This window comes from Bos indicus, chromosome 1 (genome assembly GCF_029378745.1).
Source record: "Bos indicus isolate NIAB-ARS_2022 breed Sahiwal x Tharparkar chromosome 1, NIAB-ARS_B.indTharparkar_mat_pri_1.0, whole genome shotgun sequence".
In the NCBI taxonomy this organism is placed as follows: Eukaryota; Metazoa; Chordata; class Mammalia; order Artiodactyla; family Bovidae; genus Bos; species Bos indicus.
This window is the reverse complement of record NC_091760.1, coordinates 140,299,954-140,412,951: the sequence shown is the minus strand read 5'-3', so window position 1 is coordinate 140,412,951 and position 112,998 is coordinate 140,299,954. Positions and strand designations below refer to the sequence as shown.

At 45.0% G+C, this 112,998-nt stretch overlaps 1 protein-coding gene and 1 pseudogene across 1 annotated transcript; one reads left to right on the top strand and one right to left on the bottom strand.

Moving 5' to 3' along the window:
* Positions 1–25,588: 25,588 nt before the first annotated feature.
* Positions 25,589–94,203, bottom strand: PCP4 (Purkinje cell protein 4). The gene is made up of 3 exons (XM_070795153.1): positions 94,059–94,203; positions 60,887–60,938; positions 25,589–26,005 (listed from the first exon to the last, which is right to left on the bottom strand). Exons 1-3 carry the CDS (start codon positions 94,065–94,067, stop codon positions 25,878–25,880), a joined length of 189 nt encoding a protein of 62 aa, XP_070651254.1. The 5' UTR covers positions 94,068–94,203; the 3' UTR covers positions 25,589–25,877.
* A 9,302-nt stretch (positions 94,204–103,505) lies between these two features.
* LOC139184613 (cysteine-rich hydrophobic domain-containing protein 2 pseudogene) lies at positions 103,506–104,263 on the top strand (annotated as a pseudogene).
* Positions 104,264–112,998: the final 8,735 nt, after the last annotated feature.

Here is a 112,998-nt window from a genome sequence, read left to right as displayed (position 1 = left end):
AAGAGCCCTGACCAGAATAAGATCATTCACAGGCTCTAAGGATTAGGATGTGGTATACATTTGTAGTGACCATCTGTCCCCATTTTCCTGAATTGGAAGGATTTTTCAAGACTTGGGACTTTCAGCACCAACATGGAGATTGGCCAGTTACCCCACTCTGAGAGGCAGACTTCAGAAGATTAAAATCCTCAGGCAGAATGAGGCAGTGATTCTGCAAGTGTGGCCCCCAGACCAGCATCCTCATCATCATTCCTGGACTCCACCCCAGACCTATAGAATCAGAAACTCTGAGGGTGAGGCTCAGAAATCTGTCTTAATAAGGCTCAAGGTTGATTTTGATATATCAATGTGGGAGAATCACTAGAGTTAGATTTGAGTCTTGGCCAAAAGTTGGGCAAAGAAAAAAAGCTAACTGGAACTGTGGCTGTCAGCTCTGGCAGCACCTTTGAATCACGTGAAAAGTACTGATGTAAAAACACTGATGCCCAAGCCCCATAACTGGTCCAGAGTGAAACCTGAACAATGGTGTTTTTCAGCAACTCCCCAGCTGATTACAGCGTGAGCAGGTGCCAAGAACCTCAGCCACAAGACTTAATCCAGAGGCAGCAATAACGAGTGTGTGAGTGTGGGCTTCAGAGCGGATTTGCCTGTAGCCCCTTTGTGTTCCAAGTCACAAAATAAACAAAACCTTGCTTTCCTTTTTAACGTAAAAAGACTGAAAGACCATATTTCTCTTGTTTAGCTGCAGATGGATGAAAAATGTAATTTCAGGGTAATTAGACATAAATAGTGGAGAAGGCAATGGCACCCCACTCCAGTACTCTTGCCTGGAAAATCCCATGGATGGAGGAGCCTGGTGGGCTGCAGTCCATGGGGTCGCTAAGAGTTGGACACGACTGAGCGACTTCACTTTCCCTTTTCACTTTCATGCATTGGAGAAGGAAATGGCAACCCACTCCAGTGTTCTTGCCTGGAGAATCCCAGGGACGGGGGAGCCTGGTGGGCTGCCGTCTATGGGGTCACACAGAGTCGGACACGACTGAAGCGACTTAGCAGCAGCCACAGACATAAACAGAAGTATGTGAATAGTTTAGGCATGAAAAGGGTCCCAAGTTAAGACAGAGTAAGGTAAGGATTTAATGTGTAAGAAGAGCAGAAATTCTGAATCTTTGGCCAGTGCGTGTGCGCTAAGTTACTTCAGTCATCTCCAACTCTGTGTGACCCTATGGACTTACAGCCTGCCAGGCTTCTCTGTCCATGGGATTCTCCAGGCAAGAATACTGGAGTGGGTTGCCATGCCCTTCACCAGGGGATCTTCCCAACCCAGGGACTGAATCCGAGTCTCTTACGTCTCCTGCACTGGCAAGCAGGTTCTTTACCACTAGGACCACCTGGGAAGCACAAGAATGAATCTTTAGTGAGGGTGGAGGCTATTTCCCATACTTGGTGATGTGAGCTCACTAGAGAATTACAGCCAGTTGACAGATGCTGTCCTCTGCCCATGTGTCTCCAACCAGTGTAGCAGTATGTTGGCAGCCATCTTTCCCACCCATAATCTAAAATCAAAGGATCATTTCCCTCAGGTGTACCTTATATGGATGGAGCCTGAGCATTTCAAACCAGGAAGCTGGTGGTGAAGATTTGGGAGCCGACTGAGAGATGTTCTGGATATAAAAAGATTATCCTGAAGTGATTCATCCATTTGTTAGTGTGTGGGTGGAAAAGGAAGACCCAGGGGAGGAAGAGAAGAAATCAGCAGAAAGGAGGAGCAGGGACAAGGGCACAGAGGGGCATATATCTTCTCTGGGAACATCTCTGAGAGGACCCAAGGCAAGATCCTCATCAGTGACAGGAGGAGGGATGGGAGTGAAGGCTGGTCAACAAAGGTCAGGTGAGTAAGTGCTTTCAAAAAGTTTAGACAACTTCTACAAAGAAATATGACTGTGAAGGGACAGGTCTTAGGAAATACTAAGGTCATGATATTTTTAAAGACAGGGCAGACCTAATCATGTTTTATACAGGAAAAGAGGGCTATGTCGAGGGAGAGACTGAGGATTCAGAAAAGATCAAGACATGAAAGCAATAAAAATGTACATTGACAGATGGATGAATAAAGAAGATGCAGTACATATATACAGTGGAATACTACTCAGCCATAAAAAAGAAGGAAATCATACCATTTGCAGCAACAGAGATAGACCTAGAGATAATCATGGTCCAACTCTCACATCTGTATATGACTATTGGAAAGACCATAGCTTTGACTATATGGACCTTTGTTGGCAAAGTGATGTCTCCCCTTTTTAATATGCTGTCTAGGTTTGTCATAACTTTCCTTCCAAGGAGCAAGTGTCTTTGAATTTCATGGTTGTGGTCATCATCTGCAGTGATTTAGGAGCCCAAGAAAATAAAATCTATCACTGCTTCCACTTTTTCCCCTTCTATTTGCCATGGAGCTTATTCTATGGAGAGACTGAAACAGAGAGTATATAGAGCTGAGGTCATAGTACAGACTGAATTATGGAAATTAAATCAAAGTTGACACAGTGGCTGCTAAGACTCTGGCCTCCTTTCCCACCTTAGTTTTGAGAACATGGGCTGCCATGCTTAGACTCATCCTCACATTAAGTGGAATTTGAGGATTTCTCATCAGCTCTGACAAAGACCTACACTTAGCAATGAAAAGAACCCACCAAGTTACTCTTAGTTGAATCCCCCAGTCAATGAGCTCTGCCTATGGATACTCTATTTATTTATTTATTTTTATTGAAGTATAGTTCAATTCCCTGGTGGCTCAGATGGTAAAGAATCTGCCTGCAATGCAGGAGACCCATGTTCAGTCCCTGGGTCAGGAAGATCCCCTGGAGAAGGAAATGACAACCCACTCCAGTATTTCTGCCTGCAGAATTCCATGGACAGAGGAGCCTGGCAGGCTATAGTCCATGGAGTCACAAAGAGTCAGACACAACTGAGTGACTATCACTCACTCACTGAATTACAATGCTGTGTTAATTTCTGCTATATAGCAAAATTACTCATTCAGATCAGATCAGTTGCTCAGTTGTGTCTGACTCTTTGTGACCCCATGAATTGCAGCACGCCAGGCCTCCCTGTCCATCACCAACTCCCAGAGTTCACTCAGACTCATGTCCATCGAGTCAGTGATGCCATCCAGCCATCTCATCCTCTGTCGTCCCCTTCTCCTCCTGCCCCCAATCCCTCCCAGCATCAGAGTCTTTTCCAATGAGTCAACTCTTCACATGAGGTGGCCAAAGTACTGGAGTTTCAGCTTCAGCATCATTCCTTCCAAAGAAATCCCAGGGCTGATCTCCTTCAGAATGGGCCGGTTGGATCTCCTTGCAGTCCAAGGGACTCTCAAGAGTCTTCTCCAACACCACAGTTCAAAAGCATTAATTCTTCGGCACTCAGCCTTCTTCACAGTCCAACTCTCACATCCATACATGACCACAGGAAAAACCATAGCCTTGACTAGATGAACCTTTGTTGGCAAAGTAATGTCTCTGCTTTTGAATATGCTATCTAGGTTGGTCATAACTTTCCTTCCAAGGAGTAAGTGTCTTTTAATTTCATGGCTGCAGTCACCATCTGCAGTGATTTTGGAGCCCAGAAAAATAAAGTCTGACACTGTTTCCACTGTTTCCCCATCTATTTCCCATGAAGTGGTGGGACCGGATGCCATGATCTTCGTTTTCTGAATGTTGAGCTTTAAGCCAACTTTTTCACTCTCCACTTTCACTTTCATCAAGAGGCTTTTGAGTTCCTCTTCACTTTCTGCCATAAGGGTGGTGTCATCTGCATATCTGAGGTTGTTGATATTTCTCCCGGCAATCTTGATTCCAGTTTGTGTTTCTTCCAGTCCAGCGTTTCTCTTGATGTACTGTGCATAGAAGTTAAATAAACAGAGTGACAATATACAGCCTTGACGAACTCCCTTTCCTATTTGGAACCAGTCTGTTGTTCCATGTCCAGTTCTAACTGTTGCTTCCTGACCTGCATACAAATTTCTCAAGAGGCAGATCAGGTGGTCTGGTATTCCCATCTCTTTCAGAATTTTCCATAGTTTATTGTGATCCACACAGTCAAAGGCTTTGGCATAGTCAAGAAAGCAGAGATAGATGTTTTTCTGGAACTCTCTTGCTTTTTCTATCATCCAGCGGATGTTGGCAATTTGATCTCTGGTTCCTCTGCCTTTTCTAAAACCAGCTTGAACATCAGGAAGTTCACAGTTCACATATTGCTGAAGCCTGGCTTGGAGAATTTTGAGCATTATTTTACTAGCGTGTGAAATGAGTGCAATTTGCGGTAGTTTGAGCATTTTTTGGCATTGCCTTTCTTTGGGATTGGAATGAAAACTGACCTTTTCCAGTCCTGTGACCACTGCTGAGTTTTCCAAATTTGCTGGCATATTGAGTGCAGCACTTTCAGGATTTGGAATAGCTCAACTGGAATTCCATCACCTCCACTAGCTTTGTTCGTAGTGATGCTTTCTAAGGCCCACTTGACTTCACATTCCAGGATGTCTGGCTCTAGGTCAGTGATACATACATATATATGTTTTCATATTCACTTCCATTATGGTTTATCATAGGATATTGAATATAGTTCTCTGGCTTTACAGTAGGACCTTACTGTTTATCCATTGTATATACACCCGTTTGCATCTGCTAACCCCAAACTCCCAATCTACCCCACCCTCTCCTTCACAACCACGTATCTGTTCTCTACGTCTCTGAGACTGTCTCTGTTTTATAGATAGGTTCATTTGTGTCATATAAGTGACATCATATGGTATTTATCTTTCTCTGTCTGACTTACTTCACTTAGCATGATCATCTTGAGCTTTCTCCCTGTTGCTGCAAACGGCGTTACTTCGTTCTTTGCTATGGTTGAGCAGTATACCATTGTATATATGGACCATATAAAGATACTTTTTAATGAACTGCACTTCGAGTATGAACTGACAGCCAAAGATCAGGGGACATTTTACAGAAGCATCTAGCATCCAGGTTTTCTCACCCCACACTGCTGACATTTGAGGCCAGACAAGTTTTCGTGGTGGGGAAGGGTGTGGGCAAGCTATGCACTGTAAAATGCTTAGCAACATCCCTGACCTCTACCCACTAGAGAGGGTAGCACCCCTACTCCAGTGGGAGCAACAAGAATATCTCCAGATGTTACCAAATATCCCCTGAGGGTGAGGTCTTCCTCCTTCTAGCCCATCAGCTCAGTGGAGAGTCATTGACATAGTACAATAGGAAAGGCAAATCCTAAAACAAACAGGAAAAAGCAAACTAGGGTGAGGCAAGGAGGAAAATACATCTTTGGAAAGAAAAAAACTGTGATTTACATCCTGATAAATACAGGTATGTACTGTTTCATTAAAACAAGAATAAAGTGGATTAAAAGCAAGTACAGTAAGACAACAAAAAAGATAGGTCTCAGAAAGTAAAGATATGAGATCAAAATGGAAAAGACAATAAAACTATTGAAAGACAAAGCAAAAAAAAAAAAAATCAGTATAAAAAGGAACGAATTTGAGTCAGTTCTTAATGAGGCGGATGAACCTGTTACACAGAATGAAGTCAAAAAGAGAAAAACAAATATTGTATATTACTGCATATACATAAAATGTAAAAAATGGTACTGAACCTATTTGAAAGGAAGGATGGAGACACAGATATAGAGAATTAAAGTGAAGAAAGTGAAAGTCACTTGGTCATGTCCTATCAACCGCATAGACTATACAGTCCATGGAATTCTCCAGGCCAGAATACTGGAGTGGGTAGCTTTTCCCTACTCCACGGGATCTTTTCAACCCAGGGATCGAATCCAGGTCTCCTGCATTGCAGGTAGATTCTTTACCAGCTGAGCCACAAGGGAAGTTCGATATAGAGAATGAACTTGTGGAATTGGAGGACATAAGACTCCAGTTGGGAACTTAGACATAAACATTCAGCCAAAATACCTCAAAGCATATCACTGTCAATTGTCAGAAAACTGCAATAAAGAGAGGCTCAAGAACAAAAATTGAAGAACAGACAAAAGTTTGGATATCATAATGGTATTTGATTTATTTTCAACAACAGTGGAGCCAATAAAATAATAACACTTTTGAAAATTTTAAGAGACTACCAAATGTTAACAAAGATCTGAAATTACGAGAACTCCCATACATTGCTGATGGGAACTTGAAATATCACAGCCACTGTAGAAAGAAGTCTGGGGACTTCCCTGGTGACTCAGTGGTAAGGAATCTGCCTGCCAAGGCAGGAAACCCAGGTCTTATCCCAGATCCTGGGAGATCCCACATGCTGAGGAACAACTAAGCCTGTGCACCACAACTACAGAGCCTGCACTCTAGAGCCTGGGATCTGCAACTCCATGCCACTCGGAGCTCCCTTTGCATATCTTAAACTGAAAGAACTGTTATTATTCCCGAAAGTGTCTTCCTGCCTGTGATTGCCCCCTTGGACTATCCTACTCCCTGTCTTCACATGTTCAGTTTCTGTGCTCTCTTCAAGACTTGTACTTCTCCATGAAGCTTTCTTTAGGTTGAAATGTGTCTCAGTCCCTGGCTAATCTTCATCTATCTGTCTGCCACAGAACATGCCACATTTACCTTCTCTGTGGGTATGTCCATATATCCATTAAAAAATCAAGCTCCTTGCAGACAGGTGGTCATGTCTCATATTGTATTTTATCAAAGCAGACCTGAAACATTCATACCTAATTACGTCATTCTGTCTGTGCCTGGAGAATTGATACAACGCCTCCTGTGTAGCACGTACAAAGTAAACTGGTGCCAACTCAGGCCCTCAGGTGTCCCCTTTCTCCATCCATGGAGGGACCATGCACTCCAGCACCAAGAATGATATCTACTGTATCTGCAGTAACTGAGGACAGATTTGCCAGAACTTTTAGCAGGAATGTCCCCTAACAATACCCTTGTCAGTGCTTCCCAGGTGGCTCGTGATAAAGAATCCTCCTGGTCAATGCATGAGACATTAGTTCAATCCCTGAGTCAGGAAGATCCACTGGAGGTGGAAATGGCAACCCACTCCAGTATTCTTACCTGAAAAATTCCATGGACAGAGGAGCCTGATGAGCTACAGTCCAGGAAGTCACAAAGAGTCGGACATGACTGAGCGCACACACACATACACAATGCATGCCCTTGTCAAGGGCATGGTGAGAAATATTATCTCTTACATCAAAACCCAGCTAGAGGGATTTTTTTTCTTTCCTACTTGTTTTTTTTTTTTTTTTTTTTTCTCTCAACTTTCTGCCTCTCTCCATGTTTTATCAGGTTCCTTCCTCCCCTCCCCCCACCCCCATCTTACCCTTCCTCCAATATCACTGTCTTCTGGACTTTATTTCCTTAAAAAAAACATTTATTTATTTGTCTCAATGTGTACAAGACAGACCTGGATCAATAATCATAATGAAGTACAAAATTACACAAGCGTGTTTTTCCTTCCTTGGACTTCTGCAAGCCAGCAGAAAATTTTCCGGGACAGAAGGGGCAGCAGGGAGAGAGAAAGCAACCCCAGTCCCCTACTCCCCACAGGCTGTGAATCCAAGGCTTTCCTGCTTACAAACACTCTGCATCGTTCTATTCAGACAAGGTAGTTTGGATCCACTTCAAACAAGCTGCCAATTGATGTTTTGTAGCTTGATGTAGATGATGCTAGAGCTGCTAAAATGTAGTTCTGTGAGTGGTCAAAATAGAAATAAACTCAGTGTCCTCTCACCCAAAGTCAAGCATTGTGCTTGGGGGACGCATCACACTCCACGAGCCAGCCCGTCTTCTTTGGCAGATGAACATAACATTTACTTCAATCAACTTGGGGTGTCTGCACTGTTATCCGTGTTGATTGGTGTCCTCTGATTACAGGGCTGGAGGTAAGAATGTTAGCTGCTTCATCATTGTCCACTGAGTTGTCCTTGAACAAGTCATTTCAGGGAGAAGAAAGATGAAACCCTTTCCAGAGTGAAGGAAAGTCACCCTGTAAGCACTTTGCTCCAGCCAGGTCAGTGCCCAGTGATGAATACATTTCTGAGAATAGACTTGGGAATATCTAGGGGAGGGTAAAAATTGTCCCCACAAAGACTAGTAGCCAGGCATCAGGGCAGTTAGAGATTGCATCACACAGGAGCTAAAGCACAGGTCCTGAAAACAGTCTGCTCAGATGCAAACAGTGGCTCCCTCATTTACAAATGATGTGGGTCATTGTTCAGAGGACTCTGTGCTTCTATTTACTTACCTGGAACTTGGATAACAAAGATCATTGACCTCATAAGTCCCTTGTGAGTATTAAAATGATCAAAATGAGGTTGTCCTTGCAAGGTCCTTAGCAAGACATCTGGCACAGAGGACACACTCCTTGAGTATTAGCTGATGTCAGAGACTGGCCAGATGCCCACCACCTCTGTCTCCTCCCTCTGGGCAAACAGAATGACTGTATTTCCCAGGTCCCCTTGCAATCAGGGCTGTGCATACGATTAGTTCTGGGCAGTGAATGTAAGCAGATTCATGAGCCACTTCTAGGCCTGATAATAAAAAAAAACCATGTGTCACATGTTGAAGAGTGACTCCCAAAAAGATCCAAGGCCCAACCCCCCAAACCCGTGATGGTGACCTTATCTGGGAAGAGTTGGTCTTTGCAGATGTAATGAAGTCAAAGATCTTAAGAAGAGATAATCTGGAGTTTAGGGTAGACTCTGAGTCAAATAACAGGTATTTCTAGAAGTAGAGAGAGAGAATGGAACCCAGAAACACAGAGAAGAGGTCCAAATGAAGATGCCGGCAGGGATTAGAGTTATGTGTCTACAAGCCAAGAAAACTCAAGAACCGTCAGAAGCACAGAATGCTAGGAGAGAAGCATGGAATGGATTCTCCCTCGGTTCCATAAGGAACCAACACTGCCAACACCTTAATCTTGGAGCCTGGCCTTCAGAACCATGAGACAATAAAATTCTGTTGTTTTAAGTCCCTAGTTTGTGTCAAATTTTTTTATGGAAGCCCTAGAATCCGCCTGCAATGCAGGAGACCCCGGTTTGATTCCTGGATTGGGAAGATCCGCTGGCGAAGGGAAAGGCTTCCCACTCCAGTATTCTTGGGCTTCCCTGGTGGTTCAGATGGTAAAGAATCTGCCTGCAATGTGGGAGACCGGGGTTCGATCCCAGAATTAGGAAGGTTCCTTGGAGAAGGGAACAGCTACCCACTCCAGTATTCTGGCCTGGAGAATTCCATGGACTGTATAGTCCATGGGGTCACAAAGAGTTGAACACGACTGAGCAACTTTCACTAGGAAACTAAGACATCAGGGAATCACTCAAGTGCTTTCTCTTACAAGCAAATGACCCATGGAGAGCAGAGTTACCCATGACATGGAGCCAGAATCCTTGAGTCATCTGGTGAGAGCTGCCCAAGAGAGCTGAAAATGCTTGTGGACTGAACAGGAGTGAGAAACACGCTTCCCGTGTACTGAACTGCTATGATGCAGAGTTGCTCGTTACAGCAGCTAGCATTAACTACGCTGACTAATACAGCCATTATGATGACAAGACCAGAAGGAGGAATCTAGGTGAGAGAGAAAGAAATCCGAGAACAGGGAAAAAATGGAAATTAATAAAGGCAGTCAGTTCCTCCCCTTCACTTTCAATGGTGCATCAAGTCCAGGGTCTTATGAATTCCATGGTGGTCAGGGGTCAGGACTCTGCGTTTTCACTGACCAAAAAAAAAAGTTTCTCAGTCTTTCTCATCCAGACACAAACAAAACCCTGCTCATCCCTCCTTATCCTCAAAACCTGCTGGAGCTACTATTGGCTCAGAGACACAGTTAGACCACTTATTACACATCAGGGCTGTAAAATTCAGGACTCCCATGGAGAAGCACAAACATGATGCCCTGGGCAGACCTCACATGGAGAAGGAGTGTGGTCTCAGGCCAGAGTCAACCCAGGGGCACACCCAGGACTGAGCTACCCTGGCTCAGGAGTCCAGGTTAAAGTGATAGAAAGATGGTACAGTATAATCTGTCTGGAATACAACTCAGCTTGTCAGATCTCTTATTAAGAAAGCTGAGGGGTCATAGCCTGGGACTTAGAAACTATAGGGGGAAAAAAAAAGAGATGGAGCTCAGGAAATTCTGAGAAGTCACAGTGCAATCCATATCATCCAAAATAGAACAGATTTGAACTGGAATCATTTTTCAAGGTCCTAGGACAGCATAGATTCAAGACTGGCTGTGCTCTGGGCATCCCGGATGCCTAGAGTTTTTGTCCATCAGAGAAGTATCATTATAGGTATCAAGGACCCTCCTGGGAAGCATCTACCCTCTGGCAGAGACCTTGAGGGTGCAATACTGGACCAAACATGAGGGAGCAAGGACCATTTGGAGGACAGTCTGCCTTGAGGGTAAGAAAGCTGAGAGAGCCTCCACAAAAAAGCAAAGAAGTGAACATCTGGAAGGAACAGGGAAAGGGAACCCTGGGGAGCATCCCTGGGGGGAAGGATGGATGCTCCTGTGCAGAGAGCACCATCCCTGCTCATCCTGAGATCCAGAAGCCAGCCCTAGACATCAGTGCATCCCAGAGACCTGAGCATCAAGTCACAACAAATCAATAAAGAAAGCAGCGTCCCTGAAACAACCTGAAATTCCTGCTTTCTGACCTGAAAAAACCAAGGCGTGATCACAGGCAATTCCCAAGGACCAGAAGGAGGCTTTTTGGCTCAAGTTCTGGACATGAAGTGGGTGAGGTTGCTTCAGAAACAAAAGTCAATTCTCCCCTCTTTTTAAATCTTAAGAAGCTGATTTCTTCATGCAAGGAGGTTGTGACAAATACGATATAAACAAAACATATCATCCATATGGTCCAGAATTCTTGAAACCTGGAGTTTTGGCTAAAAATGCCCACGTCTCCCTTGCCATATGTCTTGGGTTGGATTCACCCAGAAACAAACTCTGAGACAAAGATTTGGAGGAAAACGGTTTGTTGGGAAGGTTATCCAAGGGAGCGTGGGCAGGAAAGTGAGGACGTGAGGCAGGAAGGAAACAAAGCCGATAAAGAGGCTGTAGTTGAGCGGGTCACTACCTGCTATTTGGGATTCATCCCCACCAGGATCTCCAAAAACCAGGATGGTACATGCTCCTAGTGATCCCACCTGAGGAGCAAGGAGATGGGCATAGTTGTCCCCCAAGCTCCACTGGGCATTGGCTGGGGACTGCCTTGGGCAGCAGTGACACCCCAGGGGCTACATGTAGGCTGGGAGAAGCCCCTGGGGAGTTGCAGAGGCTTGTAGGAGGCCATCGGCATTAACTAGAGTGACCTGTGCAGGGAGACACAGGTAAGCACAGAGAGCATCGGTCTGATCACATCAGTCCCACTTCCCCAGGCCACACACGCCAAGGGAAGCAGACAAATGCCAACTGTCTGGGGAACTTGAACCATAGACTTGCCTGTCTCTGTAGTTAGGTGATCCTTGTGGCAAGGACTGCGCATCCTACATCTATCCTCCCAGGTATCCTTCCTGGAACTGGGACACCATGGTGATCTATCTTAAACAGCAAGGAAAAATGGCAGAACCTCGGGGTGGAGGCAAATGAGACAGAAGGAACGTGTTTCTGATGGCAGGAGCTGTTCTCCCAGCCCCCCAGGAGGCTTCACCCAGACTGTCAAGGTGAAACAAGCCTCTGGTTGGAGCCACTTTTATTGGGGGTCTTGTTAAAGCAGCTGAGCTGAAATCCTGATTGCCACCCATCCTCCCCTCCGCTCTTCTGAGACCTGGACTAAAATAACAGTGGAGTGGCCCCATAGGTGTTTGTTTCTGAGCTTTCTTCTGCTTCCATCCCCAGGGAATTTTAGTAAAAGGTTGTGCAACCTGGCCAGCCAGGGGCCTCCTGAGGTCTGGTTGGTGAAAAGCACAGACTCGTGTCTCTGATGGGGAGTTGAGCATGGGTTACAGCATCCGTGTCTGAGGTGAAGCTTCATCAGGGGACTCACTGGCCCTGATCTGGGCCTGGCCATGGGATCACAGATCAAAAACTCCATGTCTTGGAATCTTTACTTTATTTGTTTATGAAATGCAGGGATGGTTGAGATCCCTGTGGAGGCTTGAAACATTGAATGCTCTCTGATTTACAAGCAGGAAGCTGTAGCTGGGCATGGGAGGGCCGAGTAAGCAAGTGCTGGATTAAGAACCAGAGAGTTCATTTAGACCCAGACAGTCACAAAAACCGCTCCACAAACAGCTCCTTGGAGTCACCATCACACACCCACCTCGGAGGTTAGCAAATTCACAAAGGATCCTGATTCCTGCTGTCCCATCCACCATTCACCTCCACAAGGAGGATGCACTCAGAACTGACTGCAGTGGAGGTCAGCGATGCTGAGGAAATAACAAACACTGCAGAGTCTGCACTGACCCCTTCCCACCTGCAGCTCTGCAGCCGCAAAGCTGTTCCCTTGGCCACTGTGTTCATTGACTTGGCTTGGTGCCCTCGTGCAGCAGAAGATGCTGGCTTGCTGGAAAACAAATCACACACAAAAGAGCATGCGTGACCCCTGAGCCACCAGAAGATCCAGGTGATACCAGAGCTGGCCCCGGGCCAGCCTCTGCAGCAGAACATGGTTTGGTGTGCAGTATGTGCATAGCTGTGTGGGCATGCCAATGCCATGACACTCTCAGTTGACTTCAGCCAACATCTGCCACCTGGAGGGGAGCCCAGGTGGATGTGGATGTGACACTGCCATGCAGCTTCCATTCCAGAGACTGCCCTGGTGACATAATGAGCTGTCAGTTGGCTCAATGGCCTCACCACTGGGTCACAGCCTTGGACCTCAACAGATTTCTACTCGATGCTTTTATGTGTCTGCCCTGTCCTGGTGAGTGTAAGCTCTAGTCTCCCTCTCCCTCTACCAAGAGATTCTCCATTAGCTGTTGCTGTGTTGCTCAGTCCCTAAGTTCTGTCTAACTCTCTGCAACCCCATGGACTACAGCATAACACACTCCTCTGTCCTCCGCTATCTCCCAGAGTTTGCTCAAATTCATGTCCACTGAGTCAGTGATGCTATCTAACCATCTCATCGTCTGTCACCCCCTTCTCCTCTTGCCCTCAATTTTTCCCAGCATCAGGGTCTTTCCCAATGGGTTGGTTCTTTGCATCAGGTGGCCAAAGTATTGTCGTTTGAGCTTCAGCAACAGTCCTTCCAATATTCAGGGTTGATTTTCTTTAGGACTGACCACTTCGATCTCCTTGCAGTCCAAGGGACTCTCAAGAATCTTCTCCAGGGCTAAGTTCCTACTCGAGGCCCTGGGGGAAGAGCTGTTTTCTTGACTTTTCCAGCTTCTAGACACTACCTCCACTACCTCCATTCCTTGGCTCACAGCCACTTCCTTCAACTTCAAAGACATCACTCCAACCTCTCTACTTCAGGGAGCCGGCAGGAGGCACATGAGGAAAGAGGCTCAACATACGCAAAGGCGGGATCAAGCCTCAGGAGTCCCCCTGGAAATCCTCGAGCGTCTACCCCCATAACCAGAGCCTGCCTACTTTACTACTTTGTGCTCTCACCTACACCTCTGACTTTACGGGGGGCTGTCCCCCACCACCTCTTTTGGAGAAGGAATTAACTTAGAGCTCCAGTTAATAATAATTCCTGGGCATGATAGGAGTGTTTCAACCTACAAACTCCTCTGAAGGTTCTCTAGCCTGCCTGACAGGCTTGTCCGGCCACATGTGATTGCTCACAGCCTCCCAACCATGAGAGGCATGAGATGCTTTAAACCTTCTAAAAACAGGTTCTTTAGAAAAGTTAGAAAACTATTAGTATAAGTATAGTGGGCTGATTAGAAATTGTATTGGTGAAGGGTTTTTCATTTGTTGAGCCAATGTTTGTTGCTAAGTCTCCACATCCCCTGCCCTTACACACATTAATGAATATATAGAAGAAATAAGTATTAACCTTTGATATAAATCACGTTAGACCTTAGGCGAAGTAAATTCTTTCCTAAACTAAAACCCACTACACCCTCACCCTATAGGAATGTAACTTTATTTGGGTGGCGTCTGTTTTAAGAATAATCACCCCTGGAGAAATAAGTGTCCTGGTTGACTGACAGCTGTCACAAGGAGAGGGTCATAAATTGTCAGCAGGCCCCCTGGCCAGAAGATGATGTAACACCCCTAAGACCTCTGTATACATTTGTATGAAGCACCTGACTTTGATAAAAGTCAGGACTGCTGACCCCGCGTAACTTCTGCATAACATCTCAGTGTATAAAAGTAGACCATGGAAAATAAAGAATTGGGATCAGTGTCTCGAAATACTGGTCTCCCCATGTCGCTCTCTCTCTCAAACTCTGGCTGAGTCTCCATCTGGAGTGCGGAACCCACCAAGCTTACTAATTTTGCCTGGGCTTCTAAGATCCGACTGGGGAGGCCTCAGTGTCTCCTCTCCTTTGGGAGAATGGAAGGATGCCTGCAGCCTACGTAAGTGGTGCAAACTTCTTGTCTTGAAGTTTTATTGGTCTCCCGCGTAAACCAAGCTACTCAGCCTCTTTTCTCCACTAAATTTTCCTGCTGAGCTATCCTCATTCTATTACTCTTTATATCTCTAATTAATATCTAATTAAAGCTATTTTATCCGGATCCTCACCGACGCCATCCCCGCTTTGAACTCCCTGGATCAGCTGGGGCTGGACCCATCTAAATTATGTTTTTTTCTGATGTGATCCTCCTGCCTCTCTTTAATAAGGACCCTGTGATTATTCTGGGTTCACCCAGACAAACAGTATGATCTCCCTACCTCAAGACCTTTAACTTAATCTCGTCTGCAAAGGCTTTTTTGCCATGTCAGGTACCATATTTCTATTTTCTGGGACAAGAACATGGACATCTTTGTGAACATTATGAACAATTATTTTACTGACCATCCCTGTTGGAATTCAGAGGCAAAAGAGCCTCCTAAGAGGTTGAATGGATAAGGGAGGCATCATGGGGACCCTTGAAGATTGTAGAACCCTAAGGCACACTATCAGGATAAGAAATTAGTGTTCAACGCCTAAGGGATGCAGGTGTCAAAGACTGCAGGCTCTCAAATCAGACCCAGATTAGAAACTCCACTTCACTCTTCACTAGCTGCATGACCCTAAGCATTTCCTTACCTCTTTGAGCCTTAGTTTTCTTATCTGTCCCTGGGGACTGTAGTCTGCCAAACTCTTCTGTCCATGGAATTCTCCAGGGCAGAATGCTGGAGTGGGTAGCCATTCCCTTCTCCAGGGGATCTTTCCAAACCAGAGATCAAAGCCAGGGTCTCCCATATTGCAGATGGATTCTTTACCAGCTGAGCCACCAGGGAAGCCCAAGAATACTGGAGTGGGTAGCCTATACCTTCTCCGGGGAATCTTTCCAAGCCAGGGATGGAACCAGGGTCTCCTGCATTGAAGGCAGATTCTTTACCAGCTGAGCTACCAGCAAAATATAATCTATATTATAGATTAAATGAAATTATGTTATATATATATATATATATATATATGTTAATCTGTATAACCTATGCTATATAGATTAGTCAGTTCAATTCAGCCACTCAGTCATGTCCGACTCTTTGCTACCCCATGGATGACAGCACACCAGGCTTCCCTGTCCATCACCAACTCCCACAGCTTGCTCAAACTCAAGTCCATCAAGTCGATGATACTACCAGCCATCTCATCTTCTGTCGTCCCCTTCTCCTCCTGCTTTCAGTCTTGCCCAGCATCAAGGTCTTTTCCACTGAGTCAGTTCTTCACATCAGGTGGCCAAAATATTGGATCTTCAGCTTTAGCATCAGTCCTTCCAGTGAATACCCAGGACTGATTTCCTTTGGAATTGACTGGTTTGAACTCCTTGCAGTCGAAGGACTCTCAAGAGTCTTCTCCAACACCACAGCTCAAAAGCATCAATCCTTCAGTGCTCAGCTTTCTTTACGGTCCAACTCTCACATCCATACATGACCACAGGAAAAACCATAGTCTTGACTAGACGGACCTTTGTTGGCAAAGTAATGTCTCTGCTTTTGAATATGCTATAAAGTGCTCAGTGGCTTGCTTCAGCCTGACACACAGAAAGGTCTCTGTTCCCTCTCTTCCACTCTGGGGAGCTTATTAGACCCATTTTACAGAGAAGGAGATTGAGGTCAATGGAAGTTATGGTTCTTGCCCAGGATGGCATCAGTGGCAGTAACTGAGTCAGAGCCCAAGCCTGGCTCTCCTGACGACAGGTGCTCCTGGGATGTTGGGTTGAAAGAAGGAACTTTGTTTCACATGGAAGAAAGGGCAAAAATATATGCAAAGCAGGATCCTGGATTTGCAGTGCTCAGACACCTGCTGTCCTTGTGGCCACCATGGGCTTGGGGATTTGTTTGCTTTTTTTTATGAAAGAGGTGGCCTAGAAATGTACATGTCTTGATGCCCATCTGTCCTGATCCAACTGTATATCTATCCATTGTCAGCTGAAATGCTTTAAAAAATCCAGCAAACATCTTTCCAAAGCCCTCTTTAAAAAGGAAAATGGGCTGATTTTGAACTCTGACCAAATCATGATCAGTCTTTCTTGGTTGTTGACTGAATGGGAACAGAATATTTATATCTCTCAAATGTGGATGTCCATGTCCTCAGATACAATGGGAGCTGATTTCTTCAGAGTGCTCAGAACTTAAATACGTATTTATTCATTCACTCTCCTGACAAATATTTACTGAGCAACTAACCTGCCATCAAATGGACGTCCCTGACCTCATGGAGCTGAGTGAAGACACCAATCACAGAAGCACATAAATGCATGTTAAATTGAAGCTGTATCAAGAAACTTCAAGAGTAAGACCTTATAGAGGGGGTGGGGGTGCCAGGGTGGGGCTTGCAGCAGAAATGGAGGTGTGTATCCTATACCTCCTGAGCACATGGGTGGATGCATTTCCTGCTTCCCTTGAAAATAAGTGTGGCCACTTGCCTGTGTTCAGACCGGGGGAACTTCTGTGAGTCACTTTTTGACCTGGCCCATTACACACCTTTGATGCCGTCTTCCACATGAAGAACACTGGCTCAGAACACCTGCATCAGGCTCCGCAGTGAGTGAAAAATGAACTTCCCTAAGGCAGCCTCCACGATTGGAGGCTGAGCTCTTCCCGCAGTTAGTTTCATCTCAATTGCTCCAGAAGGGAATGTGCCAGCTCAGAACTAAGGCATGGTGGGAAGTGTGTGTGTGTGTGTTAGTCATTAAGTCATGTCTAACTTTTTGTGACCCCATTGACTGTAGCCCACCAGGCTCTGCTGTCCATGGGATTTCCCAGGCAAGAATACTGGAGTGGGTTGCCATTCTCTTCTCCAGGAGATCTTCCTGACCTAGAGATGAAACCCCGGTCTCCTGCATTGCAGGTGGATTTTTTACCATCTGAGCCACCAGGGAAGCCCATGCTAGGAGGTAACCAGATGCAAAGACTAAGGGGCACCAACATGGAAGGTGGGAAAGTCTGTTTGAAGAACTGAAACATCCAGAAAACAAGGGGAGAGAGGGCAGGTCTCCCCAAGACACATCAAGGAGATTGCCTTTCTCCTAAGAACACAATGAAGCCAGTGTAAGGTTTCAAGTGTGGGGACAGGAAGACAAGGTGACATGGTCAGATCCACATTTGTAAAAGAATACTCTGGCTGCTACAGGGGAACATTCTCGAGAAAGGACTGTGGACACAAAGTGGAAGATTCGGAGGAACGATGAGCTGATCCCCGCGCAGAGTGGCGTGGCTCTCTCCCAGTTAGCAGCTTGATCTAGCCCTTTGGACCAGCAGATCACTAGAGAGTGCGGCACAAGTTTCCTGTCTCAAGCTGGCCATGCTCTGTATGTGGCTTCCAGGGCACAGTGGACAGACAGAGAACAGGGACGTGAGTGGCCATGGCAGCAGAAGAGGGAAACCTGTGGTCAGGGTGATGTTCCCGGCATCAGTGAAGTTCACATGGGAACACAGTGGTGGAGACTCCTCTCAGTCTAACTCAGCAATGTGTTTTCATCTCCATTCAGGCCTCTCCATGCAGCAGTCCATCACACACGTCAATGACAACCTGGTTTGGGACGAGACAGTCATCTTGTTGGAGCTCTGTAGTTCATCGCAGAGGTGGGCTAGGAAAAGATTCCTTAGTTGTTCAGTCACTCAGTCGTGTCAAACTCTTTGCAACCCCATGGACTATAGCCCACCAGGTTCCTCTGTCCATGGGATTCCCCAGGCAAGAATACTGGAGTGGGTTGCCATTCCCTTCTCCAGGGAATCTTCCTGACTCAGGGATCGAACCCTCATCTTTTATGTCTCCTACATTGGCAGGTGGATTCTTTACCAGTAGTGCCACCTGGGAAGCTCTCTTTAGTTGAGGGTCTATAAGAAAAAAAACCTCACATGAAGCCCTGAAAGCACTAACAGAGAAACCTCCATCCACTCACCCTTTGTGAGCAATCACAACTTGTGTGATGACATCTTTCTAAACTCTTAGTCAGTGAGCCCCTGCAGCACTGGCATATGGAAATAAGGAGAGAAATCTCCATAGTCAGGTCTTATTTCACAGGGCAAGGAGCAGAAAGTGGACAAGTTCAGTATCGTGCTCTTGACTAGCCTCCGGTTGTTTTATCCATAAATCCTGATAAAGTCCCGTCATTATCCCTGCCCTGTGGACCCCTGCCTCTCAGGAGGTCACATCAAACAGAGCAGCCTTCATTCGTATTCAGTTAAGCATCTGTTAGCAAAAGGACAGACTATTTGGAAAAGGGCAACGTGACAGCCTGTAGAGTCCAGTGCCACAGCCATGAGGAAAACATCAGAGCAGTAGCCGAGAAGAAACAGAAATGGTAAGGACACCTCAGAGCCCTGCAGTCGATCAACAGGGCTGTGGAGCCAGTCTAGCGAGCTCTTCAGTCTGTTTACATTGCAGTAAAGGGCTTTCAGAACTGGTGAGCTCTGCTCCTGAGAAGGTGAACGCTGTAGACTGAATGTTTGTGTCCCACCAAAAATTTATAGGGTGAAACCCTAATTCCTGACGTAATGGGGCCTTTGGGAAATAACTTCGTTTACAGCAGGTCATGAGGGTGGACCCCATGATGGGATCCATGCTGTTTAAAAAAAAAAAATTTTATTTATTTAATGTTTGGTTGTCCTGGGTCTTTGTTGCTGCACGTGGGCTTTTCTCTAGTTGTGGCGAGCAGGGGCTACCCTCTCATTGTGGTGTGCAGTCTTCTCACTGCAGTGGTTTCTCCAGCTGGGGAGCACAGGCTTTAGAGCACACAGGCCTCAGTAGCTGTGGCACGTGGGCTCAGCACTTGCAGTTCCCAGGCTCTCTGGATCACATGATCAATAGTCATGGCACACGGGCTTAGTTACTCCGCAGCATGTGGGATCTTCCCAGATCAGAGATCGAACCTATGTCTTCTGCATTGGTGGACAGTTTATTTACCACTGAGCCACCAGGGAAGTCTGGGATCCATGCTCTTACAAAAAGAAGAAGAGACACTAGAACTTTCTTTCCACCATGTGAGGATGCAGCAAGGAGGAGGAGGCCCACTTAGAGAACAGACTTGCGGTTGCTAAGGCAGGGGTGGAGGGTGGAGTGAGAGTTTGGGGTAGCAGATGCAAACTATTATATAGAGAATGAATAACAGCACAGTGCTACTATATATCCCAGGAACTCTACTCAATACCTGGTGATAAACCACAATGGAAAAGAATATATGTCATTGTGCTGTTCAGTCGCTCAGTCCTGTCTGACTTTTTGTGCCCCATGGACTGCAGCATACCAGGCTTCCCTATCCTTCACTATCTCCTAGAGTTTGCTCAAATTCATGTCCATTGAGTTGATGATGCCATCCAACCATCTCATCCTCTGTTGTCCCCTTCTCCTCCTGCCTTCAATCTTTCCCAGCATCAGGGTCTTTTTCAATCAGTCAGGTCTTTGCACCAGGTGGCCAAAGTATTGGAGCTTCAGCATCAGTCCTCCAATGAATATTCAGGGCTCATTTCCTTTAGGATGGACTGGTTTGATCTACTTGCTGTCCAAGGGACTCTCAAGAATATGTAAAATAAAAATATATATATATATATTAATATATACATACATGACCTATGGAGATGCTCATCTCGTGCATGAGATGGTCTTTTGCTGTCTGAGATGGTCTTTTGCTGTCACTTTAGATGGAAAAAATCCCTACACCTCCCTCAAAATGCAAGGATAGAGTATAAAGAAGACAAGACAAGAATAAAGAAAGGAGCTCAAAACACAGAATAGAAAGTTATTGTTATTTACAGAAGATAGACAGGTCTGTCTACTTGGAAATCTTAACAAATCCACTGAAAAATGATCAGATATTACATATGATTTGACAGACTTTTTTTTGGGTGGGGGCTCCAAAATTACTGCAGATGGTGACTGCAACCATAAAATTAAAAGATGCTTGCTCCTTGGAAGAAAAGCTATGACTAACCTAGACAGCACATTAAAAAGTGGAGACATTACTTGGCCAACAAAGCTCTGTCTAGTCAAAGCTATGGTTTTTCCAGTAGTCATGTATGGATATGAGAGTTGGACTATAAAGAAAGCTGAACACCAAAGAATTGATGCTTTTGAACTGTGGTGTTGGAGAAGACTCCTGAGAGTCCCTTGGACTGCAAGGAGATCCAATCAATCCATCCTAAAGGAAATCAGTCCTTAATATTCATTGGAAGGACTGATGCTGAAGCTGAAACTCCAATACTTTGGCCACCTGATGCAAAGAACTGACTCAATGGAAAAGACCTTGATGACTGGAAACATTGAAGGTGGGAGGAGACGGGGACGACAGAGGATGAGATGGTTGGATGACATCGCCGACTCTATGTATGTGAGTTTGAGTAAACTTCGGGAGTTGGTGATGGACAGGAAAGCCTGGAGTGCTGCAGTCCGTGGGGTCACAAAGAGTCAAACACAGCTGAGTGACTGAATTGAACTGAACAAGTTGAATATGTAGAAATCAGTAGTCATCCTAGAAAAAAAGCAAACCCAACTAGAGATCGCTGTGGGGAAAGATTGTATTTGGATGAACAACAAATACTATGAGATACCTAGAAATTGAAAAGAAATGTGCAAGACCTGAAGAAAACTGTAAAACTTGACTGAAAGTCATAAAATGCTGTAAAGACAATAATATAAAGAAATCCATTCTTCCCTAACTATGCCCCAGTTTGGTCATAAATTCAATGTAATTCTGCATGTCCGTGGCATCAGAGATGTCTTAGATGTTCCACTCTTGGATGTCTGTGATACCTGAATAACTCTGTCTTTTAGAGAGAACTATGATGCTGGAGACGGAGAAGGCAATGGCACCCCACTCCAGTACTCTTGCCTGGAAAATCCCATGGATGGAGGAGCCTGGTAGGCTGCAGTCCATGGGGTCGCTGAGAGTTGGACACGACTGAGTGACTTCACTTTCACTTTCATGCATTGGAGAAGGAAATGGCAACCCATTCCAGTGTTCTTGCCTGGAGAATCCCAGGGACAGCAGAGCCTGGTGGGCTGCTGTCTATGGGGTTGCACAGAGTTGGACACAACTGAAGCAACTTAGCAGCAACAGCAGCATGATGCTGGAGAAGACTCTTAGAGCCCCTTGGACAGAAGATAAGATTTGGATAAGATAGGATTTAAGATTTGGGGGCAGCTTTAACTAGCTTTAGCATTTAAGCTCCTTCCCATTAACTGGCTCAGGTTATGACTATTGGTTCAGACTCACATGGATTGATGCTTTTGAACTGTGGTATTAGGGAAGATTCTTGAGAGTCTCTTGGACAGCAAGGAGATCAAACCAGTCCATTCTAAAAGAAGTCCGTCCTGATATTCATTGGAAGGACTGATGCTGAAGCTGAAACTCCAATACTTTGGCCACCAGATGCAAAGAACTGACTAATTGGGAAAGACCCTGATACTGGGAAAGATTGAAGGCAGGAGGAGAAGGGGATGACAGAGGATGAGATGGTTGGATGCCATCACCAACTCAATTGACATGAGCTTGAGCAAGCTCTGGGAGTTGATGATGGACAGGGAGGCCTGGCATACTGCAGTCCGTGGGGTCACAAAGAGTTGGACATGAATGAGCAATTGAACAGAACTGAACCTTGTGGGTCAAGCACACACCACCTATCCAAATGGCTACAACCCAGAGAAGCAGAGTCCCATGAATTAGGTTGAGTCAGGAAAAAGGCTGTTGGTGATGGAGGCAATGATTGACCCTTTACCTCATGGTCTGCCATTAGCTTCCCAGGTGGTGCTAAAGAACCCACCTGCCAATGCGGGAGGCAAAAGAGATATGGGTTCAATCCCCAGATCAGGAAGATCTCCTGGAGGAGGGCATGGCAACCCACTCCAGTATTCTTGCCTGGAGAATCCCATGGACAGAGGAGCCTGGTGGGCTACAATCCATAGGGTCATACAGAGTCGGACACAACTGAAATGACTTAGCATGCACACGTGCACTACCATTAATAATCTTCCACTTAGCAGACACCCACATGGAGACATTTTAAATTCCTAACATTTTCCCATCCACTTTGCCAAGTAGACTTTATCATCACCTGAATGGTATGGAAACAAGCTGCTCAAGGTAGATAGCTTCTTTGTGGTTGGTTGGCTGACCTGTAGGTCAGAAATGAATCTAGTTCCAAGTCCTGCCTCTTGGCTTCCACAAGTTTGAGTACAGAGCTTGCCCCTAGGCTCGGGTGTGATAATCCAGAGAACTTTTGGGTCTGCAGAGCTTAGCACCTTCTCCTCCTAGGCCTTGCCCTGACTCTCCTGCACCCGCCTACCACCCACACTATTACGTGGTAAATACAGTAGCTCCCACTATCTTTCTGATGACCGCTATGGGTAGCAATTCCTTAGGAAGACTTCAGTAATTCTCCAAGTTCAGATGAGCTGTCTGTCCTCTGGTCCACTGGAGCACAAATCTCTCCATTTTAATATCTACTTATTGGTGCCTCTTCCCCACCAGTCTGCCACCACCGTGATAGTGCCAAGTACATACATGTACTAGGAGTTCAATAAACATGTGTGAAATGAAATTGACACCACATGTTGCCCCACTCAGACACACCCTGGGAAGGGAAAGTCCTCTTCCTCTCTGTGGTGAACACTGCAGCCTCGGGAGCATAAATGTCCCCAGAGGCTGAAGCCACGAGCCTCTGCTCCTTCCTCTGGCTCTACGAAGCCATAAACCTAGTGCACCCAAATCCCATTCAGAGCTGGGCACTTTGGAGTCTCCCCATTGCTGTTGACTGGCATTTAAGACTCTCCTGAATCCACCTGGGAAGTAAATTAAATTCATTCCTGTGACTCATAGGAAGTCAGATACACCCTTGTCCTGTGATTGAACCAAGAAGGTGAATCAGAATGCTTGAGGGGCCTCTCCAGCCATCACAGCCCTCACCCCAGCCTCCTCCTTTTGCCTCCACGGGCTTTGTCAGTGCAAAAGGAGTGTTTCTGGTCCAGGAGTCCCTCCCTAGTACTCCCCACTGTGCATGGAGAATCCCCTCTAGGGGGAGCAGCCTCACTATAAAACCAGTTGTTTCTAGATTTCTTTTTTTATTGCATTTTATTTATTTATTTTTGGCCGTGCTGGGTCTTCACTGCTATACTGGCTTTTCTCCATTGCTGCCAGCGAAAGCTACCCTCTAGTTGTGGTGCCCGGGCTTCTCGATACGGTGGCTTCTCTTATTGCACAGCATGGGCTCTATATGGGCAGGCTTCAGTAGTTGCAGGCTGTGGGCTCTGTAGTTGTGGCTCCTGGGCTCTAGGGCCTGCAGGACTCAGTAGTTATGGGCACAACGGGCTTAGTAACTCGGTGGCATGTGGGGTCTTCCCAGACCAGGGATGGAACCCATGTCTCCTGCATTGGTAGCAGATTCCTATCCAGTGCACCACGAGGGAAGTCCTGTTTCTAGATTTCTCAGAGCCAGAGAGAGTGTTGGCCATCAAGTGCAGACCCGTCTAGTAAGGGGGAACCCCACTTCCTTTATGTGAAACATTCAGAGAATGAGGGCCAATGGGATTGCTGGGAGGACTGGGTATAGAGGGAATTCATGTGAATGACTCAAACACTTCTTTTTGCTCCCAACTTTCTTCATGTTGGTGCTCCATGTGACTCCAGATAAGACAGGGTCCCATTCACAACCCACTATCTTCATGATGCTTTCTATGGAGGGTCCCCTCAATCCACTGTCCTCCTCTCAGTGGGGACCACAGGTTGTCAGGAGCCCTGAGGAGTCCTGGCTGGTTGCTGGGTGATCCACAATGATCCCAACTTGTACTTCTCTAGTTGGAAACCCATCAGAGGAGCCCAAGTCTCCTAGACCATAACAGCCCCAGAGGGTGTCCAGTAAAAGGGATTTGTGTACACAAGAGAATCAATACATTTGCAGCTGAGTTTTTCAGACAATCTTTCTCAGTCTGTACCTTGGAGACAGTGAATGGGACCTTGACAGAGGAGCTATGAGTCATGGCCCTGCCCACTGCTTGCTCCCACCATGCTTTATACACACACACACACACACACACACACACAAACACTCCCAGGTGCACATATGTGAGAGGGCACGTACACACATTACACACACACACACACACACACACACACATACGCACACATACCACAGTCCCTCCTCTCTCCACTATTCCCCACTCTCTGCCTCCATCCTTGGTTAATTGCTGACAAAGGAAAGAAGCTGACTGGCCCACAGCAGTACCCTGTGCTGCCCCCAAGCATCTCGGGATGAAGACGAGATGCAGCTTCCACATCAGGGTCTCACATGGCAAAGCCCAAACCACACCAGACTTGGGGGCTGGAGGAGCCTGGCTCTCAATTCAGAGGAGTGTCCTCTGCATGAGACAGCCCTCTCCTTCCTGCCTACCCTTTGGGTGTGGGAAACGATTTGTGAGGTTTGCAGGGGAAGAGATGGGGCTTGAGAGAACCCACAGCTTCTTGCATTTGCAGGATGTGCTAAATAGTCTTAACAGGTGGCAAATTACTACCTGAGGAGTGTAAGGAGTTGGGGGGCAAGGGGCCACCTGGCCATAGAGCCCCACATGAGTGGGGAGAGGCAGGTGAGTGGTGGAATGGCTCTCAGTAGTGGGGACATCCCCCTCAGGGCACTGAAATGTGCCTGCTGCCTAAACCTGGGTGACACGCCCAAATAGACCTGTTGCCCTCCCCCTTCAAGTTCTTCTGCATGAGTCACAACTCCCCAAGGAGCCCTCTGATTCTTTGACTCTCCAGGATCCAAGGCTCTAACCCCATGGTAAGAAGAAAATATATTGCCCATCACCAGTCAGTGGTTAGAACTCTCCAAACTAGACAGGCACAGCTGAGCACACATCTCCCATTCCCAGCAGGAAAACTGCTCACAGAAAGCACCGTGTTTCATCTCTGACTCTTGGAGGGAGAGGAAAATAGGCATCTAGCTTGCAGTCACTTCTAACAGCAGTAACTTTCCAAGTTAATGTAAAAGGGGAGACAGAGGCAGACACTTTAATCATGCATCTTAACTCCATTTTATTACAACATCAAGGAAAATAATTAGTTGCAGGAGGAATGATCCTAGAGATAAACAGAGATTAAGCTGCTCACAATTGCATTGTCTACACCTTCCTACAAGGGTATAAATATCACGGGTCTCTGTGCATGCATTGCGGGACTGCGGTGCACATGGGTATCATGTGATGAGGACTTCTCTTGAGGGCGCTGTTCCTTTTTAATTTCTTGATGGATGATGGCTGTAGCTGGTGTCTCCTGGCAGACTAGGAAGGGACTCTCCCGCTAGGACTGGGACCCGGCCTTTTTCTTCTGGAATTTTCTGAACTGAGACTGGATGGCCACCGCTGCTCGTTCTGTCTCTGGCGCGTCCATGTCGATGTCGAATTCCTCTTGAACCTTCTTCTGCCCATCTGGAGCAAGAAAAATACAGACAGAAGGTGATCACTGAGCAGTGAGCAGGAAGACAGCGGCTCTGGATCAAGCCAGGCTCCAGGCGCCACGTAGCACCTCCCCCAGCACAAGACCTAATTTGCAAAGTACAAGCCAGTGGAGCATGTCCTGGGCTTCCTTGGAGCTCAGAAGCAGCCATCTTCTGACTCCCTAGTCCTACCCCTGCCAGGGAGGAATGAGGAAAGTCAGAAACACAGTCTCAGCGTCGTGGATACTTTCTGTACCAGTCTCTGTTCCTTGGGGCCCCATTTAACATCGGGATTAACATATAGACTACTATATATAAAATAGGGTTTCCCTGGTAGCTCAGTTGGTAAAGACTTCACCAGCAATACAGGAGACCCGCGTTTGATCCCTGGACCTGGAAGACTCCCTGGAGAAGGAAATGGCAACCCACTCCAGTATTCTTGCCTGGAAAATCCCATGAACAGAGAAGCCTGGCGGGCTACAGTCCATGGGGTCTCAAGAGTCGAGGACAACTTAGTGACCAAATCACCATATATAAAGTAAGTGACAAGGACCTACTATATAGCACAGGGAACTCTACTGAACATCTTGCAATAACCTATAATGGAAAAGGATCTGAAAAAGAATATGCATATACGTGTATGTGTTTGTACTTGGCTGTACACCGAAACAAGCACAGCATTGTAAGTTAACTGTACTTCAATTAAAAAAACTTAAAACACTAACAGTGCTATTATTTTCCTCTGCTTTCTCATGTAGATACAATTTTTTTCTTTTTTTATATTTTTACTGATTTGTATTTATTTTTTATCTTTGGTTATATTTATTTCTAATTGGTTGCTAATTGCTTTACAATATTGGTTTGATTTCTGTCATGTATCAACATGAATTAGCCATAGGTGTACATATGTTCCCCTCCTTCTTGAACCCCCTGAGATACAGTAATGGCACCCCACTCCAGTGTTCTTGCCTGGAGAATCCCAAGGACGGAGGAGCCTGGTGGGCGGCCGCCTATGGGGTCGCACAGAGTCGGACACGACTGAAGCGACTTAGCAACACAGCTAATGGACCCAGTGGTAGCTTTTGCTCAGAACAGCTCCAACTAACAGAGGCACTGAGCTTTTACGCACACACATGTGAGATTTACTGACTGAATGAGGGCTTCTGTTTCTACCATTGTCACGGATGGATGATACCATCCAACCTTCACAATCAAGCTGGACTCCTACATCTTAACAATTTGTTTCAAAGATGTAGGCTTCGCATTTGTCTGCTGTGTCAGTGGGCTGAACTCATTCACAGTTAAGATCCTAGAATAGGATCGGTGCCACAGTGAAGTGATCGCCTATGTTGGGGCTCCCTTTGTGCTGTGTACATTTCTAGCCAAATATAAGAAAAATAAATCAACAAACCCTCTAGTCACACAAGGGAAGAATCATTAACACTCCTTCAGTTTAGTGACAGCTGATCATCAGAATCATCAAAGGCACTATTTTTTAATGGAGACATGAGGACCCACCCCAGACTCCGGCTGCCTCTTCACAGCCACAGCGGAAGCACTCCTTCAAACAAGACCAAGTTAGAGTAATCAGCATCCCTGGGCAGAGGGTCAGACAGCCCTACTTTCTAAAAAATCCTCTCGGGTGATTTCCAGATGCAGCCAGGGTTGAGATCCAGCTACTTGGCTTAAGATGAAGTAACAAATAAGGCCCTGGGGTTAACTCCTGAAAGAACTGGAGGCAGAACCCCCCACTCAGCACCTGGGCTTAGAACATCCCTGCCATCTGGGCCCACGCCTGGAGCAGAGATCAGGACAGCGTGTGGAGCACACCCAGCTTGGGGGTGGAGAGCGGGCAGCACTGGAGGCAGGACAGGATGCCCAGGGAGCACTGCCAGGGCTTTACCCCTTGACCATATCACCAACATCCTGAGTTCATCACTTAACCTGAGTGTGGTCCAGCCCTTCTCCATCTGTCTTACTTTGTGCCCTTGGATGACAGTATTCAGTCAGCATCCCCAGCACAGAGGGTCAAGGAAGCTGGGGTTACGTGCAAGTGACACAGGTTCCTTCCCTCCTGCTTACTCTGTTCTGTTTTCTCTCTTATAGATAGATAGATAATGTTAGATGACAGTTTAGATAGATGGATAGATAAATAAATAGATATGATAGATGAAACAGACATCTGTGTTCAGTCGCTCAGTCATGTCCAACTCTTTGTGACCCCGACTGTAACCTGCCAGCCTCCTCTATCCATGGAATTCTCCAGGCAAGAATACTGGAGTGGGTTGCCATTTCCTCCTGCAGGGGATCTTCCCAAACCAGGGATCAAACCTTCGTCTCTTGCATTGGCAGGAAGATTCTTTACCACTGAGCCACCTAGGAAGCCCATAGATTAGATAGATAGATAGCAATAGATAGAAAGACTAGGTAGGTAGATGAGAGAGAGAGAGACGTGTCTGGTTGCATAACTTTTCCTTTGCAGATCCTTAAGCAGGCTCCCTCAGTTTTCTCAGAGATCAAGCAGGTTGTGCCCAGAGCCCTCCAATCCCACCTCCATCTGGGAGGAGAAAATGCTGGCTTTGAAAGCCTTACTGGACTGATTGGTCCATGACCTAAATCAGTAAAATTGTTTCCCTCTGTCTCAGATTGACCACCAAGATTTTGAGCAGCCTGATGTCCACGGATTATTTGGGAGTGATATTTTTTTAACCCATGAGACCCCAGATGATACAGAGAATCGTGGGATTGTCTCTTACTGCATTGGGTAGACATCCACATTTTAATCCCCACTCCAAGTCCCTTTCTTCAGAGATTCTCTAAGGAGCAGAAACATCAGGAAGGACAGGAGTTTCCTGAGGCTCAAATTCATCCTTTAAAAACATTCACTAAGGTTATCACAGGCTTCCCAGGTGGCTCAGTGGGAAGAAGCTGCCTGCCAATGTAGGAGATGTGGATTCTATCCCTGGGTCAGGGAGATCCCCTGGAGAAGGGAATGGCTATCCACTCCAGTATTCTTTCCTGGGAAATCCCATGGATAGAGGACCCTGGTGGGCTACAGTCCACAGGGTCACAAAAGAGCTGGACTTAGCAACTAAACAAAAACAAAAATGATTATCACAAGAGCGTGTGACTGGAGCGCAAGCATCTATCAAACCAGCGCATGATGGCTCCAGCTCGTCTGTCCTCGACAGAGAGCAGAAGCAGTATCTCGTGCACCGAGAATCATCACCGGATGGTCTGGAGTTCCAGGTGCTTCTCCTCCCAGAGGAACCCTTGTATCTACTGTACCCTGATTGCAGAGGGGGAGAATGAGATCTGACTCAAAAGAAGATGGGAGATTTTCTCTTTCAGAGTTAAAATGCTGCTGCAGCCTGAAGCTTTTGAGCAGCCTGGTTCGTCTTTTTCCTCTTACAATAATGGAAGAAAACAGCAATATTATTTTTTGACACATGATGAATGAAGATGTGGAAAATTATGTATATTTAGGGAATATGTAATGAGACAGTAAGGACGGGTCATAAAAATGGATTTTGCAATTATATCTTCAACTAATATCTTCAGCCAAAGTGATTTATAGATTCCTCTGTCCTTTGAAAAATATTCCAGTGTTTAAAAAAGAAAACCACTGATGTTTCAGGAGTCTTTACTTTGTAGAGTCCAGCTTTTCTTGGAGGTCTGCCATGGTTAGTGCTTCAACTGAGCTGCCCAGGGATGTGCAAAGCAGGAGGAGGACTCAGATTGTGGTGGAAAAGAAACAATTAGAATTGGTGACACAGAGTTCAATGCAAATGATGTGAGGGCCTGGCAATGGATCCATGTCATCCTGGGAGCTAGAAAAAAAAGGAGCTCTAAGCACCCCAGACTCAGCAGGAGTGAGGGAATGATGGGGAAGGGCAACTGAGGGGCCACAGCCAGAGCCCAGTGCCCCTGGCCCTGTGGACATCTCCTCATTGATGCCAAGGCTCCCTCCCATGGCCTGGGTGATGGTAACAGTGGAGGGGTGCAGGAGGGCTATATGAAACCTCCCTTTGCCATCACTCCAGGGCAGAAGAGAGATGCCGACCAGCAGCATCAGCTGAAACCCAAAGGTAGGACCTTGGCCTTGCCTGCGGGGGACAGGAAGGGCCCTGGGGGGAGTGGGTTCCCTCCAGGGCACACCCTATCCACTCCCCCCGTATTACTACTCTTCCTGGGGCTATTTCTGTCTTATTCTACTCCCTGCTCTACTTCTCGTTTGGTGGTCCATCACCCCATCTGAGCTCCATAAGGGCGGGGACTTCATCCATCTTGCTTCAGCGGCTCACACAGGGCCCAGCACATAGCAGACGTTCCACAAGTAACTAATGGTTGATTGCAAGTGAGTCCATTGATTGATAAGCCAGGCAGCTGTCCAGTGCAGGCCTTTCATTTCCATGCGGCAGGGAGTCCTCAGCCTCCTCTTCCACCCCAGGGCTCTTTAAGGAGGGGTCTGGGCAGCAGGGCAAACAAAGCCTCTGTGGGGCACTGACCCCAGAAGCATGGTGAAAAAGAGGCAAGGTTTCTCTCCCGAATGGAAAATGTGCCAGAACAGTGCCTGTTCCTAACACCAGTCCAGAGGAATAATGAAAGGAGGTCTCAGGCAGGCAGACAGCACCTCCAGCCTGCTGTGGGGTTGGGCTGACCCTCTCGCAGCCCTCAGACCCTCCCACCTCTGATAAAGCTGCCAGCAGAAGCAGGGATATAGGTCCAGATAAGGGTGGATTGGGGGTGTCTCTGCCTGCTCTGGGACCCTCAGGAAGGTTCCTAGCTTCTCTGGGTCTCAGTTTGCTCATCTCAAAAATGGAGAGGTAAAACTGCTTTTTAAAGAGCCTGCCCTGGGAATTCAGTGTGGCCTAGTGGTTAGGACTCCCAGCCTTCACTGCTGTGGCCCGGGTTCCATCCCTGGTCCGGGGACCGATATCGTGCAAGCCATGTGGTGTGGCTAAAAAAAATAAAAATAAATTAAAAACTCCAAGCCTGCTCCACCTAGTTACGAGTGTCATGAGCAAATTCAAGGCTGTGGTGTAAATTAAACTGAGACCCATTGGTGTGGGGCAGGACTTGCTAAGTCAGCAGAGGATGCAGGCAGTCACATGGTTCTCTGCCTGGCCATCTGCTCAGTGGTGAGACTCACGGATGTTTGGGCCCCAACGCAAAGAGGGAGGGACTGCTTTCCTGCAGGGCCAGCCACGTGACCACCAAACACAGCCAGGCCGGAGCCCCAGGGCATCAGGCCCCACCCAGTCTTTGGGGTGGCAGGTGGCATTTGCTGGGCTTGTGTTGGGATGGTCCTCACTCAGCAGGGCAAGGCGCAGAGAGTCCTCCACCTAAAGATGACTTCTGGGTCCTGCGAATACACACCCGGAACAGTACAAGAGAAAGGTGCCACCAGGCCCCACAGCTGGGAGGCCCTGAGGGCATCAGGCTCTGCACACCTCTCCACCAGAAGGGACAGTAGATTCTGGCAAGCCACGCAGGGGACCGACACCACCCTCATTTCCAGACCTCCCTGCAGCCACCCTTCCTCCCGTGTCCTCCGTCCGCTGCCGCTCCATGAAGACCATCTGCCGCTCACATCTGCACTGGGTGGGCTGCACCTGGCATTTTTATTTAGAGTCCCGCTGCCTGGAGTGGACAACACACATCCCACCTGGCTACTGACAGTAGATTTTGAGCCTGGGCAGGCAGTATTTCACCAGAGCACCATGTAAACTGCCCAGGACTGTGCAGTTCTTATCATTTGTTTCTCTCTGGGGTCCTAGAATTTTAGTATTTTTGTGTATCCTCCAGGAAGGAGTTCTGAACCTGAATAGGAGAACGGTCGACAGATGATTCATTCCAGTCCACTCGTTTGATAAAAAAAGATATTGATTGCCAGCTCCCCTGGAGCATGAGAGAAAAACCACCTTCTTGACTGTGGAGCTCAAGAGAAGTGAGCAGGACTCCCCACGAGCCCTTCAGACTTCACCCAAGTGAAGTGGGTCCGTTACCTGGAGCACCGGGTCTCAGAAACACGAGCAAGTCTGAGGAGGTGAGGCTCACAGTCTATCAGCCAAGGCAGCGGCAGTCTCAACTACAGTATCTAACTATCTGTGTCATCCATCTGTCTGTGTTCCCATCCATCTTCTCTCTTAGAATGAAAGGCACAGCTGTAAAACCATCCCAAACAATTATAGTCTTTTCCCCAGGCAGAAACATCATCAACCAACCAAGGCACAACTCAGAGCACTGTTGATGGCCCCAGCCTGATGAAGAACCAATGCTCCCTGTGGCTCAGACTTCTTCCGTGACCTCCCCACCAGGAAGGAACCTCATTCTATTCAGATTTACACTTTGCATGGCTCTAGACTATTCCTGGTGGCTCAGTAGTCAAGAATCCGCCTGCCATTGCAGGAGACATGGGTTTGATCCTTGGGTCAGGAAGATCTTCTAGAGGAGGAAATGGCAACGCACTCCAGTATTTTTGCCTGGAAAATGCCATGGACAGAAGAGCCTGGCAAGCTACAGACCATGGGGTGGCAAAGACTAGGACATGACTTAGCGACTGAAGCAAATAACAAGGTGTTTCTTACAATCTTTTCCTGAAATACAGCCTTCTCCTTGCAGAAACTGAGACAGGGAATGACCCTGCTGTTTTACATTTTATTACACCATCAGAGAATTGTTGAGGGAGCCCTTCTTGAAGATGCCGTTGTAATAAGAACCAATCTTCACCAAGCATTACATGGATTCTCCCTCATAGACATAAGCGGATTTTCTTTTATAGATCATTTGATGGCAAATAGAAAATCGAGAATCATAAACATAAAAGGAAGGAACTGTTACCAGGTGAAGACAATCCCAAATAGCTACTACAAGCCTCTGATACGGTCATGAAAATCCAGCGAATAGGAAAACAGTTTGAGAGACAAAAATTCCCTTTGAGTGAATTCATCCTGATAAAACACAGATCAGCCCTACACCCATAGAAGTTTCTTGGTGAGCAGCCGTATCAACCTGTAGTAGTGTGTTAGTCGCTCAGTCGTGTCTGACTTTGCAACTCCATGGACTGTAGCTGGCCGGGCTTCCTCTGTCCATGGGATTCTCCAGGCAAGAATACTGGAGTGGGTTACCATTTCCTCTTCCAAGGGATCTTTCCAACCCAGGGATGGAACCCGAGGTTCCTGTGTCTCCTGTATTGCAAATGGATTCTTTACCTGCTGAGCCCTTTTAACTGCATCACCTCTCTAAAGGGCCTGTATCCAAATACAACCACATTCTGAGGGATGGTGTGGTGGGGGGCTGGGGGTACAGGGCTTCAGCATCCGAATTTGAGGTCAGACACAATTCAACACGTAACAGCACCTGATTTAACTTTGGGGCTCTCTACGTTTTATTATTTCTTCTGTTACCTATCAATGGGTTTCCCAGGTGGTGCTAGGGCTAAAGAATCTGCCTGCCAATGCAAGAGGTATAAGAGATGTGGGTTTGATCTCTGGGTCAGGAAGATCCCCTGGAGGAGGCCATGGCAACCCACTCCAGTATTCTTGCCTGGAGAATCCCATGGACAGAGGAGCCTGCGGGGCTACAGTGCATGGATCAAACAGAGCTGGACGTGACTGAGGCAACTTAGCATGTACCTGTCAATAACTACTTAATTTTTTAATGAAACTATTTATTTTGCATTGGGGTATAACCAGTTAACAAACAAATGTTGACAGTTTCAGGTGAACAGCAAAGGGACCCAGCCATACATACACGTGTCCTTTCTCCCCCAAACGCCTCTCCCATCCAGTGCTAGGTTTTAAAGTAGCTTCATGTTGTATGCATTGTCTGGCTTCTTTGGCCAGTTATGAGAGCTGCAGGAAACGTTCATGGTCCTCACTTTACAAAGGCTCAGAGACCATAACCTGCCTCACTGGAGACCACCCGGTGAGTGCTGGCCATGGGCTGATTCAGAATCCAGGTCTTGCTCCAAATCTTCTTTTTATTCCCCCGTGTCTTGTTACCTTGAGTTCCCTAGACTGAGACCAAGATGATAGCCTGCTGTATGGACCAGTTACTATTGCCCAGGGAGGAAAAAGAAGTCTCAAATAGTCCAAGTCTAAATACATGGTTGGGTCTACCAGTTCAGAAAATCTGTCTGTTTACCAGGCAGTCCAGGAGAATTCATATACCAAATTCAGTCATTTGATAAATGGCCCAGAAGGCCTCCTGAAGGCCTGTCACTGTTCAAGGGGCTGGGAGAGAACAGAGGACAAAACCCTGCTCTTCTGGGGAAACAGAAAATAAAAAGGTAAGTGTATAGATAAGCAATAGAATTTCAGAAATTCCTCAAATAAAACAGGGTGCTGAGTGGGAGAGGGAATGTGAATGCTTTAATGTGCCTAGTGGGCCTCTGGGTAGGGTCTCCCAGGTGGCTCAGTGGTAAAGAACCCGCCTGCCAATGCAGGAGACAGGAGACTCAGGTTCGGTCCCTGGGTCAGGAAGATCCCCTGGAGTAAGCGCAACCCACTCCAGTGTTCTTGCCTGGGAAATCCTATGTACAGAGGAGCCTGGTGTGCTACAGTACATGGGGTGACAAAGAGTCAGACACGACTGAAACAACTCAGCAGCAACAAAGGCCTCTGGGAAGCGGACAGGGGAGGCCATCCCCAAAGCTAGCCTCACACTCACTTGCCCAGACAAAAGGGGTGACAAATACACTTTTTGAAAAATTATTCTTCACTGGTTGAAAAAGTATTCTTCATCCGCCCAGTCCCCATCCAAGTGGCAGACTTCACTCGATTAGCATGAGTTCTTTCAAAATTAAAAAACACACAGTCATCCAGGGCAAAACAGAGCTATTCAGGGATCCTGCAACAGCTCCGGGTGTGATTTTAAAAGTTTGAAATTCAGCCTCATTCCAAAATATATGAACCCCCACGCTTGATCAGAAGAGCTCTTATATTTGTTTCTGAGTTTATGATGATGCAAAGTCATTGCCTAGAGATACTGGCAGTAATTCATGAGCACAGGGGCTTGTGTATACACACACACATACACACACACACACAGATGTAAAGTCTTTCGTTTACACATTTATAACCCTCCATATTTTTGGATTTATTTTATAGAAACAAATTACCTCCTAAGGCCTAATCCCCTAGATCAGAAATTTGCACATAAGCAGTAAATTGGGATATAATTGTCCTGAGTGGGAGTTTGCCTTGATTAGGAGGCAAAGCACAGAGCGTACTATAAAAGAACCTAAATTTTAGTACACCATCAAGAAATAACAGTCATTTAACTTAAGTATGCCTTGCAAATGGGGTATTTTAATGCCAAGTTTCTTAGAATGTCCTACCTTCTTTCAAAGTGTAATGTTAACTGGGAAAGAATTAACATCTGTCAGTTGGGCTTCCCTTGATACACAGAGACTGTACTTGGGCTCCGGAGGCCTCTGAACTGGCCACTGACCCTCTCCAGCACCAGGGTTACAGAGTGACCCAGGACAGCTAAGGTGTCTTCCTTCATCAGGACCAAAACCCAGCCTTCCAGGCAGGGAAAACAGAGCCACACATAAGAAAAGCAAGAATTGGGATTTTTATCCCTTAAGCCTCAAATTGGATCAAAATACACCCAGAGAACAAGGCAGCTAGTGTTAGAGAAAAGGTCAGCTCCTCCCGAGGAAAAAAAATAGTAATAAAAATAAATTAGTATACCTAGTTCATCACAATGCTGGCACAAAGCATCCTATGAAACGCTAATAAAAACAAAGACAACACGTTCTTTTAAAAGCTGGAAATGAGCACGAAGAGGACCCAGCTTCCTCAGCCAGTTGTTCCCGAGTTAAAACAGAGTCTCCCTTGCTGGGCAGCAGAGTGGAATGCGGCAAGCCAGCTCCGAGCTTCAGGCCATTTCTTGCTTCTGCCTGCTGGCTCGGGATTTATTGAACAGGGGCTGCTGGCGCGGAGAATTGCAATTTTCCAGGTCTCTGCTAAGCGGCAGAGATTAATGAGCAGGGTCAGGCATTAGTGGCAGCAGGCAAGGGGGCACTTTCTGCATTCACCATGTTCCCTCTTGCATCAGATGAAAACACGGTTCTCATTTCTCCTAACTTTTCCGTTATCAAGTCAGCACGCTTCTGGTCCTTACAGCTTTTTGCAAGAGAAAGAAATTCTATTTTGCCCTAAAATCGAGGCATTTTGAATCCCACAGTCTCCAATGCTCACCTCAGGCTTTGGTGGATGCAAAGCTCCCCCCACTCCCTCCTTTCTCTCGATCTCATTATCTAATTTCTCTGACCCCTACCTGGATGCACCTTGCTCAGATAAGATTACTCCCAAGCTGTGGCATTTAGGTAATCAAATAAGTGCACATCTGTGGGACTCAATGGAAAAGAATAAGCACTGGTGAGATCAAAAATTTCCCCAAACTCATTAAGTCTAGGAAGAGAAAAACAAAACAAAACAAAACAAAATGATATAAATATTGTTGAAAACAGTTTTTCTATTGGAAAGGCAAACTCAGTTCCTATTTGCATTAGTCTGCTTAGGGCTGCCACAACAAACTACCACAGTCAGTGTGGCTTAAATGGCAGACATTTAATTGTTCCCACTCCTGGAGGCTGGAAGTCCAAGGTCAAGGTGTCCACAGGCTTGGGTCCTCCGAGCTGTCTGCCTGGCACGCAGATGGCCGTCTTCTCCCCAGGTCTTCAAGCGCTCATCCCTCTGTGTATCTGTGTCCTGATTTCCTCTTATAAGGACAGCAGACATCTTGGATGAAGGCCCACCCTGATGACCTCATTTTACCTTAATTACCTCTTTAAAGGCCATATTTCTAAATATAGTCACATACTGAAGCACCAGGGCTTAGGGCTTCAACAGAGGCATTTGAGGAGGACACATAATTCAGCCTGTGACACTGGCCAGAATGCCTACATTTCCTAGCATAAAAATAAAGAAAGCCCGATGAGTTACGATGAGAAACGGCTTCACTAAAGAAGCCTCAAATCCCAACTGACTCTGTGTGGTCAGATTTGCCTTTCTGGGATTCGCATCCTCCCCTGTGTTTGAAACAGGGATAATAATAAATGGAGGCTTGTTTCTCTCACAAGATATTTGCCAGAGTGTACCTGGCTGCTTCATAATTTGAAAGACAAATGCAGGGTTATTCCCCGGTGGTAATAGATGGGGGCCTGCGGACTGGCTCCCCCAGCACCCCTCCTGCCACCTCTTCCCTCCACCACAGGTGTCCTGGGAGTAGAATTCTGCTGCCCAGGTGTTGTTGTTGTTTAGTCACTAAGTCTAGGTGTGCACGCATGAGTGTGCAGGCATGCATGCGTGTGTGCTCAGTCGTGTCTGACTCTTTGCAACCTCATAGACTGTAGCCCACCAGGCTTCTCTGTCCATGGAATTTTCCAGGCAAGAATACTGGAGTGGGTTGCCATTTCCTACTCCAGGGAATCTTCCCGACCCAGGGATCAAACCCACGTCTCCTGCACTGACAGGCAGATTCTTACCATTGTGCCAAGTGGTAAGCCCTAAGTCCAGGTGTAAGGCCAGTCAAACAGGTGCAGTGTGGTAGGATCTGAGAAAACAGAGGTGAGCACCAGAGGAAGCAACCAAATATGGCAAGACCCCCCTCCTCAGGCACAGAAGTAGAAACACCTAATAGGGCTTCCCAAGGCAGCCAGCAGACAGCCCCTGTCCTGTGCCTGGACCCACAGACCAGGCAACAGCAACAGTTCTTGGAAGACCTTCTGCTGGAAGAACTTGCTGTGTGGCTGCGCGTTTCCGTGTGCATTGTCCCTGGCTATGAATGGCCAGAACTGGTTTCCCTGCCTCACAGAATTTCTGTAATACATGGATAACCTATAATAAACCCATTTCAGCTGAATCTTGCAAGAGTGGTGTCTGTGATCCGTGCTGCTATCTCCTGCAGGCATGCCTAGCTTATGTGGGGCTATGGGAGGAGAGGAGTGTTAGGTAATGAAAGAGATGATCCTGTGTGTCTAGGGATCAGACAGCAGACTTCCATTTCATTTGCATAGAAGATTCTTTAGTATGCACTAGAGAACAACTTGAATGGAAGTAGTAAGTAAGAAACCTCTGGGATACGTGGATAACAACACATCAAATGTTCCTTTCCTCTTCAGAGCACACGGAAAGAATGAAAATTCCTTCCCAGGGATTAACACCTAACTTCCTTAACAGCGAACCACTCAGAAAAGCCACCATTTGCCTTCCGTCACACTCTGAAGACTTTGAACTGACTGGGAAGATGGAGAACAAAAGAGTCATCTGACACCTTAGACCTCCTCTCCATTCAAGCCAGCCGCATAGGTAAGGGCTCAAGAAACTCCATCAGCAGAAATGTGTTGTGGCCAAGTCTATTTCTTGCCTCTGTTTACCCCCCTTTTCTTAGTTATAAAACCCCTGACTTGGGGCTGAGCACATGGCTACCCAGAACAAGGTTTCCATGCTCCTTGAAATTGGGTGACCTAGGTTCTGGTCAGTACCATATGGGAGAAAGAAATCTCATTAAAAGAAAGCTAACCTGGGAATTCCATAGCAGTCCAGTTGCTAGGACTCAGCACTTTCACTGCTAGGCCCAGGTTTGACCCTTGCTGAGGGAACTAAAATCCTAAGTAGCAGGGCCAAAAAAAAAAGAGAAAGAAAGAAAGGAAGAAAGGAAAGAAGCTAACCCTTGGCCCTTTTTACTTACTGCTATCTGCTTTCTATTAGCTGGAATGCAGATGCAATGGCTGGTGCTCAGGCAGCCATTCTGGAGCATAAGCCTTACGCCAAGGATGACAAAGCAGTAATACAGATACTTAATGCACCTTGAAATCATCTCGATTGTTATCAACTACCTATCTTCAGACTCCTTTTATACGAGTGAGGAATAGGCATTATAGTTTAAGCTGTTGCTATTTTAAGGGTTTCAACTTCTTACAGATAAACCTTATCTACTTACACATACATAATAATGTGTATAGTTCATTTGAAAACATTTTGTTTCAAGCTGATAATAAAAATTCAAATATACATCCCTGTGCATAGTTTGGTTTCACTTAACTATATGCTTGTTTTTTGGATATACACATCTGTTCAATTTCTGATATGGATGGCCATTTCTTTATAACACTTAATACTTTTAAAACCTCAGGTTTTGTTTCTACAGAAATATTGCCTGCATATGTGGCAACCTTTGCCAACCATCACTCTCAGGTGTCCCTGATTCATTTATTATTTTTCTCCTCCTGGGGCATCAGCTTCCTCCTTCCACTCCCTAAAACTTAGGAAATTAACCTGAGTAAGGTGCAGCTTCTAGGAATGCATTTTCCCACCAGGGTTTAGCTCACTCCTTCCTTTCTACTCCAGGCTCATTTTTTTTTTATTCTTTTCAGAGTTTTGGAAAAATTTGAGTGCTTTCCTTTCTTTTATGTTACCTGGTTTTACCATTTCAGAAGGGAAGAATTTCCTCAGGCTCTTTTCCCCCAGCTTTTAAACTTCAAAATATTAGTTTTAAAGGATTAAACTCTGAAAATTTCACCATGATGGAGAATTCCCTAAAGTTCCCCAGTTTAAAATAGAAAAGTCAGATACAATCATAATCACAGTACATGTTCAAGTAGCCTCAAAGTATTAGTTCATCTAATATTTAAAAGCAGAGACATCACTTTGCTGACAAAGGTCCATATAGTGAGAGCTACGGTTTTCCCAGTATTCATCTATGGGTGTGAGAGCTGGACCATAAAGAAGGCTAAGCACCAAAGAATTAATGCTTGGAATTGTGTTGCTGGAGAAGACTCTTGAGACAGCAAGACCCTGGACAGCAAGGAAATCAAACCAGTCAATACTAAAGGAAATCAACCCTGAATACTCATTGGAAGGATTGATGCTGATGCTGAAGATCCAATACTTCAGCCACCTAATGTGAACAGCCAACTCACTGGAAAAGACCCTGATGCTGGGAAAGACTGAGGGCAAGAGGAGAAGGGGACAACAGAGAGTGATGAATAGAAGGCATCACCGACTCAAAGGACATGAGTTGGAGCAAACTCTGGAAGATGATGTAGGACAGGGACGCCTGGTGTGCTGCAGTCCCTGGGGTCACCAAGATTCAGACATGTCTTAGTGACTGAAAAACAACAATATTAAAAACCTCACTTGAGCCCATTGAGTATCTAACGTCCATTGCCCCATCATTCTAGACAGTTTAACTTTAAAAGGGAAAGGAAGGCATTAAGGCAGATGGAATGCATTCCACTCTGTGCAGGAGGAAGAAGACTGAACAGGAGAAAGGCCAAGGCAAGCCTTAGGGCTCTCATGGAATTAGGCAAGCTTTATGAAAAATGTGGAGAGCAAACAGCAACGTCAGTTGAAAAATCATCACTCAAAAAAAAAAAAAAAAAGAAAAGAAAAATCATCACTCAGATGCCAGAAAGGACAGAAGCTATTTCCAGGCTTTGGGACTTTGGTTCTCCTCCCCTCCCCTTTGCCCTCTGTGCCAGGCACTGGCTGATTAGAGATGCCTTTCTCCAGCCGTGTGCCGGGCGTGTCTGCGTCCTTCCTGGAGCTCCGCCAGCAGCTGAGCCAGGGGCTGTGTTGTCTCCCCAGGAACATCCCACTTGGGCTCTTCAGCCCTGCACCTCTAATCCAGGTGGACAGGTGTTTTCCCAGGCAGATTTTCAGGGATTACAAGCTTTCTTAGATGCAAGAGAGTATTGGACAGATGCGTCCACTGTGTATTCAGAATTTGGGTACAAAGTTTTGAAAGGGGGGGGGGTCTGTGAAGCCAAACCAGAACCTGGATCCTGATGGGTCCAGCTACAGTTGGACTGACATATGCCCGTTCCTGCTCACCATCTCAAACCTGAGTTGCGATCAGCCTTGATTTCCCCATCTGGTCATGCGTCTTGTGCTTCCTGAGTGTCCTAATGATAGGGACCAGCTCTTTACAGAGGTGTGTGCCTCTTTTCATAAATGTCTATTTATGTGTCATCAAAGACATGCAATCAGCTCCAGGAACTGCTGGCCCAAGGGTTTAAACTCCATGCACTCTGTCTCCTGACCCCACAGCCTCAGTCTCCCTTCCTTTCTTCCTTCCTTTCTTCCTTCTGTAGGTTTTAGGCAAAACTATATCCCTTTCATTTGCTTTTTTAAAGTGACACTATCTTGAGAGCCCACGGCCAGGGACTTGCTGATTTGTTGGAAAGAGTGGTTTTAAAGGCATGCTATTTTAAGCTTTGGGCTTTCTTATCCTCCCTACCAGGAAGATGGATTCACATATTTGTAAAAAGAGAACAAAATTCAACACCCAAGGAAGGATAAAGTGATGTGGTTTCTGGGTGAAGTAACTCAACAACATAGAGTATGTCAGATTCTCAAGGACTAGCTCTCAGTAGAGTCTGGGTTTTAATTTTAAGCATTATTTAGTAGTGATGTTCTGACAAGTAATCCCAAGAAGAAATAGAATAAGAAGTGCTTCCCAAGTAGGTGGAAAAGTACTAAAGCTCCAGGCTCCTCTCCTCCTGGTTGAGGTGAAGAGCATCTGGGATGAATCCAGACGTGGGTTGTGCTTGGTCCCACGAGCCATCGTGAGTGTTTAACCAGGACCTTTATGCCGCACTGCGACAGGAAAGCAAAGCCTTGCACTTTCCACGGACAGACCATCTAGCCCCTCCCCCCATCCAGAAGCACAATATTTTTATTTCAAGAATTCCAAGCTAGGGCTTCCCTGGTGGCTCAGTGAGAAAGAACGTGCCTGCCAATGCAGAAGACATAGGTTCCATTGCTGGTCTGGGAAGATCCCACATGCCCCAGAGTAACGGAGTCCGTGCACCACAGCTATCAGGCCTATGCTCTAGGGCCCGGGAGCTGCGACTGCTGAGCCCACGTGCCGCAGCTACTGAAGCCCGTGAGATCTAGAGCCCGTGCTCCACAACACTGAGAAGCCCTTGCAGCACAGCTAGAGAGTAGCCCCTCTCTCTGCAACTAGAGAAAAGCCTGCAGAGTAGTGAAGATCCAGCACAGCTAAAAATTAATTAATTAATTAAAAAAAGAATTCCAAAAAGGAAATAATTTCCAATGTCAGGCAACATGATCAAAAAGCATTCAATTTTGAAATAAAAGTTTTAACAAAACGTATTTCAGAGGATCAGCACTGACCATCCCTTGAAGCATTCTAATCATCAACAGAGGTTGCAGAAACATTACTCTCTAGATCACACATGCAAGCAGTGATAATATATCCATTTTTGGTGGCAGCAGCTCAAGGGAGCATTAAATAGAGGCTGATGACAAGAAACTGATGAAGGAAACCAATTTAGATAGAATGTTAGCGGGGAAAAAAGGTCTAATGTCAGTCTGTTGGAGAACAGAAGTCCTCCCCAGAGCCATAGCATCTGACCTTTCGTTAAAGTCATTTCAAGCTGAACTGAGGACTGACACAGCAGGGACTTTTATTTTGCCAGCTGCAAATGGCCAGGGAGACCCAGCAGGCTGCTTACAGCCCAGATACCTAATTGGAAAGATTTGTTTTGTTTTGTTCACCTCTGAGATGTGTGAACAGGAAAAGACTGAACATTTTATCTGCAACTTGCTCATAATGTCTTCAGAGATCCTATGCTAGCCGTCCTGACACTAATCTGGCTCGTAATTTCAAAATTTGTTGCTGTTCACTCACTAAGTCACGCCTGACTCTTTGCTACCCGATGAACTACAGCACACCAGGGTCCCTTGTCCTTTATTATCTCCTAAAGTTTGCTCAGATTTATGTCCATTGAGTCATGATGCTATCTAACCATCTCATCCTCTGCCACTTCCTACTCCTTTTACTTCAATCTTTCCCAGCAAGAATTGGAATTTTTATTAAATGATGCCTTGCTGTCATTTAAGATGTCAAGGCCTGGATGGATAAAAAATGCAAGTGAGGGACTTCCCTGTTGGTCTAGTGGTTAAGACGTCCACCACAAGAGGCACAGGTTCGATCCCTGGTTGGGGAAGTAAGATCCCACATGCCATGTAACATGACCAAAAGAAAAAGATATTTAAAAGAAGAATGAAAATGTGAATGAGACATTTTTCCAGAAGTAGCTACAACTCAATATTCAGTTGCCATGGCACCAGAGAGGATACCGGCTGACAACCTCAGGTTCCATCATCCCAAATATGCAGGGCACCAGAAGGGAAAGGGTTACAAAGTTTCAAAAGAAAATCAGAATATTTTCTGACTGCAACAGCACGGTAACAATTTAATTTTAGGGGGTAAGGGGGGTGCTGACAGCAGCCTCTTTATGTGCACAGGTGTGCCCATTTCAACCTTAGGAGGCCACCCACCTGTCACCATGGACTAGTTGTCTACACCTGTCCTCGCCAGGAGGCCGGTCCCCGGCCAGGCAGCCTCACCATCAGCCTGAATGCACACCACAGAAACATCCAGGGAAATAACCCTCTCTTCCTGTTTGGCAGTCAGCAAGTTGGAAGTGCAGTTTGTCCAGATAAAAGGCCAAATTTTTCCGTTTTCATCCATTTTTTGGAAATAGTTACATTATCTGTTATCACAGGTTCACAGCCGGTGAGAATCCGACTCTGATTCTGTCCGTTGTACCTACTTTCCCCTCTACTGCCTCCACCAAGAAATAGCATCATTTTCTCCTTTGAACTCAAAGGCAGCATTCCCTTGATGTGAGCAGAAAGTAAAATCAAGAGAAATCAAGCGTTCTGCAGTGTTCTGGGAGAGAGAGAGGATCAGAGAGTGTCCAGATTAGAGGAAGAGTCTGAAGACACCGTTGTCCCGCAAAGAGGACACTGGAACCCCAAGAGTAAAATGATTCACCACGAGTGAACTGCCAGCAAATGGCCAAACCACAGGAAAGGGACAAGAAACTTTGGGGGTTCATCCTTCCCCCCACCCCTTGACGAAGAAGCTGAGACTCAGAAGGGTTTTCTGGGCAGACCAGACAGGTGAGGAGGCCCAGAGGCCCTGCAGTAAGAGGAATGGCTAAAATGTAAAGAACCTTCAAAGCAATCAACTAAGATGGAAAAGGGCTTCCCTTGTGGCTCAGATGATAAAGAATCTGCCTGCAATGCGGAAGACTCACCTTCGATCCCTGGGTGGGGAAGATCCCCTGGAGAAGGGAATGGTGTACCCACTCCAGTATTCTTGCCTGAAGAATCCTATGGACAGAGAAGCCTGGCAGGCTACAGTCCATGGGGTTGCAAAGAGTCAGACATGGCAAAGCTCTCCAGAGGAGGCAGTGAGGTGTCAGCACTTCCAAGGGCAGACCCAGTGAAAATTGGATACTAAACATTTCTCTATTGCTTTCAGAATTCCTAGGAAACAATTATCAAGTGTGACTACCTGCGAGGAACATCTAGGGCGCTTTTCGTGGCCAGGAAATGTATTATCATCTACAGTAGGCATCTTCATGAGCTGTTTCTAATGACCCAGCCCATTTTTAAAACTCACCATAAAAACAAGGTCTTTATGGACTGGTGGGAAATGGAATTTTGGTGAGCGCACATCAATTCAAGCTGTCAAAATGTTAATGTTTGCCTTGAAACTCTAAAACCCTGAAGCCTAAGAAAGGTTGGATGCAAGAAGCTTCGTCTCACTGCGATGAACACAATTAGCAATCACTGTGCTGTGGGAAGTGGGTCCTGCGTGTAGGATGCTTGGCTCCGAGCTGATTGTGATCCGGTGAGTCCAAAGGGAGAATGACTTCCCTCGCATCAGCACCAAAGCCATGAAAGCATCTCTCTGACATCTGAGGAGACTCTGCTCTCTAAATGAATGCCAGAGTGCAGTTCAATTTTCAATTATCTTCAGGGTCTGGGATGAGGGGAGAGTAGAGAGAGGAAACGGTGCTTTGGAAATATTGAAGAAGCCAAGCACAAAAATAGCAGCAAGCTTTCATTTCACATAATCACAAATTACTGGAAGGAGTGTTCCCATAAACACTATGACTGAGCCCATCTCGTCCATTGTCTGTCCATTTCCCATCCTTCCCCTGCCCACCCCCTAACTGTCTGGCTCTATGGAATCAATACATATTTCAGCTGATTGTTGGTTGACTCAATTTCAGATCCCAACAGGCAAAAGGAACGTGGCAGCTAGGACAGCACAGCTGTGGCAAAAGAACACCAGAGGATTGACAAGAAGCATCTACTCTTCAGTTCACTTTTTGAGAGAAAGGGGTAGTCTTCAAGAAAAACATAATTTTTCCATGTCTTATTGAATTAAATCTAGTAATCTGCAAGTAATTAGGCTTCTCACTCATAGGTAGCAAATCCTGTGAAGGATAATAGTAAATATTCTGTCACTTTAACGCTGGAAAAAGCCAAGTCTGTAAATGAAAGTGAAAGTGATAATGCTCAGTCGTGTCCAACTCTTTGCGACCCCGTGGACTATATCCCACCAACTTCCTCTGTCCATGGGATTTTCCAGGCAAGAATACTGGAGTGGGTTGTCATTTCCTCCTCCAGGGGATCTTCCCAACCCAGGGATAGAGCCCAAATCTCCTGCCCTGCAGGCAGATTCTTTACCATCTGAGCCACCAGGGAAGCCCAGTCTATAAATAATTGCCCTTTAAATTCAATGATCCCATAGCATGGGTTAATCTTCTTGCCTCTTGAACTTTCAAAGCCTGGCTTATATTAAGGGCCTCAAATTCTCTTCTTTTTGGGGACTATCTTCACTGTGGTCCCCAAAGAACAGTCCCCCTGGTTGTATGAAGAAGCAGAGAGATGAAGATTTCGATTCCTGGTTTGTACGTCATCAAAGGAAAGAAATGGTCATTTCTCATAGTTTTTAAGCAGCTAATCTCAGAGTCACAAGTCCAAAGTTGAATTCAAAGCTCTGGGGCCCAGGAATCCAAGAGCAGATCTGCTCCTTGACATCTCCCCAAGACAGGGACAGCAAAAGTTAGCATCTTTACCCTGTATCACTGGCTGGGAGAGCACAGGACAGTACATCCCAGATCAAGAGCCCTGGCCCCAGGCCAGATGGCAGCTTGTCCACACCTCCTGGGGGGACACCTGGAGTCCTGGCGGCCCTCCATCTCCCAACTTTCTGGGCCAAGGTGGCTGGGTGAGTTATCCAGAGACACAGTGGACTCCATACATAGAAAGCAGCATTTCTAGAAACCCGTGTGGCTTTCAGGACCAGCTCATTGAAGGGCGCCTGCCCTGCCCTGTCCATGTTTGGACCCTGGTGGCTCCAAATCCTAGGAGGCAGAAGCTGCCACCCTCTCTCCTTTCTGTTCCAACAGTCTAGACTTCTGGGGGCAACCGACCTGCTTTGCCTCCACCCCCGTTTCCGGCTGGCCTGCATCCACCAGGGTTTCCCTTCAGATGGGGTTGAGATGCTCACAGCCAGTGTCCACGCTCACTGCCGCCCTGGCCACATCCCCAGTTAAGTATCCGCATCTCTGGCCACCTCCTGAATGACACCCAAGTTGGGCTGGGAGCCTAAAACTGACTTCACGAACACGCATTAACCTTTACAGGGAGAGCCTAATTGCTCCAAGAATGTCAAATATGTCGTCCTTCCCGAAAGGGGCTTCCCTTGTGACTCGGCTGGCAATCAATCTGCCTGAGATATAGGAGACTTGGGTTCAATCCCTGGGTCGAGAAGATCCCGTGGAGAAGGGAAAGGCTACCCACTCCATTGTCCATGGGGTCACAAAGAGTCAGACTGAGCGACTTTCACTTTTCCCAAAAGGTCTGACAGTTTTCCTTTTTTAAAAAATATGAAACCAACCAATGACACAGCAGTTAAAATAAAAGGATGATACACTGATTTTCTTTACTTTTTTTTTTCTTCTGAAACCAATGCAGTATCAGAGTTCAAAAATCACACCTTTACCATCTTTGTAAAGCTGCCATCACTTACAGTCTAACAGTTGACATTTTTAATTAGGGAGGCTGAGAGGAACACTCAGGGCCTGCCCAAGAGCCCAGGGGGAGACATGAAGGGGTAAAAAGCAAGACAGTCCTCCCCTCTCGCCCCTCCTGACTCACCACCACCCTTTCCCTCAACATCGTGCTGTGGCTTTAGTGGATTCAGCCCATAGGTGGTACCAGAGGTGATCAGAAGACAGAAGAAACAAGATCTGGGTATTTATTTGCCTCTTTCTCTGCTCAGGTAAAACACAGACTGTTCAGTTCAATTTGAATTTCAGATAAACAACAAGAAAAAGTTTAGTATAACTATGCCCCCAGATATTTCATGGAATATACTTACACTTTTTTTTTTTTTTTGGCTTATCTGACATTGAAATTTAACTGGGCATTCTGAATTTTTGTCTGTTGAAATGTGGCAACCATAAAAGTCTGTAAAACAGCCTGAGGCTGGGGCTTCTCTGGTGGTCCAGTGGCTAAGACTTCGTGCTCCCAGTGCAGGGGGCCCTGGTTTGATCCCTAGTTGGGGAACTTGATCCCACATGCTGCAACTAAAGATCCCACATGTCAAAACTAAGACCCGGTACAGCCAAATAAATAAATAAATAGCCTGAAGCATAGCTGTGCCCTTCAACAGAAGACCACAGACCTTGTCAGGCTGCTCCCCACAGAGCACCCTCTCCAGTTTCTGGTGCTTCCCTGCAGGTTCTGCTATTCCCAGTGTGAGATGCCACATTGTTCTTTGTGGGTTTCCCTAAACTACATGAACGTGGAAGTCGCTCAGTCAGGTCCAGCTCTTTTGGACCCCATGGACTACACAGTCCATGGAATTCTCCAGGCCAGAATACTGGAGTGGGTAACCTTTCCCTTTTCCAGGGGATCTTCCCACCCCAGGGGTCAAACCCAGGTCTCCCACATTGCAGGTGGATTATTTACCAGCTGAGCCACAAGGGAAGCCCAGGAATACTGGAGTGAGTAGCCTATCCCTTCTCCAGTGGATCTTCCTGACCCAGGAATCAAACTGGGGTCTCTGGCATTTGCAGTCACCTTTGCAAACGGTCTTTTGGAGTTGACCTTCTTCAAATTACTCCTGTAGAAGTTGTCCTCTGGTTCCCCTCAGAATCATGACTAATACATTCATCACTAAGGACATCCCGCTTCACTTTCCCAGCATCGCTTTTTTAAAGTTCCCCATCCCCAGCTCTGAGTACCACCTGTAGCATATACTGCGTGTGTGCATGCTAAGTTGCTTCAGTCATGTCCGACTCTTTGCAACTCCAAGGACTATAGCCTGCCAGGCTTCTCTGTCCATGGGATTTTCCCAGACAAGAATACTGGAGTGGGTTGCCATGCCCTCCTCCAGGGGATCCTCCCATCCCAGGGGTAGCACATACTAGGTGCTCAGCAAATATTTCCTGAATGAATGGATGAACGAATGAGCACAACCAGGCTAGGGTCCAGAGTGCTTTGCAGCATCCCACTTCTGTAGTTAAGGACCCAAAAGTCTGCATCCTGATGTGATCCTACTCTAGCCAGCAAAGAATAGAAAGTGATCCAGGATGTTCTTCAAGAATGGTGGACTGGGAGAAGGAGACGGAACTGAGGGGTTAGCAAAGAGGAGCAAGATAACCTGTGTCCCAGATAACTATTCCTGCAGAACCAATCACCCTGAATTAGCAGCTTCAGCCCAAGAACTGAGTGTTCTCTACCCCCAGTGCTGTAGGTTAGCAGGCTTGGCTGAGCTTCTTGTCTCTCGGATGGAGCCTCCCACAAGACTGCAGCCGGATGGTCCCAGGGCTGAGGTCACCCAAGAACCTTCACCCACATTCTTGCCATCTGGGAGGGGAGAGCCGGCAGAGTCTGACTGGGTGGGCACCTATCCAGGCTGCTGCCCATGGACTAGCTGGACTTCCTTACAGCATGGCAGTTTAAGGTAGTGGCTCTTCTTTTTTAATTTATTTTTTAAATTTTTATTGGAGCATAGTTCTTTTATAACATTGTATTAGTTTCTTGTTGCTGTTGGTCAGTGACTCAGTCATGTCTGACACTTTGTGACCCCATGGACTGCAGCACGCCAGGCTTCCCTGTCCATCAGCAACTCCTGGAACTGGCTCAAACTCATATCCATTGAGTCAGTGATGCCATCCAACCATCTCATTCTCTGCTGCCCCATTCTCCGCCTACCCTCAATCTTTCCCAGCATCAGGGTCTTTTCCAATGACTCAGTTCTTCTCATCAGGTGGCCAAAGTATTGGAGCTTCAGCTTCAGTATCAGTCCTCCAATGAATATTCAGGTTTGATTTCCTTTAGAATGGACTGGTTTGATTTCCTTGCAGTCCAAGGGACTCTCAAGAGTCTTCTCCAGTACCACAGTTCAAAAGCATCCATTCTTTGGCTCTCAACCTTCCTTATGGTTCAACTCTCACATCAGTACATGACTACTGGAAAAACCATAGCTTCGACTATACAGACCTTTGTCGGCAAAGTGATGTTTCTGCCGTTCAGACAAACGAGTCAGCTATACATGTACATTCATCCCTTCTTTTTTGAATTTCCTTCCTATCTACTGGAACCTCTTAAGTGGTAACTGGCTTCTCCCACAGCAAACATTCCCAGAGGGAAAAAGCAGAGGCTTCCAGTTTCCTAAGGTCCAAACCAGGAAACTCATAGGCCCCCTTCTGCTGCATGCTGTTGGCCTGAGGAGCCTCAGCTGCCCTGAAGCAAGAGGAGGGACTTAGAACTCTCCCTCCACAGGCCAGAGAGTCTGCAGCAATCTTTCATCCTCTTCAAGTCTGACCCCAAACCAGGAATCACACAAAGTCATAACCAACACACAAAGTGATCCAGGAATATGTGTCAAGGCCATTAACAAGTAAAGAAAACTTTAAAGAGAGGGAGGTTTTACCCCTTGACTTGGAAAAGTTCTTAGATGTAAATTTTCATACTTAAAAAGTTCATAATGATCTATATTCTTGCTTAAACCAGGGTAGCAGTTTAGAATGTGCTGGGGGTGGGGATGGGAGTGGAAATGTATTGATATTGTGAAATGAATAATACATAATGAATTGACTTTCTTGGGGGGTTGTGCACTGCATGGCACGTGGGATCTTAGTTCCCTGACTCATGAGCTCTGCAGTGGAAGTGCAGAATCTTAACCACTGGACTGTCAGGGAACTTAATATTGAATTGTTTTTAAATAGGAGTTTGTATGTGGTACCATTCAGACCAGCTTCATGGCAGGCAAAATGTGCAGGGACCCTAGGGAAGTGACCAGTCTTGACTGAATGATCTGCTTAATAATTTTTAACAAGGAGTCCAGGTTTTCTTTCTTTCTTTTTTTGGCTGTGCTGGGTCTTCGTTGCTACACGTGGGCTTTCTCTAGTTGCGATGCAACTAGAGAGGCCTTATTGTGAGAGCTTCTCTTGTTGCAGAGCACAGGCTCTAGGCACACAAACTTCAGTAGTTGTGGCTCCAGGGCTCTAGAGCACAGGCTTAGTAGGTGAGGCTCACAGGCTTAGTTGCTTTGAAGCATATGGAACCTTCCTGAACCAGGGACCAAACCCATGCCCCTGCATTGGCAGTCGAATTCCTATCCACTGCAACACCAGGCAAATCCAAGGAGCCCAGTTCCTCAATTTTTCCCTGGACCCTACAACTGATACAGCTGGCCCTGTCCTTGGTCCTTGGTAGAGAGCAAGTGAGGTCAGGAGGCAGCAACTGAAGAAGAGCGAAGGCTGAGCTTGTAGGGCCTTGTCTTCCAGAGCCTGGGCTGGGTGACATCATGCCAACCTTGAGACAAACTCAGCTGTGTGGTGACCCACCACCTTTGCTCCCCTGTCTGTCTCTGAAGTAGAAGGTACCTGCCCTCAACGAGGCAAAACCACACTGATGCAGCCTGTTTGCTAGATGAGGTTTTAGCCCAGGGCCAACAAAATCCACTATCACATTCTGAAGTCACTCTTAAAAACAGGATTCCAGATAAAGAAGATGTGAGACACACACACACACACAGAGGAAAGCTACTCAGCCATATAAAGGAGTGAAATTTTGCCATTTGCACCAACATGGATGGACTGGGAGGGCTTCCCAGGTGATGCGGTGGTAAAGGGTCTACCCACCAATGCAGGAGACGCAGGAGATGCAGGTTCAAACCCTGGGTAGGGAAGATCCCCCGGAGAAGGAAATGGCAACTCACTCCAGTATTCTTGACTGGAAAATTCCATGGACAAAGGAGTCTCGTGGGCTACAGTCCATGAGGTTGCAAAGAGTCAGACATGACTGAGCATGCACTCATGCACGGACAGATGGACATAGAAGGCATTATGATAAGTGAAGTTAAGTCAGAAAGAGAAACACAAATACTGTATAATATCTCTTATATGTAGAATCTAAAAAATACAACAAACTAGTATGTGTGGCAAAAAAGAAGCAGACTCACAAATATAGAGAACAGACTAGTGGTTACTGGTGGGGCAAGGGAAGGGGGAGGGGCAACATGGGCTGGGGGATGAGCGGGTACAAACTATTAGGTATAAATAAGCTACAGAATATACTTTACAGCACAGGGAATACAGGCAATATTTTATAATAACTATAAATGGAGTATAACCTTTAAAATGTGAATTGCTATTTTGTACACCTGTAACTTACATAACATTATACACTAGTTTTATTTCAATTAAAAAAATTTAAAGAGGATTCAGAGCTAATTTGTTCTCAGCTTGTCAGAGTGAATAAAAAGTGGTCACTTCCTGAGTATGAGGGACCCACTTAGGAAAGAATAAAAACTGTACTTGGAGTGAAATAGCACCGTTTCCTGGCTGAATTGTGTAAATTGAGCCAAATCTTGGCAGTTAATTATTATTGATTGGAAATGCTAACTCATTACTGATTAAGAATGTTGGAAGAAACCAATTGTGTGGATTTTACAGAAACTCACAACAACCCTCTGGGGCTCTCCCCAAAGCCACGTTCTAGGATCGTTGATGAGAGCTTTCAGGTGAGACCAGGGAGAGGTCTGCCTGCGGGTCTGGGTGAGTCTGTGGTTGCTCTGAGGATGCCTGCAGACCATCACAGGCACAGGAGACCTCCTTGTTCTGCACAGCTTGGACAGGAGAGCAGGTCCCACCTAAGAGGAAGTCCAGTGCCTGAAGACAGCGCAGCCCACTCTCTTGCCTAAACACACTGACTCCCAAGAAGGAACATGAGCTGTGAGCTTCTCTAACTCCTTTGTAATCACAGATGCACCCCTCTGATAGGAACCCTACAAATTTCAACATCTTATCATGGAGCTCAGGCTGCAATTGTAGTGGATTCTCTTCTGAAAAGCTGTTAGTTGTACAAATTAATTTCATACATAAAATTATGAATGTATCACCTGCTGCTTAAAAAAGCAAAACATATTCAAGTACCTGAGAAGTATTAGGTCCATACAAATAATTGATAAGCAGAATAAGAAACATTCTTGTCTCCTGATGAGGGCAAACGATAGACAGATCATCACTCTCCTGGTACAAGCTCATAATTCATAGGCTTCAAAAGATCTTCAGTGGGAATTCTTTCAGCATAATTTATAAATTCATTTTTTTCACTAAAACACATGGGCCTTCTCTGTACAATACAAAAACTCTATCTTCAGTTGGTCTAAAGCTATCTAAAATTTAATCTCAAAAAAAAAAAAAAAAAAAGAAAGGAAGCAAGGAGAGAAGGAGGAAGGAAATACAGATAAGCCCACAAATTAGAATATTGCTTCAGTGTTTTACTTTTGAAAATTAACAGGCGGTCCCTATAATAGTCTATGACCACATACATGCCAGAAGCTAGTTAACTAAATTGATGAGATGATACTGCTGTTGAGACCATGGTTTCCAGCTTGGCCAAGATGTAAGTCTATTAACCTCCTTCAGTGCTATGGACTCAGACCACAGCCCAACCTAGTTGCCCATTTACACCCCAGACCCCTGGTCAAGAGAGAACCCAGGACAGCGTGAACATGGGGATGAGCTGGTGTGTTTGGACCGCAAGCTAGATGACCTGCCATCTTTCCTGTGATTTATGCAACCTTGGGGCCTATCTCCTGACTCCCCAAGGAACTTGGGCTGACATAGCCTCCCTAACTCCCCTCCCAAGTCTGCCACTGAATCGGTTGTGCGTGAGAGCATTTTAGGCTATGCAAACACCCACAGACATAGAGAACTTGAACCAGGAGCAGGTAAAAAGTGCCACATCTATTAACAATGCTTCAAGCACGTTTACTCCAAAGACAGTGGATTAGAAGCACCGTGTTTATCCACGGTATTTACTAGCACACTGAAGTTATTATAAGGCTCAAACTGAAGTGGGGGTGTGGAGGATATCAGTCAATCAGTCACTCAGTTGAGATTGGCAGTAATAAATTCCCTGTCAGCCCTAATCCCTAAAATAACCTTTGCAAAGAATCAATTCACTTGTTGAACAGTATTACCCATTGACCATGTCTGTGTGGATACCCTGATGGTTTAAAGGCCTGGCCTTCTAAGCAATTCCTATTTCATTCTTTCCCCATCTAGATCAATATCAGAAGCAACCTTGTGTATCCATCCATAGCTTCCTTCTGGAATAGAGAAGCTTCAGAGCATTCCAAGCTATAACACAAAGGGCACGTCCTGTGAATAGTATTTGAGAGCCATGTTAGTACAATATTTCATCCATTCTTGTTTTGAAATTTTTTCTGGTTACTTCAAATATAGAAAAAGAAGGAGGAAAGGGCCAAGTGACCCCTGATGGAGACCAGAGTGATTTGATGTTTCACCCTGAGAGCTCTGTGGCGTTCAGAGCAGCACGCACGATGCATCAGTCCAGGTGAATTCAGGGCTTCCTGCAGGTTTTACTGCTCTAACAGGAAGCAGATTTAGAACTTTCTGTTCTGGGAATCGTTGCACACCTCAGTGATTGATTACTTAGAGACATGTTTTTCCCATAGCCAGATGCAGTTCAACCAGCACGTCTCTGAGACCCGTGGCAGCTCAGCATTCCAAGTTACCATTTTCCCTGTTTCAAAGGGCTTAGAGGCTCTGCACGCTGAGCTTCCACCTAAATTCATATTGAGATTCATGCAGAATTGACGTATTACATCCTCAGAGTAGAGGAGAACTGCATGGTGCCCTGGCTTCCAGACCCCCACTCACAGCAGCCTACTGAAGCATCCAAAACCCTCCACCCAGCCTCAGGCACCATCACGTCCCGTATTTGAAGCAGAACCAAGTCACATCTCTGCCATAGACAGTAACAAGGCATGATCCCTGCGTAGCCTTTCTGGAAATTTCATTTTCTCCTCTTGCCTTCCAGCCCAACCTCCCCAGACCAAAGAATCAGACCAGCCCTGCAGCATCTCCTGCCAGAACTGACCTTCTCTCTTAAGCATGGTAGTGAGCATGCAGTCAGCTCCTTTTTGTACCCAGTTCCAAAGCTGTCTCTCCCTACTCCAGGCTGATCACCCATCCTGTGTACAAGACCTTGCCCCACACACTTCCACAAACCAAGGAAAGAGAGGAAATGTAGCCCAGGCAAAATCTGCCCATGTCGATTTGTGGTCCTGGAAAGGTCAACAAGATACCAAAAGAAAAAATGGGGTATCTGCTGGGTGCCCTGGAGCCAAGGGGGTGGGTGGGGGCAGCATGGAAGGTGTTTTGGGAATAAATATTTGAATTTTATTTCTTATTTGAAAAATCAGGCTCAAATTAATGCTGCTGTATCTGTCTCTATGTCTATGAATGCAGGGCCTTCTCAATCAGTTTCTCCACATACTTGATAGCAGAAAAATAAAATTGCAGTGTGTGTGTCTCTGTTCCCTCAAAATCAAAGGCAAGATAAACTTAAATGTGATTTTTAACTTTATTCAAAACAAGGAGAGGAGAGTACCCATCTTTGACCTTATTCGTTGTTAGTAACTATAATCTCATCAAAGCAAACTAAATCTTGGATGCTCCTAGTACAATCCCACACCTACTAGAAACTTCTCAAGCCATGACCTCTTTTCCAAAGAAGAAGCACCTATCCAAGTACGGTGCTGTATTTTTGCTCAGATACTCAAGAATCCACCTGCCGATGCAGGAAACTGAGTTCAATCCCAGGTTCAGGAAGATCCCCTGGAGAAGGAAATAGCAACCCACTCCAGTATTCTTGCCTGGAGAATCCCATGGACAGAGGAGCCTGGTGGGCTATAGTCCGTGGTCTCACAAAGAGTCGGACATGACTGTGCACACACACAACACAACAACTCACATCTCAAAGAGATGACAACTGGGGTAAGCCCCACAGGTATTTCAGAAAAATATCTTCCTTCTGGGTATTTACCTACAGCCAGGACTGGGGGATTCTCTTATCAAACTCAGGTATGTCCCCATGCCTTTCACCTCCAAATGCAGACTTTTGGAAACAAATATATCACAGCTCACTAAGTCAAGAGAAATCCATTCCAGTTTTAGAAATTCAATCTAGCTTGGGTAAGCCTCCAAGCGCTAAAAGTAAGCTCCATCAGAAGTTTATTACTCATAAATCTTTCCTTCAGATTGGAAGTCACCCAGCAGCCACTCTCCTTCCAGTATTTTCCCACTTTTTTTCATCAATAAAGAAAGTTAACTCTTACAGTCTCCCCGAACAATGAACATCAAGATATAAATCAAGAGACACAGCCAAATTATTGTCTTACAAAATGAAACCTTTTGGTTGTGTCCAACCCTGAATATGCATTGGAAGGACGGATGCTGATCCTGAAGCCGAAGCTCTAATACCTTGGCCACCTGATGCAAACACTCAACTCACTGGAAAAGACCCTGACGCTGGGAAAGATTGAATGTAAAAGGAGAAGAGGGTGGCAGAGGATGAGATGGTTGAATGGCATCACCAACTCAATGAACATGATTTTGAGCAAACTCTGGGAGGTAGCAGAGGACAGGGAAGCCTGGTGTATCGCAGTTCATGGGGTCACAAAGAATCAGACACAACTGAGTGACTGAACAACAACAACAAACTGGCGACTAGTGGGGAATAATCTGATTCAGATGATTGTGTCATGTTTGAATTGAATGTAGCAGATGAATTGTAACCAGAGCTCTGAAGCGGTGTTTCACTGAAGTGGAGAATTATATGGGCTTCCCTGGTGGCTCAGACAGTAAAGAATCTGCCTGCAATGCAGGAGACCCACGTTCGACCCCTGGGTCAGGAAGATCCCCTGGAGAAAGAAATGGCTACCCACTCCAGTATTTTTGCCTGGAAAATCCCATGGCCAATGGAGACAGGCAGGCTATAATCCATGGGGGTCACGAAGTGTCGGACATGTGTGTTAGTGAGCAACTAACACACGCACATAGAGAAGTCCTATGTGCAAACAAATGAAGTTCTCAGCCAAAACTACTCAATCACAAAGGCACTTTGTTCAGATAAAGAATAAAAATCTCTGAATTATCAAGATACTAATGAATTAATTTTTTTAATTAAAAAATAATACAACTCTAGTATTTCTGGGGGGAAAAAATGTCTTCACACTGCAGGTAAGATGAGGACCATCTGGGTTGTGTATCCAGAGGTTGGTGTACTGGAGAATAAGGACAAGTTCAAGGTTGTTCTGTATAGTATGGGGTGGATATATGTTAAATTTCACATCAATTAATACCACGGCAACAACAATGACACAAAAATAAATCTTAGAAGAATCCAGATTCCTAGCCAATGACCCTTTTGAGATAATATTTAACAGTATTTCAGCAGAGCTCAAGAATTTAGATCCCACTGGAATTTAATGTATCTGACTTGTGTCTTCTGTAATCCAGATTAGAATTTCAAGGCACCCTGAATTCACTCCCATAGTCTTCATTATGTCTATGTTTGTGCTCAGTTGTTCAGTCATGTCCAGTTCTTTGCATCCCATGGACTGTAGCCCACCAGGATCCTCTGCCCATGGAATTTTCCAGGCAAGATTACTGGAGTGGGGTGCCATTTCCTGCTCCCAGAGACCTTTTCATTCCAGGGATCAAACTCACGTCCCTTATGTCTTCCACACTGGCAGGCAGATTCTTTACCATTAGCACCACCTGGGAAGCCCTTAGCCCTGTAGTCTTCATTGGCGGTGGTGGTTTAGTTGCTAAGTCATGTCCAAGTCTTGTGACACCGTGGACTGTGGCCTGCCAGGCTCCTCTGTCCAAGGGATTTCCCAGGCCAGAATCCAGGAGTGAGTTGCCATTTCCTTCTCCAGGGGATCTTCCCAACCTGAGGATCAAACCCATGTCTCCTTCATTGCAGGCAGTCTCCTGTATTGCAGGCAGATTCTTTATCAACTGAGCCACCAGGGAACCTCTTAAAGTCTTCATTGCCTTGTGCTAAATGGAGACCTCAAGTAAATGTATAATATTCAAATGTAGTCAACTAATGACATTTTGGGATGCTCATTTTACAATTAATTGACTACTATTCTGATCTCATAACATTTTGATAGTCTGTGCTTCATATTTCTACTCTCGTGGGTCCCTGTTTCTTCAAAACATGTAGACAGCTTCATTTGTATTAATAGGAAATATATATTAAGATAAAAGATCTCTTGAGATACCCATGATGACAGAATAAAGTGAACTGAATTTCAATGGGATGTAATATTAGGTTAAAACAGAAATTCCAAGATGATCTTCTCATATTGCATATTTAAGAATAAGGAATTAGGCAGCTTAGATTTTTAGGAAAATATTTAGACCACTTCTAGAAAACTTTATCCCAAATTTAATATTTTAATTAAAAATTTTTTTAATGAAATACCATGTATGTATATCACACATGAGCAGTTATATCTGAAATTAAGATAGAACATGTTAATAACAATTTGAATGTATACAGAGCCATGAGTCTTTAACTATCAAATAATCTTTAACCATCAAATAGTCTTTATCAAATGAATAGCTTCTAATATTTAGAATTATATAAAGAAACACTTTATTTGTAGCATCTTGAATTTTTCCTTTCTGTTTACTTTTAGACTTCCAGAAAAGACATATGCATTTTTCACTAGAGTGAATCAATTTTTATTGGAAATGAATTTCATGCTTTATAATACGAGAAAGCAGTGTCTTCTGTAACAGCTGATAACTCCCTCTGGCGCAAAACACTGAGCACATAGACTTGCTTTGAAGGACCTGTGGATGCCAAGGGAAAGCCAGGCTGCAAAGCTGTTGAGCACAAGGGACCTAGTCCTGCCTTGACCTCCACTCTGCCAGACCCCAGACTTCAGGCTCCTCCCGCATGAGCCATGAGTTACCTAAAACAGCAGTTCTCAAAGAGCGGACTGGTCACCCTGAGGGGACTTCCTTCCTTAAAGGGAGCCCACAAAATCAAAATTATTTTTATGGTACTAAGGTACTATATTATCTGATACTTTCAAATTATGGTGCTGGAGAAAACTCTTTAGAGTCCCTTGGACAGAAAGGAGATCAGACCAGTCAACCCTAAAGGAAAGCAACCCTGAATATTCATTGGAAGGACTGATGCTGAAGCTCCAATCCTTTGGCCACCTGATATGAACAGCTGACTTACTGGAAAAGACCCCGATGCTGGAAAGATTGAAGGTAAAATGAAAGGGCAGCAGAGGATGAGATGGTTAAATAGCATCACTGCCTCAATGAACATGAATTTGAGCAAACTCCAAGAGATAGTAGAGGACAGGGAAGGCTGGCCTGCTGCAGTCCGTGGGGTCACAAAGCTTCAGACACGACTGAGGGACTGAACAACAGCGACATGTGTGCATGCGAAGTCGCTCTGTTTGTGTCTGACTCTTTGCCACCCTATGGACTGCAACCCGCCAGGCTTTTCTGTCCATAGGATTCTCCAGGCAGGAAACTGGAGAGGGTTGCCTTTTCCTTCTACAGGGGATCTTCCCAACCCAGGGATCGAACCCACATCTTGTGTCTCCAGCCCTGGCAGGCAGGTTCTTTACCACTAGTACCACCAGACAACAACAACAAGGTATTATTTGCTTTTTAAAATCTTGTCTTCTCATAAGTACACAGTGGAACTTTCTAGAGGCTACACAACACATATTACAACAGACTGGCAGCCAGACATTACAGCTATATGCAAAAATACAGAACTCTTCCACTGTCCTGCAAAAGTATTTTTTTCCATCTTGGAAAATATTATTACTTTTTATTTTTAAAATGTTATCTATGTTAACATAGGTTTGCCACTTTGTTTTTAATGAACAAACAAATAAACCCTTTAACAATTTCTCCATTTTAATTTCTAATATGAGAATCATCAGTAGATATAGCCAACAAATCAGAAGTTCTTTGGGGTCTTTGAGAATTTTTAAGAATGGAAAGAAGTTGTGAGAGCCAAAAGGTTGAGAACTGCTTCATGAGGGCATCTCTGAGAAGACTTTTGACCCTAAATCCCATGATACCAAGGTTGGCAGGTTCCATGGATGTTAACTCCATTGACAAGATGGACATGAATCTATGAACCCAGAAAATCAAGAAACTCCTGTGTCCGTCCTTCTCTGTTTGAGCAACTCTCATTTTGCTCCTCTCTGCTCTCTGAACTTCTTGCTAATAAACACACCAACCCGCACCCACACAGAGAAAATGGGAAAAGCCGTAGGCATCAGAAAAGGCTTGTGAAAGAGCGCATTTCTTCCCCCACCCTCCCTAAGTCCCCAGGTCTGATCAAGACATTCTTGGGTACCAGTCCCTCTTTTTATTAATACAATGAACTTTTCACCCCAGGGGTCACCACCACACAGTCCCTCTCCAGGACAAAGACCCAAAACAGGTGAGTGAGTCAGCAGCCACAGATGAGTGACCCACCAAGAAACATTCTAGAACTTTAGACTTGCTCAGGCCCCATTCAGATTCAAAACGGAGGCTCCTAAGTGGTTTTCAGGGCCCTAAGTCTTTACAGCCGGGATCTGAGATTGACATTATCTACAACTGGATAAGCAGCATCAGCTTAAATTCCATCCAACAGGAAGCAAGGAGAAGTTTTCCATGAAAGGTGAGTTCATTTTGTAATAAACAAAAAGTTGGAACACCCAGGGTCAGGGAAGATCTCTTGGAGAAGGGAATGGCAACTCACTCCAGTATTCTTACCTGGAGAATCCCATGGATTCCTCCACCAGAGGAGCCTGGTGGGCTATAGTCCATGGGGTCACAAAGAGTCAGACACAACTGAGTGACTGAGCACACACACAGGAACACCCAGAACTCACCCTCACCAGGACCACAACCCCAACCCTGGGTGCTTACTGGGTTTTTATTCTGGTGACCAGTCATCCTCCATTACAACCACTAAAGGTGGGGAGCTGGGCTTCTTTCCAGCTCTGTCTCCTTCAGAGTCCACGCTCTTCCCTTTCCCGGCCACATCCCAGCTCCTCCACTGCCGTTCTGTTTCAACGATAAAATTTAATGATCCTTCCTACAATTTAAGGCTGAGGTGGAGACTGGAATGGAAAATATAAATGCTCTGGTCTCTGCTATTACTTTTATCTTCTGTGAATCCGTGCAGTGACACTGATCCGGGACCTCCCCCAACCAGCACCCTGCTCTATGTACGAGGGAGAGCAAAGCGAGTTTTAAACCTCCTTTCCTGTGAAGTTGAGTGCTTCACAGTTTTCAAAGCACTTCTCTCATTTGATCTCATTTTATCCTCACAACAACTCGGGTGATTCTCACCACCCCTAATGAAGAAAGCAGAGAACTATATTTGCATCATAATTATCATGTTGCCCAGAATGGGTGTCCTCCTTTGGGAAAGAAACTGATCTTATCTACTGCATTTAGCTCAGTTTTTGTTTTTTTTTTTTTAAACCAGACCATGGTGCCCACTTTGAATTGCTAAAATCCACTCTACACCAAAGTGCAGGCATAGATAGTGGCCAATTTGGCTGAAAGTTATGATCCACACCTGCTATGTGCCCAAAGCTACAGACAGGAAATAAGTAAGTAGTTAGACTATTCATGGGGTCTTACCATTTTCACCAGATGGCTTGTCTTTTCCATTGGTTGTCCCAGCTCCTTGTCGCTAAAGGCATTAAAAAAAAAAAAAGAAATTGTCATCAGTCACTTTCAGGGTTATTTTTGTCTCTTTCATTGTTTCCAATACTTTTTGCATCATATCAAGTTCTATGTCACTTTAGCTCAAGATGGTTGGGGCATGATGTTTGTGAGACCAAGAAAAGATCAGTCCAAGACAGTATGTTTTGAAATGTCACAGACTGCCTCCCTGGACCAGATCCACTGCTTTATGAATTCAGTTCACTAGTCACAAGGGATAGCAGACAGGAGACTGTTGATGGAACATAGCATCAACAGAAACACGAGGGAAGCAGCAAAGAGTTTGCGCCAACTGCGACAAGATCAGGGCTATCACTTTTGTCATGATTACACTGCCACATTTTTATTCCAATCACTATGTTCAATGTCTCACCTTCAAATATATGGTAATCGATTTTAAAAAGTCCCATGTCAATGACCAGAATCTCTTCTATCGTTAGATTACTCTTCTGTCCATGTTTATGCCTATCTTGTGTATTTTCGATTTACTAGGTTGACCAAAAGGAATGTTTTATGGTTAGTCTTGAATCTTTGGGCAAGATTCTCTGGATATGTGGCCTGGGGAGCTACGTGCAATGTATCGCATATGCAGGCATATAAGCATGTTTCCTCAAAGCTTATCCAGCGACTACTTTTAAATAACATGCTGTTCAGAATTGTTCTAGTCCATGCAGAGAGAAGTATTTTGTCAGTCCAGTTTTCTGATCATCATCGGAAAAGATGCTTTAAGTTGAGAAAAATAAAGTGATTGTAAAGTCTCTAGCTTTCAGGTGCTGAAAAAGAGACCAGGCAGGGAGCTGATTTGTCCAAGTTCACAAAGCTAATTGGTGGTGCAGTCAAGGCTGGAGACTGGACTTCATGCCAAGGTTAGTACCTTGCAGAAATAGTCATCATTATGTAACTCTTTGATGGGATCCTGGAAAGAGAAGCAAGGCACTGACCAAGGAGAAAATTGATACAGGTGACTCCCATCAAGGATCAGAATGAACTTAAAATTTATATTTGAGTCCAAGCCTTCAACCTAAAGCAATACTAAAAAATTATTAGTTCCTATTATTGTCCAATGTTGTCATGAGAAATTCCCAGGTCCTTGGCCAACCCTTGATTAATAGAAGCTGGATCATCTGGAAAAATCTTGCTTGCATGTTCTGATTAGTGTAAATAAATATGGCAAATGAATGATAGAGACTGATGTGAACAAATTTAATCATCCCTGTGTACACTTACTCCCTGGTGTAGATGATAACTCAAGAGAGAGGAAAAGTCAAGCCTTCCATTTATTACAAATCCCACCACACACATGCCACACACATGCCACACACACACACACACACACACACACACACACACACACACCCCACGTACACACAGACTCTGTCTCAGTCAATGAGAAGTGCAAATGCCCACCCAGGTCAGGAGAGTACTCTGCTTCATTCCAAGAAGAAAAACCACCTCTCTCTGGCACAAAGTGGAAGGAAAGCCTAGATAAATGTGGGTTCCTTCTTCTTATTTAATTTTAAACATTTTCTCAGAATCCAGACCTGCCCGTGTTCCCATGGAAGAAGGTTGCAGTACTGGCCAAACATCCATTGATCTTCAATACATTTCTTCCATTCATTCTCTGTATCATAGCATCTTTATCTAAAGCACTCAGCTTGTAACACATCGTCATCTTGATTTAAACCAAATTACACATTTCTTAAATACAGTAGATTTGTAAGTGAAAATGCCACTTTATTCTTGCCTGTGTTTACTCAGTTTCATTTTTTTAAAACAGAAAGCTGGTAAATTAGCTGCACAGGATGGAAATCTGATCACCGTTGTGAAGGATCAAAAGTGACACAGCAGCCAGTTAGGGGTTGAACCGCTCCAAGGTTTAAACTCTCCATCCTTCCCCACGTAGTTCATAGAAGACTCAGAAGACATGGCAAATTCCACAGAATAAAAGGACAGGGTTTTAGAGCTGAATAAAGCAAATTCAATGGCATACAAGTGCAAAATAGGTGCACATCCAGCTCCTTTATCTTTAAATGCCTTAAACACTGACACCTTTCAAATGTCCTGAATACTTCATTGCATAAAAGATCACCTCTATGAAACCTGAAGAAAACCAAAATGAAACATGCACTGGGGAAGAAAAGGGGTTCATTTTCTAAGAATTTATAAGATAGGAGTTTTGTGTCAGGTCTTATTCAATGGAGCCAAAATGAAGCTGATAGATGTCATAAGGATCTTGTGTCTCGCATCAGAAAATGATCCCTACAAAAAAGAACTAGTCATCCAGAACATCTTGTTTCAGAATTCTTTCAGACCTGGCAACATTTTTAAGGCAAGGCTGAGAACAGTGAGGGGAGCAGTCAAGAGGGCTCTTGTTCCTGTTCCAGGGATCTCCAGGGTCATCACTTGTGATTGTTTTATCCCTAGGGAAGAAGCTGAAACTCCCCTGAACCAAGCATCTGGAGGGGGCCTGAGTCAAGCTGGGGCTTAGAGTGCCAAGGCCAGACAAGCTCCAAGTGGTCCTGGGCATTATGGGCTCAGGGAATTACGACAGCATCCTTAACCAGGTAGATACCACCATGGTGCTCATCAGCATCATTCTGCACACTGTACCCCCAGGCACAGAGGAACTTGCTCAAGGTCACACAGCTGGGAAGTGGTGGAGCCTGAGCTCAAACCCAGAGGCTCTGGCTCCTTAGTTGACCTTTGAACCACTGAGCCTGCACATTCCCTAGTATCCTTCTGAGCCCACCCCACCTTCACCCAACACACCAGCAAGTGGGGAGATTGCTATATGGAGGGCAGACAGCAACACAGAGAAAAATAGCTTAAGAGAAAATGCATCACCATCCAACACTCTTCCATCACCAACAGGAAGTGTGGGCTTCCCTGATGGCTCTAGTGGTAAAGAATTCTCCTGCCAATGCGGGATACGCAAAAGACCCAGGTTCAATCCCTGGGTCGGGAGGATCGCCTGGAGGAGGGCATGGCAACACACTCCAGGATTCTCACCTGGAAAATTCCATTGACAGGGGAATTTTCTAGGGGGCTACATACAGTCCAGGGGTCGCGGAGAACAGACACCACTGAGCACACACAAACTGATGGTCTCTGCAGAATTTCTCAGGAAGTGTAAGAGCCCTGTCTAAGGACGCAGCCCAAAATGTTGATATGACAGCATTGGAGCCTCCTTCTTCTGCAGCACAATCAGGAGGCTTGAGGATGCTGGGGGGTCTGTGGAGCAGCCATGAGAGAAGGGGATGTGAGCCAACAAGGCAGAACCGTGGCCAGGAGAGGTGTTCTCTGGGTCCTCAGTCCTTAAATCCTCGCCCAGCAACTCCCACGGGCCTTGGGAGGGAGGTTTCCTTCCTCAGTGATGTTAACTATTACAAGGATAGCATTTCAGAGTTTGATAAATCCCAATCAAGTAGAGAACAGACTTGAAGACACAGTGGAGGAAGGAGAGGGTGGGACAAATTGAGAGAGTAGCACTGAAACATATACATTGCCATGGCAAAACAGATAGCCAGTGGGAATTTGCTATATGACACAGGGAGCTCAACGCCGTGCTCTTTGACAACATCAAGGGGTGGGATGGGGTGCGAGGTGGGAGGTTCAAGAGGAGGGGACATATGTATGCCTCTGGCTTATTCATGTTGATGTATGGAAGAAGCCAACACAACATTATAGTGTAATTATCCTCCAATTAAAAATAAATGAATTTTTTAAAAGGAGCCTAAAGGAAGAATAGGCGTATATAGCTTCTTCTTACAATCCAACACAATACTAAGTACTCATAAAAAGGCAGAACTGGTTTTCAAAAGTATGATTCTTAAAGTGATTTTCCCTGTCAGTCCCCTGACACCAAGGGCTACGGGGAAATGACAAGGAACATGTCTTAGCTTGGCTTCCCAGAAAGCACGGTGCAAGGCAAGAGCCGTTTGTGCTACAACTTAATTGGGGAGGGAGGTTCCAGGAATGAGTGGAGAGGATGGGCAGTGGGGCCCAGACAGCCATGCAAGGAAATAGCATCTGGTAGGCACTGCCAGGGGCACCCAGACCCCAAGACTGTGCCCTCCAGTGATGCTTGAACTCTGTTCAAGGACAGACTCCCGAGATCCATCAGCTCCCATATCACTGGCCCAAGACATGCACCATGGAGCTTAATTCCCAGTGCTTCTAGTCTGGGCCATGTCTCCAACATGGTGTCTGCCCAAGGACAAGGAGGACACCCCTGGGAAGGAGATGGAGACACCCGGCATGGGCAGGAGGTGACATACTGTCACTTCAACCTGCCTGAAGCCTGCAGAGTCCACGCTGGCTGCCCACCCACAGGGCCCTCCCTGATGGGACCTGAAGTGACACAGGAGAGGTGTCTGACTGCACGTCAACTTGGCTGGTGGGTCTTTTCAACCAAGTTGCAAGCTCACGGACAGTCCTTTCATATTAGAAACTTCACTAGTGGAACAAGCCACTCCAACTTTCTGGTAAATAACCAGCTTTGGCGCCACTTCTTCCTGTATTTTGAGCTCAGAGTGTGTGCAGTCATTTTTTGCTACATCTAGGGGCCAGGGCTCATTGGAAAAGACTCTGATGCTGGGAAAGATTGAGGGCAGGAGGAAAAGGGGGTGACAAGGATGAGATGGTTAGAAAGCATCACCAGTTCAATGGACATGAATCTGAGCAAGCTCCAGGAGATAGTGAAGGACAGGGAAGCCTGGTGTGCTGCAGTCCGTGGGGCTGCAAAGAGTCAGACACGATTTAGTGACTTGAACAACAGGCGCCACACCCACATCAGTAAGACCCGTCTCAACAGTGTTGGTTGGAAGAGAAAGTGTGCTGTCATCCTACCCATCACCAACAGACTGAAGCCCAATCCTACTGCATGACCATCACAAGCCCCCACATCCCCTGTTCTTCCTTATGAGAACTATTGCAAAACCTTTGTGTTCTTGGAGTAATTATCAAGTCACTGGCTAAGGAGAGTGAAGTGTTCACCCGCCTTGGGCACAGAATTTAAGACGGCATCAAGAAACTCATTAATCAGAACAAATGCTGCCTGGGATCATGTTTGCATGGAATCTGAAGAAGAAAAAAAAATCAAGGTCATAGGAGCAGAGAGTGAAACGGTGGCTGCCAGGAGCTGGGGTTGGGGAAAGGGGAGAAGCTGGTAAAAGGGTGCAAACTTGGTTATGAGCAAGGTTAGAGAATCAAACGTGTTACATGGTGACTATGGTTAATAACACTCTGCTGTAAAATTGAAATTTGCTAAGAGAATGAAACTTAAGAGCTCTCACCAAAAAAAAAAAAAAAAAAAGGTAAAAATTTTAGGTGATGGAGGTTGAAATTAAAACCATAATGGGACTCCTTTCACAGTGTACAGATATGCCAAATTTTCCAGTTGTACACTTTAATCATATTACAATTTTATTTGCCAAGTATACATAAAAAAGGGCTTCCCAGGTACTCAGTGGTAATGAATCTGCCTGCCAGTGCAGGAGACATGGGTTTGATTGCTGGGTCTGGAAGATCACCTAGAGCAGGAAATGACAACTCACTCCAGTATCCTTGCCTCGAGAATCCTGTGGACAGAGGAGCCTGGCAGGCTATAGTCCATGGGATCACAAAGGGTCGGACATGACTTAGCGACTAAACAACATACTTCAAGAAAACTGGAAAAAAGGCAAATATTAATGCAATATTTTAGAAAATTAAAAATACTGCAAAAAGTCATGATAAACAAAAGACCCACGTTTTGCATTACCCACGAGAAGAAACAGATGGGAACCACTGGCATTTCCTTTTGCCACACTCTTGTGTGGCTCTCCCAGGTACTGGCCATGTTTCCCTAAAGCAAATAAATGACTCAGGAAGTTGAGTAATTTCATGGATTTATACAATTATTCTAACAGTCTTTGAAACCTTTCTTCTGCAGCTCTCTCAAGGGCCAAGACTGTGATTCATGCTGTCATTTTTCAAGTTTTTATTGTACGGTTTCTAGAATACTGCAGAGGAGCGTCTCGCCTTTCATATTTTGCTGTCAATACCCATAAAATCGGTCATGCCAATCATATATCGTATAGGACCCAGAATTGCTAAAACCTGCTTCCTCATTAAAGCAGACCCAGAGCCCTGGACAGATTATGTCCGCTTGGAAAATCCATTCAGCCAGTACATATTGGTTTCATCCTTAGGATAAAACACAAGTTCCCATGAAGACATTTGCTTTTCATTTCAGAAGGTTGGAGAGAATGAAATGCGAAATGAATTCCAGAGGGACACGAATGACAGTTCAAGAATATTTTCTGAATGTGCACCCACTAAGTGGATAAACCTGTCTTCAAGAACTTGGCTTGTTCCTTAATTTGATGAGATACGGCTGCAATACTTTGGCCACCTGATGTGAAGAGCCAACTCATCAGAAAAGACCCTGATGATGGGAAAGATTGAAGGCAGAAGGAGAAAGGGGATGACAGAGAATGAGATGGTTGGATGGCATCACCCACTCAATAGATATGAGTTTGAGCAAACTCTGGGAGATGGTGAAGGACAGGGAAGCTTGGCATGCTGTAGTCCACGGGGTCACAAAGAGTCAGACACAACTGAGCGACTGAACAACAACAAAAGACTCAAACAGTGGGTGACTAATTTCAAAGGCCCCTTAGGGTTGGGGAACAAATTGCCTTCTGCAGCAGTAAGGGTCCCAGGGCATACCCAGGGTCCCCAGGGTTCCCAGAGTCCCCCAGCTCTCCATCCCTTCTTCTTTCATCTACCCAAGCAACGCACCCATTGTGCCACAAAATTCTGGAAAGAGCTCCATGCATGAATTTGCTTTGGCAACACTGGAGAAAAGACCACCCTCATGGCACCAAATCCACGGGGGGAAAAGACAGAAGAGCCCATGGAAGTCTTTGGCTCCCAGAGGCATTTCTTCTCATCCTCCTTATCAAGCCATCAGGGTAGGAGAGGATGTGAATGAGCTCCTCACAGCCCTGGGGTCAGCCTGTCAGTGCTGCTGGATTAGGAAAATTCCCATTAGAGGACTTTGGTCTTGCCCAAGTTAAGAAATAAAAGATTTTCATGCAGAAGGAAGATGGTACCACACAGAAACTCACATGCACAATAAGAAAATAAGAAACTCCAGGGAGGTTCCAAAGGAAGCTAAATTAATACTTCCTAACTGCTCTAAAAATCACTTTCTAAAGAAAGAGCCAGCTTAATTTTGTTAAAGGGCTGGAGAGTAAATATTTTAGGGTCACAGGCCAAGTGGTCTCTGTTGCAACTACTCAAGTCTGCAGTTGTAATGTGAAAGTAGCCCATAGACAATATGCAAACACTAGCTGTGTTCCAGTAAAACATTATTTATTAAAAAAAAAAAAAAGTATATTCACCACTGTGCAAAACCATTAGCAGTGAAGTCATGGATTCAGTGTCAGACAGAGGCTGCGAGCAACCCAGGGGGTGACTGGCTCCTGGACTCACAATATACTCCTCTTTCCTTGGGCCAGGCACAGGGCCAGGTCCTGAGGGTCCCCAGGAGAAGGGGGATATGCTCTGACTTTGGTTGGTCACAGCCTAGAGGGAGAGAGACTAATCAGCTCAGATGGTGGGTAACATAAGACCCAAAATGACCAAGTTCAGGGCCATGGGTTAGGGTCCCCCAGTTCACATTTGAGTGAGTAGGGGGTCAAGGACAGTTCCACATTTTGAGGGAAGGGAATGAGTCACAGCGACCCCACAAGCTGGGCAGAGCTGGGGAAACTCCTTACCAAGTTCCCTCCTGAGAAGGAAAGACGGGGACCTTTGGCTCCTGCTGTCACATGTAATGGAGAAGGCAATGGCACCCCACTCCAGTAATCTTGCCTGGAAAATCCCATGGGCGGAGGAGCCTGGTGGGCTGCAGTCCATGGGGTCGCTAAGAGTCGGACATGACTGAGCGACTTCACTCTCACTTTTCACTTTCATGCATTGGAGAAGGAAACGGCAACCCACTCCAGTGTTCTTGCCTGGAGAATCCCAGGGACGGGGGAGGCTGGTGGGCTGCCGTCTATGGGGTCACACAGAGTCGGACACGACTGAAGCGACTTAGCAGCAGCAGCAGTCACATGTAAGGACCTGCCATGCAGCAAGTCCACTCTCCCATCCACCCATCTGTGGCAGCATTTTCCAAAAGAGACATTATTTGGCATTATCAAGTGGATGGTATCACTGTCTCAAGGGAAAGGAAAGTATGTGTTTCGAGGCATTTTTTAACATTTTCCTCTCTGTCCCCAATATCTGACCTCTGTTGGATTTTGTCTGAAGCTCCAGTATTTGACCATCTGATGAAAAGAGGCGACTCATCAGGATAAGACCCTGATGCTGGGGAAGATTGAGGGTAGGAGGAGAAGCAGGCAACAGATAATGAGATGGTTGAATGGCATCACCAACTCAATGGACATGAGTTTGAGCAAACTCTGAGAGATGGTGAAGGACAGGGAAGCCTGATGTGCTGCAGTCCATGGGGTCTCCAAGGGTCGGACACGACTGAGGGACTGAACAACCACCACCAAGAAGTTACAGAAATTTGGCAAAAGACTGAAAGAAACATCCACCCCACCCCCGGAGCTGCTTAGAAGCTCTTGTCAGCAAGTGCTCCTTCACACAGTCTATCCCCTGGTGATGACTTTGCTCTGAAGTTGTTTTTTCTCCATGACTCTGTCTTCCTTTTGTGAGGCTGCATCCTGATATTCAGATTGCTGATGGCTCAGGGATTCTGGCGCCCCTTAAAGGCTAGCATTGTGACAAGCGGATCCTCAAATGGGTCATAAATAAGGGGGGAAATGCCAATCTGTGTGTTTTGGGGCTAGAAGACTCTCAGGGAACATGAAGGCTCAGATAATTGCAATATTCTTTGCAGAATCAATATCCTGTACACAGCTGCTAAGTCGCTTCAGTCGTGTCCGACTCTGTGCGACCCCATAGACAGCAGCCCACCAGGCTCCCCTGTCCCTGGGATTCTCCAGGCAGAATACTGGAGTGGGTTGCCATTTCCTGCACACAGGAGAGAGGGCAAAATGGAGAAAGGGCCCCAGAGTTCTCAATCCATCCTTCGAAGCTGTCTTTTGAGGACCATGTTTACAAAGAATGAAACAGAGTGTTTCTATGGTATTATATTAAGGCGTTTTTCTATGGTATTATGTTTAATTTTTATTGATGAAAGATTGTGAGTCTTTTAGATGAAATACCAGATTTTAAATGGACAGTGCTGGGGAACCATGGTGATCACACAATGAAGTAAGATTAGCAGCTGGGTTGGCCAGCACAGGCAGCTGATGTGTGCTCCGTGCCACCGCCATCATGAAATCAGTGGTTTCTCAGCGACATGAAGGGCACACCATGAAAGGCCTCCTCTAAAGCAAAGGCCCCGAATTTGTCTGAAGAGCAGAAGAGACATTTCTGCCAACACTGTGTGATCAGAACAGAATTGATGTAACTTCTTAGCACTGATCATTTTAAAATCATCTATGATTCTCCTGGTAATACTCCAAACACTGAACATTTTTAAAATCCACCAATTTAATCCCTAAAGATCAGAAGAGGACTTCCACTGGAAGGATTTCAAAGAAAGTCAAATAGTTGGTTAAAAAGAAAATGATGGGATCTTCATGACAAAGGCATTAACCTTTATAATTCTTCCTAATTCTTCCACCTTCTGACTACATTCAGCTCGGAGCATTTTTATCCTGACCTTTATGTTAATAGAAGCAATTAGCATGGCTGTGGTGAGGCAGGCCATTTACCCCTCATTTTTAGGGGTTGGTGGTTTGTCTTATTGAAATTCAGTTTATACTTTATCCTATAGCTATATATTTTAAATGAGTATTTTTCTACCCTTAAAAACTTTCTCCATGCCCATTTTCTTTTTCAGTAATACTATTTTCTATTTATAAAAGTGAGTTAGGGCCATAATGAAAATCTTAGAAAATAAATACACGAGGAGGAAAGCAAAACACTTATAACCCAACTGTTCGGAGTTAATCTATGTTAACTATCCTATCACCCGCGAAGAGTCGGACACGACTGAGCGACTTCACTTTCACTTTTCACTTTCATGCATTGGAGAAGGAAATGGCAACCCACTCCAGTGTCCTTGCCTGGAGAAACCCAGGGACGGGGAAGCCTGGTGGGCTGCCGTCTATGGGGTCGCACAGAGTCGGACACGACTGAAGCGACTTAGCAGCAGCAGCAGCAGCAAACCTCAATTATAAGATTATAAACATGTCAAGGCTCATCAACTATACAACTAAAAAGGATAATTTTTACTGTATATAAAATATATCTTAATAAAATTGATTTTTAAAAAAGAAAGAAAAGAGTGTCCTGATATCAGGCTGGCCAGGCTCTCCAGCCCTTTCACTTAGCAGCTGTGTGACCCTGTGCATGACACATGACATCTCTGAGCCTGTTTCTGCTTCTGTAAACCGAAGATAACAATACACCCACATCATAAAGTTGTCAGAATTCAATGAGATTAAAACATTCACACTGCCTGGAGGAGATCCCTGAAAAAGTCAGCCTGCAAAGTAATGCAAAAGAGGATGGAAAGACAACGGACTCTGTCCTCATTGTATTTTTCTTGCAGTAGGTTAACAGTGGCCCAAGGAGCTCAGCAAAGCTTGAGGAAGGAGGAAGCCCAGCCCTCGTGTGCAGTCAGACAAACCCTGAAAAGGGGATTCCCTCGGCTTCTTCTGCACCTGCTCAGTTTCTTCTTCATAGAGAAGTCAAATAAATATGATTAAATTAAGCATGTACTTCACATGTCTATGTGAGAATCCAAAGACAGAATATTGGTATTTATGATCTTTTTTTTAAAAAATAAAGTATGCAGCCTTCATCTGCTAGTTGTTAGGTTATGAATTTCTGTTGAATTTTCCTCTGCTCTCGCTGTGTGTGTGTTTGTGTGTTTGGTATAAATCACTGCTTTTATTTTTTTCTAGAAAGACAAGATGCAAGAATTGAGTAGATATGATCAAAGAGGACAGAAGCTGGAAGGACCTAGTGACCCCTTTACGTGTGTGCCTCTTACCTGATCAGCAGACTCTCCCTGAGCCTGAGGTTGAATAAAAGGACATGTAGGTTGACTCAACCTGCCTCAGCTGCCTTTGGAAACCCCACAGATGTGTAGGATGCTAGAACAGAGCTCCGGGACCCTTCAGACAGCTCTCTCTCCATAATTCACTCTGTCTGGGTGTCCTGACTTATTTTATGTGTTTAATTAACTTCACAGACTCTTGCCTGGACACTCAGTAAGAAAGGCAAAGCTTAGTCTCCATGCATTGACTTGTGAGGAAGCTGATGCTGACTCAGCCCTATCCGCTACTCTGCATGCCTCTCCAGGAGGGGCTGTTCCAGGCTTTAAGAGCTGGAGTCTTTCTTTTCTGGTAATAAAGAAGCAGCCAGGTTTTTTTTCTTTTTCTTCCCCAAATCAACTAAAACCTAAATAGCTTCAGAACATGGTACAAGTCTGAGGTTGTGTACTTTGGGAAGACAGAGCAAGGCTTTGTCCTAAATCAGCTGTCATGGCTGAAGAAGTGAACTGAATCCTAGCCCACTTCAGTGAGTTTGGATGAATATTTGCACACGTATAGTAAGGAAATCTGGGCCTTCTTAGGTGGTGCTTGTGGTAAAGAACCTGCCTGCCAACGCAGGAGACGTTAGAGACAAAGGTTTGATCCCTGGTTCAGGAAGATTCCCTGGAGGAGGGCATGGCAACCCACTCCAGTACTCTTGCCTGGAGAATCCCATGGACAGAGGAGCCTGGTGGGCTATAGTCCATAGGGTCTCAAACAGTCAGACATGACTGAAGAGACTTAGCACAGCGCAGTAAGAAAATCTATGAATCAGGCAAAAATAGAGTATACAATATAATTACAAATAATACACCTTTTACATACGTGTGTGAGTATATATTGCTGGTGCTGTTTAGTAGCTTTAGTCATGTCTGACTCTTTGCAACCCTATGGACTATAACCCACCAGGCTCCTCTGTCTATGGGATTCTCTGGGCAAGAATACTGGAGTGGGTTCCCATTTCCTCCTCCAGGGGATCTTCCCGATCCCACTTCTCTTGCAATAGCAGGCAAATTCTTTACCACTGAGCCACCAGGGAAGTCTGTGAGTGTATACACATAGATATAAAATACAAATAGAGAATGAACCAAAAAAAGTGAATCGAGAGAGATCAGAAAATGGTAGAAAAGCTATACTATATATAAAATAGATAACCAGTAAGAACTGACTGTATAGTACAGCGAAATCTAGATTTTGTGATAACCTATAAGGGAAAACAATCTGAAAAAGACATATATAACTGAATCACTTTGTTGTATATCTGAAACTAATATAACATTGTAAATCAATTATGCTTCAATACAGAATGAATAGATAAAATGACTAAAAGAAAAAAAGCTATATAAACCATCAGATCAGTTGCCCTTTGGAAAGCTGAAAATTCTAGCTCACTCTCCACTTAAAACAAAACACCACCCCCACCATCCAGCAGCACCAACCAACTCAGTCTAACGCCTCCACTTCCTTCACATCTGATATTGCTGCAAATTTTATTTTCAAATCCCTCAAAAATCCAGAACAACTTAATTTGCTGGAAAACCAGCCCAGGTGTAACTGAGTTGAAGGTTGCCTTCCAGGGAGGGGGCTGTTACAAATGAAGGAGACTGATGCCACCAAACTATTTCATGCCTGCACGACCAACCCTGGATCCTACTATGGGGAGAACTTTTACTTCCCAAGTGCAAACATCATCCTTTAATTGACCCTTGACACTTCTGCCCTCTATATCCCCTGACATCACACAGGCAATGAGAGAAGGGTGAGGACAGAGGGCTTTAGTGTAGGAAGAGTCTTTGGACAAAATGGGCAGCTCGGAGTATTGATCAGAGTCAACAACCACACTCAGTAAAGATATGTGGAATCGTAATTTGGGAATTTTCCATAGCTTAGCATTTATATGGTCTTTTAAAAATGTACGCTTTCCAAATATTTTGAACCAGCTTTATGACTCCATCCTCAGAACGGTCCTGTGGGGTCAGCCAGCATTATTGATTTCTTGTTCAAGCGTGTCCTTGAGTGGGCTTCTTCTGAGCTGGACTGAAAACTCCATCTGATTCCTGGCTAAGACCCTCAAGCCACCTGCTTCCATGGTCAGGCATGGGCCATTCCTAAAGCTCTGCTTGGATGGAGAGAAATTATATGTAAAAGGCTCCAGGCATGACAAAGGACCAATGGAATTACGTTTCATCACTCTGTCTCTCAGTTTGGTTTGGTGCCGGGGTCCAGCCCCGGCTGATCCAGGGTATTCGAAGGAGAGACGGCGTAGGCGACCTATTTATTTAAATATTTATCAAAGATATAAAGAGTAATAGAATGAGGATAGCTCAGTGAGGAAATTCAGTAGAGAAAAGAGGCTGAGTAGCTTGGTTTACGCGGGAGACCAATAAAACTTCAAGACAAGAAGTTTGTACCACTTACGTAGGCCGCAGGCATCCTTCCGTTCTCCCGAGGAGAGGAGACACTGAGGCCTCCCCAGTCAGATCTTAGAAGCCCGGGCATAATTAGTAAGCATGGTGGGTTCTGCACTCCAGATGGAGATTCAGCCAGAGTGAGAGAGAGAGCGACATGGGGAGACCAAGTTTCGGTGAACAAGGCCCGCACTTTATTTTCCAAAGTAGTTTTTATACCTTAAGTTATGCATAGAGGATAATGGGGGAAGGGGTGGAGTCATGCAAGGACAGCAGTTCCTGGTCCTAATCGAAGCCAGGCTTTCAAACTTATCATATGCAAAAGTTCAGGTGAATTACATCATCTTCTGGCCAGGAGACCTGTTAACATTTTAAGAAACTTATTTTTCTCTAAAGGTGATTATTCCAAAGTCAGGCACCAGCCTCCAAAAAAAGCACTGGACAAAGCTGCATTCCTATAGGGCAAAGGTGAGGTGGGCTCAATCAAGAAAAGAATTAACTCAAGGGTCCAAGGTTACAAACATTAAAACTACTACTTACACCAATCATATTAATCAATACACTGCCAGGGACACAGCAGGTAAGGGATATGGAAACTTAGCAGCAAACATTGGCCCAACAAGTGAAAAACCCTTCACCAATACTATTTCTAATCAATCTTTTAACTACTCAAAGGAATCTGTGTTTAGACAGTTTAGAACATCTCCTGCCTCTCACAGTTGGGAGGCTCTGAACAATCACATGTGGCTGGAAAAACCTATTCAGGCAGGTTAGAGGATTTCCAAAGGAGTTTGTAGGTTAAACACTGTCACACCCAGGAATTATTAACTGGAGCTGTAAGCTAACTCTTTTTTCAGAGAGAGGTAGTGGGGGACAGCCCCCGGTAAAGTCAGAGGTGTAGGTGAAAGCACAAAGCAGAAAGTAGGCAGACTCTGGTTTTGGGGCTAGATGCTCGAGAATTTCCAGGGGGCCTCCTGAGGCTCGATCCCGCCTTTGCGTATGCCGAGCCTCCTTCCTCGTGACCTTTGCCATGCATGGGCAGAGTTCCTCACACTGGCTCCTGGAAGTGATAGAATTCTAGTTGAGCTATTCCAGATCCTGAAAGATGATGCTGTGGAAAGTGCTGCACTCAATATGCAATATGCACTCAATATGCAATATGCACTCAATATGCAATATGCCAGCTCCCGGCAGTTTGGTTTGATTGTTTTTGCTAAAAAGCCATCAGGCAGCCCCCACGTCCACACCTTCCTGCCCCCACATTACAGGGCTAGCCTTGTGGCCCAACAACCCACCCAGGGTCCCTCCCTTAGCAGGGCCCACACTTGGTGTCATGCTCTCAAAACTCTTCACCACGTTCAACATGGAACACCACATTTCTGCTTTTTCACTCTCCCCCAAATTATGTCAATGGTCCTGTCCCCACCGCCCCATTTCAGGCTCACCTGGACCTCCCAACTCTGAGCTTTGGTCACCTTGAAAGAGGTTCATGGCAGAGGTGGGTGGGAGCAAATGATGACAGGGCTGTGGCTTGTTTTTAAAAGTGAAAGTGTTAGTCACTCAGTCATGTCCCGCTCTTTGTGACCCCATGGACTGTAGCTGGCCAAGCTCTTCTGTCCATGGAATTCTCCAGGCAAGAATACCGGAATGCTGCTGCTGCTGCTAAGTCGCTTCAGTCGTGTCCAACTCTGCGCCCCATAGACGGCAGCCCATCAGGCTCCCCCATCCCTGGGATTCCCCAGGCAAGAACACTGGAGTGGGTTGCCATTTCATGCATTCTCCAATGCATGAAAGTAAAAAGTGAAGTCGTTCAGTCGTGTCCGACTCTTAGCAACCCCATGGACTGCGGCCGATCAGGCTCCTCCGTCCATGGGATTTTCCAGGCAAGAGTACTGGAGTGGGGTTAAATATTTTCATTTCTGATGGGGATCTGCTCCACCCCTCTGCTCTAGTCTTGTCTGCTTGTCATAACACTGAAGGGACACAGGAGCAGAGTGGGGTCCCCTTGGGGGGCTGCTCATAATCTTACAGGTACTTTACACTGCATTAATTTTTTTTTTCAAGTGAGAATCCCAAATCTTCAGCCAAAATTCAACTGTGAGGGAGCTCTGAAATGTAGATCAGCCAAATCTGGTTCTCAGCAAGAATGCAGCAGAAAAAGGATGACATGGAAATTCACAAAATAGTGCCCCCAAAATGAACCAAATCTGCTTTGAAGCTGGGAAAGATTAAATCTAGATGGAAAAAATAACAGTGAACTTACAGGAAGGATTTGGTGGAAATACAAATTGACAAATTGCCCTATCTATTTTAAGAGTATATCTCAAAGAAGAAGTAAAATAGCTTTCTGAAGTATAGAACATTGCCAGAAATATTTGCGATGTGCCACCATATTATCTTGATATTTTGACAAGATTTGTGCATATGTGAGAACTGAGCTATAAATACAGGCATGAGCCATGCCCTGAACAAACTCCAAAGACTAGAAAATAATAATGGTTAAAGTTACTAGGTGGGACTTCCCTGGTGGTCCAGTGGTTAAAACTCCATGCTTCCTCCACAGAAAGCACATGTTCTATCTCTGGTCAGGGAACTAAGACCCCACAAGCCACATCACATGGCCAAAAAAAAAAAAAAAGTCACCAGGAGCTCAGATACAAAGTGCATAATGATATTCTGCCATGCACAAACTCTAATACCCTCACGGAAGGTAGATTACAGGAATATCTAAATTCACGTGGGCATTTCTAACAATTAGAACACAGAACTTAAAAAAAAAAAAAAACAATAGGCACAATTGCAAAAATCTTATCGACTGTTCTCATGTAATCTGCTTCTAAATTACTGAACAGATGTATTTTCACTTCACACTTTTAAAAGGAAGATACGATAAGTCAATAGAACCTAACTCGTTATTGATAAGGATGGGGAAAATTCCAACATGTTTAAAGCAATTTATATCACTAAGCAGGAGTTAGAAATCAACTACTATCAGCCCTCCATATCCAACTGTTCCAAATCTGGGATTCATCCAACCGCAGGTTTTAAATATTTTTAAAAAATTCCAGAAAGTTCCCAAAAGCAAAACTTGAATTTGCTATATGCCAGCAACTATTTACTTAGCATTTATATTGTATTTATAACTATTGACATGGCATTTACATTGTATTAGGTGTCATAAGTAATCTAGAGATGATTTAAAGTACATGGGAAGACATGGGTAGCTTATATACAAATATTATGCCATTTTATATAAGGAACTTTATATAAGGAGCATCTTTGGATTGGTAATCATCCGTGGACAGGGTGGTCCTGGAAATAATCCTCCTTGGATACCTAGGGATAACTGAACAATATCCTAATAGATGTGTATCTATTCACTGGACTTCATGACTGCTAAACATGTGGTTCTAACATATATGACTTTTAAGTTGAACCATTAGTTAGGTATTGTTTTTAGTTAGGTATAGTTATTCAACCAACATGTTTTGAGCCCTGCTTTTGTCAGCACTGACCCTTCGGGGAAGTTTTCCTGATCACGCCCTTTTTCCCTTTCCCAGGCCAGCACAATGACCTAACCAATGCTTCCCTGACACTTGGTTTATACAGTGAGTAGACCTCTACTCTGTATGGCCCCTCTCATTCAGTTAACTTTATGTGATCCTATCTCCCCCTCTAGCCTATAAACTCTTTGAGGGGTGGGGTCTGTTCACCCAGCATAATGTCCAGCGTATAAAGGATTCTTCATCAATGTGGTTGAATGGTATGTGCTGGAGAGAAGAAAGAGTGTAGAAGACACAATATCTGTATTTTAAAGGTTTATAATCTAGAAGGCAGACAGAAATTTGACAAGATAAGTGATTACTGATTACAGTCATACCTCGTTTTATTATACTTTGCTAATATCGTACTTTTTACAAGTGGAATGTTGGTGGCAATCTTGCGTAAAGCAAGTCTATTGGCATCATTTTTTCCAACAGCATTTGCTCACTTTGTGTCTCTGTGTCACATTTTGGTAATCCTCACAATGTTTAAACTTTTTTATTATTGTTATTATATTGTCATGGTGATCTGTGATCAGTCATCTTTGATGTGAGTATGGCAAAATGATTACAACTCTCAGAAGGCTCAGGTGATGGCTACCATCTTTTTACCAATACTTTTAAATTAAGGTATGCAATTTTTCCTAGTCATAATGCTATTGCATGCTTAATAGACCACAGTATAGTGTAAACATCACTTCTATATGCACTGGGAAACAAAAATGTTTCTGTGAGTTGCTTTATTGAGATTTTTGCTTTATCATGATGGTCTGGAACTGAACCCGAAATACCTCCAAGGATTGCCTGTATGTGCAGTAGTTTTGACCATAGAAAGGGACTCTGTTCCCTGAGCAAACATTTTCTAAGAGTTTTTATTGAGAGTTCAGAATGGTCTTACACATTCAAACAGAGCCAGGGAGGTAAGGCAAGGAATGAAGGCCACTGGTATAAACTCTAAGTCAGGGAAACTGCCAGGTGACGCAGAAGAAAACTTTGTGGGTAGAGACCTCCATGATATTGCACAAGAGTAGCAATACTGACATTTACCAACTTCATGTGAGACTGGGGTGGGAGGATTGAGGGGGTTGGAGTGGAAAGTTAAATCTCTACAAGCAAAGTAGAAGCCCCAGTGAAGGAAAGAATGACTTTGTCAAGATTTCTGTGGTTGTTCTTTTTTAATTCAAGACTGGAAAAGAAAAAAAGGACAGTATTATTTTTAATGTATTTCATGCCCAAGTCCTAAATGGAACTGAGACAGGCATAAAAGAAATTGGGCTATATCTAGGATATGTCAGAAAATGAGCAATTTAATAGGATAGGAAAGGTGTAAGTGAAACCTAGCCTGACTTTTCCTTAAGAAGCTCTGTGATTTTGAATAAAATCAGCCTAGGGGTACTCAGTTCCCTATTTTAAATGACTATTTGGAATGAAATGAATATAGGGCCTCCTTTAATTCTCTGAATTCTAAGCAAGGCCATAGAAATGATCATCTTCTCTTTAACAAGTGGTGCTGGGAAATCTGGTCAACCACTTGTAAAAGAATGAAACTAGACCACTTTCTAACACCATACACAAAAATAAACTCAAAATGGATTAAAGTTCTAAACGTAAGACCAGAAACTATAAAACTCCTAGAGGAGAACATAGGCAAAACACTCTCTGACATACATCACAGCAGGATCCTCTATGACCCACCTCCCAGAATATTGGAAATAAAAGCAAAAATAAACAAATGGGACCTAATTAACCTTAAAAGCTTCTGCACATCAAAGGAAACTATTAGCAAGGTGAAAAGACAGCCTTCAGAATGGGAGAAAATAATAGCAAATGAAGCAACTGACAAACAACTAATCTCAAAAATATACAAGCAACTCCTACAGCTCAACTCCAGAAAAATAAACGACCCAATCAAAAAATGGGCCAAAGAACTAAATAGACATTTCTCCAAAGAAGACATACAGATGGCTGACAAACACATGAAAAGATGCTCAACATCACTCATTATCAGAGAAATACAAATCAAAACCACTATGAGGTACCATTTCACACCAGTCAGAATGGCTGCGATCCAAAAGTCTACAAATAATAAATGCTGGAGAGGGTGTGGAGAGAAGGGAACCCTCTTACACTGTTGGTGGGAATGCAAACTAGTACAGCCACTATGGAGAACAGTGTGGAGATTCCTTAAAAAACTGGAAATAGAACTGCCTTATGATCCAGCAATCCCACTGCTGGGCATACACACTGAGGAAACCAGAAGGGAAAGAGACACATGTACCCCAATGTTCATCGCAGCACTGTTTATAATAGCCAGGACATGGAAGCAACCTAGATGCCCATCAGCAGATGAATGGATAAGAAAGCTGTGGTACATATACACAATGGAGTATTACTCAGCCATTAAAAAGAATACATTTGAATCAGTTCTAATGAGGTGGATGAAACTGGAGCCTATTATACAGAGTGAAGTAAGCCAGAAGGAAAAACATAAATACAGTATACTAACGCATATATATGGAATTTAGAAAGATGGTAACAATAACCCGGTTTACGAGACAGCAAAAGAGACACTGATGTATAGAACAGTCTTATGGACTCTGTGGGAGAGGGAGAGGGTGGGAAGATTTGGGAGAATGACATTGAAACATGTAAAATATCATGTAAGAAACGAGTTGCCAGTCCAGGTTTGATGCACAATACTGGATGCTTGGGGCTAGTGCACTGGGACGACCCAGAGGGATGGTATGGGGAGGGAGGAGGGAGGAGGGTTCAGGATGGGGAACACATGTATACCTGTGGCAGATTCATTTTGATATTTGGCAAAACTAATACAATTATGTAAAGTTTAAAAATAAAATAAAATTAAAAAAAAAAAAGAAATGATCATCTTTCTCTAGGTCAAGAGTCTTTAAGCAAGCTGGTCACACCCCTGGAAAGGCAGAACCACCATGTTCAGCCACACAGGCTGTGCACTGTGCAGATTCAGGGAATGCCATTGACACTAACTGTGGTGTGGATGGCCCCTCTGGGGTTGTAAGGTGCTCAACACTTACAACCATGCATGGTGAAGAGAACTCCAGAATGTCTAGTTATATCACTTTACAATCTAAGATCAGTAAGAAGGAAATCAGATATTATCAATAACTAATATCTGGATTGATACCGACATCATCATTTGTGTGTGGGAAAGAGTGAGAATCCCACAACTGAGGATTGTTCAGAATTACCTCACTCTACCCCATCCTATTTTTTTAATTGAAGTATAGTTTTTTTACATTTTAGTTGGAGGATAATTGCTTTGTAATGTTGCATTGGTTTCACCCATTCATCCATCTCACTTCAACTGACTCAAATTTGTTCCTTTTATTGGCTGAGTAATATTTCATTTTATATATATATATATATATATATACACACACACACACCACATCTTCTTTATCCATTCATCTGTCAGTGGACATCTAGGTTGTTTCTATATCCTGGCTATTGTAAATTGTGTTGCAATGAACACTGGAGTACATAAATTGAAGTGTGAAAGTGAAAGTTGCTCAGTTGTGTCTGACTCTCTGCGACTCCATGGACTATACAGTCCATGGAATTCTCCAGGCCAGAATACTGAAGTGGGTAGCCTTTCCCTTCTCCAGGGGATCTTCCCAACCCAGGGATCAAACTCAGGTCTCCCTCATTGCAGGGATATTCTTTACCAGCTGAGCCACAAGGGAAGCCCAAACTGAAGCATAGTTGATTTACAATATTATGTTAGTTTCATGTGTACAGCAAAGTGATTCAGACATAAGTTGCTTCAGTCATGTTTGACTCTTTGCAACCCTGTGGACAGTAGCCTGCCAGCCTCCTCTGTTCATGAGATCCTCTGAGCAAGAGTTCTGGAGTGGCAACAGTACTGAAGTGGGGCAGGTTCTTTACCACTATTATATATATTATATGTGTGTGTGTGCGTGTGTGTGGGTGGGTGGGTGTGTGGGTGGGGGGGTGTGCTATATTGTTTCAGAATCTTTCCATTATTATGAGATATTGAATGTAGTTCCCTGTGCTACACAATAGGACCTTGTTGTTTATCTCTTTTATATATAGTAGTGTGTGTCTGTTGAGCCTAAGCTCCTAATTTATCACTCTCACCCCACTTTCCCCTTTGGTAAGCATGAGTTTGCTTTCTACGACATCCTTACTCTTGAATTGCTCTCCGAATAGCACTATGTGCTTCACTGCAGTTCCTGGTGCTCTGGTAAGAGGATTTATATTTATACAGTTTACCCTTAACCAACCTAATTTCCCCATCGTGGGTAAGTGTCTTTAAAAATTCCTGCATAGTCACGATACAACATAGAGGAACTTGAGGACATGATGATAGGTGAAACAAGCCTGTCACAAAAAGACAAACATTGTATAATTACACTTCTACGTGGTGCTTAGTCAAATTCATTGAGACAGAAAGCAGAAAGCTGGTTAACACGGGAGAGAGGGAGGCGAAGGGGGAGATGTTTAAAGGGTAGAATTTCAATTTTACAAGATAAGAAAGTAGGAGATCTGCTTCAATAATGTAAATAGACAACACTGCAGAATTATACACTTGAAAATGAGTAAGATGGTAAATTTTATGGTATGTATTCTCTACAGGAATAAAAAAATTCCTACATAAAATCTTCACAGATTGAAGATAATATTACTGCCAGCAAAAGGAAACAGTGAAATTGCTACCTAACCATTCTCCTATCAGAATGGCTTCACAAGCACCAACATGAGCTTAAAAACACAATCAACAAATTCAGCTCAAAAGAAGTACAGTTAACAACACTATTTGAGTTAAAGATTTTTATACCTTCCACCAGCAATTACCTCTCACAAGTATATATGGTGCTTGGAAATCTTGATCAGGGTTAATAAAGCCATCATCACAATTAACAAAATATCTAGTTTATCTCATCATATTCTTGTCCATTTTAAGGTTTATTTTTGTATGTTTTATGGCTGCACTTACTATATGAGCACATAAGCCTGCACTAAGTGAAGTGAAAGTCACTCAGTCATGTCTGACTCTCGTGACCCCAAGGACTGTAGCCCACCAGGCTCCTCTGTCCATGGAATTTCTCAGGCAAGAATACTGGGTAAATTATTATAAAGTAAGTAAATAAAAAATTATTACGAATGCATGCTCCAACTTTTTTCCTGAGAGGATACACTGTCAAAATCTTTGAAGACTACTCTCCTTGAGGATGGATATCCATGGTCACCATGGACACCATGCCATTGGTCTGTCATGAATCCACAGGAGGACTGCAGAGACAGTTTCCTGGAAGCTGATAAGCTTTGAATGTTACTTTAAACACTTGTGGATGGTTATTATTAGAATACCAACAGCTAATGGAAAAGTCAAAGAAAAGAAAGGGCAGGATAGCAATAGTTTCACTAGGAAGAGAACAGAATCATTTCAAAACCACCTTGAATTGTTTCAGGAAGGGGTTTCTATAGCATAATGGTTTGAAGTTTTGCTTGTGGCATTTCCATCTGCAGCTCTTTGAGACATATGAAATAAGAGGATTCTCAAACAGGGCTCAACATGCTCCTCCATCTCGGATGTAGGCAGGTTTGTGTCAACACCTGTCTACTTGATGTCTCACCTCTCCCAAAAGAGGAGACCACCATTTTGGATGTTCTCAGGCTCACAACTGGACCAATTTATGGCCTCACAGATTTTTTTGCTCTTCAGATATGTGTGGGGAAATGTGAAAAATAAAAGCCTAGGTACAATTAGCCATCTTGCCATGCTCAAGAAAATAAAGTGATAATTTCCTAACAATTCATAATTAAACAATGCATGCTAAGTCTCTTCAGTCATATCCAACTCTTTGCAATCCTATAGACTGTAGCCCACCAGGCTCATCTGTCCATGGGATTCTCCAGGCAAGAATACTGGAGTGGGTTGCCCACTTCCTTCTCCAGAAGATCTTCCCAACCCAGGGACTGAACCTATGTCTCTTATGTCTCCTGCACTAGCAGTGGGTTCTTTACCACTAGTGCCACCTGGGAAGCCCAGGAAGAGTTTTTCTTGACCAGGAATCAAACCCTGGCCACGGCAGTGGGAGAGCTGAATCCGAACCACTAGACCATGAGGGAGTGTCAAGGAAACAGTGAATACTACTTAATAAGGAAATGATAGGTCAGGAAGCAACAGTTAGAACTGGTCATGGAACAACAGACTGGTTCCAAATAGGAAAAGGAGTACGTCAAGGCTGTATATTGTCACCCTGCTTATTTAACTTCTATGCAGAGTACATCATGAGAAACACTGGGCTGGAAGAAGCACAGGCTGGAATCAAGATTGCCAGGAGAAATATCAATAACCTCAGATATGCAGATGACACCACCCTTCTGGCAGAAAGTGAAGAAGAACTGAAGAGCCTCTTGATAAAAGTGAAAGAGGAGAGTGAAAAACTTGGCTTAAAGCTCAACATTCAGAAAACTAAGATCATGGCATCCGGTCCTATCACTTCATGGCAAATAGATGGATAAACAGTGGAAACAGTGAGATATTTTAATTTTGGGGGCTCCCAAATCACTGCAGATGGTGACTGCAGCCATGAAATTAAAAGACACCTGCTCCTTGGAAGAAAAGCTATGACTAACGTGGACAGCATATTAAAAAGCAGAGACATTACTTTGCCAACAAAGGTCTGTCTAGTTAAAGCTATGGTTTTTCCAGTAGTCATGTATGGATGTGAGAGTTGGACTATAAAGAAAGCTGAGCACAGAAGAATTGATACTTTTGAACTGTGGTGTTGGAAAAGACTCTTGAGAAACCCTTGTACTACAAGGAGATACAACCAGTCCATCCTAAAGGAGATCAGTCCTGGGTGTTGATTGGAGAGACTGATGCTGAAGATGAAACTCCAATACTTTGGCCACCTGAAGCGAAGAGCTGACTCATTTGAAAAGACCCTGATGCTGGGAAAGATTGAAAGCAGGAGGAGAAGGGGAAGACAGAGGATGAGATGGTTGGATGGCATCACTGACTCAATGGATATGAGTTTGAGTAAACTCTGGGAGTTGGTGATGGACAGGGAGGCCTGGTATGCTGCAGCCCATAGGGTCACAAAGAGTCGGACATGACTGAATGACTGAACTGAACTGATACCTAAGAATCTTAAATTAAGTGTTATTTATAAATTAGTTTTTAAACATTGGAACTTAGCCACATGGTATACAGAAAAGTGATTGGCTAAAAAATTTTCAAAAAAGATCTTGAGAGTAAGAAAGAGTTTATTTCTTTATCTTTACTTCCTGTTTGGTTAAGATCAATGTTAATGCATGGTCTATTGTCAATCTCTGGTGTCCTTTTCTCAGTCATTGCATAAAATTAAAATATAATATGAACTTATGGTTACTGAGAAGACTCTTGAGAGTCTCTTGGACTGCAAGGAGATCAAAGCAGTCAATCCTAAAGTAAATCAGTCCTGAATATTCATTGGAAGGACTGATGTTGAAGCTGAAGCTCCAATAGTTTGGCCACCTGATGCAAAGAACTGACTCATTGGAAAAGACTCTGATGCTAAGAAAGATTGAAGGCAGGAGAAGGGGATGACAGAAGATGAGATGCTTGGATGGCATCACTGCCTCGATGGACATGAATTTGAGCAAGCTCCAGGAGTCGCAAAGAGTCGGACACGACTGAGCAACTGAACTGAACTGAATGGTTACCAAGAGGATAGAGTTGGAGGAAGGATAAACTGGGAGTTTGTGATTGACATGTACACACTTCTATATTTAAAATAGGTAACCAAAAACAACAGCAAAGTAACTAGTCACTTCATTAGAACTTTGGCCATGGCACAGGTGTAGCATTATGGAAGCAGATGACCATTTCTTTTGCTGAGTCATTCCACAGCAGCTTTGGACTGTAATAGCTGGAAAAGCATAATCTCTGGTCAACCCAGATACAAACTTACCTGTCAAATCATCATAAACAAGTATTTTAAAAACTAACATGCAGAAGACATTCCAGGCCATTGGGTGAAAGATTGCTCTATGGATGACTTGACATATTTCAGTCTTGGAAAACCCACCATTGTCCTCAAACTGGAAAGGGAAAACCACTCAGAACAAAGGACCCCCTGTTCTCCATTATAGCTCCATTATGGTATGAAAATGGCCCCATTCGAAAGTTCCATCATTTCATACTTCTTGGCTTAGATGTCCTACAAGGCCATTTTCAATCTGTGGATGATTACCTTCCTGTTTTATGATTCTAATTTGTCTTCCTTTTATTTATAAACTGGCAGCTTGAGAGCAAAATATAAAATAATGGCATTTAGTGGGTGATTGATTTTTCCACGGACAATGTTATAAATATGGCCATGAGTTTCCCTTTCAGAAATGAATGAGAAGTATTTCAGTGAGATTCTGAAGCATAAATTTAGGGCTATTTGCAAGGCACAAATGACGTTCAAGCAGATTGATGCCTGTAATGGGTAACTCATTGTTCACGTAAAAGAGCCCTGAAAGAGATGCTGGTTTATAGGCCTGGACCTTTGATGGGTGTGGCAAGCTTGTTTGGCTTATGTCACAGAACCATGAGCCACACAACATTCTCGTGTGCGTGCTCATTCGTGTCCAACTCCTTGTGACCCCATGGACTGCAGCCCACAAGTCTCTTCTGTCCATGGAATTTTCCAGACTAGAATACTGGAGTGGAGGGATCTTCCCAACCCAGGATTGAACCCATGTCTTTTGTGTCTCCTGCACTGGAAGGTGGATTCTTTACCACAGCGCCACCTGATACAGTCATGTATCCGTATCCAAAAGGCACCTATATTAAATCAAATGAACAGCATTTTGCCATTGATTATTTATACCTCACTTCATTCCGAAGACTGGAAGACTGGTAAGTAGCTTATGAGTAGGGAATATAGGAAAATGGACACAAACTCCACGGACTGCACAGTATCCCGGATTCATAATTCAACATTCAGCTTCCAGGAGAACAAATATGAGTTGATGTCTTTTGCATATGAATTGTCCTATATTCCTATTTCAAATATAAAGTAACCTGAAAATTTAAACACACAACTATAGTTTAAAATGTTTGTTTTAATGAATATTAACATTGGCATTCCCTTAACTATTATGGTATGAATATGCAACTATAATTGAACTATTTGTTTTATTTAGTATTAACATTGGGGCTTCATTTTAAGTATTAATTATAATATTTAAATACACAGCTTGCTTTCTGTATTCTATATTGTGCCTTCAACAATATTCCAGAATTTATGGTTTGACTATGATTGGGCATATGGAGCTAACTTACTAAAGATCATTTTGGACTATTTCTTATTCACCCTTAACCCCTAACTGTCTAATTGACTTTATATTTCAAAAACAATGGGTCTTTTTCAAGGTAGAAGTGAGCTCTGCCACCTTGGGCTATCATTGCTTTTGTCTGAATTTCACAGAACTTATTTGAAGCAAAATAGTCTCAAAGGAGAAAAGCCCCAAACTGAAGGATATTAGAATTCTCCATTCTTCCCTCAGCTCCCTATTTTCCTTGACATTTTCCCAAATGTCAAGAGTTCTTTCTATTGAGATTCTTCTGATTTTTTTCTCATTTTCTTTGCCAGCCATGAAAGTGTTTATTTGACATGTGTAACAATGCACCCATTTCCAATTTAAAAGGATTTAAATGGCAAACACAGGTTTCAAACCTGGAGGTAAAGAACAAAAGAGAGAAATTTTTCTCTCCAAATCTACCCAGACCACAAATCTCAACAGTTAGAAAAGAAGGTGCTGGTCTGTTGGTTATAATAACTGACAAATCCAGACCCCCAAAAGCCATTTGATCTGATTCATCCAGTAACTGAACATCCCCAAGTGCCACACCCAGGAGCTGGGTCTGTGGATGACATCAGAAAGTTCACAGTCCAGGTAGGATAATTCTAATACATAAAATGCAGCCCATACTAGTTATGGTCTGGATGTTTGTGTTCTGCCAAAATTCGAATGTTGAAATCATAACACCCAAAGGTGATGGCATTAGGAGGTGATTAGGTTGTGAGGTTGGAGCCCTCATGAATGAGATTTTGTCATTGTTTGTTGTTTAGTTGCTAAGCCGTGTCTGATTCTTTGCAACCCCATGGACTATAGCCTGCCAGGTTCCTCTGTCCATGGGATTTTCCAGACAAGAATACTGGAATGGGTTGCCATTTCCTTCTCCAGAGGATCATCCCAACCTAGGGATAGAACCCACATCTCCTGTGTCTCCTGCATTGGCAGGCAGATTCTTTACCTCTAGTGCCACATGGGAAGCCCAGGGATTTAATAGCCATATTTAAACAGCCCAGTATAATAGGGATGCTCTAAGGACCATGGCAACCCACTCCAGTATTCTTGCCTGCATTGCAAGTGGATTCTTTTACTGCTGAGCCACCTGGGAAGCCTATAAATGGAATTAGTGCCTATATCAAAAAGACCCCAGAAGACTCTCTTGCCCCTTCCAATAGGTGAGGATACAGTGGGAAATCTGCAACCCAGAAGAGACCCATCACCTGAGGATGCCCACACCCTGATCTCAGACTACCAGCTTCCAGCACTGTGAGCAATAAATTTCTATTTTTTATAAGCCACTCAGTCTGTGGTATTTTATTGCAGCAGCCCAGACAGATTAAGATAACACTTTAACAACATGATCTTTAAGGCACTGTTTTATAAAAATATCAATCAAATACAATATAAACCTGTGCATATGCATCCCCTACAATCTTTCTATTCCCTACTCTGAAGCCTTTTCTAGAAAGTCATTCTAAAGTAATGGAAAGCCCCAAGCTTGGGTTCATGATGTTATTCAGATGTTCAAATAGTCCAGTGTGGCCAGTGAACCAAGAACAGAAAGACCCCAAACAAAGTGCGAATGCCTTCCACCTCTGAAAACTCTTCTGACAGAGCTCTGAGAGCAGAAATTAGAATTTTTAAAAATAATGCAGAGAACGTGTTCATCATACATTCAAGGTACTTTCCATTACAAAAGCCCATGTTTCCTCTTCATCTTGATCACATTATTCCACTAAACCTCTAATTGTGAGTCATTTATTCAATTTTTCTTTCTAAAAAATATCATACATCTTGCATTCTGTCATTCTTAGAATTCAAGAGAGAAAAACAATGAGACTTCTTAATCCCACAGCTTCTGTTAATGAAATGCAGGATTGGGGAAATCAATCTTAGAGCAATCCATTACCATCATCAGCTGAACAAACACACATTCTTGCTTCACTGGCCTCTTCCTACTTAGGAAATGTTGAACCTCAGACCCAAGTTGTAATTGGAGTCTTTCTAGACCTAATGTCCCCATTTAGAACATCTATCATTCTATGATCCAGCAAAACCATAAGCATCTTGCTGGGTCTTCCTGTATCTCAGCTGCAGGGCCATCTGCAAGTGAGGTTAAAATTGCCTAAGAAGTTGAATTTTCATTTGACCTTTTCCTGCTAAGCCTTTGAGGCCAGTTGCAAAATCCATATTTTATGCAGGTATCCTCAGTATCTGTGCTTAACTGGTCTAAATTATACAGTTCCTTGCAAACCTATTACTCACACATTGGCATCTGTTTCAGCTTACTGTTACATCATAGGAAACACAGAACTATACTAATTTTAACTTTAGACCTGTTTTATCTTAATATTTCTCTCTCCAAAGGATTACCCTGAATGCTGGTTAAGTAAACCCTAAACCAGTGTCAAATGCAAATTTTAAACCAATGGCTACCTTTGAAAAATGAAGTCATGTCTTGTCCATCCCCTCTACCCCTGATATAAGTGGCAGAGCTTCCCCCTGGCAGTCTCTTTCCAAAACAATGTGGTTCACTGTTTGCTTCTTGCTTCAGAGATTTAGTGTATCAGGCAAGTAGCTTCTGATTCAGCGCTAAGGATACACTGTGTAGGTCTCTGCTCAGTTATGTCCAACTCTTTGTGACCCCAAGGACTGTAGCCTTCCAGGCCCCTCTTTCCATGGAATTTTCCAGGCAAGAATACTGGAGCGGTTTACCATTTCCTTCTCCAGGGGATCTTCCCAACTCAGGGCTCGAACCTGCTTCTTTTACATCTCCTGCATTGACAGGAAGGTTCCTTACCACCAGTGCCACCTGGGATACACATGAAGGTCTAAAGATTTGCCCTTTAATTCCTCCTTGTGTTCAAACCAGCCCTGGACACGTACAGTCTTATTGTCATCGCCAAGTCTGGATGGGAGAAAGGCCCAGAAACCTGGCACCAAATTGCAACATTCCACCGAAATCGATGCTAGAAAAGAGACCAGGAACAGCAACAAGGAAGGGTCAGGAGAACACTTTCCCAAAGGGGTTTCAAGTCTAATTCACAGCTGTCAAGGATGTATTATGCAATGGGGAACACCTCACCGCCTCACAAAAAGTACATGTCATTTTGCAAAGCCACTCTCCAAACATGTGCCGTTATGCGGTACATTCTTGCTCCTGGCTCTACTAAATCAGTTCTTTTGAAAAGGAACTTAAAAAGACACCTGAATGAGAAAATGGGACTGACTGTCATTATTGGCAGAACTTATTTCACATGGTATTATTAGGTCACTAAACAAAGGGAGCCTTTTTTTTCTCCCTATGTGAGAAATCCGGTGGGGAAAGATGAGAATGCATTTTGTAAACGTCAGCCGTGGTGGTTAGGATTTCTGATCCAGCAAATGTACCTAAGCTTGCATCTTAATCCCTGCTAAGTGATCTTGCAGCTCATCTCGTAGATTGCTCCAGGCACCTCTGACACACTTTAATACCGAAATGTAAATTAGACACCCCCGCCAACCACCTCCACTCTGTCACGTTGCCCTAAATTTGGACTTTACTTGCCTTGCTACACGTGAGCTTCTCTTTTCAATCACATGCCATTTCCCCCATAAAGTGTTGTCAAAAGGGGAAAAGAAGATGTTGTGTTGTCCTAAAGTCACCCAATTTGAATCAAGCTGCAGGCTCATGAAAGGCTGCAAGAACTCAAGAGAGCCCACTCTGGGGAGCATTTAGCCACTGGGGAGCCTCTCCTCCCAGCCCAGCTGTGAACCTCAGAATTTCTAGAGCAGGAGATAAACCCGAACATCTGGAGCAGGAATGAGGTGCCCATCAGACTCAAATAAAACCCAAAGTCGTAGGAAAGTCTGAGAAAATCCACTGCTTTGGCTCTCTGGGGTAATTAGTTACATGGGTAAGTAAATGATCATCTGAAATCCACACCCACCTGAGAGTTATTAAAACCGGAAGCCACATGGAATTCATTTAACTAAAGAAAAGCTTGAGGAGGAAGGAGGGGAGATTCAGTCCTCTACCCAGAAAGGAGTTTCTGTTCAACTTTATGAAACATTTTAAGTAGATTTAAGTTTGAGTCAAAGGACCAATTCCCACTCTCCAAGGAGAACACTCCCAAGAAACTGGGAGATGAGCCAGGGAGCTGGTCACCCTGAGGACGGGGCTGCATGGGACCTGAGCAGGGAACCCGTGTAGGAGGGAGAAAGGTGGCGGGGGTGAGGGGGAATGCTGGATTGAGGCGGGTGACAGCAAAGGGAAGTCAAGGTGTGAGACACTGTGGGAGTTTATCAACATTCAAGGAAAGAGGCAGAGTTCTTGGAAGAGCCCAGCAAGGCATCTGACAGATGCTGGGGGGCAGGGCTGTGGTTGCAGAACTGCCCTAATTAAAGGTTCAGCAGAAATGAGGTTGTGATCCTAATGATGGGTGAGCTCTGGGATACTTGCTGTCTCCCTGAGGACCCACAGTTAAGTGAACACTGCCAAGCTGAGGCATTCTAGAAAGCTCCAGATGCTGAGCAAGGAGACTCTGGTAAAGATGGGGGTGACAGCCAGAGGGGAGAACCAGCAGGAAATTCCCCACTCCTGAAGAGTCCCCTTTAGCCAACCTGATTGAACACAGGGAGGGCCCTGGGCTGCACAGGTTTCCAAGCCCTTCTACATGAACCAATTAAATTGTATATAAAAACCCCACTCCACACAGTTGTTCCTGCTACTCACAAGCAAGGTGAGCTGGTGCAAACAGAGAAGCTTCTAGAATCTCCGTTGAGTCTGCAGAAAGCCCCTTAAGTGAACATTCAGGACCAGGAGGCCCAGCTTCCTGGCCTCGCCCCCCACCCTCACCCGCTCTGTCCACCTCTTTCTTCTCTGGCACCCATCGTTCACATGGACCAGGAAATTCCATGTGCCGTTTGGACATCAAGACCCGCCCAAGTCCTGATTCTACCCTTCACGAGCTGGTGGCTTTGAGCCAACTGACCTTGACCTGTGCCTCAGTTTCCTCATCCGTCAGTTGGGAATCATAACAGCACCCACTTATTCCCAGATGGCGCTAGTGGTGAAGGATCCCCGCCCCCCCCCACCCCACCACTGCGGGAGACATAAGACCTTCGGTTGGGAAGATCCCCTGGAGGACAGCACAGCAACCCACCTCAGTATTCTTGCCTGGAGAATCTCATGGACAGAAGAACCTGGAAGGCTGAAGTCCATAGTGTCACACAGAGTCAGATAGACTGAAGCAACTTAGCACGTACATGGTAATTCTATTCTAATTCACGGGGTTGTAAGGAAGTTCAAATAAGACAACTAGATACCCCGCTTGGTTCTAAGGATGCTGGGCAAATAGGAGCTGCCATGGCGGTCACCCTTGTTGCTGCTGGAATAACCCTGCCTTCCCCTCTTCCATCCATACTTGCCCTTGGCTCCATCCCAAACCCAATTCCTAAATCTCATAACGCTTTGCCTACTCTGTCTTCCTGTCATGCTTGTATCAAAAGTCACCCATCAGGAAAATGAAAGCTGGAAAGAGGCATTTTATTGCTGAAGTTGTTAATTTTACTGTACATATATATATGTATATATATGTAAGTCATTCAGTCATGTCCAACTCTTTGTGACCCAATAGATTGTAGCCCACCAGGCTCCTCTGTCCATGGGATTTTCCAGGCAAGAAATACTGGAGGGGGTTGCCATTCCCTTCTCCGGGGGATCTTCCCAACCCAGGGATCAAACCTGGGTCTCCTGCATTGCAGGCAATCCTTTATATCAAAAGTCACCCATTAGACATATGAAAGCAGGAAAGAAGCATTTTATTTTTAAAGTTGTTAATTTTACTGTAGATTTCCAAAAAAGGTTCACCCGTCTGTTAAAAAAAGACAGACAAAATAAAAGATCTAAAAAGTAATGATTTAAGTGCCAACCAAAAGGAAATTAAAGTGGATTTGTCTTGGTTACCAAGTGCAAATTAGAGGGTGATGCTATACAACCCCAAATCTGCCTTTTTGTAAAGATAGGGAATACGATCTTTTTAAAAATACAGTGAGCATTCAGTTTGCCCCCCAACAAACTCTCTTCTGCGTAAACAGATGCAGCGCAGTGACTTTCAGTTGAAAACTGTAGCCCCTCTTCTCCCAGGGTCTCTCCCATCTTAGACCCACACACCCATACACATAGATTTTTCATGGTTCACTGGACTTGCATTTCTCTCCTGGTTTTACTCTGATTAACTGCAGATGTAGTTTGTACAGGCAAGGTTTCCACAGGATCATGCAATGCAATCCTTCCCTTGCTTCTCTTCCAAGGCTGACTTTCACCAGATGGCCAGCCTGCTCACATTCTAAAAGGTACCCACCAAGGAAGATATGTGAAGACCCACACACCGCAAGAGGACAAATCTTTGCAAGAGACTAAAAACACTCACTCAGCCTTCTCTCCTGAGGTCTAAATCCCAAAGCACTTTCCAACTCACAGTTCAATCAGAAGCAAACAATGAATCCCTTTCATTTTTAATTTGTAAAAGTTGCAACTTAACCAATTTTTGCACTTGCAATGCAAACCCAGATAGGAACAGAGTCAGTCTTCCAGGTAAATAGCTCCAGGGTTGACATGCTCTCACCACTCAGAAGCCCTTCACATCTTCTGAGTCTAACTTTGCCCCGTCTCACCCCCACGTTTCCCTCCCAGAGTGGAAGCCCCACTCACCTCACTCATGATGCTGTAACAACGGGCAGCTCCGTATCCCCACCGGCCACACGGAGAGCACTGCTCAGGGGTCGCTGCTCCCCGTTCTGGCTTTTCTCTTAAAAAGGGCTGCCCGGTGGCATCATGCTTCCTCTGAGCCAATGAGATTCATTCACCTGTCTGAACGCCTGGCAGATATCTGAGAGCTCCCAGGGCCACCTAGTGGAGCAAAGGAGAAAGGCAGGCTGGGTCAGGGCTCCAAGCCCCACCAGGGAGGGAAAGAAAGGACAGATGACAAGATAGTCTAAGTAGGAAGCACAGTGATCATCACAGATTTGTCACTCCATAATTCCAAGGGGTACGGGATTTAGATACTTGGAAAATGCACTTTCAATGTCAGCGAGCAGAAGGTTTGTTTTTGGAAGGAAGAGCAGTTCTGAAAATCCTGATGCTAGTCACCCAGCAACCCCCTGGTTTACTTGGGAGGCGCCTGCCCTTCGTAGCACAATCTCAGCTTTGAGAGTTGAATATTTTCTGCTCCTCTTTCTCCAACCCCAAATCTGCCAGCCTGCCTGCGCCCCAGGTTCTCATCTCCGGCGGGAGGAAGTGAGCAGTTGGGGCCATGGACTTGGAGAGTCACACTGTGACTCCTCAGAGGACAGCATCCCCCCTCTCCCCAGCTATTCCTATGGTTGTGATAGCCTCACCAGTGCTGGAGAAGACTTGGCTTTGACCCTGGAATCTGCCCATCCAGCCTGGCAGTGAAGATCCTTTTGCCCAGGTCTGGACTACTAAGCTGAAACTCCAATACTTTGGCCACCTGATGTGAAGAACTGACTCCTTGGAAAAGACCTTGATGCTGGGAAAGATTGAAGGCAGGAGGAGAAGGGGATGATAAAGGGTGAGATGGTTGGGTGGCATCATCGACTCAATGGACATGAGTTTCAGCAATCCAGGAGTTGATGATGGACAGGAAAGCCTGGTGTGCTGCAGGCCATGGGGTCACAAAGAGTCGGACACAACTGAGTGACTGAACTGAACTGGGCTGCTAAGACCCTGAGCAGCATCTGCATGGGCCCTTGATTTTGACAGGGCAGATGTTACAGAAGGGAATGCAGCCAATCCTCAGACCTGAGATACATGTGGCTGCCTGTCTCCTTGGTCCACCACTAGTCAGGACACCTGCCGGCAACTTGCTGGCTTCAATTGGGTCCAGATTCAAGTAGGAGCCTCAGCATGCTAACAAGAATGCCTTCTCATGGCAAATACTTCAAAGAATAAGAGTAACACCTCACATGCAAAGGACCCACCAGAGATGCAAGCATATCCAAGTGATGGCTACCAAACAGCTGGTGTAGACAAATAAATGAGGACCTGGGTACCACAGTATGATCCTCAGATGCGCCATGGGCTTCACCTGTCACCTGGAGCACAGACACTCTATCCACACTCGCTTGTGGAAATGATGTTAATCAGAGCCCTGTCTCTGACTCTCCTCCATTTCCATCCAGCCATCACCCCAGCAGCCTCTCCCTCCAACATCCTCCTCCACAGCCCCTCCCTCTCTCACCTGACACCCCAGAGGGCTTTCATGACACCTCTATGCCCTCTTTCTCCAGGCTTCCTGTTCCCAGCAGGCACCCTCTCCTCTCCATGCCAACAATCATGTAAACCTTAATCCTCTCCAAGTTCTTTCCAGATCATCCTTACACACTGCCTGGAGATGACCCACAGTGACTGCTTGGGGGTGAGGTCCCACCAATTCTGCCTCACAGCCACCCTGAAATGCAGATACCCTAGGGGGACCTGGGAATAGTTGGGTGACCTACTGTTTGAATCCCCACCTGCTGGATCCACAGAAGCTACTTTCTGAGTTTGGAGAAGGAAGTAAGAAATGGTAACTGCAGGGCAGGTGCAAAATTTAAGGAGGCACTCACTCTCAGGTTCCTGCAAATGCCAGAGCTTCACCTGCTCAAACCTAAAAGCTGGTGCCTCCTTAAATTGTGTGCCCAATTTGGTCCTAGCCTTGCTGGCAGCTCCCCAGTTCCCAAGGGGAGGGTTGATAAGCTTCATATCAAAGAATAAAGTGAGGTAAAAGGAGAGAACAGAACCCCTCTGGGCACCATCTAAGAAGAGGCTTGTACATGGCTTTTGCAGAGTGTTGGAGCCAGAAATCAAATTGCCAACATCCACTGGATCGTTGAAAAAGCAAGAAAGTTCCAGAAAAACATCTACTTCTGCTTTATTGCCTATGCCAAAGCCTTTGACTGTGTGGATCACAATAAACTGTGGAAAATTCTGAAAGAGATGGGAATACCAGATCACCTGACCTGCTTCTTGAGAAACCTGTATGCAGGTCAGGAAGTAACAGAACTGGACATGGAACAACAGACTGGTTCCAAATAGGAAAAGGACTACATCAAGGCTGTATATTGTCACCCTGCTTATTTAACTTATATGCAGAGTACATCATGAGAAATGCTGGGCTGGAAGAAGCACAGGCTGGAATCAAGATTGCCAGGAGAAATATCAATAACCTCAGATATGCAGATGACACCACTCTTCTGGCAGATAGTGAAGAAGAACTGAAGAGCCTCTTGATAAAAGTGAAAGAGGAGAGTGAAAAATTTGGCTTGCTTCTGCTAAGTTGCTTCAGTCGTGTCCAATTCTGTGCGATCCCATAGACAGCAGCCCACTAGGCTCCTCTATCCCTGGGATTCTCCAGGCAAGAATACTGGAGTGGGTTGCCATTTCCTTCTCCGATGCATGAAAGTGAAAAGTGAAAGTGAAGTCGCTCAGTTGTGTCCAACTCTTAGCGACCCCATGGACTGGAGCCTACCAGGCTCCTCCGTCCACAGGATTTTCCAGGCAAGAGTACTGGGGTGGGGTGCCATTAAGCTCAACATTCAGAAAACTAAGATCATGGCATCTGGTCCCATCATTTCATGGCAAGTAGATGGGGAAACAGTGGAAACAGTGGCTGACTTTATTTGGGGGGCTCCAAAATCACTGCAGATGGTGACTGGAGCCATGAAATTAAAATACGCTTACTCCCTGGAAGAAAAGTTATGACCAACCTAGACAGCATATTTAAAAGCAGAGACATTACTTTGCCAACAAAGGTCTGTCTAGTCAAGGCTATGGTTTTTCCAGTGGTCATGTATGGATGTGAGAGCTGAGTGCCAAAGAATTGATGCTTTTGAACTGTGGTGTTGGAGAAGACTCTTGAGAGTCCCTTGGACTGCAAGGAGATCCAACCGGTCCATCCTAGAGGAGATCAGTCCTGGGTGTGCATTGGAAGGACTGATGTTGAAGCTGAAACTCCAATACTTTGGCCACCTGATGAGGAGAGCTGACTCATTTGAAAAGACTCTGATGCTGGGAAAGATTGAGGGCAGGAGGAGAAGGGGACGACAGAGGATGAGATGGTTGGATGGCATCACCAACTCAATGAACATGGGTTTGGGTAAACTCCAGGGGTTGGTGATGGACAGGGAGGCCTGGAGTGCTGCGGTTCATGGGGTCACAAAGAGCTGGACACAACTGAGTGACTGAACTGACTGATGGAGCCAGAATGCACATTTCAAGATGAAAACAGCACAGATAAATACAATGAGCAGTGTGAGCGCTGGATGGAAACTTCAGAACCATCAAGCACAGGCTGCCCAAGGAGGCTGACACAGAAGCACTGGGTCTGAGCCCTTGTCTGAGCCTTGTGAACACCAGTGAGCAGGACCACAAAGAAGACAGAATCAGGAGTCTCCGTGGCTTGTGAACCCACCTTCTTCATTTATAGCCACTTTACGTGGGAACTGTATCTATAGAAGGTCCCCTTTCAGTGGGAAAATTGGTATATTCATTATAATAATTCCTATTTCACAGAACAAGATAAATAGGTTTAATATATAAATTAAGCATACACATGGGAAATAGATGGGGAAACAGTGGAAACAGTGTCAGACTTTATTTTTTGGGGCTCCAAAATCACTGCAGATGGTGATTGCAGCCATGAAATTAAAAGACGCTCACTCCTTGGAAGGAAAGTTATGACCAACCTAGATAGCATAATCAAAAGCAGAGACATTACTTTGCCAACAAAGGTCCGTCTAGTCAAGGCTATGGTTTTTCCTGTGGTCATGTATGGATGTGAGAGTTGGACTGTGAAGAAGGCTGAGTGCCGAAGAATTGATGCTTTTGAACTGTGGTGTTGGAGAAGACTCTTGAGAGTCCCTTGGACTGCAAGGAGATCCAAGCAGTCCATTCTGAAGGAGATCAGCCCTGGGATTTCTTTGGAAGGAATGATGCTGAAGCTGAAACTCCAGTACTTTGGCCACCTCATGTGAAGAGTTGACTCATTGGAAAAGACTCTGATGCTGGGAGGGATTTGGGGCAGGAGGAGAAGGGGACGACAGAGGATGAGCTGGCTGGATGGCATCACTGACTCGATGGACGTGAGTCTGTGTGAACTCCCGGAGTTTGTGATGGACAGGGAGGCCTGGTGTGCTGTGATTCATGGCGTCGCAAAGAGTCGGACGCGACTGAGCGACTGAACCAAACTGAACTGAACTGATACATATCCTAACCACACGAAGGATTTGCAGGCTCTCAAAGCATCTTCTTGCCAGCCCATCCTGACAGCATACTCCTCAAAATTCTGTCCCCAATTTCACACACAGGAGAACCCAGGCAGGATGCCTTTAGGACTCCCCAGGGGCTTAGGAAGGGCAGTTGGGAAGAGGAAGGTCGAGGTCAAGAACCAGGTCCGCAGTGTCTCCGACTGATGCACTGCAGACCGGAGGAGGGAGGGCAGGGCTCCGTCCTCCCCTTGAGGCGCAGAACCACACCCTCTGCAGGGTCGCCTCAGTGGGTGGGAATTCTGAGTACCCTATGCCTGGAGCGGGAGGTGGAGCTCTCCAGTGGTAGTCTTGGCGCGTCTGTGGTTTGCAGACTGTGCTCAGGCAGAAGGGACAAGAGAAGGGACACAGAGCACCAGCCTGCGTTCTCCTGCCCTGGCTGTAGCACAGACACACATACAGACTGCAAGAACTTGGGGTTGGAGAAGCAGTGAGTACGTCGTTGCTGGAGCTTCCAATAAGAGGGACTAGGATTGGTGGCGCCCAGACTGTGGGCTGTGGCTTTACTGAGTAGAGCCTACAACTGTTTGGGACAAACCAGGGGATTATGAAGGTTATGAAAGAGAGGATGAATGATGTTATAGGCTGAATTGTATCCCCCCAAAATTCATGGCTCCCCAGGTAGTGCAGTGTTAAAGAATCCACCTGTCAATGCAGGAGATGTAAGAAATGTGATTTGGATCCCTGGGTCAGGAAGATCCCCTGGCAGAAGAAACGGCAGCCCACTCCAGTATTCTTGCCTGGAGAATCCCACAGACAGAGGAGCCTAGTATGTTACAGTCCATGGGGTCAAAGAGTCGGACATGACTTAGTGACTGAGCACAGACACAAAATTCATACATTAAGGTCCTAACCCCTTGTACTTCTGAATGTTACTATACTTGGAGATAGGGTCTTGAAAGAGGTAACTAAGGCAAATTGAGATCATATGAGTGGGCTCAAGTCCAACAGGACTGGTGTCTTAGAAGAAGAGGAAATCTGGACCAGGTCCCATTTCAGAAAGGAGGACACAGGGAGAAGATATCCTCATTTCATGAGAACACAGGGAGAAGACAGCCATTTACAAGCCAAGAAGAGAGGCCTCAGGAGACAGCCTTGTCCACACCTTGATCTCAGACTGCCAGGCTCCATAACTGAGAGAAAACAACTTTCTATTGGTTAAGTCTCCCACCCTGTGGTATGTTGTTATGGTGACTCAACCAAGTACATGGATGACCTAACAAGCACTTGGGGAAGACTTTCCAGGAATGGCTAGAAGAACCTTATGGGGAATTTCATTGTGTGGACATGGAGCACAGCTTAACTCTTCATTTCCCCAGGACTGGAGAAGGAAATGGCAATCCACTCCAGGATTCTTGCCTGGAGAATCCAGTGGACAAAGGAGCCTGGTAGGCTACAGTCCATGGGGTCACAAGACTGGGACACCACTTGGCGACTAAACCACCACCACCATTTCCCCAGGGCATCTTTAGTAAAATAGCTATCTCTTGTTAATGAGTTGTGAGGTTGTATCTGTTTTAGAAGACACAAGGCAGATGCTGAATGTGGCCACAGGAGGAAAATTAAGCCATCCGTGAGAAGTCAGTGCCCACGAGTGACATAGGACACATCTGAGGGTGCACCCCACATATCTCCATCATGCTCACTGGCCAGCTCCATGGGCACCCTGGCACTGAGTGCTCCTCCATCACATCCCTAGATGGGCTCTTGGACCACAACTCCCAGCCAGCTGCATCTATGCTCTTGGGGCAGTGGCACCCCGGTACAACCAGCCATAAGACCAAGGATGGCAAAGGCTCCATGACCCCTGTCTTGGACTCCCCAAGGACAAGGGTAATAGATAACAAATGGATGGTCTTGGACAATAAAAAACACTGAGTACTAAAGAACTGATGCTTTCAAATTGTGGTGCTAGAGAAGACTCTTGAGAGCCCCTCGGACTGCAAGGAGAACAAACCAGTCAATCCTAAAGGATATCAACCCTAAATATTCATTGGAAGGACTGATGCTGAAGCTAAAGCTCCAATACTTTGGTCACCTGATGTGAAAAGCCGACTCATCACAACAGACCCTGATGCTAGGAAAGATTGAAGGCAGCAGGAGAAGGGGGCAACAGAGGATGAAATGGTTGGATGGCATCACCAGCTCAATGGACATGAGTTTGAGCAAATTCAGGGAGATAGTGAAGGACAGGGAAGCCTGGTGTGCTGCAGTCCATGGGGTCACAGTCAGACATGACTGAGTGACTGAACATCAATAATGTGGTTCTGATGAGCAGTCAAGTTTGAGAATTACTGCTTGAAGCAGTGAGAGGACATACATACACACACACACATACACACACACACACACACCACTCACTCCTTCCCAACTCCTCAGGCTCACTGTTACCACCTGCCTCTACTTCTCCTATCACCTGTTAGGAGGTGTCATTGCTGACTCTTACATATATTAATAACAATCTTATTTAAATAGCTTCAACACATCCCTATCCAATGACTCTCCTTAGGTCAAGCAAACACCATCTTACATGGTAGATGGAGCCAGAAAACAGAAGCTTAGAACTTTAATCCTTGACGTGAGCAATCGTTTGCCTTATGACCTTGGCCAAGCCTCCACATTCCTCAGCGTCTCATTTCCTGCGCTAGTAATATAGAAATATTAAAACCTCACATCTGCCAACCTAAGAAAAAATACATACACTAAATATATTGAGCTGGGAAATAAATTTTGAAAGAACTTCAGGAGAATTAGATCTACAGCTTCATATATTAGATCTGGGGGAATTCTTCAGCCTTGCTGAATTAAAATACAGACATGTGGTTCTGCAATTTATGAAAAAATATATAATATGGACAGATTATTTTCATTTTCTGGGAAGCATGGGCCTGCCCGAAGGTGCAGAGTTGGGCCAGGCAATCTTTCAAATCTTCCTTTGGGTTTATTTATAGGGAGACTATATATTGATGACCTACGGCTTTTCATCAGCCCTACATACCCAATGCATCATTGGCATACAATGGCAGGAGGTATGGGGACTTTAAGAAAACCCATCTCCTCTTTCATTTCTCCTCCTTTGTTTCTCTGCCTCTTCGTGGCTTTTGGTGACCACCATGTGCAGTCACAGCTCTGTCCTAATCCCTAACCATGGAAGGTTTCAGGACAGACAGAAAATGTGTCACTCTGATGGAGTGATTCACCAGCCCAGCAACAGTGAAGTCCACGGTTCCGTGGACTTCTTCCTTTTGCCTTTACTGCTCCCCAACCAGAAGCCAACTATGGTCCCTTGGTGACTATAGGTCCCCAAACCAGAGTCTGAGCATCTCCACCTTAATGGGAGGCCAGTGGGCTTCAGTCTTTGATCCCCTACCTTGATTCCTGCTGCCTTCAATTTTATTAACAATCCGTCCTAGAGAATCCACCTGTCTCCAACCTCTAGACGCACATGGTCCAGAGCCAGGAGGTTATCCCGGTTGTATCTCAGTCAGTTCAGTCACTCAATTGTGTCCAACTCTTTGTGACCCCATGGACTATAGCATGCCAGGCTTCCCTGTCCATCACCAACTCCCAGAGCTTGCTCACTCATGTCCATTGAGTTGGTGATGCTATCCAACCATTTCATCCTCTGCCATCCCCTTCTCCTCCTGCCTTCAATCTGGTTGTATTTACAAGTGTGGAAATGCAACCTTATTCAACAAACCTCTCCTGGCAGCATTTCTTTATTGTAATGCTTCATTCGTGTGTGTGTTGTCTGCAAAAATTTAGTCTCTCCTTGAGTTTTTGTGGTTGTTATTTAGTCCCTAAGTCATGTCCAGTTCTTTTGCTGCCCAACGGACCATAGCCTGCCAGGCTCCTCTGTACATGAGATTTCCCAGGCAAGAATACTGGAGTGGGTTTCCATTTCCTTCTCCAGGGGATCTTTCCAACCAGGGATCAAACCTGGGTCTCCCACATTGCAGGCAGATACTGTCTGAACCATCAGGGAAGCCCATAATTGGCTATGCTTCAATATAAATAAAAAGTTTAATTAAAAAAATAAAATAGATAACCAACAAGGACTTACTATAAACAAATATAAATAAATAAATTACTGGCATGACTATCTGTTGTAAACCTCCATGACCTGTGTTTTATTGCCTTTTTAAAGAAAAAATAGATTAATGGAAATATTCAGTCATGGTCTTCCAATGTTTTAGCCAATGTCGCATGGCTGCCATCCTGGCATTGCAGGCTTGTTGTCTCTGTGCTCTCTCTTCTCTCCCACCCACCCTGTGTCTCTCTGTCTCACTTAAAATAACGTGAGTTTACTTATCCAAACTTCCACCCTGCCTGACCCTCAGTGAGGTCACTGGTTCCTTACAAAGGCTCCCTGAGAAGGAGAAAAGGGGGATTCTGGAGGAACGGGGACAGGTACGCATCGAGTCCATCAGCCACGGTTCCATGGACTTCTGTCATCTCATCTTCGAGTTTCAATTGCCTCAGTCTCATCTGCAGCCACTAGTATTCTCAAGGTCTAAGTGACCTTGAAAGTGACAGATGAAAAGGTCATCTTACGACCTGCAGTCCCTTTTCTCCCAATTAAATGTGCGAGTCAGCCCCCAGGGTGAAGCCTCCTGGAAGGCTCCCAGAGCTGGTGTGCCACCTCCCACAGCTCACTCTTTGTTGGAAAGGTCAGTAGGTATTTATGTTCAAAGAGCCCTTTCTCTAAGGCCGACAGTGACAACATTCGGAATTGTGTTTTGTTCAGCCCTTAATTAGTTCCCCTGTCTTTTCTTCCTCCACAGGTGAGCTCCCCCAATTCCCTCTCCAGACACTGTCCTCGAAATTTCAGGACCCCATCTCTTCTGTAGCCGAAGCCGAGACTACACAGAACGAACTCCGCGGCCTCGGAGCCCGCGGTAGCGACTCCTCTCAGCCTTCGCCGTCTCGCCAGCCCGTATCTCGGCCTCCGTCTCTGGACAGGCCCCTTCGGTCCGAGGGTCTCGGAGTCTCAGGATGGCGGATTTCGACGAGATCTATGAGGAGGAGGAGGACGAGGAGCGGGCCCTGGAAGAGCAGCTGCTCAAGTACTCGCCGGACCCGGTGGTGGTCCGCGGCTCTGGTCACGTCACCGTATTTGGACTGAGCAACAAATTTGAATCAGAATTCCCCTCTTCATTAACTGGAAAAGTAGCTCCTGAAGAATTTAAAGCCAGCATCAACAGAGTTAACAGTTGTCTTAAGAAGAATCTTCCTGTTATTGTACGTTGGCTACTTTGTGGCTGCCTTTGTTGCTGCTGCACTTTAGGTTGCAGTATGTGGCCAGTTATTTGCCTCAGTAAAAGAACACGAAGATCGATTGAGAAGTTATTAGAATGGGAAAACAATAGGTTATACCACAAGCTGTGCTTGCACTGGAGACTGAGCAAAAGGAAATGTGAAACGAATAACATGATGGAATATGTCATCCTCATAGAATTTTTACCAAAGACACCGATTTTTCGACCAGATTAGCATTTACTTTATTTATAGAGACTTTCCAAGTATGTTGTCTTTCCAATGGTGCCTTGCTTGGTGCTCTCCTGGTGGTGACATAACATTGGTTCTACAGAATCGTGTGGTGTTTTTTTCTGTTTTTTTTTTTTTTTTTTTTTTAATAACCGCATGTTCTAAGTGTGCATTTTTGTCAAACTTTGCAACAGTTATTTCATACAGATGTTTAATACTTAAGTTATTGTGCTCTTTCTGTTATGTATTCTGATTTTCAAGGATTACTTTTTTGTATTATCAAAAAAAAAAATACATTTGAACTTAGCATAAAAAAAAAAAAAACAATTTCAAAAAAAAACTAATTTCAAATTAGTGGTTCTGCAGAGCCAGCCCACTTGTCCGGTGTTGCAAGCTAAATTGTGCGCCCCACCCACTTCCTACTCCCACCGCATATTTTGGAGGTGGGGCATTTAATGAGATGATGAAGTCAAAATGAAGTCATATAGAGGGACCTTGGCTCAGTGTGGCTGGTGTCCTTATGAGAAGAGGAGGTCAGGACACAGACACACCCAGAGGGACAGCCATGTGAGGACATGGCGGGGAGATGACCATCGACATGCCAAGGAGAGAGGTCCCTGGAGACACTGACCCTGCTGGCACTTTGACCTTGGACTTCCAGCCTCCAGACTGTGAGACAATAAATACCTGTTGTTTAAGCCACCCACTGCATGGTCCTCTATCATGGAAGCCCAGGCAGACTTGGACCATGGTGGAGGTTCTTTCTATGGAAGATGCTCCAGTGGCCATCCTCAGACCCCGCCCTCCCAGGACTGAAGTCTCACTCCCCAGCTGCTGAGTGTCAGTGATGGTGATGAACCCAGCCCTGCCCTCAGTCCCCTGGGAGCCTGCCCTCAGCCCAAGCGAGCTGCCTCACCCAAAGCCACAGCTCTGTTCTAATGACACGTCTACATCCAACAAAGGCCTGGACCCCTTGCCGAATTTGAGACAGTTCTCCAGGGTCCTCCATCCCAGCTCTGAAACTTCCTGTGAGTCTGCTGGAGTCACAGCCCACATCCTCCACCCCAGCCCTACCCCGGCCTTCACTCTGTGGACCAAAAAATAGTGCACAACCTAAAAGCTGAGAATTCCATTTTACATGGCAAGCAAAGCTGAGCATTTAAGCCTGGGACACAGCATCTCAGACAGCTCTGAGGGACTGCTCTGAAGGGGTAAGGGGGGAACCAGGATATATAGGAGTTTTTACTACAAAGACCAGGTAATCAGAACATCAAAAGATGACTGCTAATTAAAGATAACATCTCAGTTTGATGACTTTAGCACTCTTGTATGTATGGGAAGATGCAAGAGTGTGGGCTCCTGGAGATCACTCCTGTAATGCGCACGTTAAATGTCTAGGGGGCTTCCCAGGGGGCTCAGATGTTAAAAAAAAATCCACCTCTAATGCAGGAGACCCAGATTTGATCGCTGGGTCAGGAAGATACCCTGGAGAAAGGAATGGCAACCTACTCCAGTATTCTTGCCGGGAGAATTCCATGGACAGAGGAGCCTGGCAGGCTACAGTCCATAGAGTCACAAAGAGTCAGACATGACTAACTAACACTTTCACTCTTCACTTTATTTTTTTTTTAATTTTATTTTATTTTTAAACTTTACATAATTGTATTAGTTTTGCCAAATATAATGAATCCGCCACCAGCATCTTGCTTTTCTCCATCTTGAATCCCCTCAGGGTGCACAGTCAGGGTGACTGCAGGGCTTGGCAACCTATTCATCTTCATCCTGAGTCGCCTGAGAGCTCACCGACGGCATGGCTGAAGAAGCTGATGACTGCAGCATCTTTTGTCTAGCAATGTGGCAGGGGAAACATTTTTTACTCACAATTTCCACATGGCTGTGATAACAGGACACCTGTCATACCCTGTCACCCTGCGAGCATTCTAAGCTCCACTTCAGAGTCTACTTACAGGTACAACCTGACACCCAAGTGCTGGGGGAAGTGGGAGAAAGCAGACTCTGACCTGGGGTTGGGAGCTGGCCCAGTCGGAAATGTGTGTGCTTGAGTGTCCAAAATATGATAACATGCTTAGATTCACTGGAGTCGGGGTAATATCCATCAGGGGTGAGAAGTTAGGAGGATTTGTGAATACTACATGATCAGCCCATGGTCACTAGAGTACCTGGGAGACATCCTCATGGGTCACGTGGGAGAAATGGGTGTGTCTTCTCACACAGTGTCTCCATGAGAATCCCCAAGTGATCCAGAAATTAAATAACAGGTCACTTCATTGTTGCTACTCACCTACAATATAACTTTCAGTTCCCTATATTCAGACCATCCAACTATTTGCCCTCGAGAAAATGAATAGTTTGTATGGTAGTAAAATTTAAAATTTTGATCATGGTTTTTCTTCTTGGGTGTATAAAATAGTGGACCCCACTATCTCAGCCCCTCAAAACTCAATAGAGTACTTTCCTTGTACCAGGGTTGTGCTGGTCCAACCAACAAAATAAAGATTGTGTGTGTATCTCTGTGTGTGTGTGTGTGTGTGTCTGAATGTCTGTCTGTCTCAAGGGTACGGGCTAGAAAAAAGGGAAGACAGAAAGTACACAATCATAACATATTCCCAGAGGTACCCCCTAAACTTAACACAATTTAAATGGGTCATGGAAGAATTATATATGGTGCCCGCTCACTGAGCCTAATGTATATATCAATAGATGATAGGAAATTGTGCTAAAATCTTTCAAAATGAAAGCAAAAATGATATTCACACCTGACCTCTACAAAACCTTCCTGTCGTTTTAATCATTTCAAGACTGAAAAACATTAGCATTAAAAATGATAAGTTCACTCCACTTAATACAAGCACTTGCTTTAAATAATTCCAGATACTGAATCACACCAAAGAACTTAATACTGATATAGCAAAAATTAGAAAAAAAAAAAACTCAGTCAATTAAATTCAGTGAAATAAAGTCTTTAGAAAAATTTAATTCTCTAGTTAAGCAGCTGTGGGAGTGGGGGCAATGTTTCCTCCAGAGTGGCCACAGGGTCACTAAGCTCATAAATGAGATATTCTGACTGAGGCATAATTGTGGAGAAGGAAGCTTAAAAAATGCATGAATGCCATCATATACTTGGATCTCAGAAGGTGAGGTCATTTTCATTACGTAAAGAAATTAACCAGAAAAAAAAAGCTTTCATTCATCTGATGAAAAACATCTTTTGCAAACATATGCCTACAAAGCAAAACTATTTTTTAAATTTATTTATTTTTTAATTGAAGGATAATTGCTTTACAGAATTTTGTTGTTTTTTGAATGATAACATTCTATTCTATGGCTCTATTTTGGTCTGAATAGTCTAAAGGCCAGAATGTCATTTATAGCCACTCCCTAGCTTGCTGCACACTCTCCCATAAACACATATTTTTTAACAGTAATAGCAATGCCTTTAATAAGATTTCTTGTTGTTCAGTCGCTCAGTTGTGTGTGACTCTTTGCGATCCCATGGACTGCAGCATGTCAGGCTTCCCTGTCCATCACCAACTCCCGGAGCTTACTCAAACTCATGTCCATCCAGTCAGCAATGCTATCCAACCATCTTATCCTCTGTCTTCCCCTTCTCCTCCTGCCTTCAATCTTTCCCAGCATCAGGGTCTTTTCTAATGAGTCAGCTCTTCACATCAGGTGGCCAAAGGACTGGAGCTTCAGTTTCAGCATCTGTCCTTCCAATGAATATTCAGGACTGATTTCCTTTAGGATTGACTAGTTTGATCTACTTGCAGTCCAAGGGACTCTCAAGAGTCTTCCCCAGCACCACAGTTCAAAAGCATCAGTTCTTCAATATCCATAAGATCTCTGGGGACATGTAATTCTTCCAGAACCTGTGCATCCTTTGATCCCTAGGGCCATGGAAAAATATCTAAAACTTCATGAAGTACTTGAACTATTGAAAGAGCAACCAGAAACATGGCAGGATACCAGTCTAGGGTGGGTAGAGATAGAGAGACCTGATGAATGGCTACAGGAAGAGGCTTACCCCTGGAAGAAGGGAGGACCCTAGCAGTGAGGAGGAAGATGACACTCACCTTGTGTAAAGTTTGTCTCAGGGAGGACCAAAAACCAGGAGAGGCTGGAGGGAGGGCAGAGTCAAGATACAGGAGGAAGGAGCAAGTGAAAATTCCCCAGAAGGTCCCCTAAAGAATCACTGAGTGCAAGAGGAGAGGGAAAGAGGTCCAGAGCCAAGGAATGGAAATGATTGGAGATGATGTATAAATGCATCACGCCTCAAGTGAGGGGAGTTAGGCAGGGCCAGAGAAATTAGGACCTTGGAGTTGGGCAGCCAGGTAGAGAAAGGAGGCAATTCTGGACATTGGTCTAAGAAGGAAAAGTTGCAGCTTCTGAGACACTGGATTGTCCTGTTATTTGTGGAGAATTCTTACAGATGAGAACTGGGCTGAACTAAGGGGTTGACCAGGAGGGACTTCATGGGCACTAGCACTGCCTGCCTGAGAGCTGACCCAAGGAACACTCCCCAGTAATCTTCGGCTACTGACCTTTGTGTCCATTCAGGACATGGGCCAGTGGTTATCATTTGGAGCCAGGCAGGAGCTAGGGTCACTTGCTTCCAGAAATCAAGAAAACTAGAGTGTATTTCTGGAGCAGACAAGAAGGAATCTCTCCCTCATCTCTGACACATCCCCCAGAGAGATAAAGGGACCATTTTATCCCCACTCACACAGTCCCCGGACACCCCCATACCTGAGTTACCCTGGGCCAGGGTGGGAGTGGCATGTTGTTCCAGGAAGCAGGTAATAAATGACCAGCTCTCCTACACACAATCTCATTCACTTCTCACCATATCCTTAGTAGATAAGTGGTATCCAAGAATAGAAAAGTGAGGCTGGCCACCGCTGAGCACAGCCCGCAGGTGTAGGTTCAATGCAGGGCGGTCCTCTCCAAAGCCTCAGGTCACCACTGCAGGACTCGGCCTTGGCTCGGGGGCCTCGCAGCCAGCCTGCTCATCTTCGGAGTCTGTGTGCATTGCCCTTGTCCTCACCTGCTTGCTTTTCGGACGGGGCTCTTTTGTGGGGCTTTTCATGCTGATGAAAACCAGAAGTCAAGCAATGGATGCCTGTGTTTCTGCTCCGTGATTACACACTGATGGCCGCTCAGCATCACAGAGAGGTCAGATTGCCAAGGTTTCAGCTGCCAGACATCTTATTTTCATTTCCAAAGTACATTCACCTGCCTTATGACATTTAATCCCACTTTAATTTAGGCATGATTAGCCCATTTTAAATACAAAACAAAAACAAAACTCATAAGGTTCAGAGAATTAAATTGACCCATCTATCTTGGTCCTATTGTTTCCTATATGTTGCTGCCATGGTGAGGTTTGGGATCATGAGAAGTCCAGACTCTCCTCAATAGAAACTTCCCCCAGCCATGAATGAAGTAGATTCAGACATGAATAACCCACATCAAGACCTGGAGTGAAGTCAGGCCCTCTGAAGGAGCTGGGATCAGTTCCAAAACACTGGAAATTATCTGAAATCCTGACAATTCACATTGAAAGTCAACTCCAGAAAAAAAGTTCCAGAAAATTTTCATATCTCAAAGAATTTCCCCAAGTGACTGATGAGCTGAGAATCTCTTTCCCTTATGTAACAGGTACAATCCATTTTTTAAAATAAATTAAGTATATTATTTTTCATAATGATGGGATCTAATACTTATAATTATGAAAAGAAAAGAAGCATCATGTAGATGTCTCTTGCTGTCATCATTCCTTTCAGTGTCTGAGGACAGAATTCTTTCACATATAATGCTGAAACTATTATTTCCAAGTAGTTTAGTGGCTTTTATGAAGATAAAACCTTGAAGATAATTAAGCTGGATTCTTAAGAGGTAACAATCGAAATACAAGGAAAAGAGCTGCTCTCAATGCCCACAAAAAAATCAATGAGATGAAAAACAACCCCAGATCATAGTCATTTGATGTGGAAAATACCCATGTCCTTACTTTGAATTGTTGTCCAATTATAATTATGCTTGTCCATTTTGTTAAAATTAGCCACTTGATAAATAGGTGAATACTGGATCTATTTCCAGACAAATACCAAGACTAATTTCAAAGAAGGATTTGAAGAAAAAAATGAGCTTCTTGGATGCTGAAGGCGCATGTGGATGGAAGACGACCACCGCAAGCCCAAGTTCATGTGCAGTGTCCCAGCAGTGGTCCCAGCCACATGTGGTCTCTGTCTGTACATGTGGTCAGCTTTCCCAGAAATCAGTCTGGCTAGGTGTCCACCCCTGGATGAACCAGCTATGCCTAGGATGCAGTCACATACCAGAATCATGTTCCTCAGGAGCCCACCCTGAGCCTGGCAGGATCAGTGCATCCTCAAAAAGGGGGTGGTCAGACAGCTCATCAGCTATGCACAGAAAGAAACACTGCCTTTGAAGACTCAAAATGATTGGGTTCTATTGCCAAAGAAACCTGGGGTTCACTCCAGCCCATGTTCCTGTGGAGGAAGCAACTGGCCCTTGGAACAGAATGACTGATGTGGGTCAGGACCACCCCACTCCTTATAGGGTGCTTAGCACCCCTGAACCACCTGGTAAATGCCAAAGGGACACCTCCCCCATCACTATGGCTCTGAAATTTTGTTTTAAATGCCTTCTCAGAGCACAGCACTGCATGCTATTGAAAAGCACTGAATTTTAGTCCAAACTTCTTGAAACATCCAGATATGGTCCCCAAGCCCCAGAATAAGGTGCAGAATACTGCAAGCTATTTAGCATAAGACAGCAGTCTCTGCAGCCTCCTGGTTCTGCAAGATTAAGCAAATACATTCACCTCCCTGAACCGTGGTTCCTCACCATCCAAAAAATCAATTTAATGATACCTCCCTGTAGACTTATTGTGAGGATTAAGTGCAATTAAGTATTAGGTTAAACCATGGGAAATGTCTAGTTTTGTAGGTTAATTTTGGTGGTTGTTGTTTAGTTGCTAAATCACGTCTGAATCTTTTGCCACTCCATGAACTATAGCCTGCTGGGCTTCTCTGTCCTTGGGATTTCCCAGGAAAGAATACTATAGTGTGTTGCTATTTCCTACTCCAGGGGATCTTCCCGACCCAGGGATCAAACTCATATCTCCTGCATTGGCAGGCGGAATTGGATATCTGCAATTTCATAGGGTTTAGGCCAACATCCCAGAGTTTTAGTACTATGCCTGGCACATTACAAGAGCTCAATAAATGATACATAGAAATCCTACAAGGATGCAAATTAATCTTGGGTTATTCAAAATACAATAAAAAAGTTACTTCTAGGTAAGGACTTTGTGCCCCATCCCCCAATCTTGGACAGAATACAACCCATAAAGCTATTAACAGTGGTGGGAAGTAAGTGTCCTTTGGGGAAATTGTAGTTAAATGCCATCTGTGGCAGCTCATGACAATCAGAAGAGCGACAAGGAGGCAGCATCCCAGCGGAGCCGTAGAGCGTGGTGGCCAGCTGCCCTCCATTTATGGAAGATACTGGAGGAAGCTATTATCTGTGGTGACTCAGCAGTCAGCCCCAGCAAGACAAAATAAAGCCTTCTCCCCTTCAGAAGCAGACAAGCGGGGCTGGGATTGTAGCCGAAGGGACTGGATCGGGAGATGATCTTCATTTTTAATTGTCTCAGCCTTACCTTTCACATCAGTTTGCATAAAAGAAATAACTTTTTTCTCAAGCTCCCCAAGTCCCTAATCACTTGCATACAAATGCCACCTTCTGGCCCTCCAACTGGCCAGCAGGTCAGGAAAACCCGAGAGCATACATTGCCTGGGGACAGTGAGAGAATGTTTCCACTTCCACTTCTGCACTTTCCACTGGCAGCTAACTTTTAATTAAAAGGTAAAAAAGACGTTAATTATCAGTTAACAAATTTCAATCTCTATTCAGACAAGGGAATTAATGTGTTTAAAAAAGACCTCAATAATTATTTCTTGCCTTTTAGAAAAAGGGTGATGATAAAGTATATCTCTGCCTCCACTCTTCCCTTCTGGCTTCAGGAAACCTGGGTGCCAGGGCAGCCATTCCCAGCTCCTGGTGGAGGGCTCGAGATTTAAAGACCCCACCATAGTGCCTGACTAGCTCAGTCAGTAGATCAGGAGGCTCTTAACAGCCCCATTGTAGAAAACTTCAGGAGGAAGGGCACCACTCCCCCAGCAGAAAGGGAAGCTGTTGGTGGGGTGGTCACCTTAGGAAGCTGGTCCCACCTAGACTCCCTTCCAGACCTTTATTTCTGCTTTGCTCAGAGCCCATAGAGCTTGGCTTTCTATATGCAGCTAGGAAGGCCACACAGTCAGCTCCACAGTCAGAAGTTGCTAGAGGGCTCTCCTTGGGTGCTCAGTGGTGAAGAATCCACCTGCCAATGCAGGAGACAAGGGTTTAATCCCCGGTCCAGGAAGATCCCACATGCCAAGGAGCAATTAAGCCCATTTACCACAGCTACTGAGCCTGTGCTCTAGCACCCAGGAGCCGAAACCACTGAGTCCCCATGCTGCAGCTACTGAGTCCCCATGCTGCAACTACTGAAGCCTGCATGCCTTAGAGCCTGTGCTCCAAACAAGAGGAGCCACTTCAGTAAGAAGCAGGCTCGCTGCAACTAGAGAAAAGCCCTCACAGCAATGAAGGCCCAGCACAGCCAATAAATAAAAATAAAGAAGTTGTTGTTGTTCAGTCCCTCACTGTGTCCAACCCTTCACAACTCCATGGACTGTAGCACACCAGGCTTCCCGGTCCCTCACGATGGAGTTTGCCCAAGTGCATGTCCACTG

What these genes read in the sequence shown, in the direction of transcription:
- PCP4 (XM_070795153.1), bottom strand. An exon ending in CAAGCCATCTGGTGAAAATG is followed by an intron (nt 26,006 to 60,886) that starts GTAAGACCCCAT and finishes TTCTTGCTCCAG; the next exon opens with ATGGGCAGAAGAAGGTTCAA.